This window comes from Patella vulgata, chromosome 9 (assembly GCF_932274485.2).
Source record: "Patella vulgata chromosome 9, xgPatVulg1.2, whole genome shotgun sequence".
Lineage (NCBI taxonomy): Eukaryota > Metazoa > Mollusca > Gastropoda > Patellidae > Patella > Patella vulgata.
In genome coordinates this window covers 43,782,500-43,912,375 of record NC_065887.2, presented here as the reverse complement: position 1 = coordinate 43,912,375, position 129,876 = coordinate 43,782,500, and the positions used below count along the sequence as shown (strand labels likewise).

Genomic DNA, 129,876 nt, shown 5'->3' with positions numbered 1-129,876 from the left:
AACATCTGACACCACCCCTTCCCCCAATGGCCGTATAACTATACAGTAATAACATCTGACACCACCCCTTCCCCCAATGGCCGTATAACTATACAGTAATAACATCTGACACCACCCCTTGCCTCAATGGCCGTATAACTATACATTAATGACACTCGAAGTATTTTTCCAGTTTTGTTTGAGTTTTGTTAATCGTGATTTAATGGCCGAGAATGGGCACCTGCTGGTGACCTCTCTACACCAGCACTTTAACATCACATCAAACACGTCATCAGGACACGTGACCGGTTGCTCTAGCAACGTACCGTCATGTAGTAGATGTACTACCTAGAAATAAAAATTTCAAAATTTTTCTCATTTAAATATTTCAAATATATGTACAATTTTATCTCGGTCATTTTTGCGCAATACTTTTCCTCTTTGTACCATTTACAAATTTTTAAAAATTCAATACCGAAATGTTTAATTAAATGACGTGCTGATTGGCAAACTGTCACTAAGTCCACTGGAAGGCAGCCAATAGAAAAGCGGCTGTAGCGTGTAGCATGTCTCCACGACGACACCCGTAACAACTAACTCGCTAAACCTGTATCGTGACTGGCTGCACGCAATCTATGCGCATACATACTTCATTATGTCTTTCAATGGCAGAGGATGCGAGGAGTTTGGCATCCCAAACTTAGGTTGCCTGTCTACAGCTAGCTCCGCCTGAGAACAGGCCCTAACCTAATTACCCGACATTTTAAATCCTACATCGACGATTTTAGTCGAAAACACTGAGTATGCTTTTAGCAATTTTTAGAAGTATTTGTTTCTCTTCTATTGTCCTATTAAATGAAATTAAATATGTTTTTTAGCCGCTGTGTGTATGAAAGATGTCAAACTAATCAAAGCCGAATCACAAAATAGTCCTCTAATTATTCAATAGGGCAGCGCCCATGAAGCATAATTTCCCAGAGGCGGTTTTCTTTGCGAAGACAAATTAAGGAGTGTCTAACCTTGTTTTGAAATATAAACAGATTGAAACTGTAAAGACAGTTTACAGTGGTAAAGACTGTATGCAATATTACCCACTAGCACATATTATATATCGCTTTTACCGGAGTGGCAGAAGTTGACATTTTGCCAATGACATGTGTTTACATAAAACACGTGCTTGATCGGGTTATTTTTACTCTGCTGTGTACACAAAACAGTAGTCCAGTCGATAAGTCCCGTTCCAAAATGATCACGTGAGCGTTTTAAATGGATGGCAACTAGGGCAGTGATCATAATCTCGAAGTATGACGTAGATGGATCGCTGCGTGCAGTTTGGGAGTTTGGCTGACTGGTTGTTAGAATAGTCAATAATTTGTCTGGATAACTGAGATTTGTGCAAATGAAATGATAGACGCGGTTTGAACGAATGTCTGTCAAATGATAGACGCAGTTTACACGACGGAATATTACTGACCTGGTCATTGGTATAACCATTATAAGGTTGTTTACCAAAGCTGAAGATCTCCCACAGTACGACACCATAGGCCCAGATATCTGAACTCGTGTTAAACGTCCCATAATCTAGAGCTTCCGGTGAAATCCATCGCAATGGTAACATTGTACTTCCTGTCACCTGAAATGTACAAGTAGTTGGCATAGTTATCGGATATAATTCCACATCCACTCTGTCGTCTGATTTTTTGTATTAAAATCAGAAAATCTCACAAGATGTTTTTCTATCGTGTCATGTTCAGCCAATGAAAACTTAACTCTTCTAATGACGTCAATGCGCTTTTCACTAATCTATTCATAAACTCATTGAAGCATTATGACTTTAGATCTGATACATAACTCAGTCGTCACAATGATGGTCGTTATGACTACATGTTAGATCTTATACATAACTCAGTTGTCACAATGATGGTCGTTATGACTACAGGTTAGATTTTATGGAGTGTAGAAAATACCATAAAGAAATAACAGATTACACATCTCGCTACTGCCCCCGACCCCTGAGTAGATTAATGAAATAAAATGAAATAGGGTTTAAAGTCCTACATGTATTTGAATATCACAAGGTACTTTCTCGACCAACACTAGGGCAGGGAACCCTAGATCCCCAGTTTAGGGAGCTAACGCCCTACTCACTGAGTCACCGCTGTTACCCTGGCTGAGTAGACGTTTTAAAATAAAGGAATGAGATTTAGAAGTCACCTTGTAATAGTCAGATAAATATATATCACGTGACATGCCGAAATCTGATATCTTGACCGTATAATGCTGACTAACGAGTATATTTCTGGCCGCCAGGTCTCTGTGCACGTAATGTTTAGTAGACAAATACTCCATACCACTGGCTATCTGAATAGCTATACACAGTAAATATTTCTGTAATATACAATTCATAGTTATAGGTAAGACGTCACTTCCGCTAAGTTACAGGACTTGAGAGGAAAGGTTTAACGACAATTAGGTCAGAGAGGGAGGATCACGTGTTGCGTCTTTCGTTCGCACAGAAAATCAAAATGGTTAGCGCGTGCGCGTTGTATCACAAGGTCTGTCACTGACTCCACTGTCAACACATCATGTTCGAACCCTGTCAGGAGCTGTAGTACCTGTCAGCACATCATGTTCGAACCCTGTCAGGAGCTGTACCTGTCAACCTATGTTCAAACCCTGACAGGGGCTGTACCTGCCAACACACTGCATAGATTAAAGTCTGAAATACATATTTCCATGAAGCATGAATTTTAATGTTTTGTTTGTGATAATTTTTATGTTTTTGTGATAATTTATTTGTAGTTTTTTTTTATAATAATTTTAATGTGTTTTGTGATAATTTTATAGTTTTTTGTGTCAATTTTAATGTGTGTGTGTGTGTGTGTGTTTTGTGATATTTTTAATGTTTTTTTGTGTGATAATTTTAATGGTTTTTGTCTATCTAACCTCGTTTGCTTTCTCCGGGTCCTCCGGTTTCCTGCCAAAGTTATAGACCTTTACGTACAAGCTAATTATTGAAATAAAATTGAACCATATGTTAGTCCCGAAATGACCTAGTTTGTGTCGAGTGGACGATAAATGTGTTTTGTGTTGGAAGATCGTATGATCTAGACCAATTGTCTATCCAAATCTTATTGTATCTCGGCTTGTTTTAAGTTGAAATGATTTATCATCTAGACACTCAACACAAAATCGGAGATAAAATAGAGAGAAGGGAAGCCGATTGCCTACTTCATAAGTTTTTTGTTGAGATTGTGTGAGATCTTTAACATTTTTTATGTAAAAATAACACAAGCGATTGTTCATCAAGTGTTTTCAGACTACCTGAGTAAAACGAACTTCAGTCGTTGAGCTTACAATTTGCGGATCACTTTTGGTTAATAACGATTTTAAATCACCACGTTCCATATATTCAAACATGAGATAGGGACTAGCCAAACCATTCTCTGAAATAATAAGGTCGTAATTCACTTGTAATTAAAAACAAAGCTGTTAACTTGTTAAAAATATAAAGGAGAATAGTGTTAAATAAACATTATGGGAGATTAGATAAAGAGCTGGCAGTTCTCACTATAATACTTAAAAACTAGATAATGTGAAGGGAATTTTCTGAAAATTTCAGTCAAATTGATCAACCCTGAACCGAGTATTTAGCGATTGAATTTTGGGCCCAGCCTTGATTATCATTACTAAAGTCGGTATAATAAAGAGCATAGTCTCGATTATCCATATTTTAATTTAATCAGAAGCAGCAGACCGGGTTCTAATCCAGTAAATATCGCAAGCTAGCGATACCATCGATGGTTGATTATGGTCTGGATAAGTTTATTAATGTCTAATTAATAATTTAGATAACATTTCAGGCCTAAAGAAAGACTTGCAATAGGCAGATTTAGCTCTTGCATAATGTATTTTTAAGTATATAACGAATATCAATGATTTGTATCGAATAGTGTATGGAATAGTTTTTGTAAGATTTTAGTCTGTACCAACCGGACTAATGAAATGAAGAAGACTATGAAACGCCATGCTGTGTGCCAGGACAACGGCGTTTCCACTGTTTACAACTATCTTGGGTTCTTTGACGTGTACACCCAACGATTATTACGCTATTCCTTTATTATTATTACAGCACATTTAGAGTGCACCCTTTCATATAACATGTTCAGGGGCACTTTACAAAGTGACAATGTAATCATAAATAAACAAGAAGATTATGGACATGTTAACGATTGAATACAGAGTCAGTTAAAATCTTGATTAAATAAATGTGTTTTAAGGTGTATTTTAAAAGAATATAGAGATGTACAACATCTTAAACTAAATGGTAGATTATTCCATACACACACAACAGGTGCTTGATAACTAAAATAGCGCTGACCATTAGAGACTATAGTTCTAAATTTCTAAAAGATCGGAGAGGTAAACAGGAGCTTAATTATTTAAACATATCCAAAAGTGAATTAAAGTTATCTAATCGAGAAGTGACCAGATTTACAAATTAACAAATTACAAATTTACGTATTTTACCTATATTTCTGATATTAAAATAGCACAATTTACAAACAATTTACAAATATATTTACTTGAGCTCCGATAAGCATAAAAGTATCAAAGATTGCGCCAATATTACGAGCAGAATAAGATGAAAATATATCACAATTACCAATTACAACAGGGGGGTTATCATGTGCAAATTTACTTAATTGATGCCTAGAGCCTAATAACAAATATTCGGTGTTATTATCATTCAATTTTAGAAAGTTCTTTAACACCCATTTTCTAATTTCACTAATACAGTTCTCAAGTTGCAATTTCGATAAACTGAAAGAAGATGGACAATTAGGTGTAAATGAAATCGGACCAAGAACAGAACCGACAAAAACTAGAGCCAATAGTCTAAATCTAATTAGTTTTAAACGATTACGTAGACACTGATGATTTATTTGTTGTCTAATTATAAATATAAAGTAAAACACAGAGGATATAGTCTTTGACTGACTCGAACAATCAGGTAAAGTTAAAACTAGTCTTGTTTAACAAGACATTCATTCCAAACTACCAGTAAATTTAAGAACAAATCGCCCTGCAGGTCAGCTTATCCGAACGGCATATATATATACATTCATGAAATATAACTCATGTCGTGTTGAGAAGACTGGAAAGAGGGGGGGGGGGTAATTCTGTAACATAAGGTTACAGAGCGCTGAATATCGGGAGGGTTTGTTTTCCCATGACCCTACTGCTTAACTCCATAATTGAAATAAAAGCTGTTAAAAGCTTTAGCTTCTATTGTGTTAACAAGGTGTCCAGCAAAGAAGGGATAGTCCTGGAACTGAAGGCTAGGAACAAGCGAATATCGGTAGGGTTCGTCCGCTCTTGACCTTAATTCTTTATACCAAATTTGAAACAATTGTGTTAAAAACTAAAGCCTCTATCACGTTCACGTGGTTTTCGGACAAGGGGGGGGGGGGCAGAACTCTGGTAGAAAAGGTTGCGGAAAGCTGAATATTCATAGGATGCGCTCATAATCACTATCGCGTTCACAAGAGAAAAAGAGCAGAATACCCATTTTGTAGAAACCAATTTCTCAATTTCCCATAAATACATGTTGTACGCTGAACACCCCGCCCCCATTCCCCATACCAAAACAGTTGCCCAAGGGCATCCTAAAAACCACAGTGCTATTGTTTTACTAATCAACATTATGATCTTCACTTATATCAACATTGTCACATTTCCGCAATTCTGACCCTAACACACATCCACACACCACTCGGCAAACCTCGGCAGATTCCTTACTCTATATCTGGGCCCCGTTTCACGAAATTTTAACTAAAGATAAAATCCAAATTTTAGTAGATACTTCAATTTTGATTGGCTAAGCACTAAAATCAATGTAATATTATCCAATCAAATTACTAAAATTTGGATTTTATCTTAGTTAAAACTTCGTGAAACAGGCCCCAGGCCTCAGCTGTATGACGGTATGTGACATGTACCTAATCCTATACAATTGCGATGCGGCACAGGTTTACTTATTAGGAAAACTTGCCGCTTGTAAAAAGAAGTAATCGAAATTGCGCCGTTCGAAGCGTGTGTAGAATTTTCGGTGCAAAGCTGTACTTGTTTGAAGAAAATCTGATAAACTTGAAAGAAAAACAGCTTCAGACTTTGAAATATTTGTATGATAAAACATTCATCAAAGGCGTCGTCATGGGCAACACCGTTGGTAATCCAGGAACTTGAAAGTAGTTCCAATGGCGGACTTCGTCATACAGTCGAGGCCAGATGTAGGGCACTGGAATCTGCTGAAGTTTGCCGAGTGATCCACACACAGTACACCCCCCTCCCTAGTAAAGCAAAGCAGTGCCAGTTGTCCATCTTGTTTTTAGAGATGTACAGTGATATAAATTAATGTTTTACTTTTCCAAAATATGGTCATCAAGATCATTGTCGAACCGTGTGGAGTTTCCCTAGTCAATCAGAGGACCAGCCTTTATATCTACAGTATCACACGTACCGCCATTTTAGGCATCAGACCACCTCCCTATAACCCGAGCCCCCACACTCCGGCGCCTACGCAAAACAAAACAGTTATCCAAGAGCGTCCTATATACGTATTTAGAAATGTAAAGTGCTACAAAATGATCATCAAAATGGTCAAATACAAGACATGTAGTTAGCGATTTTATTTTCTGTGCCCCTTAAAATAATGTCAATGTTTCTGATGCGAACCGTTTTACTTACGTCAAAATAAAAAAAAAATCCCCAAAAGCCTTAGAGTGAGGCTCAGGTGCAATCTGTTTCACCGAGAATTACGAGTCTACAGTAATATCTCTGTCAAAGATGACTGCCTTAACACGTGCCGTCACAGCAGGCGGCGTCAATCATTGGCTGAATGGCGTGTGCATTGTTTACATAAGACATTACTGCTTCGGGCGGAATGCTGCCTTTTAGTCATTTTAATACCCATTTACACTAAATAGGAAATAATTTTTGCCTACAAATAAGTCAAACGGCTTTATTTATTTTTCCAATACATAAAAAAAATGTTTTAGAATTTAATTTGTCGCAGGAAAAAAGTTAACATTTCTGGCTGATCAAGTCGCATCGATGTCATCCTTATCAGTGATTGTAGCGGCCTAGCGAAAAATTCACTGCTGATCAGTGTGGCTCAGAGGATGTTAACCGACATAAAATTCTGCTTCGAATGATACCTAATATAGCTGAAGGTTAGGTTTATATTTGAGCCCGGACTATCAAGAAACGGGGGGTCACGTGGCTAAGTGGGTAAGGCGCTGGCTCGCTAGCCTGGAGGTCGGGTGTTCGATCCCTGCATTGGCCGAGAAAGTTCATCCAGATTTTCCGGCGGGGTTTCCCCTTGTAAGTGATGCAGGACAGAGGGCCTGACAAGGACAGCTGTCTAGTCATTCGGATGAGACGAAAAACCGAGGTCCCGTGTATACATTGGAATGCACGTAAAAGATCCCTTGGCAGTTGGAATTCGATATAAGAGTAGGCGATAGTGCCGCTGCCCGGGCAAAATTTCCCTCATAGCACACTGTATGGCGTATGCACGTCTTCATTAGCCCAGGTTAGGAGCAGAACAGTAGGACGTTAAACCCCATTTCATTTCATTTCATTTTCTATCAAGAAACATATATCTATCGTAAAGAGCATGTGGCCATTGACGTTATACTCAAGAAGTATGGTAATTGACATCAACCTTGATAAACATGTCTACCATAAAATAACAGAGAACGCAAAATCGGCGACGGTCCTGCACATTTTAGCACAAATGGCGTCATATATGGATTGTGGGTTAGGGTTAGATATTTAAGATAGGGGTTAGGACATGCAGATTTCGTCAAAGCCTGAAGATGTAAACAGGACTAACCCCAAGCGCCCAGCCCTAACCCTGGACCAAGCCTAACCCTTACCCTAACCGTAAAGAACAACCCACATATGACGTCATATGTGCAGGACCGTCTCCGATCTAGCGTTCTCCAAGACAAGGCATGATGATTGACATCATCCTTGAGAAAAATGTCTACCATGAGATGGGTTTGGTGATTGACATGTCTATCATAAAGATGATGCTATTCTTTAGAAGGACTGAGAAACTAAGATGAAAATCTACAAACCAAATAAACCAATATGTAATAATTTCAGGATGTTGACGTGATTAAATGTTTCCATGACACAGGCTTCATTAATAGAATTTTTGAACTTATGATCAGCGCCATCTTTCGGTACTTTAACCGCCATAACACGTGACTTCCGGCCTTTTGTTACACCTGAAATATATGAATAGCAAAGAATTTTACAACAATAAATGAATATATAGAATGGATTTGGATTTCGGAATCCCATGCAACCGAAGCAAATAACCATCGGTTAATTGTAACAACATCTCGATTCGGGCATGTCACAGATGTCGCGTCAATCATAGCTACTACGCCATTCCAGCATTCGGTTCACCAGATATCAGCTTCGCTATCAGTTTGGTTTGATTAGTTACTTCATATGGTTGAAATTCGACTGTTTTAAGCCAATCATATGTCTTCCAACTCATATTCTGGGTTAAATGGCCGTGTGCGATGACCAAGTCGTTATCAAAATAAAATAAAACCAAGTACGAACAATCCTAAAAAAACGGTATAGGCAAAATAGTGTAATAAGGCAAAATAGTGTAATCAGCATATGGACTGTTCACCGTGTACAAAATACACGACAAACAGTGGTAACAGGTGTCCGGAAGAGTAAGCTTACCCTGCCTGGCGCCACATCCGCCATAGCTGCATCCAAACTATTAGGCGAAATCTCGGTAAAATAGCGTGATTGGCCAATGGACTATCAGTATGCAAAATGCACGTGATGAACAGTGTTAATGATGTAGTAGACAGACATTATCAGGAAGATAGTATATACGCGTCAATTAAATATATCTAGAATAATAGCCGAGAGAGACATGTTATATTTACCAATCAAGTCAATATGACGGCCATAAAACTTTTTATAGATTTTTGTAAGTTAAGTGGGCAAGTATCTTTGTAGTTGAAGCTTAGATGACAAATGCCTCGATCTACTTAAAAAATCAGAATAAAATGAACAAGCTTTCGCGTAACGAATTGGTTGAGACACAAACACTCCATAAGCTCACGTTTATCGTACAATTTAACACTAAGTTTATGGCAATTGTCAAAATCGAGACGCAGATCCAAGTAGGAAGCGTAATTGTCACTGTTAGTAGTGTTTTTAATTTCGAGCTCATCAGGATATATGAATTCTACATAATCACTAAATTTTGGATTATTCAGTGATAGAACATCATCGATATATCGATAAGTGAAATTAAAATGTCTGACTTATCGTTTATTTGATTTTACGATTGTCTCTATCATCCAGAAAAATATTCTACGAATATTAGTCTGGACAGGTTGTCAACATTTGAGAAAAATTGGCTAGATAATCCTTTCTTTCACATTATCATAAACAATGTCTAAGGGAGGTAACTCCTCTTAAAACAAGACGTGTACGCCCATGAAATTAATTTAAGAATGTCATTTCAAAAAATCCATTTGATTGCATGCGAGTTCAATATCTAACACTTTTAATTTTTTATTGTAAAATTTCTCTCTTCACGGGCCATATCTATGCTTTTAAAATTAATCCTAATTCGTCGTCACGATTCATATTTGTTTATATTAATGCAAGAATTATGGGATTTATTGTGGGAAGGGGCGCAACTCTTACTAGACTTGGCTAAAGAGACTGGATAATCAACCACATTAAAAACCAAACTCCCGGTTACGCATGGGCAATGGACTTTACGTCAAATATTGACAACCTTCCCAGACCCTCCGTATGTTGAAGACTAGGAGGTTCTAGGTGACCGAGACTAATTTTACGAGTGCCTGTGTGTAATCGGCTTCGTAGGAATAGAGAAACAAATCAGCAAGCAAAGGTGCACAGTTGGTGACCAAGGGGATACCTACCACTTGCTGATAAATTTCCCCTCCAAATTCAACAAAGATATTATCAATTAAAAAATCCAACATCTGAATTATCTTGTTGGCGGTGAATTTATTTTTGTTATCACTATGGTTCTTAACAAAATATGTGGAATTATAATTAAAACTCGACTAAAACAAACCCCGAATATTGTACGAAACTTTTAAAATTCAAAGTCCACATTTTGTTTCATTGGAAGTGGCTTGAAGCTGTCAATGAACTGAGGATTATCAGCAGCAAAATCATACAGCAGAGCTTACCCAAAGACTTCGTATACAGCGTGAAGGTTATGGGACAAAACATCGATCCTTGGGGGACACCACATGATAGCAGTTGATGACCTGATGATGAGCTAGAGAAATCGTCCAGTGGAATACGACGATATAGGCATAGAGAAATCGTCCAGTGGAATACGACGATATAGGCATAGATAAATCGTCCAGTGGAATACGACGATATAGGCATAGAAATGAAATGAAATGAAATGGGGTTTAACGTCCTACTGTTCTGCTCCTAACCTGGGCTAATGAAGACGGCATACGCCATACAGTGTGCTATGAGGGAAATTGTGCCAGGGCAGAGGCACTACGACCTACTCTTATATCGAATTCCAACTGCCAAGGGATCTTTTACGTGCACGCCAATGTGTACACGAGACCTCGGTTTTTGGTCCCATCCGAACGACTAGACAGCTGTCCTTGTCAGGCCCTCCGTCCTGCATCACTGACAAGGGGAAACCACGCTGGAAAATCTGGATGAACTTTCTCGGCCAATGCAGGGATCGAACACCCGACCTCCAGGCTAGCGAGCCAGCGTCTTACACACTTAGCCACGTGATCCCCGATATAGACCTAGAGAAATCGTCCAGTGGAATACGACGATATAGGGCATAAATGTGACAAGGGAGACATTTTAAATACGTTAAAATAGATGAAATCAACTTTCTATTCAAATTAAGTAAGGCAGTTTGGCGTACACGTAAAAGAACACTGTAAAGTTCGAATCAATTGCTGCCCGGGCCGAATTTCCCTCATATCCCTCTGTATGGCGTAAGTCCATCTCCATTACCCCGATAGTTGCAGAAACGTATGACGTTAATCCACATTTTATGAATTAAACATACATTACACAAGAGCTAAATCTGCCTATTGCAGGTCTTTCTTTAGGTCTGAAATGCTATCTAAATTATTAATTAGACATTTATTAACTTATCCAGACCATAATCACCTCTCGATGTCATCGCTAGCCTCCGATATTTACTGGATTTGAATCCGATATGCTGCTCAACGCTTATTGATGATTTAATCCAAAAATGGATAACCGAGACTATATTTTTTATCGTACCGACTTTAGTAATGATGATCGAGGATAGGCCTAAAATTCAAAAGCTAAAATCTCGGTTCAGAGTGGATCAATTTGACTGAGATTTTCAGCAAATTCCCTTTACATTATCTAGTTTTTAACTATTATAGTGAGAACTACTAGCTGTTTATCTAATTTCCCGTAATGCCCTTTTAATTAATTCATTCCAATTGATTTGTTGTAAACAGCCTTCAGTACATAGTCGGGCTAATTGTGATGATTTCCAAAATTGAAAACAAAAGTATAAATATTACCTTTATAGACCACCGCAAAGGCTCCTTCCCCTAAAACACTAACAAGTTTGATACTGGAAATGGGAATCACCTTTGCCCTCAAAGATGCAGGCAGGTCCGCTGTCTTCATTTCATAATAACTCGCATTACTGGTACACACTCTCAGATTTTCTAGCAGTGGTTTGGAGCGCAAATCCTGGAAAGCATTTTGTGGAACGTGATTCAGGCGACCGACAACCGCTGTGCGCTGGATACGCCTTATCCGATAACTCACAAAGGCCACAACAGCAGTTAAAATGGCTAAGATAAAGCATACTACGACAGTAATGATAATGGTGGGAGGCGACATGGTGATTGTATGTGATGTAGGTGTTAGCAGTGTCTGAAACATAGAATCGTTTAATTGTTCATATATCCACTCATTACAAACCAAATAATTAACAAACGACACAGCTGTATATTAATATTACACAAGATCCTTGGACATTCCAACAACAACCATTTCTCTGTGTGTATCATTATGATCGGGTCTATTTTACTGTCCAAATGTGTAGCATAACGATTGGGTCTGTTTCAGAGTGAGTATCATAATCAAATTTAACAAAAACTGGCCTATTTATCATTATATAGTTAATCCGTCTTTCCCACATTTCCACTATCCCCCTTTCCCACCTTTCTTCTATTAATTGTTCTTTCCCACTCTTCTCACCTTTTCTCTAGCAATTTGCTGAAGTTTTGATCTAGAAACTGAAGAAGAGTGTTTGAATTTACATTTTCTGTCGAAACAGGAAGTAAAAGAAATATGAATTGGAGAAAGCAAGTACTAAATTGACGTCACTGATTATAGATTTGTTTGATCAGGAAAAGAAATCTGGATGGATCACCTGGTACAATACTTTTACCAGATTATTGTGACATATTTGTCTCTATGTCACTATAAAACTCAAGTTCATCGAAATGTTTATAAAAATATTAACATGAAAGATAAGGCATGGATTTGAAGTCAGTGTAGGGGGATAATAAGTACGCTTAATCCGTAACATTAATCCGTACTGACTTGACCAAAGGGCAGACAATTCAACCTAAAATTGAACTAAAATATTAAACAAACCCTATTTGGAATGATGTGGTTTTCACCAGTATGATCGTACTTCCATATAATACCCTGTATCTCATTTTGGTCAATGATGTTCATGTGTAGAGGAATAGTTTCATTCTCATTACCATCTTTATCATTCACTACAAAATATACAACAAAAAATATAAAAACGATCAGTTAAAATGGCAGGTGATATACGACGTACGAATGATAAGACGCTTTATAAGAATAAATGATATATTACGACGTACGGATGATATGACGCTCTATGAGAATAACAGATATATTACGACGTACGGATAAGACGCTCTATGATATATTAAGACGTACGGATAATAAGACGCTCTATAAGAATAAATGATATATTACGACGTACGGATGATATGACGCTCTATGAGAATAACAGATATATTACGACGTACGGATAAGACGCTCTATGATATATTAAGACGTACGGATAATAAGACGCTCTATAAGAATAAATGATATATTACGACGTACGGATGATATGACGCTCTATGAGAATAACAGATATATTACGACGTACGGATAAGACGCTCTATGATATATTAAGACGTACGGATGATAGGACGCTCTATAAGAATAAATGATATATTACGACGTACGGATAAGACGCTCTATGAGAATAAATGATATATTACGACCTACGAATGATAAGACGCTCTATAAGAATAAATGATATATTACGACGTACGGATGATAAGACGCTCTATGAGAATAAATGATATATTACGACCTACGAATGATAAGACGCTCTATAAGAATAAATGATATATTACGACGTACGGATAATAAGACGCTCCATGAGAATAAATGATATATTACGACGTACGGATAACAAGATGCTCTATAAGAATAAATGATATATTACGATATACGAATGATAAGACGCTCTATAAGAATAAATGATATATTACGACCTACGGATAATAAGACGCTCTATGATATATTAAGACGTACGGATGATAGGACGCTCTATAAGAATAAATGATATATTACGACGTACGGATAAGACGTTCTATGAGAATAAATGATATATTACGACCTGCGAATGATAAGACGCTCTATAAGAATAAATGATATATTACGACGTACGGATGATAAGACGCTCTATGAGAATAAATGATATATTACGACCTACGAATGATAAGACGCTATATAAGAATAAATGATATATTACGACGTATGGATAATAAGACGCTCCATGAGAATAAATGATATATTACGACGTACGGATAATAAGACGCTCTATAAGAATAAATGATATATTACGATATATAAATGATAAGACGCTCTATAAGAATAAATGATATATTACGACCTACGGGTAATAAGACGCTCTATGAGAATAAATGATATATTACGACCTACGGGTAATAAGACGCTCTATGAGAATAAATGATATATTAAGACGTACGAATGATATAAGAATAGAAACTGGGTACCTATGATAGTTTGGCGACATCTACCCTCCTCATCAGGTGGTTGTAGTGTATGTTCACAGTAACAATTGGTCTCACCTCCATTTTCATAACAAATAGCTTCACCACAATCCATATCATCACATAGCAAGTTACCTACACCTATAAAGCATCATCACATACACGTTAATATCATCGCACGCCATACACATATAGCCACATTTAAAAACAAACTATATCATCTACGGATGACAACGAGGACGATTTAACCAAGATGATGAAAGGAAATGGAGTTTAACGCCCTACTGCTCTGCTCTGAACTGGGCTAATGAAGACGGGCATACGTCACAGTGAGCTATGCGGGAAATTTTGCCCGGACAGCGGCACTACGGCCTATTCTTATATCGAATTCCAACTGTCAAGGGATCTTTTACGTGTACGCCAATGTGTACACGGGACCTCGGTGTTTCGTCCCCTCCGAACGACTAGACAGCTGTCTGTCTCAGGCCCTCCGTCCTGCATCACTGACAAGGGGGAACCACGCCGGAAAATCTGGATAAACTCTCTCGGCCAATGCAGGGATCGAACACCCGACCTCCAGGCTAGCGAGCCAGCGTCTTACCCACTTAGCCACCGTGATCCCCAACCAAGATGATAATGAAGGTGACGGATGTATAGCGACGATAAATAGCATGGCATTACATACCCATGGAATCATTAGTACAGCTGCCATTTTCATCTGCAGGAAGTAATGTGTGTTCACAGATACAGATTGGTGTGAGTTCATACGTCACACAAACCGCTTCCCCACAGTCCATCTGTTCACATGACCTAACTACAAATAAAAACATATTCCTTCATTTATATTTTACCCATCTAAAATAGAATTGTATCAGACCGTTTAGGGTCAACAGTCAATCAATTTAAGAAATTTGAGAAAGGGAGACATATTAAATCGCCAAAACATAAGAATGGATGAATTTAAATTTAGTACGACACTTTGTACAGCAAACAATATTCAAAATCTTACTGAATACCATGAAATTTGTGTTGATATATGGGCCGACGGACCTTACTTCTATAAAAGAACTGGGTCAATTTTTTAAAATTTAATGTCCGATACCATTTCAAAATAATGTGATTCTTCTTTGATTTTATTACCCGGTCGCGGACAGCCTGCCAGTTGGACCTGAATTGTTCCATGGTGTGGGGGTGGGGGGGGTGGGAATGGTTAGCGTGTGCGCGATGTATTACAAGGCCCGTCATTGAGTCAACTGGCGTGGTTTCGATTCCCCGAGTGTACGAGATAAGGTGTTGGGTCTCCTGTCCAACCTCGTGGGTTTTCTCCGGTTTCCTCTCATAAAGACCCCTACGTGCAAGCGTATTATTGAAATAAAATTGAACCATATGTTAGTCCCGAAATGACCTAGTTTGTGTCGAGTGGATGTTAAATCTCTCTCCCTCCCTCCCCCGTCCTATGGGTGTTTTCGGGGAATCCAGTACTTATTGGAAATACTACGATGGGGATATATCTTGAAATGGATATAGGCCAAATATGGTGAGAATATTGTAACTCTCCGCTGTATTAACTGTGATAATCATAATAATAACAGGATATCTATATAAGGCATTCTCTAACCAAGGCCTATATATATATATATATATATATACAACTGGCGGTAGTTTTTTCTTTGATGTCCATAGCAGTTATATCACATAACAACCTGTCATGACGTCATCACAGGTTGATATATTCGTTCATATCAACCGCTGATGACGTCATCACAGGTTGATATTTCATATCAACCGCTAATGACGTCATCTCAGGTCGATATATTCAGCTCATATCAACCACTGATGACATAGATGATCGAAATAAAACAAAAAACACAGAAATAAATTTTTATTCTTTTGGCATTTAAAAAATGTTATGGTACAGTTTGTAACATTCTGGGCGGAAATAGACGGCGTACTTATCGGCATATTTAAATCGATTATCCATACTCCATGTCTAAGATATCTTTCAGAATTTTCTTTCCGTCCACACACTCCTAGACTTGAAATTATTTATCGCTCAAGAGTTCCTTTATAAAGTATTTTAAAACAGTCGGTCAAATCCTTCTCTGAACATACCGAAAACCTTCAATCCACTGTCAGAATTCTTGGAAAAGAATGCCTTTTGGTCCAAATTTTCTGCAGGCTTTGGATAGATCCTCGTCGATATTTGCATTCACATCTATTCCATCGTCAATATGTTGGCTAAAAAGGATTAATTATTCGTCTGACTTCGTATTACTATCCATTTTGTTTTTGCTTTCAATTCAATAGTCCAAAATGGCGACGTATAAACAAAAACATGCACGTAATTGCACGTGATTACTTCGGTAATTTTCGCTATTTGGCGGAAACTATCGAGCAATTATCCAATCGTTGTTGCCTTTTAATGGAAGAGCCCGATAAATTTAAGGGTGAAATGGCGTTGTGTATGTCGGATATAAACCTACTCCCCCTCGGATTGATATGGTAGAGAACGCTTGGGCTTCATATATGTGTGTGTTATGATCGGTGCCTTATTAACACTCTCTCTCTCTCTCTACTGGGCTAATGAAGACGGGCATACGCCATACAGGGTGCTATGAGGGAAATTTTGCCCATACAGCAGCGCTACGACCTACTCTCAATCGAATTCCAACTGCCAAGGGATCTTTTACGTGCATGACAATGTGAACTCGGGACCTCGGTTTTTCGTCCCATTCGAACTACTACTATACGTTCTTCCTTTTCAGGCCCTTCATCCTGCACCACTGACAAGAGGGAGCCACGCCGGAAAATCCCTGTGAACTTTCTCGGTTAACACGGATCGAAGACGAGACCTCCAGATTAGCAGTGAGCAAATCTCTTATTCACTGAGCCACCTTGGTTAGCCCTTGGCTAACGTAGACCGGCATATATGTCATGTAGTGTGCTATGCGTGAAATTTTGAACGGGGACACATTTTGAATTCCAACTGTCAAGGGTTCTTTTACGTGCACGATAATGCTTACACGGGACTAGACCAACACCACTGATTTTTTCAGGCATCATCAGGATCGAACCAGAGGCCTTCAGGTAAGCGAGACAGTTCCATACTGACTTTGAGCCACCGCAGCGCCATTTTGTTCATAACAGCTGAAAACTGAATTATTCCATTGTTTTTGAACATGGAATTGGGCCCCAAAGCAGTACTCATCCTGTTTTTCTTGTTGGGGAGAGACTCTAGAAAAGCCTATGCCTCCATAAATTCAACATGATTCTTCCTACAATTGCGCCTTGATTGACGGATTTAAATTTTTGATCTGACGTCACAGTTCCAAGATATTTCTCATTGGTTGAGTGTTCTAGTTATTTATCATTTATTTATATCTTAGGCCTATGGAATGATGTGTTGTATATTATACAGGCTCATGGAATAATGTCTTTTATATTATATAGGCCTGTGTATAGTATATTATATAGGCCCATGGAATAATGTTTTGTATATTATATAAGCCCATGGTTTTACTTACAACACATTTTATAATTGAAAGAGTAAAATAACACGTCAAGTTCAAGTTCCTGAAGCAACGACCGCAAGTTTTACAACATCTAGACGTTGCTAGACTGGTCTACAATTCCGGAACTTATTAATACGTTATCCCCCTTTAACCCAGACACGTGAGAACAATAGTGTCCAGTCAGAAGTTATGACACAAACACACTCAAACCAAACATGGCGACTTCCACGGAAACTTTGATATTGAACGAACTCTGAACGTTGCAACTCGATTATCACAGGTGGAAAACGCGAGACTTAGTATTCGCAATGTTCCAGGAATCTGATATGCCTGCAGCTGGGACAGTAGCCAATCGAAATTAGTGCCGAAATCTCCCGGGTATTACGTGAAGGTCGTGAAGGGACATGTGTCATTTGACAAAAAAAAACACTTTGAAATTCAGTCAAAACGACTAAGTCTAAGAATTGGATAAAAAGCTGTACTATGTAAGAGTTAGATAAAAGCAGGCCGTTCTTGCTATGCTAGTTTTAAATATATTCTAAGCAGCAAAAGAAACGTCAGATTGGTATGTTACTCTGAATAGATGCATTGCATAAAACTTGCCAAATGTTTTTTTATTATATATTTGTGACCACATCTCCAACTTTACCTGAGCAATAAGGCGCCTTCCCAAACACAGAATTGAATCCAGGAAATATTCTCAAAAACGCAACCATTCGGCAAACCTCGACAGATTCTACGCATCTAATCTTGGCTGTATGACGAATTCCGCCATATTGGAACTATTTTAAAGGTCCCGGGTGAAAAATGGCTGCGCCCATGGAGATTTATGTGGAGAGTGTATTATATCAACAAACGTCAAGTTTGGCATTGGGCTTGGGGAATTACCAGGGAATTATATCAAACCAGCAACCTTGAGACAATATCTCTGCTCGTTTAGTTACATACACTGATAAAAGACGCCATTTTGGGACTTTTTTGTAAAAGCGGCACGTTTTCCTGTTTAAGTAAACCGGTAGCCGCATCGCAAATGTATGGGCGTAGGTACATATCAATTACTGTCATACAGCCGAGGTTAGATGTAGGGTACCGGAATCTGCCGAGGTTTGCCGAGTGAAACGCAACCTGACTTCTGAGACGGTAATGTGTTCTCCATGATTTTCATGTAACTCATGCAGCACGTGCTGGTCCCGGGAGAGGAGGCTACATCACAGCAGTGCGCTACATCGATCAAACCAGCCCTCTGACCCCACGTCATACCACATTTCGCACGTCATCGAAACAACGTTTTCCAGCATGACAAGGTCCGTGTCCACATCCCCAGAGTTATATTGTAATCACAGTCAAATTACTTTGTTCGGGACACAGTTATTAATGTTTGATGTTTGGACAATATTTAGCCCCAAAAGTCTCAATCAACGCTCTGATAATAAACTACGAGTCAGTTTTCCATTTTAATGTTTAACGAAGATATGGCAGACATTGTCTAATCCACACACTATCTCAGCCATCCGATGATCTAGAAAGTTGGTTATTGGCTTGTCATGTTAATAAATGTTTAAATAACAATTAAAGCCAGAAAGAGGCCCTTCGATGGGCAGATTTAGCTCTTAGCACGACATAATAAACTATTTACAATCTTACCTTTAGTATTGTCCATTTTTAGAGCTGCCAATGGCTGTCTTGGTGTGACGACGTCCTGTCTTAAGATGAAAGACTGTACTAGAAACCGATCACCAGCGAGTTAGCAACACCATTTGTTTATTACACCTCGACAAGTGTGTTAATTATATATAAAAATCATGCCTTTTTCGTGAATTAAAATAAAACACATATATCTGGATACTGTTAGCATTCATATTTGAATCCATGGTTTCCAGCGAACTTTGTCAAAAAGGAAGAAGAACAGTGAGGTACGGTGGCTACGGTGGCTGATTTAGGATACGCAAAAAAAAAAAGATTTTCCGACCGACCGACCGACCAACCGACCGACCAACACACCCACCCAATTTTTTGTGGCCAATTAATCGTAAACAAAGGTATTAGTTTGCTTGGTCTAAGACTTTTGCAATCTAAACAGAAGTAGGTCAACATTTCTTACTTGATGTTGCAATATATTTAATTAAAATTTATGTATTTTTTCATACATCTGGAATACAAAATAACGAATGTAAAATATTGTAAAAAATATATCTAACAGGACAGTATATTTGTAGGTATTTATTGGGAAATACAACATCCGAGTTGAATTGACGACAAATGTCACTGATCTATATGACGTACTGGTCTATATGACGTACTGATCTATATGACGTACTGGTAAGGATTTTTTTATAATCCTGAGTGGCATTTAGTGATTGAGCACATTAAAAAACAAGACAAGTGAAGTACTAGATAGTAGATACTAGATAACGATAAGAGAATACTTGTCGAAACGTTGTGCTATATGACTATGTGTATAAACCAGTGATTGTGTTTTTTTAAGTTTTTTTTTTTATTTTTTGACCTTATATAATGTCTTTACTTTACTCCACATATTAACAAAATGGAGGTCATCTTGTTATTGCCCCTCATACATACGTAAGGTATGTATTTATGTTCAATCAATACTATGAAAAAACACTTTTAAAGTCTCACACTATTCCCTGGCAAACTACGATGTTATGATAGATGAATCTCTAATTAGAATATCGGTCCAAAAATCTTTCAATTCCATTCACTATTTACAAAGATATGTTGAATCTAAAATTTCATCGATCTATGCTGCTTTCTATGGAGAGAGAGAGAGAGAGAGACTAGGTCATTTCGTTCGGGACTAACATAAGGTTCAATTTTATTTCAATAATTTCTTGCGCGTAGGGGTCTTTAGCAGTGGGAGGAAACCGGGGTACCCGCAGAAAACCCACGAGGTTGGACAGGCGAGCCTACTCCTTGTCACTTACAACCGGGGAATCGAAACCTCGCCAGTTGACTCAATGACAGACCTTATGATGCAACGCGCACGCGCTAACCATTCAAACCCCCTATATAATAAACCCACCGCCATTTAAGAATACTAATTCGTCTTTATTCATGTATACTATTTACAATGTTATAATATTGTATGAATAATTATACCTACGTGACAATAAGGATTAATAACTATAATTTATTGTATATGAATAATTATACCTGTGACAATAAGGATTGTATATGAATAATTATATTGTGATAAATTAACAGGATATACGATTTATGCCCCTCTTTCCTCCAATTCAACGCCTCTGGTCCATTTCCTGCTCAGCTGAAAACCCTCGATCAATATCACCCAATGTAAACCCAATAAAGAGTTGGAGGAGTCGAAATGTTCTCTATCAAGGTGTTGTTTCACCCAAACTATGGGATCGAGCGCCGCTGGTAGGGGGGTATGCGGGGGTTCTCCCCCCAGAAAATTTTTGAAATTTTACAACGGGAAACGCGTTTTGCGAGCACTTCTGGGAGAAATCTAGGTATCATATTTTCCAAATTTATGCTGCTATTTTGACTATAAGACATACTACTGTACTACACAAGACACTCATGACAGGTCTGCTTAATATAATGCTAATACAATGTATTTCTATCCAAATAATAAATTGCATCTTATACATATCGAGGCATGAATACATGTATCAAAGACCATTTCACGTTAAGGTGACAGACATTTGCACGTCAGCATAATATATTTTACTAATCGTTGTGTATGTATGATTTTTCGCGTGCGCACTCTCAATTTTTTGAGGGGATTCCGCGTGAAAATTAGAGCTCTCAGGGGGGCCCGCTTATACGGGTGGACTTATTGTTTAATGGGGGCCTGGGAGGACACCGTCCTCCTAAACTCCCTGCCAGCACGCCCCTGAATTAGACATTAATTAACTGGTCCAGGCCTTTATCAACCCTCGATGGGGTCTTCCCATTATCGCCGACTCACCAGAATTTGGCAACTGACCGCGGCGCTCTTTGATGGGTTAAAACGGATTAAAAGCGTTAATAAGACAGGGACCAGTCATTATTAATATAGTTCTCTTAAATTGATTTTTATCAGAATTCAACTTACTAATTAATAAAATGAATATAGTTCACTTAAATTACATGGACTTGAATTTTGTCAGAATTCAACTCACTCATTAATTAATAAAATAATAGGCTAAAATTCAACATGAAGCTGACAGGTAGTCGAAATTCAGTTCATTGTGATTATTTCTCATAATAAGTATAAATACGTAAATTATTCCAAGACATTTCATATTCATTTCTTTCTATATGGCTAATGCACAGTTACAATCTTAGTTTATTCCTATACAGCAAAAGGTAGCAGATACCTATGTGTTGCTGGTTTTAAGTATAGACTGAATAAGAGAAAGAATAACGACTTAGTGATATGGCAGTGCTGTGAAAATGAGAAATATTGACAACTGGCCGACTATATGGTTACGCAATGGTTAGACGGCTAATTTACACAAATACAATGGAACTACAACCAAACCACGCGAAGAACCAACAACTCTTTAGTGGGATAGCACGGGCGCCTAAAACATTAATTGGAAAAGCTCATCCTTATATTTTTGAAGTAATGGCATTTTTGCAAGAAGAGCAAAAGACGATTGAAATTCAGTTATTGCAGTGGCCAGCGACAACCACGTAAAAAGAAACAAATACACCGATATCAACAGGAAGATTGAAGATGCAACACATAGATATGAACAAGGAAGAGTGAATTTGTTAGAATTTTTGGACTATGCTGGACACTTTATGCGTGCAAAAAGTTAAAATTATGTGTTATGTTTTGTGTTAAAGGTTGTTATAAATTTTAAAAAAATAAATGCTCCCAAAATTATCTGTTTAATTAGTTATATCCTTCAGCTTGGGTCTATTGTTCTAGGGCACTCAACCCCTTAACGTCGACTAAAGTTTTTCCCCTAAAACTCGGCGAGTCGGCGATATGGGAATGAACCCCTCGATGGCATCAGATTTCTCCGATATTAAATAGATTAGAATGGTTCAGCGATACTTTGATTTAATCAAATATGGAGGACAGAGACTTAGCTTCGATCAACCAGTACGGTGGTTGACATTATTTCTCACGCCTGTCAAACCTTCAAAGGCTAATATCTTCGCTTGCAATAGAGTAATTTTCAAATTATTCATTTTACATCATCTAGCAAGAATGGCTAGCTCTTTATCTAAATCTTACATAATGTATCTTTAAATAAAGAAAGCTATTTGGTTGCTTGAAAACATACAATTTGTAGTATGTACCATGCTTATGCCACTATGTCGCGAAAGTTTAATTCAAAAGGTCAAAAAGCTAACTATCAACCCTACATTATGCTGCTTTACAGACTCCAGAATCCACCATCGCCAGAATGGTTGGAAAGTAGTGAATAGGGAGTGTTTGTCTATAATATATGTTACACACCCGAATATAACATATATGCACAAAGATAATATTTACATACAAACACAATATATACACGGCAAGTAAATACAAACATTATAGTTACATATAAACACAATATATACACGGCAAGTAAATACAAACATTATAGTTACATATAATTACAATATATACACGGCAAGTAAATACAAACATTATAGTTACATATAAACACAACATATACACGGCAAGTAAATACTTACACTATAGTTACATATAAACACAATATATACACGGCAAGTAAATACTAACACTATAGTTACACACAAGCACAATATATACACGGCAAGTAAATACAAACATTATAGTTACACACAAGCACAACATATACACGGCAAGTAAATACTAACATTATAGTTACACACAAGCACAACATATACACGGCAAGTAAATACAAACATTATAGTTACACACAAGCACAACATATACTAACAAAACAGTATGGGGGTGGGGGGGTGGAGTGTAAATAAATTCTGTTCAGTTGCTAGCCTAAATAGGATACAAAGAATCAGTAAATATTATAAACTTCATAAAATTCTCCATTGATTTATTTTATCTTAAATATTGGATATCAGAAGCCCATCTTCTCCCGGTAACATCACAACATCAATTTTGATTTAAATTGTCTAATAATTCGAGTTTTCAATATCAAAGCCTACACTGTAACAAAAAATCTGTGAAAAACGTAAAAAATTCTGGAAAAAAAAATTACCAGGAAAATTTTATCCGTATTTGTTTTTCCTGTAATTTACAGAAATATCTTCAATTAACATAAATTCCATTTTCAAATACAGAAAAAGAAATCCTGGTAATCTTTGTTTCCTGAGCATGAAAGTGATAAAAATTTAATTGAATTAACCAATGACTTTATAGGCGTGTGTGAAATAGCTCTATTTAACGTCCGCTTCCACCGAAGTGATATTGCAGACAATATGTATAGTAACCTCTTTTCGCTAATCTAAGAATATGGAATATCCTAATCGAGAGAAGAGCACATTCTATATTTAAATTATGCGCGGATATTCGGAATTTGCTTATAGTAGGGTGACCCGAGCCGAAAAAAATCTCGAAAACTATTTACAGTTATGGCACTATATTTATATAAATAACAACCCTAGATGATCCTTTATTATAAACTGCCAAGAAACTGTACCTGCGTGCTATATTTCACAAGATATATCCATTCGACTGCATTGTAAAATACACTGCTTTTGTGCACCATCCGCGGACATATTTGTTTTGGATTTTCAATGTTGACGGAGTTATGTTCTCTTGGTTATTTCAAATTATTGATTTATTTTCCGATAAGAATGAACCATCACTACCATTCGGGACTATTCGTTTAATTCGTAATTTGCTATCTGATGAAATTGGCCCCATGCTTCGATTGAATTTAAGATTTTCGAGCATGCGCAACGCAGCTCAGTTTTGGATCGGCCATTCCCGTGTGCTTAATTTTGAGTTGTGCAGTCCAATTTAAATTTTTGTAGATATATTAGACCAATCTATTTATATTTTCTGTATACCCATAGAAACATAGGTCTATTTATATTGGTATTTATATGTGAATGTGCCTTTGTAAATTAATATTTGATATCCCATTTAAGAAATAATGTTCGGAAAGTATGTATATTGACGAAAAGTTTCATGGAGTAATTAGAGTATTAAATAAATAATGACAGACTATTTTAATCAATCTAAATGAAAAATATGCAATAGCTGATCAAGTTATGTACAGATTTGAGATGTACATTGACATTTTGTAGTTGGGTTTGAATAAGTGAATACAAACTAGAAGATACATAATTAAGAACAAATTCAAATTCGGGAGGACGTTCCTTCTTGTATGATAGCTTTTACACAAGAATAAATATGCTGATTATTTTAATATGTATTTCCTATAACTTTATAGGTACTGAAAGCGATCGATAACATTAACAAAAACACATCTCATCGTGACCAACGCCCTCTGAATCAACATGCCTGTATGTTAGATCTTCTTTCATATAACGGTATGTCGTCTATTACAACACTCTTACATACATTTATATGTACAGTATAACATCTGTCTTAGCAGATATTTTTTATAAAACAGTCAATATTATCTTGTCAGCTATTATACGAAAGAAATACAGGTTTTCCCAAAGATAAATAGGTTAAAAATTAAGGTAATCAGCGCAGGTGTACTCACTTTATCAAACAAAGCGTAACTCAAATCTTACCCCAAAACACGATCTGTTACGACAATTCACAAATCGATTGATAATAAATAATACATAGTCATTATTTACCAAACACAGATATGTAATTTAGAACTAATCTGTAATAAACATATATTCCAAATTGTTCCCCTTGGGACAAAATAAAAAGTTAAGATTTACTTAAAGTATCTCAAGGGCAACTTTTCAAACACGATATCAAAGCAGATCTACAGTAGTAGGCGTATTTTGTAACATAAATTGCTATCTGAAAATTAACCGATTGGTTTAAAGAAAACAGTTATTAAATAATGAATTGTTAAAATACTGTGAGAAGTGTCGGAATGTCGGTCTGCTGGGACGTCTGGATTGACAAATAAAATGGTTTTAGAAACGAAGAATGAAGAAATTGTATTTTTTTATAACCGCTAAAAAGGGGCATTGAAAGTTTCTTCCGGTTAGGTAGGATCAGCCAGGTCAATTAATTTTTGTAAATTTTCTTTTAAAACTGAAATCGAGTGTTCCTTACCGGCGACAGAAAAATAAAATATAGACTTATTGGAAACTTGCTGATTTAAAACATACCTACGAAACCGGAGCTGTGCCTTCAGTGCCTCTTTTATTTCCCTATCTGTAAGTTGTTAAAGCCCATTTTCCATACCCTCTTTACTTTTCCAAAAACCCACCCCGATAATTTCTGTTGTTAGGCGCTCTTTTTTCCTAATCTCACGTTTCCCTTTTTGTACTAATTCATTCTTTTTTGCCAAAAGAACCGGTAGCTTTTTTTTTCGATTTCTTCCCGTCTTTGCCTAAATTTAAAAAGTTGATTTTTAGTTATCGTTTGAGCATCCATTAAGACCAAATTACGTTTATCAGGTGAAAGATTTTTTAGCCATTCATCAGATTTATTCATTTTACATAAAATGGACGCTTCGTTGCCAAAAATATTAGACGAGGGCGCGATTAATCTATCGAGAACACGGTTTCCGGTAATTTGTTGTGAGGCATGGCAGAACTCGAACACGAAGGATTAAAGTCATCTCGATACTCAAGTAAAATTTTTGCAATGTACTTTCTAAACTCGGCAAAGAGGACTTCCAAAATATGGATCAGGGTTGAATTAAAAGTTAAATCAGAATCAAATTTCGTCAGGTTAGCAAGGACCGAATCATTTTCAATTTTAATTAGAGATTCAAATGGGTGTGATTTACCTTCAACAAAGTTTTCAATATTAGGGTTTTCCAAAAAATCATGTAATTCCTGATAAATAGTTTTCATGTCAAGTGCATTAATGCCGCTTTCTAGTATGCGCCACAGTGGAGCTGTAATTAATTTATCTATCAAGCCCAAAGCCTGGCACTCAATATGAAATAACGGAATTTTAATATCTAAAAATATGCTTTGGGTCAATCTATTTTCTGTTCCAAAATCACCAAGAAAATTTGTTATATGCTTGGCCATATAATTTACAATTGCGACAATGTGGAAAATAATATTAAACCGGTTATCATGAAATGGCGTTAGCGGTAATTTTGAAATCCCAAGGGACTTAAGATACAACTTAAAAGGCAAATAACAACCCGACTTTTCGTCCCCACCCTTTGTAAAGGCTTTACAGATGGTCTGAACCAATCGAACACACCCAGGTTCGTTTGGCAAAAATGAAGAAGCGGTTTTAAACGTTTGGGCCGAATTTGATTTATATTTAGGTGAATATTTCGCTCTGAATCTGATAAATCAGACCAGTTTTCTACTAATTTAGAACAAATATTGCCTCTGTACTGTGTAAATAAATTGTTAAAAAGCTTTTCGGTGCTGGCTCTGTCTGACATCGTATTTCCTAATTTCGAAAATTACGGATTTACTAATGGGCCCAGCTATATCATCAAGATCTGCCAAAATTTCATTTAAAGTTGCAAGAGTAGTTTGCGCAGATTTATCAGCCATATTCCGAAGACCAATAATAATTGGCGTATGAGTCGAGTCAGCGGTTAGTGCATATGTACCGAATTAGGAGCCAAATTTTGTAGTTTCGTCCCTATATAAAGTGGTGTTTTTTGCTGACTTTAAGGTTTCCGAAACATGCTTTAAAGATACACCACGCGTTCACATGATATTCTTTGAACTCTAGTTCTTTTTGGGGCATAATTAGATTTCAGTCCCGCGACAGCCAAACATGCGGTTATAACCGCGTTGACGTTCCTATCGGAAACGTTGAGGTTTTTTAGTTGCATGACCAAATTATGGCATTCTGGAGTGTATCTTTGATTTTTGACATACAAAATTACTTCTTCGCCACGAGGTTGGGACTTACAACCAGTTTTTTTATTTGCCAAAACTTTATTATTATTAGCCTTCGCGCGAATCAATTCTTTTGAGGTCTTCCTTAGTCGATTTTTTAAACGGAAATTTTTTTTTGTACGTATTGACCCTTCTTAATAAATTCTTATTTTTCCTATTTAATTTGGTCAAAGTCGCAGCATCGACAGATGTCTGTGTCTCTCTATTTATTAAATGTACCGTGCTGGTATCTGCCGATGGTGTCTTGTCCACTAACCCGGGGAAAAAAGGACTATCGAGATAATCGTCATATAATTTTAAAGCGTTATTAGAATTATTTTTATTTTTACCCAGCTTTCTAGTCTTTGTCTTCAGTCTGGCCAGCCTACTTTGAATACCTTTGTTATCAAACGTCACGCAGTCGTCATGTAAAGCAGTACTTATAGACCGGTGCTCCGTATTGGTCGGAAATTTATTAATAATGCCTAGTACTAGCCTATTTGTAATTCTTGCGAAGGGAAGATTAGTTATTGTACTGAGATCTTAGTCATCGCCCAAACCAATGCTGGATAGTAATTCATCGTTGGACGTCATGCTTGCTAATTGAATGGGTTGACAACAAATTAAAACAAGTCAGTCGGTCAATTCCTAAACAAATTAAAAAGATTTGTTTCCCTTTAACCCTAAAAGCCAATAGTCTCGAACAGTAAATATAGTCAACCGAGACTATTGTGCGTTTCGATTAATTCCCGGTAGCAAATTTAAGATACGAAACAATTTGTTTATTGTCTAACTTGACACCAGTCGTCTTAGCGATTCCACGAAGATTTTAGGAACCTTTAAAAAATTAAAAGATAACTACGGCTTTTTTTCTTATCCCGTCTAAAACAAGTTCCCCTTATCACGGTCTGTCCCAAGAAGTTTTTGTGACTCCAGTTTGATTTCAATAAAAGGAAATATTTATGATATCATCTCGGTTTGAGTTAAGCTTTTGTGATCAGGGTGGTATATGGGTCTTTTATTTTAAAAAAAGGCGACGAGTGAAGGTGCTGAAATGGAACACCATAAAAAAAACAGCATATCGACATTTTGTTTACAAAAATTTAAATAAAAATATTTGTATATTTCCATTGCGCAATGTACTTTAGATACGTTTCGACTTTATATAAGTTGTGGCCACTGTGACATCAACTGTTAAATAGATATATAATAACCTTTATTCATTCACCAATACCACCCAGGTCTGGATTAACAACAGGGTATGGTGGGGCCCAGGTCCCAGGGTCTCCGACATCAGGGGGCCTCCACAACAAATCTCACTAGCAGGAAAAGCGTTGTGAGCATGGTCGGACCGAGAACTACTTCTGCTAGTGGCAGTGGTGGGCCCTCCGGGGCCCTCCATCGGATTTTCATTGGTGCCCCTTCCATCGTGTTTCGGTTGACATTCGGGCGGTTGACATCCGGGAATTCGGTGTAATATGGCGATATCGCGTAGTACTTTCGACTGGCATCTGTGTTTTTTTTCTTTTTTGTTTATCAAGAAAACGCATTAAAATCCTCCTTTAGCGGCAATATTTTGGTTATAACTTGTTGTGCTACTAGGAGGTGGAATCAAAGTAACCTCGAACCCATTAATATTCGAGTTTTGAACGCAGAATCTGTCAAAAATGTCACTGGTAATCTCTGAACATAGTTTTTTCTTTTTGTTGCCGGTGAATCGAAGAACGTTTATTTCTGGACTCGTTTTCTTCTATGTTTACAGTCGACACCAAATCTGCAATATCATCCCCAAATCCCTAAAACCGTCGAACAACCACACACCAAAAGAGAACGCGAAGCTCTCAAAGAACTTAAAGAAGTCAATGTCAAGGCAAATGGAAGCAAATTCTCGTGAAAGTTGACAACAATTGTACAGTCTGTCTATTCACTTACTAAATTGTTTCAATGCATTTAATAATTGAACTGGAATAAACAGTTCACAATTCTATGGAATACAATTGAGGGCGATTATTTCACCGTACCAAACTATATCTAGAGACAAACTATATATTTCTGGACATAGGAGCGTATTAGTGATACGATAACACCATATACATGTCTATCAGGGGCTCCAGGGCCACATGGGTCAGTCTTGAAAAGGTGGGCACAAGCTGATTGTTGAAAATTTAAAAAAACAAATTCTACCCGCTTAACAGGAACATAACCTCCACAAAACTAGGTAATATCCAGTTTAATCCTTTAGTCGTGTTTCTGGCTGCAACCTGTGACAGCACAAGCGCAAAATACTGTATATTCTAAGTCATCCCTAGTGCTGATACAAGCACACGTACTACATGAGCTGTCACTCTTGTATCCACATCTGATGAGCCACATGGCAGACTCTGGAGCAAGTTTACCGGTTGTAATATTTTCAATTTAGCCCAACTTGTGAGCCTATCAGATTCCTCGATCGTCGCGAATACCAAGTCAGCACGAAATCCTGCACGAAAAAAACCGAGGTGATGTATCAGCCAGCCCCTGGAAATCAGCACCTCGACCCGCAGATTGAAGTAGACGGACAAACTCTCCAATCCGTAGAGAAGTTCACCTACCAGGGCAGCATCCTCTCCAGCAGCGCCAACATCGATGATGAGATCAACAACAGAATCTCCAAGGCGAGCAGCGCATTCGGTAGACTGAGAGAGAACGTCTGGGACCGGAGAGGTATCAGTCTCAAGACAAAGCTTATGGTATACAGGGCGGTTATCCTTACCACTCTATTATACGGCTGTGAGACCTGGACTACCTATCGAAGACATGGCAGATCGAACGCTTCAACCTCAAGTGCCTCCGGAACCTACTCCACATTCGCTGGCAAGATAAAATCCCTGACACGGATGTCCTGGAACAAGCCGAAATGCCCAGCGCAACCACTTCATTGCACAAGGCACAGCTGCGATGGTCTGGTCACGTGTGCCGCATGTCCATGACAGAATCCCCAAACAACTCCTCTACGGGGAGCTTTGTCAAGGAAAACGAAATGTCGGCCGACCGAAGACGAGATTCCGGGACAATCTGAAAGCGTCTCTAAAAGATTTTGCTGTCAAAACAGACATGGGAACAGACGGCTGTGGACCGCCTTTCGTGGCGCTCAACCATCTGCAGAGGGGCAAAGACAGCAGAAGACAGCCGAACGCACCTAGCCAGGCAGAAGCGGCAGGTGCGTAAACCTTCGAACAACACAAACAAGTCCCCCGGATCGGCCTCGCCAGCCATCTCCGGGTCCATAACTGATGATGACGATGTGATTGTCAAATGGTCATCTTCGAATCGAAGGACGAACAACACAAGCCCAACTTGTATACCTTGAGCTTTGTCTTGCGACTGATACCTCTCCGGTCCCAGACTTTCTCTCGCAGTCTACCGAATGCGCTGCTCGCCTTGGAGATTCTGTTGTTGATCTCATCATCGATGTTGGCGCTGCTGGAGAGGATGCTGCCCAGGTAGGTGAACTTCTCTACGGATTGGAGAGTTTGTCCGTCTACTTCAATCTGCGGGTCGAGGTGCTGATTTCCAGGGGCTGGCTGATACATCACCTCGGTTTTTTTCGTGCAGGATTACGTGCTGACTTGGTATTCGCGACGATCGAGGAATCTGATAGGCTCACAAGTTGGGCTAAATTGAAAATATTACAACCGGTAAACTTGCTCCAGAGTCTGCCATGTGGCTCATCAGATGTGGATACAAGAGTGACAGCTCATGAAGTACGTGTGCTTGTATCTGCACTAGGGATGGCTTAGAATATACAATATTTTGCGCTTGTGCTGTCACAGGCTGTAGCCAGAAACACGACTAAAGGATTAAACTGGATATTACTTAGTTTTGTGGAGGTTATGTTCCTGTTTTGTGGGAAGAATTTGTTATTTTTAAATGTTCAACAAACAGCCTGTGTCTCCCTTTTCAGAGCCCACCCATGTGGCCCTGAAGCCCCTGATAGGGATGTATGTGGTGTTATCCTATTACTTATACGCTCCTTTGTCCAGAAATATACAGTTTGTCTCTAGATATAGTTTGGTACGGTGAAATAATCGCCCTCAACCGCTGCTAACGAGTTAAAGGGACATATTGTCTGGCATATTTGATTTTACTGTCATCTAATCACATCACAACATAATAAATTTCAGTGTATTCCTTGACCCCAGAAACATACGGTTAGACACCAAAATTATCATCCTAAAATAAATACTATGGGAGCTATAGGGGATTATTTGATGTGGCGTCTGTCTTTGACGCCAACTTCTCAAAACGCTCAAGGTTGACCGAAGTTCACCCGGCAGATTCTGAAAGAGGACACCCTCCTAGGCTACTAAAATCAATCATAAAAAAAACTTTGTATACAATTTCCAGGTTCTGCCGGACTATGATACTACTAACTTGGGGATACTCTTTAACCGTTAAAATGATAGTATAAGATACAGAGGAATGCCTATCCTTTGGATCGTTAAATTTTTAAATCTGGCGGATGTTCAAAAGCATTTAAAACTCTGCCATCCGATAACCCGGAAAAAACCCACGAGGTTGGACAGGCGACCCTACTCCTCGTCACGTACAACCGTGGAATCGAAACTCCGGCAGTTGACCGTATGATACAGCGCGCGCGTGCTAGCCATTCTGCCATCCAACCCCCCTCTTTACATGAAGCATCTTTAAACACGCCCTTTCTAATAAAGTTCTAGACTGGCCCTCGAAATTGACCAGGCTGTTCTTTAATTATCTTGGTCATCTGCAGAAATGTTACCCTAATTGACTTGATAACGATACGATTGTTCACCGTGTACCTCGTTTCCTAGTAATACGCTGGGGTAGGGAAACGAGCGAATGATGCTAATTTTTGGATAACTCGATATTCTGGCGTTATTGACAGAATTTATATACACGATGGCTAAATAACCCAAACCTGTCAACCATTGGTAGGCAATAGCTTCAATACATTAAACAGGACATAATATTTTAATGCCTTCCTGCGTACAGACTGTGTGATTTGATGATATATTTGGACACAACCTATCAAAAATTTGATTCAAACCCCTCTCAAAAGATTTTAATCCAAAGAAATCTACCCCACATCGCGAGAATCAGGCTTGTGTATCACATGACGTTAGGAGTTGTCCATTACTATAAATATCAAAGCCTAAGTAAATTGCCGGATTATTCCTTTGTCAACATCTGTTTCGGTTGTTTGATCGCATAGTCTACTGGTAATGCCAGGTACACAGAGGTAATGCCAGGTACACAGAGGTCATGCGAGTCTACTGGGGCAAAATATTCTCTCGAGTCTCAGATCGTCTGATTTTCTCAAATTCTTGGGTAGGCCCTAATCCCCTAAACCTTACGCCAAATTTGACGTTGACCTCCCCCCCTTCCTTCTCAAATCCCTGAACATGCCCGTGAAAACCAACGACAGACAATCGGAATACAATGAATAAAACATTTTATATAACGTATATATATATATAATATATATATATAATATATATATATATAACAGGCCTCTATACAATATTTTACATGAGTAATCTCCCCTTTCCCCCAATATACACGTAACGTGGTTATTACAAATGATTACCATGGTTACTGAATGTTTAAATAAACAAATAATTATATGATAAGTGATAACAAGTTCTCCAACTCTTCAGTGTCACATCAAAATGGACGATAGATCTGTAAAAAATATCAACATCGGCTCAATTTCATTGATAACAACAAAAACCTCATTTTGATTGGTGTAAATTATAGGATGACGATCCTAGTTTCCGTGGTGGACTTTCTCAAATAACAAGAAAGTCTATTTTGATGAAACACTGAAATTTCAACATACCTGATATATATGATAATTATTATGAGAGAGCCTTTAGTCCTATACCCTGTTTCAAATATGTAACTTATTTTATAACTTTATATATAGGCTACTACTCTAAAATATTAGGCCTACATTAGGGAATACAGGGTCTTGGTGATGCTAAACAGCATCTATAACCTCATTTGTTGGGTTTGTTTTAAATCCTCGATGTAATTTCATATTGCAAACCAACCTAACTAGTATTATTATATAGACCATGTTTGTGCCCTGGAGTGTCTGTATACTGTATACATGGATTTTTTTAAATATAAAAATGTTTTCAAAACTTTTCATAAATTCAAACTAGTGCGTGAACGCTTTCAGATATCTAATATATAAAAATCTGAAATGACCTTCAATCTCTGAATCCAGTCATCCTTCACATACTGGAATGCTAAAATAAACTTTATGGAATGCTAATTGTATAAAAATGTATAAAAATATATTTTAAATATTGATCAAGCCTATAATAATATGATATAGGCCCATTGTAATATGATATAGGCCTATTGTAATATGTGATACCGACTGATCTGGAGCAAGGGATTGAACCTGGATGTCAGAGGCGGAAGACTACGACCTGATCTGGAGCGATGATTCCTAATATATTATTACTAATCGTTAATATCTGTTGGGGGTGGCAGTGGTATTAAAGGTGGGTTTTTAAACTGCTCGATTGTTAGCCCTGAATGTTCCGAACCGCTGGAATTGTAATCAGTGATTATTTGTTTTAGAAATAGTAACTTGTAGATGTTGCCCTAACTAAACACAGCAATATTTATTGTCTAATTTAATGACATGATTTCATCTCTCCAAATTTCTTATAACATCATTCAAATTGTAGAATTAATAAAAATATTTGTACTACATGATTTGAAATGATCAAGTATCAACAGTAAGGCGTGATATGGTTCTTTCTAGGCTGGCAAATCTTGAAACCCCCCTCCCCACCAAATCTTATTTTACCCAGCACAACATTTCAAATAATTCTAACGAACTAAATACAATATGTACATGCACTATAAATTGTAAATTCCCAATAAACAATTCTCATTTATTTTCATACCGGTACCTTAAATCTATAATAGAACCATATCGACAGAGTTATTGCCCCTAATAGTTTGCATCACTGAAAGGGATCCTTTTTAGTTAGTGCCAGTTAATTATATATTTCCAGTAATCTATATATTACACATTACACTTACAGGATTGTTTCATTCTATTCTAAACAAAAAACACACAAAGGGAGGTAACTCTTGCATTAAGGGGGAGTAACTCTGTCAAAATGTCAAAAGCACCGTTGGTTTGGAATGGAACAGTATTTGAAGAGAAAGCACCATTATCAGACAATCAAATATATGGTTTGTAAAAAAAAAAAAAAAAAAATTCAAAAAAAATTCCAGATGTCCTCCCCTCCATATTGGAATTATTTTGGTTGCATAGTATATGAACACATAATAATGGATGATTTATCAGATCAAGTATAAATATTCTACATTATCTTATCTGCTCTACTGCACTAACGTAGCATACACATTCTTATAAAAACATTTGATTTTTGGCTTTAAATAAGTCTTGAATCTGACGTTGCTGTTGCCATGGTTACCACAATAAACACAATGATCAAACAAGAAACAATGCTCTTTTTGTTTTTTCTTTGTATTTTTTGTTTTTTTGTTTTTTTCTTTGTTTTAAAGAACTGGGAGTTCACCTATCGGTTCATTGACCTATGTCCACTAGCAGGAGTTTTCGGTAACTGTCTAGTTTTTGCTAAACCTCTTGTTGGGGTTGTACTTCCGGGTCGAGATGGGGTTGAGGTCGTTTTTGGTGAAAATGCTGTAGGTGTTGTTGGTCGTGACCTGGAACTGTAAGGTGATGATGATGTAGGCGTTGGTGTCATAGATCTGGGGAACATGGAACCTGATCTACGAGTTGTTGGGTTAGTGGCGGGACTAGAACCCGGGGTGGGTGTTTTTGATTTAGGACGAGCGTTACCGTTAGAATGTAAACTAGTTGAGGACGTACTGAGTCGCTTGGATCGATTTAAACTCCCTGTAGAACCTAAAACAGAATTAAAAAAAATAAAACAAAAAGTAAACAAATCTGCCAACATTTGGTTCAATCTGATTAGAACACAGATCCTTTTGCTTTTTTATAGTTCAACATTTCGTTTTACTTGTATTTACTAAACTAGGACTACAGGGTAGTGGAGTGGGTGGGGAGGGGGGACTACAGGGTTGTGGGTGGGGAGCGGGGACTACACGGTAGTGGAGGGGGTGGGGAGGGGGGACTACAGGGTTGTGCAGGGGGAGGGGGGGCTACAGGTAGTGGAGTGGGTGGGGGGACTACAGGGTTGTGGGGAGGGTGGTGGACTACAGGGTGGTGGAGTGGGTGGGGAAGGGGGACTACAGGGTGGTGGAGAGGGGTGGGGGGAGTACAGGGTAGTGGAGAGGGTTGGGGGACTACAGGGTGGTGGAGAGGGGTGGGGGGACTACAGGGTGGTGGAGAGGGGTGGGGGGGACTACAGGGTGGTGGAGTGGGTGGGGTCTGGCAAGGAACAGTGACTAATCTATTCAGTCCTGTGTACTCATTGACTATCATATAAAACAACTTTTGACAAATGCAGTTTGAAATAAGGAGTAGGCCATAGAAGTGATGAATAGTTTGACGTTAAAAACCATTTCATTTGGTTATTACAGAACTGAAGATATAAATCAGCTAGGCATATTCTAATAACATCAATAAAGGTTTTATATGCTATGGTGCAGTAAAACAAAAATGTTAATAATGGAAGCAAAAAGAGAAGATTCTTACCAAAATCAGGGTTTTTGTGCAAACCGTTAGCGTTAGATAAATTAACCATAGAAGATGTGATACGACTTCTGCGTAAAGTGGTATCAGCAGAACTACCAGCTGTAAACAAACAATTTTATTGGTTAGTTTCAGTGACATCACACATGCTATTTGCATAAGTTAAATCATTAAAAGCATTGAATAAGATAGGTTGCCAGGCAATGAAACATAAGCCCACAGCCGCTAAATCGTCCGAGCCATCTTTTGTAGGTAATTGGGGACATTTACAAGACAATTTCTTACAGATCAGATTATAATTTTTGTTGTTTGAGGGTTCACAAGGTTCTACAAACTGAAATAAGGGCCTTAACTCTGGGAGTATTAATTTACAGAAAATTTTGAAATTTGACAGGCTTTTTCGTTTTACTAATTTAAATAATGCATTTGAATTTCATACAGATCGGATGATAATTTTTGTCGTTGGAATGTTCACAAGGTTCACAAAGTAAAACAAGGTTCACAAAGTAAAACAAGTGCCATATCTCTATAAATATTTGACGGAAATTGCTGAAATTCAATAGACCTCCGTTTCAAAAATTTAAATGATGCATATAAATTTCATACATATCAGATAACTTTCATCAATCGAGCATTAACAAGGTTGAACAAAGTGAAACAAGGGCCATAACTCTAGAAGTAATTATTGTAAATTGCTGGAATTCAATAGGCTTTGTGGTTTCACAAAGTGAAACAAGGGCCATAACTCCAGACATAATAAACAGAAATTGCTGAAATTCGATAGGATTCTTCTTTATACTAATTTAATTGATGCATATAAATTTCATACAGATCAGCAGATAACTTTAGATGTTAGAGCATTCACAGGGTGCAACAAAGTGAAACAAGGGCCGTAACTCTAGACATAATAAACGCAAATTGCTGAAATTCAATAGGGTTCTTCCTTTTACTAATTTAAATGACACATAAATTTCATACAGATCGGCAGATAACTTAAGATGTTAGAGCGTTTACATGGTACAACAAAGTGAAACAAGGGCTATAACTCTAGAAGTAATTAAGTGAAATTGCTGAAATTCAATAGGCGTCTTCGTTGCACTAATTCAAATTATGCATATCAATTTCATAAAGATCGGATGACAACTTTTGGCGTTAGAGCCTTCACAAGGTTCAATAAAGTGAAACAAGGGCCAGAACTCTAAACGTAATAAACAGAAATTGCTGAAATTAAATAGGCTTCTTCATGTCACTAATGTCAATAACATATCAATTTTAAAACAATCGGATCACAAGAAATTGTGGACGGCGGAGACAGCAATATCTGTCCACATTTCCATGTGGGTGTATAAAAATGATAACATGGTTGTTATTTATTGAAGATTTTGGATTTGAAACAAAAACTGTACTCATCCTTGAATCATGAAATAACAAATAAATATCATCCTAAAACAGTAGCCATGTTTCAGGTTAAGAGATCGAACATTTTAATAGGCAAGTTTCAGTGAGGTTAAACTATATTTATTACTATTTGTTCAATCTGACCGTTTGTACCTTGAGTATAATTATTGAAAGCAAATCATATTCAAAAGTAAAATTGTTCATCTTTTTCTTTACAAGTTTGAACGTAAGACAAAAAGTCTGCTCAACTCTGTGCCAATCATGATGTCATCCTTCAAACAGACTTGAAAGATCTCAAAGGTCAATTCTTCTAAATACCCTGACTCCACCCCATCCAATAATCCTGATAGAGATACACAATTCCACATCATCTAAATAACCCTAATAGACATACCCATTGAAATAATCCTAATAAAGATACCCCCAAATCCTCTTACACTTTTATTTTTCTACTTCCATCTTATTTTGGTGCAGATAGGTTGCCAGACAACAAAACATACGCCCAGAGACTACTGGTGTAGACAGTATGACAGAAAGATAGGTTGCCAGAAAACAGATAGATTGCCAGACAACAGAAAAATTGTTGCCAGGCAACAGAAAGATATGTTGCCAGACAACAGAAAAATAGTTGCCAGGTAACAGAATATTGGTGTAAACAGCATGAAAAATGATAAAATACCAAAATTGAAATGGTCATGAAAAACAAAGAAATGAGGAAAAGTGAATATTAATGGATGGAGGGTACAGAGACAGACAATGGAAGGAGGGTACAGAGATAGACAATGGAAGGAGGGTACAGAGACAGACAATGGAAGGAGGGTACAGAGATAGACAATGGAAGGAGGGTACAGAGACAGACAATGGAAGGAGGGTACAGAGACAGACAATGGAAGGAGGGTACAGAGGGTTAAAATTATTAAATCCAAAATATTCATGATCAGGAAAAAGTTAAAATGCAACATGCCCAATGGAAATAAAAGCAAGGTGAAAGGAAGCATGGAGTCCATTTCAGTATAGATTCCTTACATCTGTACAGGAAAATAAGAGCATGCTACATGGGAAACAGACACACAACAAATAGGGTATTTCACCTTAGTAAATAGGGTATTTCACCGTAGTCTTACAAATTAGGGTATATTGTGTTTAAATAGGTGATGTAACATTATTCCTAAGACATTTAAACAGATCTCGACATTAAAAATCTTCACAAAGATTCAAAGTTCAAATTCCAAAATTGCTGGTACCCAAGCCAAAATATTAAAGGTTACATTTATTAAGAATCAAAATTGAATTATTTCAAAGAGCAATTCCAAATATCTGAAAACTTTGAAAGCTTCTTAGATTTGGTTCCAATTAGTGACAATTGAAAACATTTAAAAAGAATCGAGATTATGGCTGTTATAAATGAAGCAAACAGATTTTTTACACCCTTTTATGTTATTTATATATATAAAGCATGCAATATAAGTTACAATATGTATATATATATTAAATATTAGCATGCAACAAATTATTATCAACGAGGAGATAACTCCTATTCAGATTAATATTGCCTTTGTGCAGACGGAATGATGCAATCTGATTTATTGTACTCTGGCATGACATGTCAAGACATAAGCTACCTGAAGAGTTCGATGATGCATATCCGGTGTCAGTCTGTCGTTTTCTGCTGGCTCCAGTAGGAAATGGCGATGTGCTGCGTAGCGGTGTTCCACTACCTCTGCGACTAGATCTATAATCAATTGTTCCGTCTGGAAGTAGCGTATCCCGCAGGTCAACATTTAAGCGCCCTCTAGCTGTATAGATTATAATGGTTAAGTTAATTATACACAGGTTAAACACTGGATGTTTGAACTGCACAGCCATAAAACAAATTTTCAAATAAATAAATTCTAAATTTTGAAATATCATACAAATTTGATATTTGTTTTTTGTGTAGACAATATATTGTTTTTTCACATGCACTTTTGAAAGTTTCAGATATTTAATTTATTTGTGCTTAAAAATCATCCGCATAAAAATACGAATAGTTTTATGAATTTGAATAAAAGTGAATTCTGGGAAATAAAAATAATTCATGGGATGAAATTATGTAAATAGTCAGGTGACTGAAAAATTGTTTTGTGGCTGAATATCAAAAGTACAGAATTATTAGACTAATCTATTTTACTAAAATTTTAATTCTAAAGGTCATTGTATATAAATATTATATGTTTCATGTTGTTTAATTCTAAAGGTCATTGTATATAAATATGTTGATATAGGAAGACATGGGTCTTACAGGGTATAGCCTTTAAAGCCGCTCATCGTATATTGTCTATTCATCTTTCTAAATACTGTACAAAATTTAATAATATTGGGAAGTTCACTGTACGTACTTTCACAATATTGTAATTTACACAAGATTCAATATCCCTCAAATAACGATCACCAGCTTTAAAATTTATTATTTCTCATATTAACCCTTTAGAGCACAGATTTAGTTCTTGAATTCTTACATAGCATCTGATGACCAAAGTCTGGGCGTTAAATGGGTTAACAGTATTTTAATCAATAAATCAAGTTTATTTTAACAGGACAAGAAGATTTCTAAAGTCATCCCTGGTCATATATAAATAATAAATAATATATTTTGTAAATTAGGAACATATTTAGAATGTACGTAGATTTGCAATTTATTTTACATATAATTCAGCACCATCCATAAAACACTGATCTACCATATTAAACTCAACAAGCACATAGACGCATTCATTACTCAAATGGTTACATATCTTGGAAAATGGATGTTTCGAGAGAGAATTGTTAATGACGCGTGCCAGGATACATCAATCAGTACTTGTTCAATTCAATATCCGATACTCCAATCACCAATCACAAGCTTAAAGCAGTTAAACCTCTTTTATTTACATCAAAATATTCAATTGTTATTTCAATTTGTGAAGATACAAGCCCTAATCGATTCAGGTTTTATTTTGACAGTTGTGAGTTGGCTATAAATTGTGGAGAGGGGAGGGGCTTACTTTGTTGACAGTGGAACATAAAGTCGGAAACCTGTTACATCTCAAACACTGACATTATCTATAGGCGTTAATTATTCAATGAGGAAAAATGATCATCCCACAAAAGAAATCAACATCTACATGTACAATCCAATAAAATCGATAAATTTATTTTTAAGCGTAATATTCTAACGGTATGAATTATTTGAATATAAACACAACCTATCATCATCCAACGAAATCAACATTAATTTTTTATGTAAATTAAAGAGGTTTAGCCAATTTAAAGCATCATTATGCACCATCATTCATTCACCCCATCAACAACAATACTATACACTTCCCATCAACAACAATACTATACACTTCCCATCAACAACAATACTATACACTTCCCATCAACAACAATACTATACACTTCCCAAAACCAAAATAATTATCTTTATAAAACAAAAAAATTCTGGGAATAAAAACTATAATAATTATTAGTTTTTAAAATGGGATTATGGGAAAATTAAAGACCCACAAATGGGGGAGAATATGCAATAATTTAATGAAGAAAAAAAGTATTTTAAGAAAAAAAAAACCATCAAAGCCCGGGAATTTTTTTTTATCAAAATGGGACATAAAAATAAACTTACCATATCCTTAAAATAACCAAACAAAAAAATTAAATGTTTTTTTTTTTTAACAATTCTCTAAACATATCAATTTTTATATGAAAAAAAATATATATGCAATATTTGTCGTTCTTTCTTAAATAAAACAAGCCAACAGTGAGGCTGATGTCCACCGTCGAAATCCCAAAATAAATAGATGACACATATTGTGTTCCAGTCTCGACCAACCAAATTGCTTATCACTCTGCTTACCCTCAGCAGAAAATGTTCAATATCGAACTTAGTCAAGGTAATGATGTAATTAAACTATACACCACGTTTCATCACTCTCACTTAATTAGAACTAATGTTAACGTGTTCCAAAGCATAAACCAATCAAATTTCTTATCTCTGCTTACCATAAGCAGACATTGTTCATCTTCGAACTCCATCAAGGCAAGTTTAAACATTCTAGCTCAATTAGAAAGAGTTATTGTGTCCCAAAAAGAAAGTGACGGACACATTTTAATAGTCCCCTGCTTTCTTCGAAAGGTGAGGGATAATAACTCAAATTTCTGCTATGTAAATATAGACTAGACTTACCTCTACAGGGATCGTTAGTTTCTAGGAATTCTTCAAGAGTTATCCACCCTCCCCCTACACGCACCATAACTGTGCTGTTCAAAAATCGCACTAAATATGTTCTCTGTTTCTCTCCAAACTGTAAAATAAAAATTGAAAACGATTCTTCAATAAATATGTATTCAATCAGTCCCTGATTATTATTTCCATTTCTCTAACTGCACTAATTGATTATTACTTATACTGATTATATTGAGAGAGAGAGAGAGAGAGAGAGAGAGAGAGAGATGAGGTTTAATGTCCACTCCATACAAACAAGGTCATTTCAGGACAAACATATGGTTCAATTTCTATTTTAATACTTTGCTTGTACATAGGGGTCTTTAGCAGTGGGAGGAAACCAGAGGACCCGGAGAAAACCCACGAGAAATGGGGTTTAAGGTCCACACGACACAAACTATGTAATTTCGGGACTAACATGTAGTACAATTTTATTTCATTAATTCGCTTGCGCGTAGGGTTTTTTTGCAGTGGGAGAAAACTGGAGGACCCATAGAAACCCACGAGGTTGGACAGATGACAATAGTCCTTTTGACTTGTCACGTTACTCACGTACAACGTACACATGCTAACCATTCAACTTTTTATCTTCGAAGAAATTATCAGTGAGCAGAAATAAGTCATAATTTCCATTGTTTGCGTCACTTAGCGTTTCTTTAAATCTTCATTACACATCTACCGTAGCAATGAACTCTGTGTTAATGTATTTAACAAGTTATATCAAATATGTAATAATGGTGGACACCAACGTTGTCCTTTAAGTGATAAATCGTTATTCGTCCATCTTTTCCTTAAAATGTTACAAATGACTTGCATTACATCATATAGAAAACGTGTACTTTCTCACGCGATTCTATACATGGCTACTCACCCTATATTTTCCCTCGTCTAAATACACAGCCTTAAACTGATTTCTACACTGACATCCAGACACATCTCGTTCTATTTCATCATGGATTAACTCAGCATCAGATTTATTGGTTGTTACACTTGATTTTCTACCTCTCTACAAATCAAAATTATTACAAATTTCAACAGATATTTTAAAATAAATCATTTATTTTATTTTGTTACAATGTTTAGATATAAATGGGGTATATATATTTTATTATCATTAAACAGTCCACTTCTTATGGTTGGCAAAATTAGTTGTTGATAAACAGGTAATAAGTCATAGAAGAACAGAATTCTAATTAGCAACACTTCTGTTTATGATGGTGGTGAAGCTAAAAAAAACACATTCATCTCAGGGACTTTATAATTCATGAGAATTTAACGCCGGGGGCAACAAAAAATTTACTTTTTTATTTCCCTTTCATTTGCTCTGTGTTTCTAGTGAAATGTAAAAGACCTTATTTTACCTTGTCAGACTTCAATGCATCAATAAATTCTTTATAAACCATTCTCGGTTTCCGTAAAACAGTTTTCTCAAATATATCAAACACTGCATTTAATTCCGTTTTATTTGTCGGGAATTCTGAAAATGAAAAAAAAAAAAAAAATTAACATGTATAAAACAAGCGTTACTAATGACAACCGGACAAATTTTCCTTGAAGACGATGTTCAGACCACATTGACTAATCAAATTGTCTGTACGGTAATGGTATTCAGATCACATTATCTTTTTGACTAATCAAATTGTCTGTATTGGTTCTGGTGGGTGATAGTATACCACTGATAGGTTACATTCTATTGTGTTCAAGGGACTGATATATGTAGGCTACAATTTTATTCCAATAGTTCACTTGTATATGGGAGGACGGCAGAGAGCCAAGAGAGAACCAATGTGACTGGACAGGCACCATTATTCGTGGTCTTGGACAGGTGCCCCTACCTCTCTTGTTGTACAAACTTGAGATTATTATCAGACAAACCCCCTACAATGTTTTGTAAGTATGACAGTTTCCAGCTTATTAATATCTTACTAGATTGCATCATTCCTGAAACAAATTCATCTCGACTTAAAGCACCATCACAGTCTTTATCCTGGCGACGGAAAAAATCAGATATTCGAAATTTCTTGGCTTGAATCCATTTTTTGTATCTCAATCTCCAAACATCAAAATCAAAGTTTTTAAAACTCTCCAACTGAAAAATAAAGTGAAAGTAAGAAAATGAAAGCATGTGTGTAAAAGGTAGGGTATGCTATCTGTATCTACCTGTTGTCTCTCTACGTAACAGTTATACTGATGATTATCAGGCAGTGGTTGTTATATGAGACTGTGAGAGGATATCAGGGAGTGGATAATTCTGCTGTTATATGAGACCTTGAGAGGATATCAGTTCTTATATAAGGAACGATTGTCAGAATTTTATTGTTTAACCCATCACATAACAAATTACTGTTCTTTAATAGTTTTTTAGTTTAAACAACCCACAAAATATCTGACTATAAAATTTAATTATAATATACCGATGACATCATCAATATCTTAAGATATATTTTTACCTCTAATAAAGTATCATACGCATCTTGTAATTTTTTCTTCCTATCGACGGACATTCTCCACACTATTCTCCATCTATTCTGTAACGCTGTTACTCTTGGATTATAAGCATCCACTTCATTTAATCTCATATTACTAGAAAATATAAAACAAACCAACTTCTCGCTATAATACTTTCAAATTTCAGACCAATTCCTGTATTTTGTACACAGTTAACAGTCCATTTACTGATTACACTATTTTGCCTAGACCGTTTTTTTAGGACTTAATAAAGTTCATACTTGGTTTTATTTTATATTTATTGTGAACAAAAGTATAAATTCTGATGGTCCAGAGAATTGATTATAGGCTTGTCATGTGAATAAATGTGAATTAATAATTTATATAACATTTGAGGCTAAAAATATTTATAAATTAATGTCAAGGGCAGTAAGTTAAAACTTAATATCAAAATAAATTTTTACCTGCCAAAGTTTTTACCAGGTGACATTTTTGCTTCCAATGTAACCAACTTTGTTAATCTTTCAGCATCAGCATTTCTAGTTGTCACTTCATCATGGAATTCCTGCAAGTAGAGAAAATTAAATTTAACATCTAGAATTATGGCGTTCAATAGAGAAATGCAAATAGGACAATAATCTGAAAATAAAATTTCTTACTTCAATAAACTGTTTCATGTACCTTTCTGCTTCACAAAAACTATAGCTTAGAACCCGGCCCGTAACTGGGGGGCCGACCTCCTCGTTGCTCTGAGCTAGTTACGGCCCTGAGTACACCAATATCAAGAATAGAGAAATAATATATTTAATAAACTGACCAAGCATCAACATTACATTTAGAATTTAATCCTGTATTTTTTATTTTAGAAGAAAATGATCTAAGCTATCTTACCAAATGTTCTTTAAGAAGGGTTTCAACCACTTTTAGATCCTCTGGTATCGGATCACGTTCTTTGGTAGCAAGTAATGACTGGGCATCTGTTAACCATGACAACAGTTCTTCTAATAACGCTGCGTTACCCTGGATATTACGTAACGCTTCCTGTAATCTGTCCGCTCGACTCTTGGCTCGCTGTATCAACTGGTAAAATAAACAGTTCTTGTCAATTAAAACAATAACTAATATTCCTAATGTTCATGTTATTTCTGTATCAATTGAAATGAAATGAGGTTTAATATAGAGAGAGAAATGGGGTTTAACGTCCACTCGACACAAACTAGGTCATTTCAGGACTAACATATGGTTCAATTTTATTTCCATAATTTGAGCAGTGGGAGGAAACCGGTTGGACAGGGAATCAAAACCATGCCAGTTAACTCAATGACAGACTTTATGATACAGCGCGCATTCGGCCATCCAACCCCCCAGTTTAATATAATATTTCCTACTGTTCTATATCAAGCTTGAAGGATGCAAGTCAATGTTTTTAAAAATATTTGTTCAAACAAGCGAATCAATTAAAAAAAAAAAAAAAGCAAATGAATCGCGGCAGTAATGGGGTTTATAATTGTAATTATTCTTATTATTTTAACAGTCAAGGGGGGCAATTGATATGATTGTATTGAATAGTTGCCATGGTTACCTGATCCCATCTTGTTTGTGTAATAGTGAGGTAGTATTTGACGAAACGAACAGCGTTAGGATGACAACCCTGTAAAATATCTTCAGCGAGGGTTTTTATTCTGTCAACAGTGTCTTGATGATTTCTCAGGTCTTCTTGGAATTTCTACAATAAATGAAATTAAATAGTGTTTAAATTCCTATTGTTATGCTCCTATACTGAGCTAATGAAGTCGGACATACGTCATACAGTGTGCTATGAGAGAAAATTTGCCTGGACAGCAATTGAAATCCAATTGTCAAGGTTTTTTTTTTACATGCACACCAAAGACCACATGTTGTTCCTTGTCAGGCCCTTCATCCCACATCACTAACAAGGGCAAGCCTGGAAATAAGGCACCTGTCACAGACAATGTCAGGCTAAACCTCTGGTGCCTATCATTTTGTCCAGCACTGATTTTGTCTTTCTTATTGATATTATTAATACATGTCCGGCACTAAGTCAAAAATGTAAGGTACTATTTCATTAGTGTCTGACATTTTGTCAGGTACATCTAAAACCGTTATTTCCAGGCCTGGGCAATGGGGGAAACAATCCTGAGGAACTTTCTCTGTCAACTACGGAAGCGAATCCTGGACCTGCAGATTAGCGAGCCAGCGCCTTAACCTCTGGGCCACCAAGGGGCTCCCTCTCTGCAAGTATTTCAAGTTGATCTAAAATACATGGTCAACCCTCACCTACAATTAATGGCATGTGTCATGCACAAAGCAGAGTATACTGTCTGGAATCCCTGATACCATTTCGCTTCACAGAAGTTCACATTGCTAACAAAGTTTTATATTAATAAACTTGATCTACCTTGACATACAAGTTTCTCTTTACGGAACATGTTATACCACTTCTTGTTTGAGGAGTTTAAATAAAGGTGGTGTAATTTTCTTACCTCGTGCCGTTCTATTAGTTGTATAATGGCAACCTCATCTTCTGGGAAAGCTCGGAATTTTAACTCAGATTCAGCTTGTGGCAAGAATTCTCTCATTACTGTGACAACATCCTGGAATTCCTCAGCCTACAAAACACAATAATATTCAAATTCACTTGTGTATGGGGGAGTTAATTTAATGGCATTGCTGTCATGAATTAAATTCATGATGGTATAGCTATAGCAGTGTGCTATGTAGACAGGTATATACCATACAGTGTGCTATGTAGACAGGTGTATACCATACACTGTGCTATGTAGACAGGTATACACTGTGCTATGTGTTCTGTCAAGGAATCTTTTACATGCACGCTATAATGACTACATGGTTGGATCTCACTTTGTCCTGAAACATTGACAACGGGGCAACTAGGCTGCAAAACTCTCAACAAACTTTCTAGGCCAACACAGGGGTCGAACCTGTTGGTTACTTAGCGTTATTCACTGACACACCAGACTCACAGAAAACATACAGGATCCTAAATGGAGGAACAAAAAATCCAATGGGGTAATTTAGCAAATATATTGGTATAAATATATTTCAAGGAAATTAAATGAATCCTTACCAATCTCATGGCATCTTTAAGTTTATTATCCCGTACATCCGACAGATAGTTGACTCGTTCCCACAGATTGCTCAGTTCTTCTTGCTGTGATTTTGGAACGTTACCAGATGTTCTCATTGTTTCAACAGTTGGTTCACGAACTAGAAGTTCTTGTTGTATACCCTGAAATACATGAAATATTCTTCTTCACCTTGAGTAACAACAGGAATACTATGGAATGTGGTAAGAACGGTAGTATATATAGAAATGAAATGGGGTTTAACATCCTAATGTTCTGTATTCACCATACAGTATGCTATGAGGGGAAATTTTGCCCAGTCAGCGGTGTTATGGCCTACTCAATGTGTACAAGGGACCTCAGTTTTTCATTCCATCCCTTGCCAGACTCTCTCTCTCCTGCCCAATACAGGTATCCACACACAGGACCTCCAGGTTACCGAGGCAACGTCTTAGTCCCTTAGCCACCGTGGCTCATGTCGTACTATAGATAGGCATTCTCAGTAATACAAAGTCTTCACTACATGTTGATGATTTGAGAGAGAGAGAGAGAGAGAGAAATGAGGTTTAATGTCCACTCGATACAAACAAGGTCATTTCAGGACTAACATATGGTTCAATTTCTATTTTAATACTTTGCTTGCACATACTTTAGCAGTGGGAGGAAACCAGAGGACCCGGAGAAAACCCACGAGGTAACCATTCGGCCACCCAACCCCGCTTGTTGATGATTTGATGTTTAATGGAAACTAGACCAACCTTATGTTGTTCATTTAACATATGAACTGTATCGAGATCTCCTAGAACAGGTACATCTTCCTCTAGTGTAGCTTCGGCCTTGTGTAGCCATTCTATTAATGATTGGAGAGCGTCGGACACACGGCCTGACGTTAACAAGGCTTCATCCAGTTTGTTCTGACTGAAAAACATTAAAATAAACACATTCAAATTAAAAGGTATTTTAAAATATATATCTTTATAATTTTAGCTGAAAATCAGATGAGAATAAAAAGCATTTGATTTTCAACCAAAATTTCTTTAAAATCAGTTCAACTATTTCCCAAAGGCCTATCTTGTCTCTTTATATACGAAAAAAACAAAAGGTAATCACTTGATGGAAAGTGGTACCAGATGTTCATAGAAGGTTAACAATCAGAAATGACAAATGTATAAATTACGGCCTAAACAGAATCATAAATAAATCTAACTGAAAAGAAAACATATACTTTACAATCAATTTTACTTGAGCTGAAACATGATCAAGTACACTTCAACTAAAACACATTCAATTATACTTCAGCTAAAACACAATCAATTATACTTCAGCTAAAAACACATTCAATTATACTTCAGCTAAAACTCATTCAATTATAGTTGAGCTAAAACACATTCAATTATACTTCTGCTAAGACACATTCCACGAAACATATAGTAACTAATCCTTAGAAAATAATAAAACAATATTTGAGGTGTTGAAACAGCTTACCCTGATTTATAATAACATGTGTAATAATCCAAACCAAGCGGCCATATTCCAGATATACACAGATCGGACATGTTTAATTCACGTAGCCAATCCCTTTACAATCTATATGTTGTGTGGGTGGGGGGGGGGTACCGAATTTTAGAAAATAACATTAAAAAAAAGTTATTAAAATCCAATAGTAGACCATTCACTAAATACGTTTTCTACAGTTTGGTTTGCACTAGTGTAGACCGATGTTATTCTTTTTTCACATTTACCGAATTTTAGAAAATAAAACCAAAGCAACAATAATTATAATTCAGTACTAATTAATTAAGTCGCTAAATACGTTTTCTTCAATCGGTTCTGACACGATATTTAAATAGCAACGTGGTAGTTATTGGGTGTCCTTTCTGTCATTCTGTCAAGGTACTGTGTGATTCTATCGTAATAAGAAACCTGTCGCCATTCATCACAGCGTCATCACATGATCGTTACTAAACCTGTCACATTATACTCTCAAGTTCCAGAGATTGACAGCAACCGTGAAATAATAAACTACAAGGGACGATTACAATTCCTTATGACCCATCAGGTCAACCAATCACAGACCTCGTTGCATAATTAACTCGGGTTAACATCGTGGAACTCGTCCTCCATTATTAATGACTTCATCATGTTGATATATTGACCGCATGCCTACTAATTAATGTCGCCGTGTTTTTATAGCAGTAAGGGACATCCCCTGTAGTTTAAAATGATAATATTTAGATAAGATAATCGCAGGGTGTCCTACCCAGGATGTCACCACAGACATGTGGATAACACATGCGTCACAGAAATAGTTTCACCATCGTTTAAATGCACAATTTTAACGGATTCGTTCATTTGCCATGCTATCTGATTTCAATCTTTTGACACAATTATTATTGTAAAGGAAAATATTTCAAATAACTGAGTGCAATTGTGTATACATGACAGTTCATCTGGAACGGAGTTTTACTTTGTACGGGAACTATATGGAAGTATGTTATCCAAATAAGACAAGTGTTGATTATAATAAAATATGATCACGAAATGAATGAATGAAATGTGGTTTTATGGCACATCAGCTCCAACCGGGCTATATTGCGCCAAACATATGATTAAGTATTCGAGACAAAAAAAAAAGAAATCACAAAAAAAATATTTATATCCATAAATAAAAACAAATATCACAGATATAAAATTAAAAATAAATATCAAATACTTTATGGATATAAACCATTAAAATGATATATATATATAATGATGAAGAGAAACATTGTAAGATTTCCATCTTAAAGAATGAAACTCATTAAGCCATTTTAATATCTATTCATTCATAAAGGTGAATAAATGATTTAACATAATATATACATCACTGGCAGTTGCCGAAAGCATCGGCTACAGTTGTTACATGTTATTTGTGTTCTGGTTGATGTTGGATATGGCAAGCTTATCAAAATGAACGAAACATTAAATTTGAAACAATAAATGTTTATAGTAATCCTTACACTGAACATAATTATAGATTGAAATAGAGACCAGTTTAGCCTGGGGACTCAATTCCTTAACAAAAGCTGGACAAATTCACTGATCCCCAATAGGCACTTAAGTTGCTAGGATGGCTTTTAATTTAGTTTTTAATATAACAAGGTACGGTCTTATTGGTTTAATCTTGAATGATTGTTCAAGATATCGTATCAATCTGCTGAGTGCTGACACTCACACTAGAACAGAGTGTCATATTAATGAAGTGTTAATTAAATCAAAACAAAGACCTGTTCTGAATATACAAGAACCCCTGGGTTGAGGAACATGTCTGTCTCAATCCTATTAAATGTGAAAACAATAAGTATATAATAAGTAAAAGAATGGTGAGATGTTGAGGATTAAATGGTGTTTAATAGAACTAGCTCTACGTGAAATTATCTCTATATTTATGTGTGGATGTGACAGAACTATCTGGAGATACTATTTCAGACGGTGGTTCTGGACGAGCTCATGATTCCGTTTCTAGATAAGCTGGTGTTGGGCAGTACTTAACCCGATATCAGTGAAGTCACGTCACTTTCATCTTTCTACTATCATATTAATCATCTTAACACATTTGTTTTGTGTATGGTGGCAATGTTCATTCAGGGTGACTGCTGTAACACTGTCGCCATCCTAATCCTATATCTTATGAATAATACATCAAACTAAACCGACTTTATTTATATTCTGTTATAATAACAAATCCCATGTTTCTGTTCAGGGTCAGTTCACTTAAATTAATTCACTTTAAAACACTTGTAGCCTACATGTGGCTAATATACTCCAATTACAAACTAGAAGGGTTTGACGTCATCAAATTAAAATGAAATTGGGTTTAACTTTCAACACTTCTGCACCAACGGAGCTAATAAAGTGTGCTAGGATGTTCATTATACTCTTCATCGACTTCCCTTAATTCATCGGTACGTTAATTTTAAATGACTATTATGCCTTACCAGGTCCTGGCACCGAGAGTCCCGAGGAGATGAAACCAAGATCCACGTGCGCCATCAAATACTTCACACTGAATAAAGTTCGCCCATTACAAGGTTTTTTTTATCGCAAATAATTTCTATTTTTGTTGCAGTGCATGTTCACATGTTCACACATAATTTTGGTCTTTGCATATCACTGGTAGGTATAGGGAACATTGTGTCAGGGACGAACACAACATGTAGAGAACATTGTGTCTGGGACGAACACAACATGTAGAGAATATTGTGTCGGGACGAACACAACATTGTTAAATATAATAACTTCATTGGTTAGTCCCGCCCGTAGTGCCTACAAGTGCCTACATTGTCTTGTAGAATTTAGAGAAAGGCCATTCCTTTTTAGCACTATTTTCCATACACAGATTTAAATTAAACATACATTATGCAAGAGCTAAATCTGTCTATTGCAGATCTTTAGGCCTGAAATGTTATCTAAATTATTAGACATTAATTTATCTAGACCATAATCAACTCTCGATGTTACCGCTAGCCTGCGATCTTTAGTGGATTATGAGCCGATTTACTGCATAACTTTCCTTCACGATTTAACGATTAAATGGATAATCGAATCTATGCTGGTTATCGTACTGACTCTAGTAATGATGATCGAGGCTAGGCGGAAATTCCAATCGCTTAGTTCTCGGTTCATTGTGGATCGATTTGAATGAAATTTTCAGCAAATTGCCTTTACATTATCTAGTTTCTAACTATTATAGTGAGAACTGCCAACTCGTTATCGAATCTCCCATAATGTATCTTTAACGTATTTGACTACTTATGCAGGCTGTAGTACATCGTTATCTTATTTCGTTATTGGTTTTTAAAGTAACATTTAATAATATCCAAGTGTTCATTGTTTTCGTAATATACATATAGAAACTGGAACTCTTTCAGACGACTGGGTGAAACATTTGTACATCAAAGCTTAACAATGGTTGAAGTATTCGTTCTGGAATATTGAGTAAAAGAGCATGTCCGCTGATTCTCCGTGTTGGTATTCGGTCATCTACTATTTATCTAACGATGGGTTGGACAATATTTGTATAAGAGAGTTGTAACTGTTATTGTTTTTCTATGTCACAACTTGCCAACAATGTACGACAGAAGAAAAGTAAATAAAGATTTGTTTACGGCGGTGATAACGTTACATCCTATATACATATTTTACACAGTATTTTATCTGTATTTAACATAGTAACTACAGACTAAACTCGTGAACTCCGAGAAGTATATTTTATCTGTATTTAACATAGTAACTACAGATTAAACTCGTGAACTCCGAGAAGTATATTTGGAAATGGGAGATCAACACTGGACATGATTTACTCCGAAGCTGCAATATAAAATTGGCGACTGTAATTCATTAGCCCAGAAGGATAAATTTTGATAGTCTGATGCACCAAGAAAGCATAGGTTGAGGTACCGTGTAAAATGGGTGTTTCATACCGTCATATAGAAGAAGATGTAACATCAGAATATGTCTGTATCGTGATCTCGTCATATGTGCCCCTACAGCCATTAACAACTCTATAATATCATTTACTTTTTAAAAAATGACCAATTTTAACTCCGATGATTCTACCTACAGTCTTTAACTCAATTTGATGACTGTTTCACCGTTTACTGGTGTCAGGATATTTCCACACACCCCACCCACAATCATATAGTCAATAGTTTTCACCGGTTGATTCTGGTGGCCGCCTCGACATTATCCTTTAACCACATGCTTTTAGAAACTCTGGTTCAAACCATCGCTTCATTAATGACGGGTGTATGCCACTGGGCAGTGTATGCTTTCTAGAACACCTCGCAACACTATTTACTTGTGTGTTTGTATGAACAGGCAATGTTATTAAGTCATGACATCATGGTAGAAATATGCATGTTATATTATGACCTTGTCATGTCAAGTTTAACCGGTTAACCACATTTTAAACACAAATAAAACAAATTTAGTTTGAGGATGAGACTCGAATCGATTCTATTTTATTCAAATCAATATAACGTTACATGTATGTTTTGTTTAACACTGTATTTACGTTGTGTTTTGTACGTGTATATGACTCTTGTTTTATATGATGTGTTTTATATGCTGTGTTTTGTACGTGTACATGATGTTGTAATTTGATTACCTGTTGGTTGTACTACCGTCCCATTCACGTTATAACCCAAATGTATTATACCAGTAAACATTATACAAACCAGCGGCGTTATGTTTAATGTACAGTGTAGAAAAGTTAAAGGAGATATTATATTAATGATCGAAGGTTTAAATAGATAAAATTACTACTGGTCTATAACTGTGTTATACTCGTAGAAAGCTAAAAGCATTTCGGGAAAACATCAAATTGATTTTGAGCCATATTTACAGAAGTTCGTTTCAATTGAATATATCATACATCCCAACTAAATCTAATAAATCAAGTTATTTAATTTTATGCATGATTAGTTTACTGATATCTATATTATATCAATTTACTACATATACGTCTATAAGCTGTTAGTTTACTGATATCTATACGTCTATAGTCTACTGTGTGTATAGTTATAATTAGTCTATACTATCTACTAACCTACTGGCTCATATACATACTAGAAGGGGGGGGCAGCGCCATTAAGGTCATGTCCCAACTGTTATGGGATATTTAACATGCTACCACGGTCGTCACTGTTGCTTGTCAGTCCACTCGTCTCACTCTACTGAAAATGTTTCTTAGCCAACACTGGGATAGAACTCCAGGTTTCCTAGCGGCTCCCTCCAACCTTTAAGTAGTTGGTGGAAGCGGACGTTAAAGCTATTTCATACACATGTAAAACAACTGAATATAAGGTTTGCTGTGTGTTTTATAAACTGTTATTCATCAAACCAATGAACGTAGCTTTCCCTATAGTAGGCTTGTATATACTGCATGACGCAATACATATTATACATATACACAAGTTGACACACTCACTCGATCCTGTCCAAAATAACATTCTACACGTCCAATGGACAAACCCCATTACAGTGTGCCTAGGGGAATTTTGCCGTGTCTGTGGCCAACTCATCTACCGGATATTTAACGTGCTATCATGGTTCTGCACATCCGTTAGAATAGTTTTTCGAATTGTGTGTTTATTTTGAATAAAAGGCGTGTTTGATTGAAATATGCTTACCTAAATAATCATTTTGATTGTAACGTCATGATTTTGATTTATATTATTAGATATAAAAATGTATTTATTATCATTTAAGTTTATTTATGTAATATGTATGTATGTATTTAATATAAAAATGTATTTAATATCATTTATGTAATATGTATATAGGTATTTAATATAAAAATGTATTTAATATCATTTATGTAATATGTATATATGTATTGGAGAAGACTTTTATAAGTTGTAAAACTTGCGTCTTATCCAGTTGTTTATTGGGCAACAAAATATGGTTACAGTAAACAGGACCTCGGTTTTTCGTTCCATCCGAAAGACAACAACAAGTTCTGTGTTCATCTATAGACCTTTATTTTGTCAATGGGCGCCTGTTTTGTGATTATGTATTTTACGGACAGTTTTGCTACTAACTTTGTTGTTTAGGATTGCTTGTGTTATTCTAAGATTCCTTGTACTGTTTATAATGTATTACGTTATTAACGACGTGGTTTGATTTGACATTCAGCTGTTACGATGTCAATATATTATTCATCAATTACTGGTTGTTATTCAACTCTTGAGATATCAATACGCCATGTATATATTCCTCTACCTGTAAACAGGTGTAAATACAGGTAAATTATTCACACCTGATTAGAATATAAATAATGTATATTTAATGAGTATACCACTGAATAAATAAATAATGTGGCAGGGATATTTAACGACGAATGTCTCTTAATGTTCTATTTCATTTATTACAAGATTTGAAGCAACATAATTCCACTCGTGGTTAAACTTTATTGGTATTGACAGTAAATATAAAACAATTAGATGACGAATAATACATCGTTTATACATCGACATGGTTCATAGATTTATATTATACCGTGTATTTATATTATTTATAACAATTTAATTAAAATCCTATAATTTATTCACATCAATTACCAGGGACAATAAGTCTTGAAATAGGTAATTATATAAATATTATGTTCTTATACACCCCTGCCAGTCTTCATGACCATGTGGTATAAACTTAGTGTTATCATATAGAATGGCGTGTATGTATATGTATATATGGTATAGACATGATGTTATTATATAGAATGGTGTGTAGTATGGATGGTATAGATATATAAATATTTAATGTCATCTCTTTGGTTGATTACGATAAAATCGTCTGTTTATCTTACAATCTTATTGTAAGTTATATTGGTCTGTAATCGTAACGTCATCGTCAAAATCCATGACATAACATCATCGATTTATCAACATAACACATTTTTTAATTTTTACAGTCACGAGTTTGAAATGATTGATTTGTATGTCAAATATACTTAAAAAGATAGTTTAGCATTCGTAAAGGGGGTCCAGCTTTCCTACCTTTAAGATTTAAAATCATACATGTAGTTTAAGCTTTCGTACGTATTGTCCGTTTAACTTTTGAAACATATTTATGGTTACTGTGACGTATTTTTAAAACTTCCGTATTTATTTCATGACCCTAGATTAAACTGTATATTTAACACGAGTTTGTTAAAACCATGAATAAATTTACTGGTTCAAACTGACGTTTACTTGTAAACTATACTGACTATTCTACAATACTATTTTATACGAAATCTATTGAAAAAATTTAAAGGTCCTAAACTCCACTCGCAATTTCATTCAATAAAGATTATAAAATACAGTCGATTTAAAAACGTTTTATTTATGGTGACTTCAATTCGAGTTAATATCATATTTTTCGAAGACGTATCCCAAAAATGATATATTAAGATAAAGTAAACCACCAGTCATTTCGGCGACTGGATAGAAAGTTGTTCACAGTTTGTTGTTTGTAATGATGTGGCTGTAGATCCATATTATTAAAGGCCTCGATCTTTTCACGTGAGCCTGTGAATTCAGGCTAATATGTGTACATAAATACGGTTTTATAACAAACAAGTATGTGTTCCTCCGCCCCTTTTTTGGATGTAGCTGTATGAAATAACTTGGATGTTACGGTATGTTCACCTATTGTCATACCTGACCTACTTAACTCACCTGTGATATTATCAGGTAAACTTCTCATACCTGAGTTATAATGATCGACCTTTAATATATTCTAATTCAGGAGCAACGTATCAACAATGTTGTACATATAGTGTAACATTAATTAAAATATTATCAATATTGACTACACAGGCTTATACTGTATAACTCACGGTTAACATCTCACGGCAGCCATTTTTAAAGCGACCATTTCCTGTGCAGTATATGTATATACGGTAAAAAGATACAAAGTTTAAAAGCAACCCACCTATAACACATGTAGGACGGCATGGGATAAAATCTTTGTTCCCCGTATCCTTCATCACTAGCACTATCTGCCATAATACACACGTTATGAATTAATACTAAAACTTATATCCACCGATATACTCCATCAATACACACTACATCCACACACACACACGAGACACTGAATTGCCGTGAAGTCAGAGTCGAGTGACACACGAACCGGTAGGACAGATTGATAATCACTCATCCATACCACATCACTGCTAGTTGACACTGAGAAGCGGTCATTTAAAAGGCCGTTATCTTCATGCCTGGACATTGCACCTCTATATATTACAGTTTATAAAATATACAACAAGGCCTTACTGAAATTTATCACCAGCTATTTATTTTTAGAAAAAATGTACCCCAATTGGTCCCCTTGCCTCCAAGTTTGGCACAAGGCCATGTTTTTGTGTGGTGAACGACAAGAAAAGATAAAAGACAAGACGAAGAATAAAATTGTTTTGGGGATTAGTTTAGAAGATGGGGTTTTATTTATTTTGAACAAACAAATTTAAAGAGACAGTTAAGGTATGTTTTTTAGAGGCAGATTATATCCCTGTTTCAGAATGAATCCGACACTTTGCAGATTTTTTTTTTACCTTAAGGGTGAAATTAGAGTTGAGAGTAGCTTGAGTTCAACGGTGCAAGGTATATATACTAATAAATAAAATTGTTGTGGTTTATTAAAGATTTAACGTCAAATACATGAAATATGATATTATGGACAGGTTGATTTAATTAAATTATGATGAGTTGAGAATTGGTAGAAACAAAAATAAAAACGTCCGTGTAAAGCTTATGAATGGTTGATTTATATTCTCTGGACAATCTCAAAATTGGAAGAAAAAAAACATTAGGCATTTTTATCCACTACTGATTAGCCAAGATGATTTGCATTCAATCAGATTTTCATCTTTAATGTCCATCTAATTCAAATTGATTACCCTAATCAATGAATTTATCGACACCGATTTCCGAAGCGATTACCACAAATCGCCAATCACGTCTAGGTGCGATTTCATCTTTTGATTACATGTTTTTTCAAACATGTCTGGCAACAAAAATTGTTTACAGCTAATTTGCGCATTTAACAAACTCGTCAAAGTACTTTGAAATCGACTATTCACATGACATCTCCAATAAATTCAAATTGATGAAAAAAAAAGAAGCCAATTATGTAATTCAGCCGGTCAATAAGTGCTATGAATCAAGTTCGACCCCACTAGCCAAAACAACCCCCAGTGGCCGTGTAGTACTCTGTGCGTGTAGTTCGTAGGCCGTCTAGGTTCAACGATCAGTGAACTTTATTATGTCACTATAATTAACCAACGATAACCGCGCTTAGTGCTTCAGTAAGCCAATCAGTGATTGTGTAATAAATGAACAGCCGATCCTCAATGGAAGCCATTGTTTCTAAGTGTTTTTCTAAAGGCAAACATTATATACTTCTACTGTGGTGAATTCAACTTATAAATATTTCGTATGGAATCATATATGTTTTATTAGGGTTTTTTTTGTGTGTTGCTGCTGACTCTACCTGACTTTTCAGGTAACTTTTATCTGTGGAGAGCTGCAGGCAAGAAAAGCTCTAATGGAATGCCTATAACTTTTTAAACTTTGACGTCTTGAACTTAACTTTTAATTAATTTTAACCACATGAAACTTATCGGATGAACACTTTTAATATGCAAATAATCTACGGGTCCAGCTATATGGTTTTTACTGCGAGCACTTCGCTTTTCCACATAAAGCCAGCGGATTCTTTTTCCCATCCGCTCTGATGACGCCAAACATCAGTCAGTTGGACCTCCTGTTTTAACTTTATTATGACTGCGAATTTATAAGCGTGTTTTAAGGAACTTTTGATGAGGACTTTTTTATTTTGTGTTTTTAACAATTTTCAAGTGTAAATAATTTGATTAAATCAACCTGTCCATAATATCATATTTATTGTAGGCCTATTGCACGTTAAATCTGTAATAAACAACAACAATGAGTCTAAGCTGATCTGATGTTTGTTGATAAAGATGTTTGATATTTTCTTGTCAATTTCACCTGCAAATTTCTCAATTTCTTGTGTTATACATTCTCAATGAACTATCGTAAATATTAATAGTGTTTAAATTGTTTATTTAGATGTATATCTCTTCACTTTCAGATTGAAACCTGCCTACACCTGTAAGCTTATATAACCCTGCACCTGTAGAACTTACAAGTACACCCTGCCTGCAACTCCTGTCATGCATGTTACTATTACTCTTGTCTTGTATTTTGAAACTGGTAATTAACGTATTATGTCACATGTGTGTGACGTCACATGTGTGTGAACCCTACTAACAACTCTGTTTTCATCATTAAACCAATCTGATTAAAATACACATCTATATTTCGTTTCGTTTTTTTATACTTACGATGGCCTACACTACATGAAGATCTGACAAGTTATAGCGATAGGTTCCATCAGGGGTCAAAAGGCCGACTTTTGACCTATGATGTCAGACATTTGATTAACCAATCAGCATTGATGTTACTAGTGGATTAAACACAGTTCCGGGCAAAAAAGGTCAAACACTCGATTCGACAGACCATTTGATTGGCTGACCCCTCATTTCAAGCAGAACACGAGTTAAATAACAAGTCTTCCAGATCCAAGTGTAGTAAAGACAAGTAAAACGAAATTTTGAACTATAAAAACGAAACGAAATAGGATCTGTGTTTTAACCAGATTGTCATTAAAGCTTCTTGCAACTGTTTAGTGGATCGTCATTTTGAGGGTTAATGGGATCAGTTTGGTTATACAAAAATTAAGTTTGTGGTTACAAGTTACAGTCTTTGTCCCCAACCGAATACAACCAAGAATATTAGTTTCTGTTGGAAACTATTTTACAGAAAAACACTTGTTTTGGGGTCTACTGCACAGGAACATTGCCTAATTCCTGTCAGTAGATTTAGGCCTAAACTAAAAATGATTTAATGATATTTAGTGTCATGGGAGTGTCTTTAATTTACCTGTAGTATTCTACAGATTGATTTAGAAACAGGATTTCTAGAAAAATCAAGCTGTGTAAAAAATGGACATGGATCCCTCTCTCAAACAAAAGCGATTAACAGGGAAGTTGGGGACAAAACAAATTGGGGAAAACATTGAAAATAGCAAACAGAAATTAAAACATGACAAAAAGCTGGGGAAGATAAGTGTTGACAATATTCACATCTAATAAAGCTCCCGTTGTTCAAATTAATTAGAAAAAAAAAAACAATTAAAGAATAATAAGCCAAGGAAAAAAATAATACAGAATTCCCCCCCCCCCCCCAAAAAAAACCCAACAAAACTTTCAGCAAAAACAATGTCTTATAATTTGAATAAAACAATGTCTTGCCACATCTAGAAAAAGCTGGACTATGAACTAAACTAAATTGCAAACAGAACTAACCAAATTAAAAAAAACTAACAATAAAAATTCTAAAATGAAAAACAAGAGAAAATGATGAAAGAACTATTAAACCCAATTGATAACTACATGTACTTTTATATTGTAGTCATAGTAACCAAAATGTTTATAGGTCAAGGTCAGAAGCAACACTGAGTTCAAAGTTCATAAATAAAACATACCTTTGCGCCAATCTAATTACAAAATGATATAAATATACAGAAATTACTACAATATTGAAAAAACATATAAAACTGAGGAATAAGCGTAAATATAAACTTGGTGTAATTTACTAGACATTTAAGGAAGGTAAAATAACAATATATAAAGCTGCAAAATATAAAAATAAACTGAGCATATGTTGTCTAATACAGAAGTGGTTGTTTGAAATAAATTTGATTAATTGTGGGTAGAATTAGGGGATATCTGGTTATATTTAAGTCTAAAAAGTTATAAAAATTAAAACAATTTAAGAGACAGACTTCCTTTTAATCTGATGATATGAAGATTTAATCACTAATCAAACACAATTGAACATTTTATTTTCGCAACAGTCAAAGAGGGTTAGAATATCCTGGTTGAAAGAGATCAATCAATGTTGGGATCATCAAGTCTCTTTAGGATAACATGAGTGTAAGCAGGCCGGGTGTAGAAGAGCTTAAATTTTATTTCTTACCTTTTTGAGACAACTGATCGAACGGAATTCCACTTATTCTTCAATTGATCTAACATATCCTGAAGGATCTCACGTTCTGGATCGTTCTTCGTACAACGATCTTTTAAATTTCTGCCCAGACGAGTTGTAGAATAAAATGTTGGATGTTTCACAGAAATCTGGTGCTCAAATTTCTGAAAATAGAAGACGCGTTACCTCAAACATTGTCAGTGGTAGGTAAAGATGTGGGATACATAAATAAACTTACACCTGTTGGTTTTATAATCCCAGGTTACCATGGTTTTAATATTAATTTATATAATATCAATCACAGGTGATTAGAACAATGTAAACATACAAATAATCATCCATCGTCTTTACAGGTAAACTCTCAAGTACAGTTTGAATAACCTTTGTTTTTAAATAATAATATACCGTACTTATTCTAATAAATATACACATCTCCTCAATACAATACTCATTTTGAAACTAACCCATGTCTGACTGCTGGGAAGGACACTAACCCATGTCTGACTGCTGGGAAGGACACTAACCCATGTTATTTTAATATTTACGTGTCTGACTGCTGGGAAGGTCACTAACCCTTGTTTCTTTGAGTTATGAGACTAATGGTTACGTGCTGGGGAAGAAAATTTCGAGACTTATTAATTAGTTTTTTTGTTCCAATGTGTAAGGAGCCAAGGTGGTTCAGTGATTAAGACATTGGGTCTTAGCTTGGAGTTCCTGTTTTCGATCTCAGTGTTGATCGAGAATCTTCATAAGGATTTTTGGGTGTGGTTTCCCCCGTGTCAGTAGTACAGGACGGAGGGCTTAGCAAGGGGTAATGCATAGTCATTTGGATGGTAACGAAAAAACCAAGGTCCCATGTACACATTTTGTTTCTATGTTTTTATTGATATTATTAATACAGGTGTATTATATACGTTAAGTACGGTAAAACAGGTAAAAGATAGGCTAGTACTGATAGGGGTAAACCTTGTTCACACTTCACTGATTTTTATCTTATAAAAGTTTAACAGCCTCTCATATTTATAGAATAACAAAAGAAGAAATATTTACTAGGTAGATGTGAACATGTTGATAACTCGACAGTTTAATCCAAGTTCATTCTCAATACAATACCTAGTGTTTAACAACATGCATTAACTTCATTTTATACACGCGTACATCATCGTATTTTCAAATATTGAAATAAATCTTAAAATCTTAAAATTTGTTGTCATCATGCCATATATTTTACAGCATAAAATTAGCATAACTTTGTGGTATTTTCAAGTGTAGACACATCAAACTTGAATGTTGGATCAACAAAAACAGTTTTTTGACCAGACACCTCCTTTTTTTGTGTATCACATTCACAAGTTTTCAAGATAACTGCATGATTTGCTATTGAAACATTCTGAATAACTTGGACGAAGCAGCCAGTTTCAAGCTGGACCAACACTCATCCTAATAAAATAGTGATCACTTTACTATACAAACAAGACAAATTTAAGTATCCTATTTATCTCAACAGAAATGGTACTGGACACAGATTATCCCATCCTGAAGGTCACTGTAGCTCTACTGATGCAGATGTCTTGAAATAAACAGACAATGACAAGACAACTTCACCCACTATAAAGACAACTTCACCCACTATCAAAAGACAACTTCACCTACTATAAAAAGGAAACTTCACTACCCACTATAAAAAGGAAACTTCACTATCAAAAGTTACCTTTGCTTTTCTAGAAATAAATTCACAACCCTGTTTTCTGGAGCTTTGGTTAGAAGGTGAAAAATCATTATTTTGTGCAGAGAAATGTTGTCCCAGAGAACATCTTGAAGCCACATACATAAATAACAATTAAGTTTCACCACTTAACAATAGATGGCACCACTTTACAGAGAATTCAAACTGAGAGCCTGTAGAGGGGTGGCACAACTTTCCCCAGTCTCCCCTATGGTCTAAAAATTAATCTTAGTTTGGTGAAAAGAAATTAGCAATATACATAATGTTTAAGTAGGGATAGAAGATTTTAAAGCCAAATGAATTAATGTGGGAGATAATTGCAATGCCAGTGACTATCAAGTGTTCCCTTTCCATATTAACTCATCTTAACAGTGGTAATATACAATAGAAGATCCTTATCATATGTTCCTCGTATTCAGATGCTCGTCATAGTACAATCGACACTTTATCTCCGACACAGCAAAACATTAAAGTGCTACTATATGGATCAGAAACACTAACATACAACGAAAACGTGTCAATATTTAACCAGGTGCATAATTTTATTGAAAAAACTGAAAGATTTAAATTTTAAAAAATAACTGATTTTAATTATTTCAAATGTAAATATTTTTAGTGGATTATGTGTACATATATATATATATATATATATATATATATATATATATATATATATAATTTCCTTTTTATCTATTCCTTTTTTCTTCTTTGTTTTTCAATATATTGTAATATTATGTAATTTATTTTTAACCAGGAAAGGGGTTTATATAGGCTTTGCCTGTTCCCCAATCCCCTCAGTTTCTGAATAAATATTGTTTATATAAATCATAACAGCAACTCAAACCAATTTCCAACAAAACAGACCCTGAAAACTTTCCCGGACTGAACCAGGACTGAACCCGGACTGAACGGTTTCAGATAATTACCATGAATTGAAAGACTTTTTCTTATAAAATGAAATGAAATGATAACAAAAACTAAATATCTACATTTTAACAAGAATAAAAAATTAAACGATCCTATACAAATCATATCTACCTCCAATTACCTACGTAAAACTATTCCACAATTTGTTTTGTCTCGCTTGGATACTTTTTACACTTTAGTAATCATGAAATAAACCCTTTATATCCCTGAAATGGACCAGTTGATCACACCTCAATTATCTATTTCAATAGTCGATGGAATATAAAACTATATATTCATGAATGTCGTCTATTCTTCCCAGGCCAATAAATATTAAGATGCGTTTACAAAGAAACAATTTCTGTCAATTGGAGAGAAATATGCAAACTATTTAAGTGTATTTACTTGTATTGAGTAGATACAATGACTATTTACTTGTATTGAGTAGATACAATGACTATTTATTTGTATTGAGTAGATACAATGACTATTTATTTGTATTGAGTAGATACAATGACTATTTGTATATTTTATATAATTATCATTTGCTGAAGTTTAATAATAAGTTGAAAAAAGGTAGTTATAACATAAAAAGTAAAACACCTCCAAATTCCTTACAAAAAATGAGAGCAAAAACCCCTAAGTAGTTCAGGTGGCCACGATCACTGTGGCTCGGGTGGCCACGAGCACTGTGGCTCGGGTGGCCATGAGCACTGTGGCTCGGGTGGCCACGAGCACTGTGGCTCAGGTGGCCACGGGTAGTGTAGCTCAGGTGGCCATGGGTAGTGTAGCTCAGGTGGCCATGAGTTGTGCATTGCACTTCATTCACAGAAAAATCCAAGTACACAAAGATCAATTATGGTTTAAAAAAAGATAATACACAAAATTTCTTTTAACAAACACGACAATGACAGAAATGATACAATTAAATACATTCCCAGAAAAATACAGTTAAGGTCAAGTTGAAGTTTCTTACCTTGAGTTCATCCATTTCCTGTTTCATCACTTTATCTGCTTTACCTCCAGACATAAATCTACTCAACTTGGTGGCGCTAGTATCCAACCAATCACACAGCTCCTTCCAGGCATCATAGAACTAAAGTAAAAAAACAAAAAAAACACAATTACACATTAAAATCTTTATCATATTTTTGACCTAAGATAATTTCCAAATAAAGACAATTTCAAGCTGAAGATAAAATCTTGGTCTACACCATGATTTTAAACAGTGACTTTACCAATCTCATTAAAATACAGATCTATACTTTCGATAGCCTCTACTTCTTGAAGATCTAATTGTAGCGGGAGGTTGTGTCAGGGGACACACACAAGCGGTTTTTGACCTATGACGTCAGACATTTGATTAACCAATCAGCGTTGATGATTTTAATAGGATATCTACAGTTCCGTGCATCACACGCCAAGTGCATCACAGGTCAAGAACACGGGTTATAATATAACAACTCTTCCTGATCCTAGTGTAGTAAAGACAAGTAAAACGAAATTTGAACTATAAAAAATGAAACAGGTTCTGTATTTTAATCAGATTGTGACTGTTTTAATATCACATGCTCCATTACAAGATGAAATATTTTATAGATTCACTCACTCGCTTATCTTCTTTAAAGGCCTGCTGTAACAATCTTCCACGTTCATCAGCACGACGTAATAATTTCTTCCATCGTAGGCGTATACCAACCAATAAATTCTTGATATAAATCGTGTCCTGTTTTCGTCCAAAATATTTCAGATACGTTCCTGATTTATCTAATGTAGACATCAACTCAGCTTGGGCTTCTAAATCAGACTTCAAATTCTACAAATAAAAACATGAAATAAACATTTCAAATTCTACCCCCACCCTTAAAACAATAACTGTCCAGGCAACATTACAACTAACATGCTTATCACAGTAAAGAAATTAATTGATAATTTTACTAGTAATTCTTATAGTAGGACTGTCTATTGAGAGTGGGATTGTCTATTGAGAGTGGGACTGTCTAGTAGGACTGTCTATTGAGAGTGGGACTATCTAGTATGACTGTCTATTGAGAGTGGGACTATCTAGTATGACTGTCTATTGAGAGTGGGACTGTCTAGTAGGACTGTCTACTGAGAGTAGGACTGTCTACTGAGAGTAGGACTGTCTATTGAGAGTAGGACTGTCTATTGAGAGTGGGACTGTCTATTGAGAAGGTTTCTAGACTTACACTGTGACTGTCAATTTGTCCGGTAATGACGTCAACCAGTTTACTGGGATATTTCATTCCACGCATCATAACCTCTGCATTATTCAACCAATCAGTAAAGGCCTTCAGTGTATCATGGAATTCTGTTACATTCTTTGAATGCTCTTCCATTTTTTCCTAAAATGACACAAAAAAATATTGTATTGTTTGTTTTGTCCTTGTTTTAATGTGAAGTTGTTGTGGCCTATCTAATGTGTATATTAAAGCTAAGAGGTGTGGTTTGTTTTCAGGAATAAGATATCGGTATTCTGAAGTGAGATAAAACCAGAGTACCTGAAGAAAACAGGTTAAGCAGATGACCCTTCAGTTACAAAACCACCTTGAGAAAAAACCCATGACTTACTTAGACCTTATGGTTGGCCACCCAAATTCCCCAATGCTTGATGAACTAGACAGTATGTGCCTCATCAACATTGTGAGAACCAGGTAAATATCAATGAGAATTTACCTTTCGTATTTTAGCTGGTCATATTCAGACAAAAATAGATCTCGAGCAACTGTGGTACCAGAACCTGGGTCCTTCCATGCTTCCAAATCAAAAAGTCCTATAACTTACCTTTCGTTTTCTAGCCCTTTCTCGTGTTTCATTCCAACGATCACGAAGTTTTTTCATTTTCTCTGAGATCTGTGTTGTATCATCAGGTTTACTAGAATCTATAATCTCCTGACCAGTTTGTAATAAACTTTGTACCTGTTTCTCACGTCCATCCATCTCCTCACATTGTTTCTATTAATACAAAAAATACAATACCAAAGATTAAAATTAATTACTAGACGAATGGAGTTTAATGTCTATGAAACACAAACTAAGATGTGATATATTTTTATTTAAATAATTCAGGGATTTAGGCGTGTATATGCCCCATATCAATACCACAACATGCACATTTTATAAATTAGATAACTTAGCTCATTCTTCACCGAACACAAAAAATAAACAGCTAGTTTTCAAAACACAATGTCACATCAATCAACCACCACTGTTTCAAAATCCTATTTTATTCCCAATTCCAAGCTCCCATATTATAAATATAATGTACATTTATTAAACCAACTATTGTTTCAAAATCATTAATATATTTATAAAATATCTACACCAGTGATTCTAGCCAAGAATTTTCCCTACATGGCCAATTCTTTTCCATCTTAACACATAATCAATACAGGAGTGAAATTTGCCAAGGCAGTGTAAACACAATAACATTTACGTACCAAGAATTGTTCATACTGAATATCTGAAGTATCTGGTAGAGCACCAAATGGATGATTTAATTTTAACTCCATACGGAACTCATTCACCCATTGTAGTAGATCATCGACATCACCTAGATATCCCTTTACCTGCCAATATAATTCTCAAACTAACATATATACCATTATAAATAAGTACAAATAAATACATTTTATAAAAAAACATTAAGGCCGGGTAAAATAAATTTTTTATTTTTTGTAATAATATTCAAACACAACCAACATAAATATGGTTAAATTCCCAAACACAGATAAATTATCTTAAACAGTCTGCTTTAAATCTAATTATCTAATCTAGGGGACGAATTAAAGTCCTACCTGTCGCAGGTTTTCCTGTAGTTTATTTTCCTTATCGCGAGCGTTAGCTTGTACCACTCTAATCTTCTCATTCATCTGGTTTCGTTTCTTTTTAAGAGCTGAATCATCCTCGTTAGAATTAGCCAGAAGATCGTCGACAGCTTTATTTATTTTACGTCCTGTTTTGTCCTGATTGTTTATATCACCTTGTTGAAGCTGAAAATAGACACAAAATGTTGAATTTTACCAGGGCAGCATGTTGACAGAGAAATAAATGAAATAAAAAGTAGTTTAACATCCTACTGTGTGCTGTGAAGGTAGTTTTGTCCGGATAGTTTAATGCCTTATTCACTGAGCCACCGTGGCCACAGAGGAAAGGTTAACGTATCATCTACACAACACTGTAATATTGAAATGAATATTTGGTATATCGTAATTTCATCACATCGCTTGTGGAGGACTCTTTCAAGAGTTCTTTTCAGAATGGTTTACTAACGGTCTAATAAATATAGTCGGATCATTACATCAACTAACAATCTAACAAATACTGTGGGGAGATTACATCAACAATCTAATCAATACAGTGGAATGATTACATCAACTAACAGTCTAATCAATACAGTGGAATGATTACATCAACTAACAGTCTAATCAATACAGTGGAGTGATTACATCAACTAACAGTCTAACCAATACAGTGGAATGATTACATCAACTAACAGTCTAATCAATACAGTGGAATGATTACATCAACTAACAGTCTAATCAATACAGTGGAATGATTACATCAACTAACAGTCTAATCAATACAGTGGAATGATTACATCAACTAACAGTCTAATCAATACAGTGGAATGATTACATCAACTAACAATCTAATCAATACAAATAAAACATAAAAATACCTGAAGTTTTCTGATCTGAGTTTCTAAACATTTAGGATCTCCGTTCAAATTCTCAAATTTGTCGAGATCTTTCTGAACATGATTCAAGGCACCCACAACGTCATCAATAGCGTGTTCTAATTTACCCACTTGTACTTGCATATCATTTAATAAACCCTGAAAACATGACAACATTTAATAAACACAGAAAATATTACATCATTTACAGAATTAAAGGTGTCAGATTTTACAAGATATCTGTTAAAGATACATTATGGGAGATTCGATAACGAGTTGGCACTTCTCACTATAATAGTTAAAAACTAGATAATGTAAAGGCAATTTGCTGAAAATTTCATTCAAATTGATCCACTATGAACCGAGAACTAAGCAATTGAAATTTCTGCCTAGTCTCAATCATCATTATTAAAGTCAGTACGATAAACAGCATAGTCTCGATTATCCATTTAATCGTTAAATCGTGAAGGAAAGTTATGCAGTAAATCGGCTCATAATCCAATAAAGATCGTAGGCTAGCGATGCCATCTAGAGTTGATTATGGTCTGGACAGGTTAATTAATGTCTAATTAATAATTTATATAACATTTCAGGCCTAAAGAAAGACCTGCAATAGGCAGATTTAGCTCTTGCATAATGTATGTTTAATGGATTAAAGTGGGTTTTAAGTATATAAACCATGGAAATTTTACATATATTCTCTTTTACTCACTTCTCTGTCAGCTATTCCATGGATTAAATCATTCCATTTTTCGTTGACGATTTCAGCAGGTTTCGCCAAGGCCTCTGAGGCTACAGGTGACATGTCTTTAAGTGCTGCCACCTGTTGGTTTAACAGCTGGAGGTCCGTGAGGCGAGGATGAACATTTGATTTAAATAACTGAAAACAGATAAAATCATTTGAATCAAATATGTAAAGAAACTTATGATAGAACAATATTACTACGCTAATACTATATACACAATAGGACATATCGGCTAATATTATATTACCCATAGAGCCAGGGCCCATTTTATGCACAATATATCTTTTCATTACCTTGACTTCATCGATCTGATCTTTCAGGGCATCTGGGTCACTGGATGGAGGTCGCATACCAGCCAGTTTATGTTCCGATAGAGGTAACCAGGAGTTAATCGACTGAAAAACATATAAAAATATCATCAATGTTTGAGAAATCTAATTTTTTCAGATGAGGATATTTAACTCAAGTTTATAATGTTGAAATCCATTTATAAACCGAATACAGTTGAAGAGACTATTAATATCATTAAACTCATTAAGAAAAAATTTAACACCGAAAAAGTATGTGATATTCTAATATATGTGTATTCTATAAGATGTAAATTCTATCTCCCGTACAGTATTAACAAAATATTTCATCTACATTCATTACAGTTGTCAATTTAAAAAGTATTTTAAAATATATTGCTACAATAAATCAAGGTTAAACAGAATTGAAATAACATTTTAACAGCAATAAAAAATATACAAATAAAGCTCCGATATAATATCTAAGCAGAAAAAGAAACATCAGGTTGGTATGTTACTCTGAATAGACGCATTGCATAAAACTTGCCAAAAGTTTTTATTGTATATTCGTGACCACATCTCCAACCTTATCTGAGCAATAAGGCTCCTTCCCAATCACAGAATTGAACCCAAGAAATGTTCTCAAAAACGCAACCCGACTTCCGAGATGGTAGTGTGTTCTCCATGATTTTCATGTAACTCATCCTGCACGTGCTGTTCACCGGGACCGGCCCTATAAAATGTACCCCCATTCCTGGCTGAATCATTGACACTACAACGTCAGCAGCATGCCATGACTCACGACAGCTCAGAGGAACCAGGCACTTAGAAGACTCAACGCCGACCACAATGCCCAAGCCGTTGCCAATCACTTTCAGGTCAATTTTCAGACCATCTACAGGTTTCAGCAACGCTTTCAGGCCACCAACACCACGGATGATCTCCCCCAAAATGGTAGACCAAGGGTTACCACAAGGCGACAAGACCGCCATGTTGGGCGACAGCACATGCAGAATCCCTTCACACAGGCATCTGAAACTGCATGTCAGACAGAACACACGGAAGACGATGGCCCATCAGTGCGGCAACATCTCACCAGAGAGAACAGCCATTGCCGTAGACCTTACCGTGGACCAATGCTCACCCCTCACCCTCGACATGAATGTCTACAGTTTACCCAACAACACCAGAACTGGCTACACAGGCAATGGAGAACTGTTCTGTTCACAGATGAGAGTTGGTATTGCGTATCAACTGCAGATGGCAGGACCAGAATATGGTGTCGACGTGGCCAGCATTATTCTGACCAATGTGTCATGGAACAACAAGACTCATGGGGAGGTCCAAGCATAATTTTTTGGGGTGGATTGCGATAGGCTTTTCTGAGAGTGTGGTTCAAGGTGGCAATGGCGTTCATCAATCGTCTGGTCCACTCCATGTACAGACGCTGCACTGCTGGTATTGACACTCGCGGTGGACAAACCAGATACTGATGTATAGACTGTGTACAGACTCTAAACCTACTCGTAATGTTTTGGAATTGTAATGAATCACTATGTGTCAACATACTGTTCACAAAAAATTGCTTTGATTCATTTAGTAAGTCGTTTTCTAGAATGATTTGATTAAAGTGCCTCTCTGATTTTGAAATCGTACTGACGTTTTTTTTTTTGCTGTTTAGTATATGATTTCTCAGTTCCTGACTGGTTAAAATATTACATGAGGGAACAGCAAGTGAAATTTACCTTCAAAAGGATCTTTTCAGTTATAGAGTATATAGATTTATCATCCCATCCAAAAGATGAAATGAAATGACATTAGTAACCTGTTTTATTTGTACAACAACTGGGATAATGACAGGCCTACCCCATATCTTCCTCTATGTCCGGGTATTTTTAATGTGCTGCCAATAGACAAGACTTTTCATCTCATCTGAAGGACAAGAGCTTGCCAGGCCTTCAGTCCCAGACCACTGAAGGACAAGAACTTGCCAGGCCTTCAGTCCCAGACCACTGAATGACAAGAGCTTGCCAGACCTTCAGTCCCAGACCACTGAAGGACAAGAACTTGCCAGACCTTCAGTCCTAGACCACTGAACAAGACTGGTATATCTTGTTAAACTTAAAGGATTGAACTCGGGACCTATTGGTTCATGAGTTCATACTCACTGAGCCACCGTGACCCGCAAAACCCAGAGAGAGAGAGAGAGAGAGAGAGAGAGAGAGAGAGAGATGGGGTTTAAGGTCCACTCAACACAAACTAGGTAATTTCGGGACTAACTCATGGTTCCATTTTATTTCAATAATTCACTTGTGCGTGAGGTCCAGAGTAAACTGGAGGACCAGGAGAAAACCCACAAGGTTGGACAGGCGACCCTTCTCCTTGTCACGTACAACCGGGGAATCAAAACCATGCCAGTTGACTCAATGACAGACCTTATGATACAGCGCGCATATGCTAACCATTCAGCCATCCAACCCCCCTCAAACCCAAAGAACCGTAGTCGAAATTGTATTCCAATATGTCAAACGAAATCGACATTATACACTATATAGAAATAAATACGAATCTTAGTCAGGATACTTATTATAACAAAATCTGTATATAAATATATAATACAAGCCATTCAAACTAAACTAAGTTAAAATAATAACAAAAATTAAAATGAGGACACAGCAAAATATATGTAAACTCTTTTGTTAAAATAAAGTTAATTAGCTTTCAATAAATAAAGAAAATATTATCTTTAAAATCATAGAAACATTACAAAAGACTTCACTTCTACTAAATAAAAGAATTAGAAATAAAATTCTACTATAAAAATTTGAATTAGTTTTTAAATCATATAAATCTTACATCCATTTTCTTCTCATTGAAAGAGAGGGGAGAAAAAAATATTGAGAAATAAATTCAGTTCAAAATAAAACCATAAAAAACGAACAAGCCATAAATCAAGGTAGAGAGGCATTTTTTTTATAATGTGGGAAAAACCTGAATGTTTATCAATTCTCATTCTATTGATGAAAAAAGAAATATATAAGAAAAATAAATTCTTGTCAAAATGCTTAAATAAATATGACATAAATCACTCCCAGTTTCAATGGTGAAAGCAATATCCGTATTTCATGCAGTTGACACACCTCCGTTTCTTCCACCATATATTGTTTAAATAAACAAGCACACTGTAGACTGGATCAGTATTCTTAACAAATATATATTTCTATCACCATATCACCAGAAAGACACCAAAAACCTCAAACAAATGTTTAAAGTATAAATCAATTTCTTCTTACCTCGAGCAGATCTTCATATTTCTCAGAATGTTCCAAGGCTTTCTTTAATTCTTCTCTTCGGTCTTTAACAAGATCTGCCACATCATCGGCTAAATTCACCAAATCTTCAATCTGTTTCTTTATTTCAATTTTTCCTGGTTCTCCGCAGATGTCACAGAGATCATCCCCGATACGTCGACAATCTAACATCAGTTCTCTCGCTTTATCTAACTCATTCATTAAACCCTGAAAATATTCATTGTTACAGTCTTTGATGAAATATATCGCAATACAAAAATAGGAGGGCACCTTACTAGATGACATGGTGGGATGGGACATGGTTGGGTGAAAGATGTGACATGGATGGTTGGATGACATGGTTGGGTGAAGGATGAGACATGGATGGTTGGATGACATGTTGGATGGGACAAATGAAATGAAATGAAATGGAGTTTAACGTCCTACTGTTCTGCTCCTAACCTGGGCTAATGAAGACGGGCATACGCCATACAGTGTGCTATGAGGGAAATTTTGCCCGGACAGCGGCACTACGGCCTACTCTTATATCGAATTCCAACTGCCAAGGGATCTTTTACGTGCACGCCAATGTGTACACGGGACCTCGGTTTTTCGTCCCATCCGAACGACTAGACAGCTTTCCTTGTCAGCCCCTCCGTCCTGCATCACTGACAAGGGAGAACCACGCCGGAAAATCTGGATGAACTTTCTCGGCCAATGCAGGGATCGAACACCCGACCTCCAGGCTAGCGAGCTAGCGTCTTACCCACTTAGCCACGTGATTGGATGGGACAAGGTTGGGGGAAAGATGAGACACGGATGGTAGGATGGCATGGTTGGGTGAAGGATCAGGCATGAAATGAAATGGGTTTTAACGTCCTACTGTTTTGCTCCGAACTGGGCTAATGAAGACGGGAGGATGAGACATGGATGGTTGGATGACATGGTTGGATGGGACAAGGTTGGGTAAAAGATGTGACATGGATGGTTGGATGACATGGTTGAGTAAAGGATGTGACATGGATGGTTGGATGACATGGTTGGATGGGACAAGGTTGGGTAAAAGATGTGACATGGATGGTTGGATGACATGGTTGGGTGAAGGGTGAGGCATGGCTTGTTGGATGACAGATGTGACATGGATGGTTGGATGACATGGTTGGGTGAAGGATGAGACATGAATGGTTGGATGACATGTTGGATGGGACAAGTTTGGATAATAAAAGATGTGACATGGATGGTTTGATGACATGGTTGAGTGAGGGATGAGACATGGATGGTTGGATGATATGGTTGGATGTGACAAGGATGGTTGGACGAAAAATGAGACGAGGTTGGTTGGGTGATGGTTGGAATTTGACCAAGGCAGCAAGCAATAATGAAACAACTTTTATTAACATAATATTTGTAATTGTTGATTACCTCTAATTCACTCTGTTGTTCTTTAACTGTTGATGGGTCAACACCAGCTGGTTCTTGTGAATACATATTATCCTTTAAATCACGCAGACTCGCCATAACATCTGACGATATATCAAATAATTTTTCTGAGTAAGCCAGAGCACTTCCCAGTTGTTGTTCTCTTCCTTTGGCACCATACTGAACTTGACTGTAAAGTTTGTTGATTTCAACCACCTTACTCTGAACATCTTCAGCTGTTAGAGGTCAAAATTAAAATACTTAGTCATGTATATTTTCTTCTTAAAATCCAAATTTCACGATTTAATATTTAATTTCTCACTAATTTTAAAATAAACTGTTTTAATATCTAGTTTTAGTCGTTTTCCACTATTCTCAAGCTAAAATCAAGTCAAGCATATCAACATTTAATCAAATTCGTGGCTAGCAATGTGTTTTCAGGGCTTATTGTAACAAAAGAATCATTAAGTCTTTGATTGCAATTTAAGGAATTTTCAATGCCTCGTCCCAGAAATGGTTCAATTTCATTCATTATTTATAAACATATGATAAACCCTCTTTAAATGATATCAACAATCCAGTGCCACCTGTAAAATCTATGGAATGGTCTGATTGAAACAAAACCAGGAAATTTATTTACTGTTGATATTTTGTTTTCATAATTAAATGTTAAACATACATTATGCAAGAGCCAAATCCGCCAATTGGAGGTCTTTCTTTAGGCCTGAAATTTTATCTAAATTATTAATTAACTTATCCAGATTATAATCAACTCTAGATGGCATCGCTTGCCTGTGATAATTACTGGATTATGATCCCATTTGCTGCTTGACTTCCATTCATAATTTAATCATGAAATGGATGTTCAAGACTATGTTTATTTATCGTACCGACTTTAGTAATGATGATCCAGGCTAGGCCAAAATTTCAATTTATTAATTCTCTGTTCATATTGGATCAATTTGGCTGAGATTTTCAGCAAGTTCCCTTTACATTATCTAGTTTTTAACTATTATAGTGAGAATTGCCAGCTCTTTATGTTATCTCCCATAATGTATCTTTAAATAAATGTATTTTATCGTGGATTAAGATGTTGATGATTGGCTAGAATCTGTCTACATACCTTCAACAGGATCTTCTATACCATGTGCTTGTACGTTTTTACTGATTTCTCTAGCCTTCTCTATATCAGGTTTCTGTCTCTCTAAATCCTCTATAACAGCCTGATAATACAAATTATTATATTAATATCATGTCAATGGTTCTATTATTACAACTGTCAATGGTTCTATTATTACAACTGTCAATGGTTCTATTATTACAACTGTCAATGGGTTCTATTATTACAACTGTCAAAGGTTCTATTATGTAGAGTAAACGGGTGAACCTTGGTTTTTCATCTGAACGACTAGACGATGTTCCTTACCAGGTCTGACAAGAGCAAACCAGACTGGAAATTGCTGGGGAATTTTCTGGTCCAAAACTGGAATTCAACCTGGGACCTCCTCGTTAGTGAGTTAAAATAATCCAAGTTATCTCTCTTAATTCTAACGATTTCAAAATCCTTTCATACCTTCATTTCATCAATTTCATTTCGTAATTTGTCTGGGGCTGCTGGGATAGGATCAGAGTTAATAACAGCAGCATTCAACTGGGCCAGTTCTTCTACAAGTTGATCCAATGAATCAGATACCTGGAAATATAAATCACATGGTAAGATAATAAAATACAAAATGGAACTGTTTAACCCTGTTTAACCCTTTGGGTACGTAGAACCAGATCACTGAGTCATGACAAACGTCAAAATGTTCCCATGTGACCCAATAACCAGGCCCATTCTTGGGCCCCGATCAGTGAAGAATATCAATGGTCACAATGATCAAAAACCAATAGTCATTATGTAAGGTCAAGTCACATATTACTTAAAGATACATTATGGGAGATTAGATAAAGAGCTGGCAGTTCTCACTATAATAGTTAAAAACTTGATAATATAACAGGAATTTGCTGAAAATTTCAGTCAAATTAATCCACTATGAACCGAGATTTTAGCGATTGAATTTTCCGCCTAGCCTCGATCATCATTACTAAAGTTGGTAGGATAAAAAACAGTCTCGATTATCCATTTCATGATTAAATTATAAATGGAAGTCCAACAGCAAATCAGAACCTAATCCAGTAAATATCGTAGGCTAGCGATGACATCGCGAGTTGATTATGGTCTGGATCAGTTAATTAATGTCTAATTAATAATTTAGAAAACTTTTCAGGCCTAAAGAAAGACTTGCAATAGGCAGATTTAGCTCTTGCATAATGTATGTTTAAACTATCCATACGAAATATTACAAAACTGAACTTTTATATACCTCCTGAGTGAATTTTTTCTTGGCATCTGTCAGCTGCCTGGCTTTATGTCTCGCCTGATTTTTTAGTGCTTCATACTTCTGATTGCTGTCTATAAGTTTAGTTTGAATATCGTTACCATCTTCATCACCACACAGATCCATGAGTTCCAATCCTGTCGAGTTCAAGTCATCAATAAACGGTTTGTGATCCTGGATGATCTGCTGTGTTCCCTACAAAAATAACACTTTCACCTTAATTCAACCAATTCATTTCACAGTAATTTAACCAATAACTATTTCACCATAATTCAAGCAAAACAAAGATTTAAAAGAGTTGTTTAAATAGTAATATAGAAAATTAAAACTCAGTGTTTGTGGATAGAAATGAAATATTCAGGCAATGGCTAATAATCTTAGAAAAAAAAGAATATGGTTTCATGAAATCACTAAAATCGTAGTTGGCCAAACTTTAAATTTTATGACTGTTCAATCTGAATGATTTTTGGACAGATATAAGACCGTCATACCATTAATATAAGAGAGAGAGAGATAAATAGGGTTTAACGTCCACTTGACACAAACTAGGTCATTTCGGGACTAACATATGGTTTAATTTTATGTCAATAATTCGCTAGCGCATAGGGGTCTTTAGCAGTGGGAGGAAACCGGAGGACCCGGAAAAAACCCACAAGGTTGGACAGGCGACCCTACTCCTTGTCACGTACAACCAGGGATTCGAAACCACGCCAGTTGACTCAATGACAGACTTTATGATACAGCGCGCGTACGCTAACCATTCAGCCATCCACCCCACCCCCCATTAATATAAGACCGTCATGCCATTAATATAAGACTGTCATGCCATTTGTTCGGGTCATGGTGTCATGTTCAATAATTTGTGTCATGTTCAATAATTTGTGTCATGTTCAATAATTTGTGTCATGTTTAATAATTTGTGTCATGTTTAATAATTTGTGTCATGTTTAATAATTTGTGTCGTGTTTACCTTGAGATGATCATATTGTTTTCTGATTTGTTCGAGACTTTCACCAGGTTTACCCTGGGCCTTTAATTCGGCTTCCATTTCATCTAACCAGGCCGTTACTTCTGCTTGGGTATCACTGAAATAAATAACTTAATCAATGATCATCTTTCAAATGATATACGAGATATTTTATAATTAAGTATGGTAACGCTGTCGCAAAATCATAGTATTTCAACGTTTATAGCCTAAAGAATTGAAACACTGAGAGCAAGAAATGGTGTTTAATGTCATTTCGAACTAAAATATGTATTTCAATAATTCGCTTACACGCAGGGGTCTTTGAGCAGATGGTGAAAAACAAAGGACCTAGAGGAAACACACAACGTTGGGCAGGTTGTGACTATGCAGGCTATACGCTTGCAGGATTCCTTCATCTTTCTTAGACTTGACTCACGGTTCCTGCTACCAGTTATTTCTGGAAGAGGGCTACTGTTGTGTCATGGTTAGTTAAAAATAATATCCTATTACGTTAACGATCAGACATCAGTTCAGTGGTCTCCATTCGTACAGTACAAATTTGCCCAATTTCATAAAATTAGGGTTGACGTAACGGCATGCTCTAATGCAGCGCTTGCCCAAATATGGTCAAGGATCCATCCTGATAGTTGACCCCCCTCACCTTTTGTATATAAATTAGACTAGCGCGTTTTCCCGGGAGACGGTTGGGCGAAATAGCCAGGGTACACATCATAGGTTTTAATTGTGGTTAACATTTAAATACCTAAAGAACAATAGCTGTATCGATGTTGTAGAATATATTATTGTAACCTATAAAGATATCTCCAGAGAACAGAAAAGAGTTTGAAGTCTTATTTATCACAACGTCAAGTCCTACTTAGACACACGACAGTGTAACACAGAAGATTTGCCATCCGGACACACGTGTCACCAGAGTGTCACAAGGTGACCCTACTACTTGTCACATACAAGTTTGAGATCGAAGCCATGCCACTTAACAAATATTTACACCAAGTCAACCCGACTATTGTTACCTCATTCTCGATGGTACGGGCAATAAATACCACCTACCTGTAATGTCCAGCCAATGGCAAAGCTGATTGTAATTGATTTAATCGTTCAGAGCTGAGTTGACAAACGATGTCTGCCTGCGTCTGTATACTGTCTAAACGACTCTTGATCTCATCCGTCTGTGAGTTGGTCGTCTCTTGTAACATCTTATTACACTTGTTGATTATACCCTTCACCGAATTCTTCTTCAGGATCAAATCATCGTCAAATGCCTAAATACAAAATAAACAACATAAATAACAGTGGTTCCAGACACACTGTAACCCAGGTATCATTTAATCTTGTGTATAATCAGTCAGCTTTAAACTCGACACAAGTACAAATTAGATGATTTTTGGTGATTTTAAACGATTTTTACGAATTATTAAACAAAGATTTGATATTAAACGAATGTGAAAGAAATTAGTGCTATATACACAAGATTAAATGATACCTGGGTTACATTTTATTTTACGATCGTTTCCCTTTAATAGCTTTTTGTTTTGCTATCGGTGTATCTAAATCATTCTGGTGATTCAGCCACATGAACAAACACCTTGAAATTTGTAATTTTGTTTATAGATGTTGTCAGGTATGTGATGTTACTTGTTTCTGACTTGTGTTTGATTTGATCAGCTCTATAAATACACTATTTCTAATAAAATAAAATTTTGTTTTCTTCAAATTTTATAATGGTTTATGTATTAACCAATAATGTTAAACCTCCGGGTGATTTTAAAAAAGTAACAAAAATCTTGAGAATTGATTGAATAATGATTGATTTCTTATCATAAACCAGAATCACTGACTCCATAGCCATACTTACTGTATGATCACGAAGTTGAACTTCCAGAGTCTCTGGATCCACACTGATTGGTTCAGCCGTATTGATTTCATTCTCAGCTTTATCCAAATATTTCAACATACCATCGATCTTAGACAACGACTTAAATTATATACAAACAAACACACACACTCAGAAATAATTATTGGTGTATCAATTTGGTATAAAGACAGTTGCAATGATATTGTCATTGGTACTATTATTGGTAGAGCAGGCCGTACCTACAGGTAATACTGCTTATCAACAAGCAGTTGATCTTAGTAAAGTAACAGATTTAAAATTAGCTCCCAGTGACAGTGCCAGTGAAGAGGTCATGCAATTTGAAAACTTTGAATTTGGTGATGCTAAACAAAAGGAACTAACTAGCTGGAAAGAGAACAATGTTTATAGTGAAATACCAGATGTCGGACAGCACTGTCTTTCAACACGTTGGATATAAAATAAAATCTAAAGCTCATCTAGTAGTCAGGCGTTCTGAAGAAACAAAAGATGATATTCCTAAAGATTTCCCAACATGTTCAAAGGAAGCCCTGCAGACAATACTTACTATCATTACACAGAAAAATTGGAAAGTACATTCAATGGACATTAAGACTGCTTTCCTACAAGGATCGGAAATCTCGCGTGATATTTTTTATTAAACCTCCTCAAGAAACAGAAATTACTGGTAAAGTTTGGCGTCTTAAGAAATGTGTTTATGGTCTTACAGATAATAAGATTTGTCAAAATGCGAACTGGACAATTTTCGTTCCAAAGTAGGTCAATTACTCTGAACAGCGAAACAAAGTAGACCAGACATACTTTTTGATGCCTGTCAGTTAGCAAGCTCAGTGAAACAAGTCACTGTCAAGGACATTGTCGAAGCAAATAAACTGATACGTAAATCAAAATCTGAAAAGTTGGATTTGAAATTTCAAAATTTGGGACATGAAGATAATTTAAATCTTGTGATCTTCAGTGATGCGTCATTATGAAATTTACCAGATGGAGGAACTCATGGGGGCTACCTCATTATGCTAATGGGAAAAAAAGGAACAATTTCTCTCTTGGGATGGCAATCTAAATGAATTCGAAGAGTTGTGCGAAGTACTCAATCCGGGGGAAACCCTTGCAATGTCTGATGGAATAGACAATGGGTTGTTTATTGCCACTTTGTATTGTGAACTAACAAAAGGTCAAGCCAATCCAAATTTGTTACCAATTATTTGTGTGACTGACAATCATTTGTTACATGATGCCATAAAATCCAATAAATTTGTTTCCGAGAAACGTCTGCGTTTAGAAATCAGCAGCATCAAAGAACTGATAAATAAACTAGTAATAAATGAAAGGCTGCTTCTTCAATAAAGCTTTTGAATGCCATAGAAACTGAAAAATGTGAACTGTTTGTTTAATATATTACATTTGTATGAATAATTTACAACTGAGTTTAGCTAAAACTCCTAATATATACTGTTACTTACCTTATATATAAATATGTATTTGTACAGGTAAGAGAACCTGTCATCGGCCTCTCTGTATTATTAGTGTTAATAAAACAATTTAATAATCTGTGATTTAAGTGTCAACAATTATCTTGGAATATCTTTATATAATTTCCAAAATACATACAATACATACCTCCAGTGAAACTTGCTGAACTAAAAATTCTGTAAGATCATTCCACTTGCTTTCAACATCTCCCAGTGTTTCCTTCACCGCATAATGATCACAAACACGATCGTCGTTCATGAGATTATCACAAGCTTTACGTAAACCATCAATAGTTCCCTCCTTTGCTTTCTTCCCCTCATACAGAGCCTCAATCTTTGCCTTGGAAATATTGTTTCCTCCCTTTGGCTTCGTTTTCAGCGTTTGTATCGACTCATTCAACCACGAATCAACTTCTGAAATTTTATGATCGAAATCGTTGATTCCTGAAGAAATATCTTCCAGTTCTTGAGTTCGATCTTCCGCAAGACGTTCCAGGACATCCAGTCTCTCGCCGATATCTGTCAGCTTGTCTTCTGCTCCTGTCATGTCATGTGACTCTCGTGACAGACGGTCAACGAGAGCTTTGTTACTATTTATATCAGCATTAAGGAGTCGCTGTTCCTGAATCTGTTGAGATAATATTTCTTTGTTCAAACTAGCTCGTTGTTTAGACTTCAGTATTTTTTCTGCGTTTTCCACAACATCTAAAATACCATCCAGACGACCCATCACATTCTGTTGCTCGGCAACGGCTGCGTCTAGTTTTTCCTCTTTGCTTGTGATACCATTCAGTAAATCTGTGTGTTTGTTCTGTAAGATTTTTAAAATATACTCGTGATTATGATTGATGATGTAAGTAATGATAGGTATCATGCATGTGACAGGATATACTGCTCTATTTATCACCTTGGTGACTAAGTAAAGCTTCAGTTCTCTCCAGAACTCCTCGTCTTATTCTACATAATTTGTACTGATCTGGAGTCTCATTAAAATATTTCCAGATTTCAAAACGAAACAACTCACCTTATGATCATCTATCATATTTCTAATATTTGCTGCTTCTTTCTTCAAACCAGCTTCAACAAGACCATTTGTCAATCTCTCTCCGGTGGCCATTAAATCCTTCAACTTTCTCTCCTGACCAATCACATCAGCTTTTAGTTGTTTCAAGTCCTTCAAATCTTTGGAATCTTTTGCAGGATTTTTTCCAAAGCCTTTGTCATTGATGCTCTTAAGCTGATCAGTGAGTTGTGGATATTGTGACGTCAATCTTTCGTTCACATCATCAAAGGTACGTTTATTTTTCACGATGGATGACAATCTATCCATGTGTTTGCTACATTCACGGGAAACATCCTTGTATTTAGCTTCCATTGATTCAATCTCGTCGTCAAGGATACCAGCTTCCGTCTCCTCGTCAATGGTTGGCATGAAGGGCAGTGATTTACGATATGTTTCTAACTCTCGTTCAAAACACTGAAAAGATAACAAAATAGGATTAAGGGGTTAAAGGTAGGATTAATAAAAGAAATGGGGTATAATGTTCACTTGGCACAAACTAGTTCATTTCGGGACTAACATATGGTTTAATTTTATTTCAATAATTTGCTTGCATGTAGGGGTCTTTAGCAGTGGGAGGAAACCAGAAGACCTGGAGAAAACCCAAGAGGTTAGATAGGTGAACCTACTCCTTGTCATATACAAGCGGCTAAACGAAACCACATCCCTTGACTCAATGACAGGCCTTATTATCTAACACACACACACACACATTAACCAGTCGGACAACCAACCACACAGGATTAACAAAGGCAATGGCCTGATACTAAGAATAAGTTTACGTACCTGAGCATGGTCCGTGAAATTATCAGCCAGTTTTGATGTGTGTTGAATATCTTCTTCCTTACTTTTAACTTCTTCATAGAAATCCTGGCAAATACACAATAACAATATAATATTTAACTTGTAGAACTCCCGTCCGTCTACTTCAACTAGATGATGGTCAACTCTGATGTAGTACCATCTCTTGTAGAACTCGTTAAGAGATCCACCAGACAATTGGTACAGTTTTGTGCAGTGAACGAATGGTTGATAAAAAGAATAATCTGTTCTAATCAACATTTCTTCGAATACAAGAAGTGTGTGAGTTTGTGCCACCATTGCTCCGATTCTGATCAAGAATCGAGTGCTTACCATGGCTCCCATTCTGATCAAAAGTCGGTATTCACCATGGCTCGATTCTGATCAAGAGTCGAGTGGCCACCATGGCTCCCATTCTGATCAAGAGTCTAGTGTTCACCATGGTTCGTATTCTGATCAAGAGTTGAGTACCCACCATAGGTAAAAGAAGATAAAGTTTATTACTATACCTTAAAAGCATGGAACTGATCCTCTATATTTGTATTACTAGACTGTAAATCTTGCGTGGTCTCGATGGCAGTATCCAACCAGTGATCTAATTTCTCCATCTGGCCGTAAAATTCCTCCAGATTATCGCACATCGAATCCATTTTCTCCACACGATTTATTACTTCACTTGAAGCCTGGATAATCAAGACATATATTTCACTCAACACAACTAGAGGTATTTGGGACTAACATATGATAAAACGTTTGTTTAGGGTGCTCGAGCAGGAAATTTGGGACCCTAGACCACTATTTACCACTATTAACTTCTGAAAGTATATCCAGACACTGATACAGCATGTTATTGTGGGGGCTTATCCAAGACCACATTAAAACTAAAACTTTGCATTTACAGTAGTCCCTGACAGTCTATCTACATCTACTGGATATAAACAGTAGTCCCCAACCGTCTATCTGGGTCTGATGGATATAAACAGTAGTCCCCAACCATCTATCTGGGTCTGATGGATATAAACAGTAGTCCCCAACCGTCTATCTGGGTCTGATGGATATAAACAGTAGTCCCCAACCGTCTATCTGGGTCTGATGGATATAAACAGTTAACTTACAGAATCAAGTCGAACTTTAAGATCAGATGTATTATATTTAAGTTTTTTATATTGTTGACCTCCGTCTGTCAGTTTTTTATCCTGGTTGTTCTCGACTAAATCTTCCGATTGTTTCACAGCAGATCGTAATGCTGGTTCTTTTTCTTTTAAATTCTTTTGAATCATCTACAAAATATAACAAATCGGTTTTTTTACCATAGAAAAAACTAACATAATAATAATAATATAGCAAGCTATTGCAGGTAATTCCAAGTTGTTGGATGACATTTTGTTAGAGTATATTGGGTAATACATTTCAATCCGTTGTGAAAGGTGAATTATAAAAGATATATATCAGTCCCATCAAAGATATGATGTGAAATATGTTAATATTCACCATCCTCTACAATCTAGTCAGTGTCGTCGCCTAATGTTTAACGTTCTACTGCTCTGCTCCTGACTGGGCTAATGAAGACGGGCATACCCCATACAGTGTGCTATGAGGGAAATTTTGCCCAGACAGTGGCACTACGGCCTACTCTTATATTGAATTCCAACTGTCAAGGGATCTTTTACGTGCACGCCAATGTGTACACAGGACCTCGGTTTTTGTCTCATCCAAACGACTATATGTTGTCCCTTGCCAAGCTCTCTGTTCTGTACCACTGACAAGGGGGAAACACGACGGAAAATCTGGATGAACTTTCTCAATCCAATGCAGGGATCTACTACTGTTGGTATTTGTTTCTGTTTTGAATACATATTAGAATGAATTAATAATGTGTCAAAATGATCAGTGGATTTAACATAAGACCTACACAGAGTTACTTACCTTAGTTCCTTTTGTTTGTTCTTTCAATTTTCCAAGACGTTCGCTTGGTCGTCCTTGACAACCAAGGAGTTTTTCAACCTCGGTCAACCAATCTGAATTTTCTTTCACATCAACAAGAGATTTGACAACATCTTCTTCTGACATCAGAATAACATTTCCTGTCTCGGGATCTAGTTTAACCTTTGAACTCATAGTCAGCAGACCATTGGCTAATCCATCCCTCAGTGACATCTTCATATCGTTAGGGGCAACAAAAGTAGTAGATCTGGGATTGACCTTACCAGAATCGATCAAATCTTTTAGGGTTGTAGTTATATCCACAAATTTCACGGGATCAACGACTGGATTAATAAGGCCGTCTGCTATGGCTTGTTCTATGGTCATGGATTTTCCAGTTTTATCACTGATGACCTTTCCAGAAGAAGGGTCAAACTTGCCACGGTCCATGAATGCACCGAGACTGGTCACACCTCGAGCTTCGTTATCCACGAAATAAACGTAATTAGGATTCCACAAACCTTTTTCTTGGGCTTTATCGATGGCAATGGCTTCTCCTGTTTTGGGATCGATATATTTTCCTTTTTTGGAATCTAGTGTTTTTGATTGGATGGCATCTTGTAGAGAGAGACGTTGAAATGCCATGAAGAGAGCCATCCCACATTCAGGTTCAATCTTCTCGTTTTTAATGGCGGTTTGTAGCGTGTTGATTTCGGTTTGTGTCTCATCTGCATAAGCTACAAGAGGGATGTTCAACAACCCAGCAGACACGGCTTCTTCGATGTTGAGTATTTCTTTAGACGAAGGAATCTTGATGCCTTTTATTTTGGTATCCATGACTTTACGTAGAACAGAGAGCGTCTCTGCGTGTTCCGCTACCGACTGAGGGTTGATGTGGGCGAGGATCTGACTTGTGTTGATGGCTTCACTGACAGATAACTCTTCTCCTGTGGCTGACTTCACGATTTTACCCGACACTAAATTACAACGCCCAGATTCTATGGCAGTACTAAGACTCATGATTCTTTGAGAGGGAACATCATAAAAAAAGGTTGTATCAGGGTCGATGATGTTCTGGGAAACGGCAGCTTGTAGGGAAAGGGTGTGGCCTGTCGCAGTGTCAACAACCAATCCGGTTTCAGGATCAAACTTCCCGCTATCTATCAACTGACCAACGCTTGCTTCTTGATACGTCTTTAAGATCTTCTGTAGAACAGATGGCTCAATCAAACCACGAGCAGTAGCTTCTTCAATTGGTAGAATTTCTCCATCCAGTGTATCAAACTCAGCTTTAGCAAAATTGATGATTCCTCTTTCAAAGGCATCTTCTATGCTGATTTCTTCTTTAGTCAACGGATCTTTGATGCACTTGATCTTGGAATCAACCTGCTCTTTGATCTTATAAAACAGAAGCTCGTTAGGATCTTTCTGTTTCAACATCCCGTCCACAGAATCACAACCATTCGATATGGACACGTCAACACCAGAAGGAATGAATCTCTGTTTACGGATCTGAAGTTGTTGTATAGATATTGTGTTCTCATCCTCTTTATCTTTACTGGGGTCGAATAATCTCCCTTTAATGAGGCCCAGTTTAAAGGCTTCTGCTATTGTCATGCTTTCTCCCGTCAGTGGGTTACGATAAAGTCCGTTAACCTGATCAATGATTCCATCTTGGATAGCACGTTTTAACGAGAGTTCCTCCCCACTATTTGGATCTGTGACAGATGATATGACGTATTTCAGATCCATCATTTCAACCGACGTGAAGGTGCCCTTCTCGTCTGGATCAGTGAAATACGACGGATCAGCGATCAGATATCCAGCTTTGATGGCATCCAATAGAGACATCTCCTCTCCAGTGATTGGATTTCTAAAGATTCCACGTTTTAGGTCAATCAGACCCGTTGCGATGGCTTCTTTCACGCTGATCAACTCCCCTGTTCGTGGGTCGATGACACCCGATATACCAAAGATTCTATAGTCCATCTGGTTCTGTAAGGAGAAACTATCTTCAGAAACTCCGTTCATCATCGGATCACGGAATTCAATCAGAATGTAACCTTTATTGATGGCTTCTGGGATGGTAATGGAGTAGTCTGTGTCGGGATTATTGTACGTACCATTGGCTTGATCTAAAACCCTGTTGGACAGGGCCTGGAACACAGATAGCTTCTCTTTATTCCTAGGATCAATAACGCCAACGATGACAAATGTTTTGCTTTCTTCGGAATATTCAGTTGTTTCTGAGAACAGGTCGTCAGTTCTTACCCCTTGTTTGACTTGGCGTTTTCGTCTAGGTGGAGCTACAGGTTTTTTTGGTTTATGGCGTTCGTGAATGTAGAGACTGGATCGAACACGAGTTATTTTGGTTTCTTTGGAAGAGGCATCTATATCTACCATTGGTAGGGCACTGAAACATATAATATATTATTCACTATGGTAATAAGAAAAGATGGGGAGGTGGAAGGGAGCAGGGAAGTAACATCCACTCAACACAAACTTCGGTCATTTCAGACTAACATGAGATGAGGTACATTCTTTTTTTAATAATTCAATTGTGCATTGGGGTCTTCAGCAGTGGAGGAAATTTGAGGAGTTGGAGACCACACGACGACCATGCCACGTGACCCAATTACAGACCTTAAGTTCTAAAACACATGCATTAGACCGCTCGCCTACCACAGCTCATTAACAACAGAACAGAGATAAATGGGATTTAACGGCCACCCGACACAAACTAGGTCTTTTCAGGAGTAACATATGGTTCAATTTTTTACTTTAATTATTCGCTTGCGTGTAGTGTACTTTAGCTGTGGGAGGAAACCAGAGTACACGGATAAAACCCACCAGGTTAAACAGGCAACCCTACTTCTTTTCACTTACAAGTGGGGAATCGAAACTATGCCACTTGACTCAATAAAATATCCTATGACCTAAAGCGCACCAATTCGTCCACACCCGGCCAAACACTGACGCCACCCCCTAAACAGAAGAGTCTGTCGGTATAACGTCAATTATCGTCAAAATGCCATTACAGAAGTCTGTCGGTATAATGTTACCATTACAGAAGAGTCGGTCAGTATAATGTTACAATTACAGAAGAGTCTGTCGGTATAATGTTACCATTACAGACGAGTGTCAGTATAATGTTACCATTACAGATATAAATAATACAATCTACCGTTCAAAATAGGCTTTGGAAGTAAAGGTAGATGGAGTCTGGAGATCTCGAACTACTAAGTTTTCTTCTTCTATTTTCCTGGCTAAATCACCTTTATATGATTTAATATAGGCTAACAGATCCTGAAAAATATCAATTATATCATGGTAGAAGATTTAGTCTTCTTGTTTTGGCACATTTCCCAGTACTTAACACGAAATTGGTTGACCGATTGAGAAATATACTTGTAGTAACACACATTTTATATCATCCTAAAGAATTGTGTCCTGCCATTACTGGTGATTACAAGGCAAATATCTGCCGTTACTGGTGAATACAGGGCAGATATCAGCCGTTAGTGGTGAATACAAGGCGGATATCTGCCATAACTGGTAAATACAGGGCCAATATCAGCTGTTACTGGTGAATACAGGGCAGATATCAGTCGTAACTGGTGAATACAAGGCCGTTATATCTGCCGTTACTGGTGAATACAGGGACGATATCAGCCGTTACTGGTGAATACAGGGCTATTACATGTATCTGTCATTACTGGTGAATACAGGGCCGATATCTGAACAATAATTAACTTACAGTATATTGTCGGAAGACATGTCCTGTTCCCTGCCATTTTTGTACATTACCATTTTTCAAAATCTTTATTCCTAGAAAAGAGAAACATCCATTAACATCCTATCTACTTCCATCATTTTCAGACTAACATATCATTGTTAGAAATAATTACAAACATTTCTTCGTCAAATAACAAAGATGGCTTTCTTAATCTCCATTTTATAAAGTATCGGCCAGTCATTTGAGGTCAACTTCAGGAAATAGGGTCAATAATCATAATTTCCTTCTAATATTAATAGGCTTCAAATAAATGGGTTTACTATGGGGCTGTTTTCACCAACCATGTCTATATTTAGCTTTATGCGTGTTATTAGTGTGGCAGGATATGCCGAGTAACTTACCTGGTTTAACCTGTGTCAGTATTTTACGTATCGACGTCATCTGGGATTTAAACGTATTATAATCAACATCTTCTCCTTTTACACGTAAAACTTGTATAGAATCATTGGTCAATTTTAAAAAGACAGCTTTTTGATTGGCTGATAAACCTTGGAACTATGTAATAGAAAAGCAGACATCTTATATAGTTGCTATCCCAATAATAACGTCATTAATAAAATAATTAAACAGTTTTAAAAATTCAAAAATTGCTATTTAGTTAATTATTATTTACTTTAGTGTAGCGCTAACAAAATATGGAATAGAACAAGATTTTAACAGTCTTAACACAACACTTTACTCATTTTAAGACATCTTTATTTCTGCGTTGTGATCAATTCTAGTCTGACTGAACTGTCGGGGTTGTTTTACGTGTAGATCATTCCATCCGATGGGCTAGACACACTTTATTTGTCTTTTTTTTTGCAGGTGCCACCCCTGTCAACTGAAGAAAGGTTCTTCTTGGGCCATCCCAAGACTTGAACTCCCTGGCTAATTGAATCGACCACCACAGAGCCTCCAAAAATGACTGTCTACCCATTAAAAATATAAATGTTCTTACCTCCCTTGATTGTGTTTCTTTTGATATAATTGTCATAAAGTGCATCAGTTGTAATCTAAGACGTTTTAAACTTGTATCCCAGTGTACAACTAACTGTTCCCGTAATCTATCAAATATACATGTATATACAATATCTAAAGAAAGACGATATGCAATGATTTCAAATATAAAGGGATGAAGTAATAATTGTATTATCAAACAGACTGTATTATTAATTAGGTTGTATTATTAAATAGGCTGGATTATCAAATAAAGCTGTATCATTAGACTGTATCATTAATTAGGCTGGATTATCAATTAGGCTGGATTATTTAGTAGGCTGTATTAATAATTAGGCTGTGTTATTAATTAGGCTGTGTTATTAATTGGGCTGTGTTATCAATTGGGCTGTATTATCAATTGGGCTGTATTATCAATAAGGCTGTATTATTTATTAGCCTGTATTATCAATTAGGCTGTATTATTTATAAGGTTGTATTATCAATTAGGTTGTAAGCCTATTATTAGGCTGTGTTATTTATAAGGCTGTATTATTAGCCTATATTATTAATAAGACTGTACTATTAATTAGTATATTTTAGTATTAGTTAATAAGACTGTATTATTAATTAGTATATTTTAGTTAATAGTGGTTGACTTACTTCTCCGCTTGTAGAAAGGATTTAGGATCAGGAGGTGGTATTGTTAAAATTATGGCCGGTACATCTCCTTCTTTACCAGACTCAGTCTTCACCTAAAATATTCACAGGATTGATCACTGTCTTAATCCCCAAATAAATAAATGACACTCATTAATTAATAAATTATTAAACTCCCAGTCAAGAAAATCTGCTAATGAACACCTACTTCAATTAGAAGTACATTTATTGTGTTCCAAAAGATGGACAAACCCATTTCAAAAGTCTCAATAGCAGAGGATAACAAAAACTTACTTTCCACTTTTCCGCATCAGAAATATCTAAAACTGTACAAGCTTCATTTCTCTCTAGACTAATCTGTTGATATAAAAACAATATCATAAATATTACTCTCTAGACAGAACCCCATCAAACAGTAACATAAAAATATTAAAAATAAAAACTATTTTCAGAAGTCATCCAATTTCCTTAGAATTTTATTTTCTACGGTTACCAACAATGGAGTCTTGATCAAACTACATGCATGGTGTTTAGTAAAGACAGTTTCAATACCAGTCGAACTGTGTCTTTGTCGCACAAAATTATCGTGTTTATTAGCTTGAAGAATTTTCAAGATTAATTCACCATCTTTTCATTCTGTTTGATTGGACTAATACGCACCTCCTGATGTTTGTAATCAACCAATGATCTGGCTTTAACTGGATAGGATGGTAATTCTTTACGAAAATATATCGGATATATTTTTTGGGCAGTTTCTCGTAATCTGTCTACTCTTCCTTGATAGTCCAACAATCGGGTCGTCATGAACTGAAAAAAAACAAAAAAACAAATTGTCATGTTCATTTGATTCCAATACACCAAATCACAAAAAATATATAACTATCAGAAACTAATAATTAAAGCTGTGTAGCTTCATTGAAGGATATTGAATTCCTTGCAAAGTACAATATTGGGAAAGTTGAATTGGAAAAAATGGTTCAATTTACAAAAATATGATGCATTTGTCAACATTTGTCAACATTTGTTATCCTCTGTAGGTGATATTAAAGGGGATTGGTTAAAACTTACACGAAAATGGTTGATCATAACTTCAGGATCTTTGGTAATGACAGGTTTTCTGATGGTTTCTGAGTTTAACCAGAGTATGTATGTCTCCATATCTTCGTCTAGATGGCGTATATCATGATGATACTAAAATAGAATAATATAATCACTTTATCATCTCTAATTTAGTTTTGATGTAACAACTGGGCTAACAAAGACGAACATACATCAAGCAGTGTGCTATGAAGGAAATATTACTCGAACAGTGGCATTCCAACTACTAATTCCAACCATAACAGGTTCATTTACAAAGTCAACATGGGACCTCAATTTTTAATCTCATTGGAAGGACTAGAGACCGTTTCTTGCCAGGTCCTTTGAACCAGCATCACTGACAAGGGGAAACCAAGGTGTATAATTGTGAGGAAATGAATGACATGTTTATAGCGTTATTTACCTGATTAAATTCAGCAGCGTTTTTAACGTGAGTATTTAAACATTGTGTCAGGTCTGATATCCACATCCATCCTTTCTTGATATCATACGCACAATCCTGTAACATGTAAATATATACATACAATCCTGTAACATGTAAACATATACGCACAATCCTGTAACATGTATAGGTGTTTAAATAAAGATATTACATTATAACAGATCTATATTTATATTATGGGTTTCCAAACAATATTTCAGACTGAGAGTTTAATAATAACGTACCCTGGCCATTCTCGACGAAGATTCCACTTCTTCATCTCTATAAACACTTTCAAATACAGGTTTTCTCTCGGTCAGATATAAAGATCGCTCTTCAAATTGATTCTGAACATTCTGATTAAATAAACATAATTATTTATAAAGGTAGGCAGACATAGTATCATCTTCTTTCAACCCTTTCATTATGTGATATCATACACTACTTATAATAATGTAAGACCTGGTGACCAGTGTATGTGATATCATACACTGCTTATAATAATGTAAGACCTAGTGACCAGTGTATGAGATATTATACACTACTTATAATAATGTAAGACCTAGTGACCAGTGTATGAGATAACATACACTACTTATAATAATGTAAGACCTAGTGACCAGTGTATGAGATATACACTACTTATAATAATGTAAGACCTGGTGACCAGTGTATGTGATATCATACACTGCTTATAATAATGTAAGACCTAGTGACCAGTGTATGAGATATCATACACTACTTATAATAATGTAAGACCTGGTGACCAGTGTATGAGATATCATACACTACTTATAATAATGTAAGACCTAGTGACCAGTGTATGAGATATCATACACTACTTATAATAATGTAAGACCTAGTGACCAGTGTATGTGATATCATACATTAATTATAATAATGTAAGACCTAGTGACCAGTGTATGAGATATCATACAATACACTACTTATAATAATGTAAGACCTGGTGACCAGTGTATGAGATATCATACACTACTTATAATAATGTAAGACCTAGTGACCAGTGTATGTGATATTATACACTACATGTACTTATAATAATGTAAGACCTAGTGACCAGTCTATATCTAATTATTAAACTACAATAACAATAGACATAGGAAACTTGTGACCAGAGAGAGAGAGAGAGAGAGAGAAAGAGAAATGGGGTTTTACATCCACTCGACACAAACTAGGTCATTTCGGGACTAACATATAGTTTTTAATTTTATTTCAATAATTCGCTTGCGAGTAGGGGTCACCTACAACCATGGATTAGAAACCACGCCAGTTGACTCAATGACAGGCCTTATGGTACAGCGTGCGTGTGCTAACCATTCGGCTACCCAACCCCCCTTGTGACCATAGTGATGTTGACCAGTAAAAATTCCAATGGCGATCAACTTTACTGGTGACAACTAAACTAAGAAGTAGCTTCAATCATTGGGTAAGAGAATGGATGGGATGATGAGAACTCCAAACTCAAGAATTGTTTATGTGCAAGAATTGCTTATCTTACCTGAAAGAGATTTTCAATTTCCGTAATATATAAAATAGTTTCTAAACATCTCTTCTTCTGCCATGTCAAATCCTACAACATTATAACAGTTTGTTATAAACATATTATAACAGTTATTATAAACATATTATTATAACACTTATTATAAACATATTATTCTAACAGTTATTATAAACATATTATTATAACAGTTATTATAAACATATTATTATAACAGTTATTATAAACATATTATTATAACAGTTATTATAAACATATTATTATAACAGTTATTATAAACATATAACATTTATTATAAACATATTATTCTATAACTACATGCAAATACAAGCAAATATCATTGAATACAGACATTGAATAACCTATGGTTGTATTCAATGGCTTGTACACGTACTATTTTTGTCCAGAATGACGTCACTTTCCGAATTACGTCAAACAGTAATGACGTCAACACTAGCAACCACAATTTTTGTAAAAAAAGAAAAAAGGGGGGAACCTATCATAAATTTTAATGTTATTGGTGATTTTTTCTTTTTGATAATCTGGATAGTACAGTATATTTTGAGATTAACATGTAGTTATAGAATAAAAACAGAACTCAATGATTACATTATAGTCAAATTCTACATGATTACATTATAGTCAAAGTCTACTTGATTACATTTTAGTCAAAGTCTACATGATTACATTATAGTCAAAGTCTACATGATTACATTATACAGACAATACTTACTTCAACTAAATTATAATCACTCTCAGCTAGTTCATAATCCTTTGTATGTCCCTGAAATATTGAACAATGGTGTACATGTATAACACCACAATTTAGAAGACTCCCTAGGTCAGTGGTATAACTAGGGCGAGAGAACAGTGAAGGACTACTCTCCCTTAGGCACATTTTTATTTGAACTTTGCAATTAAAATCGAATCTCGATATTTATATTGGAAGAATTTTTCTAACTCATGTTACTTTATTCAATTATTTTGATTTTAAAAACAATAAAATGAATCATATATAAAATTATTCGGTATGTCACATACATTGTAGTTCCATTGCATGTATGTGCTTGTTCTCCCCAACTATAGAGCCTGGCTACATCCCTTTTTTAGAGCCTGGCTACATCCCTGCTCTAGAACCTGGCCACACCCACCCCTCAATATCCAATGTTAGTACACTGAAATAAGTTATCTGTGCAGGTTTGCTTTTCAACTTTTATAAATAATACAATGAAACTGAATATTAATATCTTGTGGAAATCAGGCAATAAACAAAAATATTAACGATAACTTACTCGAGTTTTTTTAATATCTTTTAATTTAGTTTTAATTTCTTTAACATGTTGTCTGTCTTGTAGAACATCGTCTATACCCTGACATACGGCTATATAATTCTTCTCATAACTTGTGTCACATAGTTTCCTCTGAAAAATACAAACACCAGAGAATAAAATATAGCTAGGGTCTTCCAGGTTAAAATATAACTCACACTTAATCCATGTATCTGGGTTTAATCAGACTGAAGATTTCACTGAATGTTTGTTATATGTCCATTTATTTGATGTGAAGATAATCTGTCTTGGTTGAAAATTTTATGCCCAGCATTGAGATAACAGATTTTACGTTCCACTATAGAAACATTACACCTATTAGAGCAAACAAACCAATTTCCAATTAATGTTTTGAAACAAGATTTTAACATTACAGAGCTTGCCCCGTCATTAATGATTTGAAATGAGATTGAAATTACAGAGCTTGCCCCATCATTTATTGTACAGAGCTTGCACCATCAATAATGGAAATAACAGAGGAACACAATTATTTATTTATTTACCAAATTCTATTGGTACACTTATGTTGGTCACTGTAAAGTGTTTAATTGCCTGCAATGTTGAGTTATATGTGATTTAAACAAACATTATGCAAGAGCTAAATCTGCCTATTGCAGGTCTTTCTTTAGGCTTGAAATCTTTTCTAAATTATTAATTAGACATTAATTAACTGATCCAGGCCATAATCTCGCTTGCATCAGATTTTTCCAATATTAAATAGATTAGAAATGTTCAGCTATATTTTGATTTAATTCAAAAATGGAACAACCAGTACCGTGGTTGAAATTATTGCACACGTTTTGTCAAAACTTCAAAAGGCTAATATCTTCATTTTACAATATCTATTTGTTTTATAGCAAGAAGGGCTAGCTCTTTATCTAAATCTTACATAATGTATCTTTAACATGATTTTCAACTTTCACTGTGTTATACTTTTAGTTCGGGGAGTCAAGGAGGCTGACAGGAAACGTGTTATTCTACAAGAAAGTTAGGCACCAAACAAGACAAAGGGAGTGCACAATGACATAGTGACGCTTTAGAGAGAATAAATTTAATTTCCAAGGTAGCACACTCTAAATCAATCAATATAAGTTAAAAACAAATAAAAACCATGTAATGATTGCATGACAAGATCTCATCAATTAAATATATTAACAATCGATGGTCTGTATCTACATGTAGCATGGGCTTTCGTTGATATAAACAATATTAATAGCTTTCATACAACTCTGTTTCTAACACAAGCTACAATTTTATAGATACACAATTACTGAGTTTAATACTAAGCGACGTTTCAATGTTTCTGCGATGCAGAGTTATAATCTTATTGGATTGTTATTTTTGGTGCATAATTTGTATAATATTTATCTACTATTCACATATCTGTATCATTTGCTTGATAAAGACGAGATTATCCTTGTAAACTCAGAAATTGTGCATCCTTAAAATTGTACCTTGTGTTAATATGTTCAATTACTAAATGCCAATCAAAGAACTCTGTTATGTTATAACAGTATATGACATTAAAACAGCATGGGGTCTGACCAACTGTATGTTATTAGGGGAACATACAGAAAACTGAATATCAGTGGCGAAATGGTGCTGGAAGTCAAATTTCTGTGAATATGTAAGTCAGATTTCATGTACGGTACATGTAAGTCAGATTTCATGTACAGTACATGTAAGTCAGATTTCAGTGTACGGTACATGTACATGTAAGTCAGATTTCAGTTTTCCCACTTGTTAAGAAGACCATTGATCATTGACTTAATTTTAACTCCTAATGTTTATTGGATGTTTGGTTATTTGTTATTATGATCTCTGGTAAATACAAATATATGATGAATAGGAAAACTGTCAACATTTGCTGTCCTCTGCTGAAGATTAAACAAACAAGCGAGGAAATTATCTACCACTGATGTTTTGGTTGTTTTTTTTCTACAGTTTAAATAAATCAATCTAAAGTTAAATTAACGCGAGTAAAATTAGATATTGTTCGAAAAATGCCCCGAATCCTTGAGGGTCATAAATCAACATTTACTAGATATACAAGAATATAAAAATCCTAACAATGTTTTAAACCATGGCTCGTCGACCCTGAAAAACCTGTTTCAATAACAGATCTCCATCTTTTATACTGGATAAATAGAGGCTGTCTACATCTCATTCATTGTCATACTGTCACCATAAATGATCTTTGACATCTTTCGTTTCTCGACTACCATATATTAATTTATTTATCCAAGCGTAGCATGAATATTTAATTGACCTTACAAACAGACAGGTCAGACATTTACGCTTGACCTTTCAACCAATTAAAATGATATCTTCATACATGTATGTATATATAGTATATATTTTATATATCACATTTACAAGGTTAATATCACAATTCAACAATTTGTTTGTCCTTCATATATACTATGAAATATTTTACACAGGTGTGAGCTGGAAGGTGAGAGGAGCTGGGGAGAAGGTGCAGATTGACATCCCTGTAGCATCATATGAGTTCTGCTTGGCAAGGTGAATGATGACAATGGTGTCACGCCAATGACCTTGGAATAAGAGAGAATTCTGCGAGGGTGATGGTATCATCATTTTAATATTACATGATCTTTATTCGATTCTGTACCCAGGTAAAAAAGATTATTAACCTGTAGGCTTTATCTACAGGTACATGTACATGTACACAGAATGTAAGAGAACACCTTTTAATTTACACCTGTCAGATTAATTTACAAATTTTTCTCATGTTTGTCATTTACCTGTATAAAGGTGCATTATTGTTGCTTAGGTGTAACAATATACAGCTATTATATCTAAATTAGGTATTGTATTTTTAATGTAAAAGATATGGTTTGTAAGACTTTGGTCATTCTGGGAGTAAAATATCGTCATAGTATGGTTATGGTTATGTGTGCAAGTTTGGAGGAGAATTTTGCCAAGGCTGCATACACCTTTACCGATCAAATTCCATATGTCAAGGAATCTTTTAATCTGAACACAACCAGAAATAAATACTCTTCTCATTATAAAGTAGCTAGGTCATAAACTGACAGACATCATAGAGTTTAAACAGTGTTACTGATGGTAGATAATCGCTAAGGATTGAAAACCTCTCCCTCAAACTTTACCCCAAGGAAGATTTGATTCAATGTTAAAGATAGCTTCCTCTTTAAATCATATTATTATCATGGTCTATTTCCTGCTGTGATGTAATATAATATTGTTTTGTCTATTGTACAATACACCTGTATAATACCTGTATTCACCTGTATAAAACCTGACTCACTTCAACAACAATAAACGACAAAACAACATCCATTCATAAAATATCAATGGAAGGTAAATCTGACAAAAACTAAATGTTGGATATTGAAACATGTATTTTTAGTAGTGTATTTAATATTTAAAGAATAAACCGATGTTAAACACATTGTTAACATGTACTTAATTTTATTTCCTTTATAAAAACAAGACTCAATATAACAGTCAATCAGCTCGTTAAACAGGTAGACTAAAGGTAAAACAGACTCAATATAACAGTCAATCGGCTCGTTAAACAGGTAGACAAAAGGTAAAACAAGACTCAATATACTCAATATAACAGTCAACCAGCTCATTAAACAGGTAGGTAAAACAAGACTCAATATAACAGTCAATCAGCTTGTTAAACAGGTCGACAAAAGGTAAAACGAGACTCAATGTAACAGTAAATCAGCTTGTTAAACAGGTGGACAAAAGGTAAAACAAGACTCAGTATAACAGTCAATCAGCTTGTTAAACAAGTAGACAAAAGGTAAAACAAGTAGATGTGATGAAATGAAATGGGGTTGAACGTCCTACACCAACTGGACTAACGAAGACAATTATATGCTATGGGGGACATTTTGCCTTGACAGTGGTGTTTCAACACACTCTTTATCAAGGTCAATATGTACACAGTACCTTGGTTTTTCATTCCACCGTTTCCTTCCTGGACCTTCGTCCTGCACCACCAACAAGGGGAAACAAAGCTATAAAATCTTGGCCAACACCTAGATTAATCCTGGGACCTCCTGTTCATTGAGGCACCATGGTCTGCAGTGGTTAGGATATTATTAAAACAAAAAGATAGTGATCTATAATATAGGTACAGTAATATATTATGTAACCTGTGATGTGATATAGATTTACTACAAATGTTATGTGATATTAATTATGAATATAAAACATGACTAATATATAAATGTATAATTCTCCTCATCACCATCTGTTGTTGGGTATCAGCTTACACAATCTAACATCATAAATTATCAATAACAAACTATTTACATTCAGAACCTGCGACTTATTGTACGTAGATATATTGGTATAAATATATGATATGTTTTACATATAGGTACATTGATATAAACATGTAATATAGATTACTACAATGATATAAATGTTTATATGATAACTCTTAGCAAACATTACCATGTAACACAGAAATGTTTAAATTCACACCATCGTTATAAACAAACACAACATTCAATGTAATCAAATGTAACACCACGATAAAAATAAACCAGGTTAAACAACGGCAGATGAGGCAATGAAACATCCTACATTCACAATGGTCTCATACACAAGACACAATACAGGACATGTAATATACGCAGGACACATTACAGGATATGTATCATACAAAGGATATGTATCATACACAGGACATGTATCATACACAGGACATGTTTCATACACAGGACATGTTTCATACACAGGACATGTATCATACACAGGACATGTTTCATACACAGGACATGTATCATACACAGGACATGTATCATACACAGGACATGTTTCATACACAGGACATGTTTCATACACAGGACATGTATCATACACAGGACATGTATCATACACAGGACATGTTACAGGACATGTTTCATACACAGGACACAATACAGTATAATATAATTACTTGATAATGAATAGTGAGGCCAAGTCAAAACATTCTCCATATTCCATAGAATGAGGACCTGTGTATTTCAACATCAATTAACATCAGTAGTAATAACTGTAGCTAGTCTTCTGTCAGTAATAAGATGTAGCTAGTCTTCTGTCAGTAATAATAACAGTAGCTAGTCTTCTGTCAGTGACAATAACAGTAGCTAGTCTTCTGTCAGTAATAATAACAGTAGCTAGTCTTCTGTCAGTGACAATAACAGTAGCTAGTCTTCTGTCAGTAATAGAAAATTAACCAACTGAATAGTTTTGACCAGATTTGGATGGTAAAATTCACCACTGCGCAAAGGGTACAGTCCTTATCATTGAATATTAAAGTGAGAACTTTCAAAAGGAAGGAAAATAAAATAAAAGGAAGTATTAATAATATATATATCATCAGATCAACCGTATACATCATCAACCAGATCAACCATATATATATCATCAACCAGATCAACCGTATATATATCATCAGAACAAGTGAATGGTGTTAATGAAACGACTGGATATGCTTTCTGATACCCGTCTTATTTATCACATAAATTCTGTGAGATATCCCATTTGTTCTATCTCTTTATAAGGTAATCTTCCTTCTTGCCCTACTTTATAACTATCAGTGCAAACTACATTTAACAGAGGAACACATGATAATCTCTTGCTAAATAAAACAAACTTCTACATTGCTCACCTCAATATATATTTAAATCAACTTTTAAAAGGAATGTCGTGAATTTAAATCCTTGTACGGTTTATATTTGTATTCAACAGGCGCTGTGTTACACAACAAAACAATACCCATGATATAAACATAGCAGGGAAGTATTAGTTGGGAGTTCGCAACTTTTACAATACTCTTACAAACTGTCTGTCGTCATCAAACAGTATATTTAACTGAAGAATGATGAGCGTGACAATGACAATGATGAACAACCTGCACAATTTTAATGAAGATGCACGAAAATGGCAATAAAATGTAATTAATTACTACAGTCGTGATATTACAAAAATAAAGGTTGCCAGTCAACAAAACATGCCCACCAGCCATGTTATTTTAAAATAAAGGTTTGCCACGCAACAAAACATGCCCACCAGCCATGTTATTTAAAAATTAAGGTTGCCAGTCAACAAACATGCCCACCATCCATGTTATTTAAAAATAAAGGTTTGCCAGTCAACAAAAAATGCCCACCATCCATGTTATTTTAAAATGACGGTTTACCATGCAACCAATCATGCCCACCAGTCATATGAAATGAATTTGATATAAGAGTAGGCCTTAGTGCCGCTGTCGGGGCAAAATTTCCCTCAAAGCACACTGTATGGCGTATGCCCGTCTTCATTATCGCAGTTCGAAGAAGAACAGTAGGACGTTTCATTTCATTTCATATAAATGTCAACAACTGTTAATAGGTGATGACCAACTGTTAATGATTGAATATTTGGAAGAATGGTTGTTTATAGTGAATATAGCAATAAATGACTCATTCCTACCTACATGTACTGGTACATGTAAGAGATAGCATACATTTATATGATAAGTTGTTGTATGGAGTTTTACATTGATAATAAAACTGATATAAATAAATAACCAGTTTAACTCAAATCCTTGACAGATTTATAACACCCTCAATATATCATTATATAAAACCTATTGTTTACAATGTCGGGGGATAATTCTCTCCACAGCAGATTCGTTCATCCTTATGTCTTAATATGTGTTACGTTTCTTTATAGATTTCGTTTTCTGGTTTTGGTCCATGTTAGTGCGGCATGACAAGGTAGTCCCGTGTTTGATCCCTGCGACGGCTCAGAAAGTTTATCGGGATTTTCCGGCGTGATTCCCCCTTGTCAGTGGTGAAGGACAAATAGCCTGGTTAGGGACAATGTATAATTGTTCGGATGAAAAAAAAAAAAGAGGTCCCATGTACACATTGCATGCATGTAAAGAGAGAGAGAGAAATGGGGTTTAACGTCCAGTTGACACAAACTAGGTCATTTCGGGACTAACATGGTTTAATTTTATTTCAATAATTCGCTTGCGTGGAGGGGTCTTTAGCAGTGGGAGGAAATCGGAGGACCCGGAGAAAACCCACGAGGTTGGACAGGCGACCCTACTCCTTGTCACGTACAACCAGGAATTCGAAACCACGCCAGTTGACTCAATGACAGGCTTTATGATACAGCATGCACGTGCTAACCATTCGGCCATGCATGTAAAAGATCCCTTGACAAAATGAAATGAAATGTGGTTTTATGGCACGTCCGCACCAACCGTCAGCACCTATCGGGCCAGAGAGAGAGAGAAAAAAAAAAAAAGGGGTTGGCTTTAACATCCACTCAACACAAACCAGGTCATTTCGGGACAAACAGATGGTTCAATTTTATTTCAATAATTCAATTGCGCGTACGGGTCTTAGCAGTGTGAAGAAACCAGAGGGCCCAGTGAAAATCCGTGAGGTTAGACATGGTAACCCTATTCCTTGTCTGGTGGTGTAAACAGGGCGTAGGTGTAATTCAGAAGGGAGTACATATAGGTGTTGATGAGAGATGAAGCCTCGTTCCCTAATCTTGTGTTAGAATCAATTGGTGAACAGATTCCAATGGACTATAAACAAATTGTGTGAAAGTAGTTTATGAATGAAAAAGACCAGTTTCCATAGTCTGTATTATCTCGGATCACAATCGCAGCCATTATGGTCACTGACTGGCTGGCTAGTGACAGCTTTATCACTGCACAGTGTAGTGGATGTTTACAGCTAGCTCCTGCATCCTGCATCCATTCACTAGATTTAATAGTGCATTGTGTGTGAAATAGCTTTATTTAACGTCCGCTTCCATCGAAGTGATATCGCAGACAATGATAGTACATTTGTACTATTGTTATTTATAGCTTGCAATGTTCATGTGTTATGTTACTTGTGTGTGTGACCTGTAGGGGGGGGGGATCTATTCATGTGGGGTTTGTGACCTTCACTTACTGTTTTTATTGTTAAAACAATACATTCTGTCCAATGCAAGGTATATATGTTCACCTAAGACATACAAGAATCTCTGTAAGACTTTTGACACTGTATATACACGAATTGATTGTTATTTTCTCATTCACTTTGTGGTAGTCAAAGTGGTGAAACATGTTATAAAATAGATTGTAATGATTGAGGCCAAAATGTTATGAGGAGTATTTCAAAAATTAAATATTTATCATGTTTCAAATTCCAGAGTTTTAATGTTGAAGTTTAAAATATTTGGTTGTATGAAAGTTGGTGAAAGTGTTGAACAGTGAGTGAAGCTATTTGATCTACTAGACCTATAATATAAGTGGTCAAAAAAAGTCCATCCCTGGTCCCATGATAGGCTACACCGTATACATATGTCAATATAGACTACACTGATTTATAACAGGTAAATATAGGTCAATATTACATAGTAGTACCTTTACTGTGCACTATAACTCCTTACAGTACACACTAATAATTCATTGGATAATTCCATTTCCTCATCAATCAAGGACGACGTGTTTGGAAAGAGGACAATTAAATGAACAGAAACCAAATACATTTGGTTTACGATGTGTGGTAAAACTCGATACACGACTTTTAAAAATGGTGTCGTCTGATTATCAAGACACCTGGTTGTACCTCACAGGTAAATCGGTGAGATCAAAGAAAGATTAATTAAAACAGAACTTACCTTTTTGGTTTTAATCTCTGTGACACAATGCTCGAGTGCCGAGGCGTCTCTTCGGGACCCCATTTTAACCTAAAACACAAAATGTAGTCGGCAGTCAGTCATACTATCATCTTTCTAAATTTTATCGAAGGGTCACCTGGTGAGCATGCGCAAATGACATATTTAATCTGTTTCCCCATCACTGACAAGGTAGAGCGAGTTTATAAAATTGAAAGTAGAGACTTGTTTGTTTAGTATTGGTCATACACTCTGACATTCCGTGCAATTGGTGCAAATGAGTTTTTTTTTTATATATCAATCAATTTTGATGATTCGTCACCTGCATTATATATAATCAAGTTTTATCAAGTCAGATTTTTCGTTTTAGGTTTTTTTTTTCAATTTTAGTTTTTATCGTAAACCACAGCTGATATATATAAAAATGTAAATTTGAATGAAAAATAAAAAATAAAGACTGATCGCAAGACGTGATGTTGCGTTTATTTATTCAGTAAATCTAATGATCCCCCCTCCCTCCCTTGAATGTTTTTAATTATTCAGTCACTTTGGGGATAATACTGAATGTAGATTCAGTTCGAGGGTGAAAATAGAACTACGTCTAGTCATTCGGATAATATGCCCCCCCCCCCCCAAAAAAAAAGAGAGAGAGAGAAATGAGGTTTAACGTCCACTCGCACACACTAGGTCATTTCGGGACTAACACATAGTTACATAGTTCAATTTTATTTCAATAATTCGCTTGCGCGTAGGGATCTTTAGCAGTGGGAGGAAACCGGAGGACCCGGAGAGATTGGACAGACGACTCCACTCCTTGTCACCGTACGTACAACCGGGGAATCGAAACCACACCAGTTTACTCAATGACAGACCGTATGATACAGCGCGCACGTGCTAACCATTCAGCTATCCAACCGTGTTCAAATTGGTAGTGCCCTTGACAGATACATTGACATTGGAAGAGACGTCAGTGCACTCCCATGTTTATTATGTAGTCTTAAATTTATGAGAATTTCCTTGGTTTTGTCGCTCAATGTACAAATGATGTTCATCTCGGTGAAAGGTGAGAATGCGATCAAAGTGCCGTCAGAGAAATATCAAAAAAGTTCCCGCGAAATACGCCATCCATCAGAAAGGGGGGAAATTGGATCTTTTTAAAACCCGTTAGAGGAGGTTGTAAGTGGGTTTTATTTTATATCAGAGTTTAACACCTTGATAGATTAAGAGATTAGTAAATGATCAACAGGTGGATTAGGTTACCTGGTAACATGAACATGAAGGTGGGGAGGACTATTTTTATATCTTTCACTATGATTACTATAAACAAGGAAAGACAAGGCTTGTGATTGGGTCCACTATGTGTACAATACTAGAGAGGAGAATCATGCCCAGCAGGCAGTGGCGTATCCGCAAACCCTTCGTCAAATTCCAGCTGTAAAGAATTCTCTTATGTAATTGTCTGATAGCACGGCAGACTAGAATGCCCCAGGTTTTGCACCCAGACGTAGGTCCAGTCGAATCTTGTTATTTTACAAGCCCCGTTCCAACTTGTCAGGGGTATATAGTGCTTTTGCGGCTGACAACAAAAATATGTCAAGTTGTTTGGATGGGACGAAAAACGGAGGAGCGCACAGTGGCTTGTGCTTACATCAACGCCAGAGCTATACTGCCAAGAAATAAAACATATTCATTAAATGCAGCACAATGTTTGAGGTAGGTTCATGCCCAGACAGGTACCATTAGTAATGGTTAGTCTATATGACGCAGCCATATAAACTTAATCTTAGATTAATCACAGGTAAATTAATCATGATGAACCAGACTCTAATCAATAACTGGTCATATATCATATGACTTAATATACCAATATACCACACCTATGATGTCATATTTATCATGATAACTAACCGGGCTGATAGTAATATACCACACCTATTAATTTATCTCTTTTAATCTCGTATTGATGTTTTAATTATTTTAATTGTAGATAATTACCTCACTAAAACATTACTAATAGATTTGGAGGTGAATGATTTAAACGTATTGAGTGAGGACGGGCATACACAATGTAGTGTGATATGGAGGAAATTTCGTGGTTCCGCCTTTTGGAATTCAAACTGCCAGGGTTTTTTTTGTTTAAGACTCTGCGTATGTAGAACTGGGGTAGGATGGACCCCGGTAGTCTAGTGGTAGGGAACTAGGATAGGGTAGGGTGGACCCCGGTAGTCTAGTGGTAGGGAACTGGGTAAGGGTGGGCCCCGGTAGTCTAGTGGTAGGGAACTGGGGTAGGGTGAGACCTGGTAGTCTAGTGGTAGGGAACTGGGGTAGTGTGAGCCCTGGTAGTATAGGAGTAGGGAACTGGGGTAGGGAATATAGCCCCCGGTAGTCTAGTGGTAGGGAACTAGGGTAGGGTGGGCCCCGGTAGTCTAGTGGTAGGGAGCTGGGGTAGGGAATATAGCCCCCGGTAGTTTGGTGGTAGGGAACTAGGGTAGGGTGGGCCCTGGTAGTATTGTGGTAGGGAACTGGGGTAGGGAATTGGCGCGAATCCCAACGTGGGTTTAGATGAACTTTCACCTGTCAGGGTTGGCACATGCTGGGTCTGGCAAGGAAATGGGCCTACTCCTGCGAAACGGACCCAAAATCGAGGTGCACCCATGTACATATTGGCTTGCACGTAAAAGAACCCCAGACAGTTGAATGGAATGGACGAGGAGTTGGCAGAAAAGCTGTAATCTGCTCAAAACTCTTCTACCGCACATTGGACAGATATAATAATTAACACGTTTCTCCAGGAGTCTAATCCATTTATAGCCAATCTATACCCCCTACCCCTTGATACCTATATATACCTCTATCAAGCTATGACGTGAGATATATAATAACAATGTACAGGTAAATAGTAACTCGACCTTTACCTGTGTATATACGTATAAAAGGTATAGGGCGGTCACATCAAAGAGTAAATAACTAACGGTGGACATTATAAAAAACCTACTCCACCTCTTTTCTTACCAGATCCTTGCCACATCTATTTATAACCAAGATAAATACAAGTTTTACAGAATAAATCTTAAACACATAGAAATGGTACAAGTAAGGCTCATGTCCCCCAGCCTCAACCCAAAAATAAATAGATGACACTCGTTGATAACTTACACATCTATCAATTTGTGAAACATCTAGAGATCAAACTGATTATCTCTGTTTTGTCCAGGCAGAAAATGTCCGTTACCGAACTCAGTATTAGTAATGCCATTCACTAACAAACATCAAGGCAGAGTTTGAACAGTCTACCTCAACATATAGGCATAATTTGAACAGTGTACTTCAGCTGGAAGTATTGTATTCCAAAATGGATGACGGACAGAAACAAAAGTATAAACAACATAAACAAGCCAGTATCACATATAAGTATTGGACACAATATTTTGATGAGCCTCTCTTTAAACTGACTGAATTTAAACTGGGAGAATATATACCAGGATGGTTTTATACCACTAGACCATCCACCCCACCAGGATGGTTTTATACCAGTACATCATCCACCAGGATGGTTTTATACCAGTACATCATCCACCAGGATGGTTTTATACCAGTAGACCATCCACCCCACCAGGATGGTTTTATACCAGTACATCATCCACCAGGATGGTTTTATACCAGTACATCATCCACCAGGATGGTTTTATACCACTAGACCATCCAACCCCACCAGGATGGTTTTATACCACTAGATCATCCAACCCCACCAAAAAACTAAAAAAGCCTAGTGCCCTCATGTTAGTGACGTAGGACGGATAACCTGGCAAGGTGTCCTGAATACTATTGATAGTAAGGTGTCATGATTACTATTGGTGGTAAGGTAAAGACCAATTGACAATTGGAAATCAAAATAAGGACATAATTTCATTGCTAACACACTGTATGACGTATACTGTCTTCATTAGCCCAGTTGGTGCCGACATCCTTTCATTTCCTAGACTTTAAATTATTGAATTGAAAGAATTTAATTCAGAATAAATCGACCATGTTAAAACTATTTTATCTAGGTTATGAGTAAGAGAGAATATTTCCTCAATATTTAAATAAGCTGATAAAAATCAACAGGTTTAATATTCCGTTGTTACACGTTTTTCTCCTACCAATCAATTTCACAGAAACACGAATATAATAGTTCTACAGCACGAGGAACTGTTGACTGGGTTTAATGGACGTCTGTAAATTATGAAATGCGGAAATCCACCAAGGCAGCAACAACATGTTTCTTTTCGTCAGATCTTAGTGTTTATTGCTCTGAGGAGCCACAGTGGCTAAGTTGGTAACACTCTGGCTCGCTAACCTTGACGTCGCGTGTTCGATCCCTGCATTGCACGAGAAAGTTCATCGGCATTTTCCGGCGTGGTTTCCTCTTGTCAGTGATGCAGGATGGAGGGCCTGACAAGGACAGCTGTCTAGTCGTTCGGATGATACGAAAAAACCGAGGACCTGTGTATACATTGCACGTAAAAGATCCCTTGGCAGTTGGAATTCGATGTAAGAGTAGGTCATAGTGCCGCTGCCCGGGCAAAATTTCCCTCGTAGCACACTGTATGGCGTATGCCCGACAGTAGGATGTTAAACCCCACTTCATTTCATTTATTGCTCTGAACGACTGGACAGTGTTTATAGAACCCGGTAAGCATGTAAAACTTGGTCCTTGTAGAGTTTCTACGGTAATACATGTATAGATGTAAATCAGAATTTGTTATCATTAATCAATTGTTAAATTCTAACAGTTTAAACTCCATAACTTATAATACCCATTATTTATCTCTCTATAACCTAACTTACTCTAAACAAATGTTATTTTTAACTAAGAGGGGTGTGGGCCAAATGGTTAGCGTGTGTGCGCTATATCATAAGGTCTGTCATTGCGTCAACTGGCATCGTTTTGATTCCCAGGTTGTAGGGACGCCTGTCCAACCTCATGGGTTTTCTCCGGGTCCTCCCACTGCTAAAAACCCTTACGTGCACGCGAATCATTGAAATAAAATTGAATTATATGTTAGTCCTGAAATGACCTAGTTTATGTCGAGTGTACGTTAAACCCCATTTTTTCCCCCTCTCTCTTTAACAAAGACTTATTTTTACATATACAGGGACTATTACTGCTCCGACTGGGCTAATGAAGATGGACGGACCAGGACTACATATCCAGGCTTCAGTTGGAAATACAATATGTATGAGTTTATATTTCAAGCACGGACATAATTATGTTTCTGTATGCGTAATCATGTTGCCGTAATTCCATGTTGAATGTCACAGTCTGATACAAGAATGTCCATTGACTAGACTAGTTTAACCAGTACTGTTTAGACTAGTAGTTTAGAATAACCAGTGATAAAGTAAATAGTGGGGTAGATGTGTAAATGTCAACAACAACTTGTAAATACTGTTACATCAAACACTCAGGTATAACACACATGTCTATATTTGGAAAGGGAGAAATGAAATTGGGTTTTCTGCTCCAAGACGGGGTTGGAAAGGAAGGAATGATGGCCTAGTCGTTCGGGTGGTATGAAAAATCTAGGCCCCGTGTATACGTGTTGTGCACGTTAAGAACCCTTGGCAGTTGGAATATGCCAAAGAGTAGGTGGGAATTCCCCCATCGTACAATGAATGATCCAGGTCTATCATCATTATTTCAGTTGACACATAAAATAGGGGTTAAACTTCCACTCAACAAAAACCATGTCAGTTAGGGACTAGCATAAAATAGGGAGAGTGTGAGAGAGAAATGGGGTTTAACTTCCACTCAATAAAAACAACGTCAGTTAGGGACTAGCATATGGTACAATTTTATTTTAATAATTCACCTCTGTGTAAGGGATCTTTAAAATTGGGAGGAAACCTTAGAAAACTCACGAGGTTAGGCAGGCGACCTTACTTCTTATCACATACAGGTATCTGATAGGAATCCAGCCACCTTGTTCAAAGAAAGATCTTATGCTCTAAAGCTTTCCTTTTAGTTCATTCGACCACCCAAACCCACAAACACCGCTTGATATATATATATACCGGTATATATTGGAACTGAATTAAAGGGACAAATTCGGATATTATAGGACACCCTAAATAAAGGGACGGACTCGGATATTAAAAGTAGGTGACAAGATGAAAAATAAATGCCACCAAAATAGTTGACAAATAATTTATGTGGATTGTGTGAAAATTTCAAATCAAATGATGATAGAGAGAGAGGGAGGGGGGAGGAGAGAGAGGTTAACGTCCACTCGACACATACTAGGTCATTTTGGAACTAACACATGGTTCAATTTTTTATTTCTATAATTTGCCTTTGCGTAGGGGTCTTTAGCAGTGGGAGGAAACCGGAGGACCCGGAGAAAACCCACAAGGTTGGACATGCGACCCCACTCCTTGTCACGTACAAGCGGAGGATCGAAACCACGTCATTTTACTCAATGACAGACCATTCGCCCCCCCCCCCCCCCCTACACATTATGGAACATGACCAACCTCTTCTTTGGAAATTGATCAGTTCTATTTGAAACAGTAAGACAGAGCTTCAGAAACCAGGTTTGCCACCAACAAGTACAATCATAGAATGAATCATAAGAACTGCAACTGTAGTGTTATTATTGTCCCCATACCAGATCATCTTGTGAACCCACTCATTGATATCACCAGAAATGGTTGTAGGGCCGTACCTGCAACTAAAAGGATTAACATGGGCCGCGGAATTTATGCGTGACAGAGAAAGCCTTCATGATGACCCGCGTCATGGAAGGCTATCAACCATGCAAGAAAACAAAACATGGTGATGGCTGATCGACGATTGACCAATCGATATATTGCCACTGCTGTGGGTATCCTTCATGAGAGGGTTGAACATATTATCACCAACGAGTTTCTGCAAGATGGGTGTCAAAGCCCTTGACAGTGGATCAGAAACGTGTCAAAATCCTGACGTTCCGTGACAATATGGCTGTTTTGAAGCAGATACTGATAATATTTTTGCCAATTTTGGCCCCATCAGATCCACCTGTTTCCAAAATGAAAAAGGACCTAGCCAGTCGTCATTTTCCTAGTAATGATGACGTCATGTCAGCTGTGAATGACATTTTTTAGGGTGGCTGAAGTAAATTTTTTCCTGACCGGCACCCAGGCCCTGCCACATCGTTGGCAAAAGTGTGTACACCTCAAAGGGGACTATGTAGAAAAATAAATGGAAACCATCGACATTGTACAGATCTTTTACAGATAGGCTTAGAACTTTTCAGTCAGCCCTCGTAGTTGATGTACCATCACAACCACAGCTGTCAACCTGATTGTGTGTCTATAGGCCTCTGTCATGATAATATCACATTCCTAAAGCAATGGCCCGAGAAATCCCTCTCTGGCCATTGCTGGATTGGCTTCTGATACTTGAGCTTTTGAGGGAGTGTGTATATTCTTCCCGTTCAATCAAATCTATCCCATGTACAGCAACATGACAGCCCTTCGTTTAATCTGGGTCTTTCCTAAAACTTTGGACAGTGATTTAAGGTATTAAAAACGGTGAAGTATTCTTCGTCTTCATACAGTATTGTTTACATTGTGTCTGTGTTGATAGGCTCGTTTGTCATGCAATTAGTTTTTCTGCAATATTCTTCTATGCACTGGTAATTGGGCATAATAAAATCGTGAGTCATGACATAACGTTATGTAAACATATTTGGTCCAATTTGGAGCTCTGTTTTAAGCGTAATGCTTTTGTAACACAGTTAGCTATTGGTTGTTAATTAGACCATTGACCAGTCATAACCTGGAACAGAAATTTGCCTTCGTTAAAGCAGTGTTTAGTGGGATTGCAAGGAGTATTTGACAATATATGGGGTAGTAGTTAATGTTTATAAGTAGGTGTACCTTTAGAAGTCTTCTATATACAGCCATTATGTATCTACTATAGTAAACCCAGTGACACACACACGCACAAAGATGGATCAGTTTAGATGTAGGAATATAAATAACCTCAGTTGAATCAATTTACTCGACATTCAATCATGTATGACATTTAATGCACATTCTGTAAAATCTATCAACCGTAAAACTATTACTTTAACTTGTAAATATTCTATTGTTCTATGACTATATGGTTTTATCAATATGGTGATTAATTCCTGAATGACGGTGAGTAAGACGTTAGCTCGCTAACGTGGAGGTTCTATATTCGATCCCTGTGTTGACCGAGAAAGTTCATCTGATATTCCGGCGTGGATCCCCCTTGTCAGTGGTGCAGAACAGGGGACCTCTAGCAAGGGGCAATGTATAATAGTCGCTGGGATGGGATATATATTGACGTGCAGGTAAAAGAACCCTGACAGATGGAATTCAATGTAAGTGTAGGCTGTCCCATCTGAGTGACTACCTTGCCCGCCCCCTCCCCTCCCCTCCCCCCCCCCCCTAGCGTTCTCCACCACCGATAAGTTGGAAAGCACACAGCGACCTCCAGAGTAACTTTCTCAGCTAGGTACCACTGAATCCAGTCCTGGTACACTCGATAATTACCCGAGTAGGTTGCACCGAATCCAGTCCTGGTACACACTTTATAATTACCCTTGTTCTCTTACACATTATAATTTATTCTATGTAAATAAAATGTTTAAACGACGCACCCTGTTACAAGTATTTTCTTCTAGAAAATCACTAGTTTTTACTTATTCTTGGTGATGGATACAATGGCAGCTTGAGACGGTATACGTATATTCAACTCAAAAGGTGCGTGGCCATTCTCACCATTCTTATCTCGCTTCCCACCTTGTTCAAGCCTTGACGGAATTTTCAGAGCTTAAAGTTGATGGGGATGGATCTTTTACTGAACAACGTACTCTAGTTCTTCTGGTACGAGGCCAATCAAATAATGGGCTTATTCACTATCTCCTTATACTGGTCGGGCAGGATACAAAAATTGAATTAGAAATGCTTTTATTCTCTCGTTTTCAGTTAACTGTCAGCGATATGACCCTAGGTGGGAATGGGTGTTAAACCCTGACCAACAAGTTATAGTATAAATTAGACCGATGGTTAAAGCTGTATTGGTAGATTAGAAGAATTATATATTGTTAGGTTTGAAGGGTTGGTATTTGTAAATGATAAGTAGCTATCATTATTATTATATGAATATTTACTCTATAGAGACGTCGTAATTGTGTTTAAAGCTATATTCCCATGGAGATATTTATTCCACTAGACTATTTATTCCACCGAAACCTCTATTTAAGAGAAAGTATCGTATTATAAGGGCTGATTTGTTAACAATGATAATTACGGCCTCGACTAGTAAAGGAATACATCTTTAACTATATGTAAAAGAATATTCCCTTTCTTACTATGTATTTGAAAAGGTTAATTTGTTATTTACATATAGTATATAGTATGATAATATAAGAACCTCTCCTTGTGTCAAGTATTCAGTTTGTATGTATTGTTACTATATGAATATATTATAATATACATACATAAATAAATAACAATATGTACCATATAACCCTATAACCCATAGTTCATATACCACACTCTACTACTTTAATAATATCATTTTATATGCAAATTCGTTATTTATTATACATTGTATTTTATATTTTATTTCAGGTGTGAATATTCTTTACTAAGGAATGGTAGAACCACGCAGTAAGAACAAAAGTTGGAAATATGAAACTAGGAGAAACAGATTTCTGCTGTCCCCGGCACGTTTCATTGCGTATGCACGTCTTGATTTGAACTGTTTATTACACGGATTGTTCTTCTTACGTGTACACGTTACAATAGCTACATTATTATATAGACAATGACCTCTGGGTATTAAAACGCTTTTAGACAATGACCTTTGAAATAGTTTAAACCTTCGGTGATAAAATATTTAGTAGGTGACATTTAAAAGACATAAATGTTGTTAAACTATAAGATACTTCAAAGGGTAGATATACCTGGAATATACCTGTATTGAAGAGGGAAGACAGGTAGAAAGCAAACTGTCCATTGCTCGGTATATTCAGACATGATATTTTATAAGTACAAGTAGTTTTAGTTTGAATAAAATATAATTATATATAAGGTAACCCACTTAGATGATTATCTCTTTAAATATAGAATATTTTATCAACATTAAAAGATGAGATAAAGGTAGTTAAATTCACTAATTATAAATAATTATTTGTCATTAGTTAGAGTTCACGGAGTACTAATCGTTTAGACCAATGAATACCATTGAATGGAAGTTATGTGGCGGATCGTTAACATTACAATCAGTAATAATGTGTGCTAAAGAGCCATTTTAGCTGGAACTAGTGTCTTAGATTTCCATTTAGTTCACTGTTATAGGGGAAGGAGATCCTCGGTCCTGTATAATACACATATGATTAATATACTGTTGTATCAACTGAATTTTAATATAATGAAGCCGAAACGTAGTTTTAGTGGTATTTATTAACACATACACAAGTATACGACCGTGACCCTTTAATACAGGTTTTACTGTATGTATTATGATTGATCGTATGTGTCCCTTTAATAGGGGCTTTTGTCGGTGTATCTTTAAAATTCTATTCATGTCAAGTTATAACAGTATATATTGTTGTTATATATCTGACATCTGACATATATACCATATTCTACACAACCCACAATGTCAATCAAAATAATTAATTACAAATTAGTTAACACGTCTGTCAAGTTTTCTTTCAAGGATGGATATTTGGAAACACTCGGCTATGGGTCTTGTCATTTGTCCATTTCTTACTAGTATAATGTAAATAGGTTCGTTTAAATTCTTCGCGATATTGGAAATTGGCGTAATAATTAAAAGGAACCGTAAGGCGGATGTGTTCCCAGGACTAATTTTTGGCAGGCCAAACCTCCAAAAAGGTGGGGGAGGGGGTGGGGTATATCAATGTAACACAGTTTTTAAACAACTATAACTCTGGCAAAATATCTTATTGAATATTCACCATTACAACCCACAAAATTATTACTGTGTATTGTATTTTAATTGTGGACAAACTACAAGTTTTGACCCCCCCCCCCCACACACACACACACACCCACACACCCACACACACACCTTCCGCATACTAGAAAATGGTGTCTCCGCCGCTACTGTATGTATTTCTAGTTATGTTATTATTCATCGAATTATTCATACATAAGTTTTTATTGATGTTTAGACTTCACATGACTGGGTTTTAAACTATGTTAAGCTAATATCCACTAGTAGGACATTACTTCAACTAAATAAAGTGATGTAAGTGACCTTTCAACAATCTCCTACAATTATCTAGATGTACATTTTTATTATTTAATTAATCTGTATTTAACCTGACCCTATAGTCGGATATTAAATGCAGGATATAATTTTGTCAAAGCAGCGCTTCTTGTTTTAATGTTATCGAATTCATACTGACTAGTCGGTGTAGTGATTTGTATAAATAACATATCTATAAAGCAACAAACTCAACATACAGTAATCTGTACCTAGTACTTTTAAGGGGGGTTGGATGGTAAAATGGTTAGCACGTGTGCACTGTATCATAAGGCCTGTCATTGAGTCAACTGGCGTGGTTTCGATTCCCCGGTTGTACGTGACAAGGATTAGGGTCGCCTGTCCAACCTCGTGGGTTTTCTCCGGGTCCTCCGGTTTCCTCCGGTATCCTCCCACTGCTAAAGGCCCCTACGCGCACGCAAGCGAATTATTGAAATAAAATTAAACCATATGTTAGTCCCGAACTGACCTAGTTAGTGTCGAGTGGACTTTAAACCCCATTTCTCTTTCTCTCTCTCTCTCTGTCTAGTACTTTTATTTTAAAGATAACAAAACCCCCAACAAATCCTAAAATAGCTAAGATTTGGCGGGTTTTTTTTTTAATATCGTGTAATATATTTTACTTGATGTCCTCTTAATAAAGATCTAACCGATATGGTAAATATTATTCTATAAATAGAACAGCCACGCCCACTTAAAGATGATCTCATATCAAAGGTAGTTTTATATGCTGATATAAACACATGTAACAGACAAACTTACCTGTTATTGGAAACACCGGATTAAAACATACTCCTAAAACACAAATATCCGTTATTTACTAGTCATATATCCACGTCTGAATTATTACCTGAGCTCAGGTGAGCTAATGATGTGAACAGGTAGACAGTTATACAGGTAACTGAATCACACGACTACTGGTACATTCGCCGTGTAAATAATACCATATAAGGCCTGTAGCCGTGACTATAGTAATCACGATTAACCAGTCTAAATAAAGTTGTTTATACCCGTCTCTGTGTTTATTTATAAAACTATTTTAATCTAGTGAATTTTTAGGTTGACATTGTGGAAAGTAAATAAAAACAATATATATTATCTTTACCTATCATATTATGTAATGTACGTGCTTGTAAGATAAATAATAACAATATGGATTGTGTAATGTCCGTGCTTGTAAGTAAATAATAACATTATTTAAATTTTTTAATAACAGCCGGCTTTTTACCGCCTCTATACGAACATTTTGAGACAGTTTGGATTTTTTGAATATGCTGAATTATGTAGACGTGTCACACAATTGGTAACAGGTGATAAAGTAATGTAAGCACCCCCCTCCCCCACCACCACCGCCACTCCCCCATCCCATGTAATGCAAATTGAAATGAAATGAAATGGAGTTTAACGTCCTACTGTTCTGCTCCTAACATGGGCTAATGAAGACGGGCATACGCCATACAGTGTGCTATGAGGGAAATTTTGCCCGGACAGCGGCACTACGGCCTACTCTTATATCGAATTCCAACTGCCAAGGGATCTTTTACGTGCACGCCAATGTGTACGTGGGACCTCGGTTTTTCGTCCCATCCGAACGACTAGACAGCTTTCCTTGACAGCCTCTCCGTCCTGCATCACTGACAAGGGAGAACCACGCCGGAAAATCTGGATGAACTTTCTCGGCCAATGCAGGGATCGAACACCCGACCTCCAGGCTAGCGAGCTAGCGTCTCACCCACTTAGCCACGTGATCCCCCCCCATGTAATGCACGTACATGTTTTGTTTTGTTTATTTTTGAAATATTGTACAGTATAAATGAAACCTAAACAAAGATTAAACAGAATTGGAATAAAACAAAACTATCCGTATTCTATTCTGACGCAATTAGATAAATGGTCGTATTTCATCAAATCAGTTATTGGACGGTAATATAAAACCTATCCTCGAGGGGCTGAACCTATCGTTCATTGTTACCGAGATCCCTACAAGCCCGGGGGCCCGTCCTTGAGGTACTTCCTACCTGATGTCAATCAAACAGGTGATAATTGCACTTATTATAACATAATGTATTGGTGACTGTTTGAAATGACATTAAGTCGGTGTTCTGGGTTTTAAGACAACTTGAGGATAGCCTAGGGGGTTTAATGAAATTAACGATGAACTGAAAACGGCCCATGGTAACCACTGATTTTGCATGAGAAACAAGATTTTACGCGGGCACAAAGACCCAATATTTATATGGTTGGGGACGGGGTGGGGGTGATGTTAGTATTTCTATGGTTGGGGACCGGGTGGGAGAGATGTTAGAGTGGATTTGTATGAGCCACGGTATATATGGTTGGGGACGGGGTGGGAGAGTACGGGGAGAGGTGTTAGGGTGAATTCACAGGCACTTGAGGGGATTAAATTAAAACTTCTTACTACTGCTTGACTATATACATGTATTATAGTACATAAGTCAAGCAGTAGTAAGAAGTTTTATTTTAATCCCTTCAAGTGTCTGTGGGTGAATTTGTAGTATATATGACCGACGATGGTTGTGGACGGATCAGGAGAGTACGGGGAGATGTATTAGAATGTACGCACGGTATATGTTTAACATTAATCGGGAGAGTACGGGGAGATGTATTAGAATGGAGGCACGGTATATGTTTAACATTAATCGGGAGAGTACGGGGAGATGTATTAGAATGGAGGCACGGTATATGTTTAACATTAATCGGGAGAGTACGGGGAGATGTATTAGAATGGAGGCACGGTATATGTTTAACATTAATCGGGAGAGTACGGGGAGATGTATTAGAATGGAGGCACGGTATATGTTTAACATTAATTATCAAGTAATCAAGAGCATACTCTGCCAGTAGCGTTAAAAACACGGGATATTTACCATTTGAGAGGGGGTGCAATCATTCTAAACTCATGCCGCAAAGCGTTTCCCTCAACCACAGTATTTAGCCCCTGATTATTATCCATGATTATTTTATCTGACTTGTATTTTATCTGACTTGTATTTTATCTGACTTGTATTTTATCTGTGATCATTGCTATAGAACTCAGACCTGGGGGGGGGGGGGGGCAAATTTGTGTTTATAATAGCGAGATTTATTCAATGATGTTATATAATATGTATCAACAGATTCATTTTACTTTGGAGCTGTAACCATAGATTGAAATGACGGGGTTTTACGCCCTAGTTAGCATGTGTGCACCAACGGGTCTAATGTAGACGGGTATACGCCATCCAGTGTGGTATACCACCAGTCTGGTATGAGGGACATTTTACCCCGACCGCGACGCTACAGCCTAAACGATTAGGAATCTCTAACGTGCTGTCTTTTGTGTACACGGAACTTCCGGCGCACAAACCACCCACAGACTAACTCTCCGGCGCACAAACCACCCACAGACTAACTCTCCTGTAAGAACCATCCACAGACTAACTCTCCGGTGTACGACCCACCCCAACATCGGTATCCACCATGGTTCCCAGCATGGGTCTATGTTTAGGTTTATATGAGTACCAAGTCCTATAGAGATCAGTGAATGAGTTGACCTGATAATCGCCGTGTTTCAGATACCTGGATATTTTAGAGAAGAAAACGAGGAAAGGTGTTTATTCAGGTGATTTAACGATGATTTATAATAATCCAGGTATTGAACCAAGATTAATACATATTATTGATATCAGGCAAGGTACAAGAGATTAATAGACTGTATACAGGTATTAGACCACTGATTATCCTAGTTAACAAAGGATATTACAGATTTATATACGCAAGGCGATTTAAATAGAAACTATATTATTATAATTCACTGATCTGTATAACAGCAATGAAAGGATGTGAGGAGGCTTTAATGCCTAATCTGAAAAACCCCAGGCGATCATCATTATAGACAAAAGGACCACATTTAGCGAAAGGGAGAGAAAGAGCCATGGTGGGTGAAGGCGAGAACTAGACACGATGGGTCAGTAAGGGGAAAAGCCACGTGGGTCAGTGAGAGAAAGAGCCACGGTGGGCCAGTGAGAGAAAGAGACACGGTGGATCAGTGAGAGAAAGAATCACGGTGGGCCAGTGAGATAAAGAGCCACGGTGGGCCAGTGAGAGAGAAAGACACATGGTGGGCCAGTGAGAGAGAAAGAGACATGGTGGGCCAGTGAGAGAAAGAGACACGGTGGGTCAGTGAGAGGAAGAGCCACGGTGGATCAGTGGGTAAGGCGTTGACCCTCTAACCAGGAGGTCGTGGATTCTATCTCTGTGTCAGCAGAGAAAGTTCCTCGGGATTTTACAGTTTGTCAGTGGACGTCCAGTAGTTGGAAGTCCATTATATACAAGCTCGAAATAGAAATATGGATGGGTCGTAGTATCGCTAGAAGGGCAATATTTGTGTTACAACAGTCGAACAAAATGTCCCCCATAACACACTGCATAGTGAAAACTCATCTTCTTTAGTCTAGTTGGTGCAGAACGTTAAACCCCATTCCATTTCATCCCAGTAAGCTGATTCTCATGTTGTACCACCTCGATACAGGATATCACCTGGATTCTATATTATTATAAATATTACAGGATTTATACAATACATACCTCCTGTAAATAGCCAATATCTGGTGTTTCCAAGGTATAGAGGATTTGTCAGGTAATATAGATGTTTTTATCTTGATTCTACCTGATACAGGTATAATTATATTTACCAGGTATATGTAGAGGTAGTATAGATGTGTTATTTCTGATTCTACCTGATATATATAAACAATGATATAACACTCAACAAGGCCTGGCAGGTACAATTGATGGATTATAGATTATCTGTTGGATTATCTCGACACCTGATAAAAGATTAATACACAGTTAATAATTTATAAGTAAGACTAGGTTCAGGTGTAAATTACAGGGTGATTGTTACAATGGTAAATATTATCTGTAATATGTTCATCGTTACGTCATGAATAATTAAAACGTGAGGGTAAGTAAGTGTCCGTCTCCTTGTGGTCTATATTGCTAGAGTTATATAGTAGTGGATGATACACGATTGTTGCCAAGCAACGCCATAATCGATAGGTTTGAATATTCATACGGCTAGCGCAATAGTCCCTTTTGTAGTTCCATTTAGCGCAACAGCAGCAGCAAGTGCATCCAAAATCATCAGAAAACACTATACTGATCTCAAAGAAAATCACCCGAAAATCTTCACACAGAAACTTAAAATTGCATATTCTAAAAATAAAAGTCTGAACGACATCCTAGTGCACAGTAAATTAGATTAAATAAGACCAGTCTCCACCCTAACCCAAAACAAACCATATATCAAATCCTATCCCTAACCGTTAGTAAATAAAATCAACTAGATATAAGAATCCCTAGCCCTTACCCGGTGACAGTGGAACAAACACATTTTTAGAAAATCCAATTCCTTTAGTAGGAAACACACTAATGTGACTCTCTCCCGATAGCCTCAAATTTATTCTTTTTTCTTCAGAAACAAAAATACCAGAATACCAGAAGCACCATCCAAGGAAGACCATCAGCGCCACCAACACCAAAAAACAGTGAAATCACCTTTGTATATAAATCTAATGTATTGTATGTATTTTTAATAAAACTAGGAAATATCACGAACTAATTTCTCATCACCCTAGGTCAGTGCTTATGTGAAGACTTAACCTCTCCCCCAAATTATGGATTTCACAGTGGTTGTACTTTCATTGCTCATACTGGCTGTGACAACTGCGAAACTGTACGACAAGCTGTACGAATATATACCCTTTAAAAACTGACAAAATGGACCACCCGCCCCTGTCATACCTGTAATGAATTTGTTTTATGGAAATAGAATTGTACAATTTCGAGATCTAGAAACAAAAATAGCCTGATCGTAATTCGCATACTGTAAACATGATATTCTCGGCCCTGCTTTTGAGATCAGAACACCTAGTAACACGTCTCATAGTGATTAATGTTTGGTTATATTACAGGACTGATTGAGATAAAACATGATGATCTTGGAGGGATTAAAAGGTTTATTTTAAACATGTCTGCGTCATCTCGTACACAAGGTAGATAGCCCGAGACCGTCGGCTTTCGTTTGATGAGGAATCCACAAAGCCATCAGATTTTATTATTCGTCTCCATGGTAAACGAGTAGATTTTAAACTCATAAGTAAAAATGGGATCGACAACCAACTACAAAACAAATACCAATAATCCAAACTCACGCGAAGTTTTAACGCGAGACATCCTTTTAAGGAGTGTGTTGAGCACGTGTAATGGTAGTTGGTATCCATGGTGAGGTCGCCATGACACAAAAATGCTAATATCTCGCGCCCTATCAAGAATTTAGATGTTGAAGTTTAAGAAGTTTTTTTTTATGGCACGTCTGAGTACACTCCCTGCTTCATCTCAAACACCTTTACAGCTGATTAGAAACTCGTGATTGACGCCGAATGTCACGGGTGAATGAATGAATGAATGAATGAATGAATGAAATGGTGTTTAAGGTCTGTCCTATAGGATCACGGTGGCTAAGTGGGTAAGACACTGGCTCGCTAGCCTGGAGGTCGGGTGTTCGATCCCTGCATTGGCCGAGAAAGTTCATTCAGATTTTCCGACGTGGTTCGACCCCTTGTCAGTGATGCAGGACGGAGGGCCTGACAAGAACAGCTGTCTAGTCGTTCGGATGGGACGAAAAACCGAGGTCACGTGTACACATATTGGCATGCACATAAAAGATCCCTTGGCAGTTGAAATTCGATATAAGAGTAGGTCGTAGTGCTGCTGTCCAGGCAAAATTTCCCTCACAGCACATGGCGTATGCCCGTTTTCATTAGCCCAGGATAGGAGCAGAACAGTAGGGCGTTAAAACTCATTTCATTTCATTTCATTTCGTTTAACGTCATTCTCGTATAGTGTGCTATGAGGGAAATTTTGCTCGGACAGTAATCTAATTTCAAATGTCAAGGGTTCTTTCACGTGCACACCAACGTGTACATGGGACCTCGGTTTTTTATTCATCAGAACGACTAGGCGCTGTTCTTTGCCAGGACCCTGTCTTGCACTAATGACAAAAGGGGGAACCACGCAAGTCACTCCTGGGGAACTAACACGGGGATCGAACCGGAAACCCCTCGGTTAGCAAGTAGACCTAAGGGTCTTACCCACATGGCCATTAATTACAGGAGAAGGTTAGACATGTATATTATGTTGGATTGAACCAATGGATTGTATAGCTAACAACATTCTTAAAGATACATGATGGGAGATTCGATAACGAATTGGCAGTTCTCATTATGATAGTTAAAAACTAACTAGTCTAAAGGCAATTTGCTGAAAATTTCATTCAAATTGATCCACTCAGAACCGAGAACTAAGCGATTGAAATTTCCGCCTAGCCTCGATCATCATTACTAAAGTCAGTACGATAACCAGCATAGTCTCGATTATTCATTTAATCGATAAATCGTGAAGGAAAGTTATGCAGTAAATCGGCTCATAATCCACTAAAGATCGCAGGCTAGCGATGCCATCTAGAGTTGAGTATGATCTGGATAGGTTAATTAATGTCTAATCAATAATTTAGAAAACATTTCAGGCCTAAAGAAAGACCTGCAATAGACAGATTTAGCTCTTGCATAATGTATGTTTAATACAAGAAGAAGAGTAAAATAAATATCCGTTACGTTCAGTAACTACAAAAATATGTTAACTGAACATTTCGTAATATTAGGTATCTTCTTAACATGATATAAACAATCCAGCGCCACCTATAAGTCTTTTGATGAGCCTCTTTTAATCCGATTCTATCTAAGCGGTTTTGTTCAATATTAAATACACGACCTTGATCGCCCTTGATCTTTTCTTGGACCATGTTGTAGGGATTATGTTTTAGAAATACAAACTAGGTCAATTTCTACTTGAAATTCTTGTTGGAGTAAAGAAGGGTAAACTATTGGATGACAAACTCGTGTAAACGCCTGTAAAATACACAACCATATCAACATCTTATAAAGGTCAGCACATTTTCACAGGTTTAAACTTTATTTTACTGTTAAAAACACGATATACCATGACCTCACGATATATCATGACCTCAGCATATACCATGACCTGGTATAACACACAGGTATAAAGAAATAACGGAACATCTTTATAGAATATTATTAGGCCTCATGTGAAATAACATCAGATTTATCGTCTTATTTTTCTGCATCAACCTGGCAAATGAAGACGAGCTGAAAGGAGCTAAATCGCTAATATTTGGGACCAAGAATTTGACACAAATGGGTCGCAACGCGTATTATGATGTAATATGAATGTACATAAACCGGTTTACTGTCAATCAGTTATGTTCGGCGAAACACGCCAGGAGTCTCAATCGAATGGCAATTTCTAGCGTCTGGTTATTCCAGTCTACACCGATAGTATTTATTATGCATGCTCTCCGGATAAGAATATGGCGTCACTGTTTGACATGACTTGTGGAATATGTCTAGCCTTGTTCTTCGAGCACCTTGTTATAAATGGCGCTGAAACGCATTATTGTACATGATTCGCGTACCAATGGTAAAATATTTATTTTGTCTTAACTGCACCACCGACAAGGGGACGCCACTCCATCGTGCGCCACTGACAACGGGGCGTCACTCCATCCTGCACCACCGACTAGGGGACGTCACTCCATCCTGCACCACCGGCAAGGGTACGTCACTCCATCCTGCACCACCGACTAGGGGACGTCACTCCATCCTGCACCACCGACAAGGGGACGTCACTCCATCCTGCACCACCGACAAGGGGACGTCACTCCATCCTGCACCTAGTAACCTTCTCAGTCAACACCGAGATCAAACCGGCTAAACAATGTGTTGAACGATGAATTTCATTAAGACGTAACATTTGTTGTAAAATGACTGTCATAAAGTAGGTCATCTCTTGTATGGATTCTATCTGTAATAGATTTCATAATATAAAATATATTACATGTATCTATTAGAAGAATTTGAGTTGAATGACAATCACTAATTGATTGATGACTCTCCAATTCAGTTCCAGTACAAACATTAATGAATAATCAAACTGAACGGTTGAAAATAAGAATCTGATTTTATTATATTTCATATAGAGTAATAAGTTGAGTGTTACATTAGAAAATACATTTATAGTAATTCAAGAGTACCGCAGTCGGTTCAGTAGAACGTTGGTCGAACACCCCCAGCCGGTTCAGTGGAACGTTGGTCGAACACCCTCAGTCAGTTCAGTGGAATGTCGGTCGAACAACCCCAGTCGGTTCAGTAAAGGTAGGTCGAACGCCCCGCAGTCGGTTCAGTAGAACGTTGGTCGAACACCCGCAGTCGGTTCAGTAGAACGTCAGTTGAATGCCCGCAGTCAGTTCAGTGGAACGTCAGTCGAACGCCCACAAAGACCGAGTAAAGTTGGTTTAAGGGATACAAGGGTGATCAAATTTAACGCGACATGACTGGAATCTACATGTCACGTAGAAAGATTTCAGTTGATAGACAGTTTTTCCTTGAAAAGCAACAGTTTAGGGACCCTAAACAATTTGGGTATAAGAATATAGGGGGCGGACCGCCATTAAAGTGGGTGAGGGGGAGTTTTATTCAATGATTGAAAACCTAACATGATGACAGAACAGGGAACTTTAACAATTGACAGGTATGGGTGCGGTATCGTGGAAGCCATTGCTGTACTCCAGCTATTGTCTCGCCAGGGTACTCACAGACAAACTTCATCACAACACTGCATACTCCGGCCTGCCACGAATCTAACACACAGAAACTGTCTGGGGAGCAGGATACGGGGGATGGACTCGCCTGTACATCAAACGTGTGACTAGACTCCGCATATCCCTGTTTTATGGTTATGTCTTGGAGCCACTAACCAGGGTTGGATTCTGGTGTTGGCCGGGAAAGTTTTCCAGAATTGTTTCACCTTATTAATGCTGCAGGAGGAGAAAGTGGTTTGGATTGTAAAGATTATTGGTGGTTTCGATTGCTTACGACCTCTTATGCGGTGGACACACTAGCCGAATGATTCGGCCGAATCAATCAGCGTCGAAATTCGCCTAGTGTGTCCACTGTCATTCGGCCGTATTTCTTCGCCCGAATCAAACAGATTTGATATATTCGGCCGAATTATATTCGCCTGGTGTGTCCGCTTCGCCGAAGCATTCGGCCGAATATAGAATTCATTAGTCAATCACATCTCATATCGAGAAGTCACGTGATAGATTGAAGACATAGACGCCGCCATGTTTAATCATGTGACGTGAAAGGTGATGCAATCGACAGGTTGAATCGGGCGAAGCATTCGGGTAGTGTGTCCACACATTCGGCCGAATAAAATTCGGCACCGATTGATTCGGCCGAGGATCGATTCGGCTGATCGATTCGGCTAATGTGTCCACTGCTTTAGATCATCCAAATATCGTGTTCATTTCCTACTTTACATCTTCTACTTACATTTAGATTTGGCAACGATCGTAATCGACGATGATGATAAAATAACAACATAACAGCATTCATGAAGAGGGCTGTGTACCAGACTTCGATTATGTGAATTGCAATGATGATTTTAACGGAAGCACACCGAATTGACTAACGGGATGAAGTTTCACGTCGGGACGTCAAAAGAGAGCTATCGCATACCAATAAGCATCAGATGAACACTTGTACCACAGACGAAGGGGCGTACCTAGGGGCGTGGCACATATGTCTAAGCCACGACATGTGTTTTATACTGGTTGAACAACATGAAGTAACGTATATCAGAAATCAGCATGAAAGGTCTTGTAAAAAAAACTTGAGAGAGGTAGCGGAACAACTTCAAACGCATGACCGGCACAAAGCTTGTCATTGCGCCCGACTCACTCAGCATCCTGGGCCCTATTTCACGAAATCTTAACTAAAAATAAAATCCAAATTTTAGTAGATACTTCAAATTTGAATGGTTAAGCACTAAAATCAACCTAATATTATCCAATCAAATTACTAAAATTTGAATTTTAACTTAGTTAAAATTTCGTGAAATAGGCCCCTGGTCGGACGACCACCACAGAATGTGTCCACTGAGTTCGTTCGTTCGTTCCTAAAGTTTTACGTCCACTTCCACCATAGGTGATATCGTAGACAAGTGTGTCCACTGAGAATTCTTTACACTTTTTATAGAATTAATCAATATACGTAACCCTTTGATGTGAACAGCATTAGATGTTTCTACAATACTTGTTTTTTACAATGTTAAACAGATAGTTGTTACAACATCCATACAGGTAAAAGAGATTGTAATTAGGCGACAGATGAGACAATGTTTGATATTTGTAAAGTAGTTGGATATTTGTTGGTTGAAACACAGGTAAATAAATTAAACAGGTGTTAATTACCATCATTAACAGGTACAATGTACGTGGTGAGATGAACCATCATTAACAGGTACATTTTCTTTTCTTTACCTAGAATAAAGTTAATATCACCTACATTCAGCTAACCGTGTTTTACCTAGTAAAATGAATGAAATAAAAAGGGGGTTTGTGTACCAACCGGACTAATGAGGACGGTGATACACCATGTAGCGTGCTATGAGGACGGTGATACACCTTGTAGTGTGCTATGAGGACGGTGATACACCTTGTAGTGTGCTATGAGGACGGTGATACACCTTGTAGCGTGCTATGAGGACGGTGATACGCCAAGTAGTGTGCTATGAGGACGGTGATACACCTTGTAGCGTGCTATGAGGACGGTGATACGCCATGTAGTGTGCTATGAGGACGGTGATACACCACGTAGTGTGCTATGAGGACGGTGATACGCCATGTAGTGTGCTATGAGGACGGTGATACACCTTGTAGTGTGCTATGAGGACGGTGATACACCTTGTAGTGTGCTATGAGGACGGTGATACACCTTGTAGTGTGCTATGAGGACGGTGATACGCCATGTAGTGTGCTATGAGGACGGTGATACACCATGTAGTGTGCTATGAGGACGGTGATACGCCATGTAGTGTGCTATGAGGACGGTGATACACCTTGTAGTGTGCTATGAGGACGATGATACACCTTGTAGTGTGCTATGCCTACTCTTTATCGAATTCCAAATGTACGCCATCATGTGTACGTGACCTTGGGTTTTCCGTCTATCCCCGATCGACTAGCTAGAAAATCCCAAGGCATTTTCCCTTATCATGACCGACGACGGTGGAATTAACATAGTAATGTACAAGTAAGTTAAATATATAAACAAATGAAGCGATTATGGATTGAATTTGAAGGTACTAGGGCTGCCTGAAAAGGTCTGTGAAAGACCTGTACAAAATTTCCATTTATTTTTCTACATAGTCCCCTTCAAGCTGTACACACTTTTGCCAACGATGTTGGTGGGCCTGGATGCCGGTCAGTAAGACATTTTCTTCAGCCACCCTAAAAAATGTTCACAACTGACATGATGTCATCATTACTAGGAAAATGACGACCGGCTAGTTCCGTTTTCATTTTTGGATACAGGTCTCACCCATGGTTACAAATCTGGTCCAAAAATTATCAAGATCTTTAAAACGGCCATATTGTCGCGGGACGTCAGGATTCTGACACGTTTCTGATCTGCAGTCAAGGGCTTTGACACTCATCTTGCACAAACGTTTGTCATTCTTAACTCGTTGGTGATAATGCGCTCAACCCTTTCATTAAAGATGTCCACAACACTGGCAATATGTCGACTGGTCGATCGTCGATCAGATCTGCTATCACTCATATACCCGGGAAACGTTTTCTTGAAGGACTGCTGTTGATGGCCTTCCAGGACGTGGGTCACCTTCAAGGCTCTCTCTGCCACGTTTAAATTCCACAGCCCACTTCTTTACTGTTGAAAAGGAAGGGGTATCATCTCCTGAAGTGGAGACCATGTCAGCGTGTATCTGTGTTGGGGGTTAGTCCTTTCAGTTGCAGGTATTTGATGACGGCCATACAGCCATTTCTGGTGATTTCAGTGAGTAGGTTCACAAGATGATCCGGTACAAGGATAATAATAACACTACAGTTGCAGTTCTTATGATTCATATAATCATAACCCTACTTTCTGTATTTATTCATATTCAGAGTGAATTGTCGACCACGATTTCAGTCATGTATATCCAGCAAATAAGCGTCAATAAAGCAAGTAGTTATTATCTGTTAGGTTGTCACGTGTTCGTCATCCATTAAATGCTACTTAAATGAATATAAATCTTTTTAAAGATAACCCACGAGCTAAAATGGAGAAATGTTAAAACTGAGTCATGCCCCATGGTGTGTTTATTTAGGTTAAATGTGAGTCAATGTAATGACGTTATTGTGTGTGAAGCAATGTAATGACGTCATGGTGTGTGAGCCAGGCGGAATTGGGGGAGGGGCGCATGCCACCTCCCCATCTGGATCCAGAGGGCGCACTTTAAAACCGGATTCATCTCTGGAAATGGCATTTTAGGGTTCTCCCGGTTGAGCGCTTCGAGCCTTCGGCGCTCGCAACATGTGCCTCCGACACCCGTGCGCCCCCTATCCATGGTCTCTGGAAACTTTATTTTACTTATTTAACCTCGTTCCTATATCACTGACGCGCTTCCAAGATTCTAGGACAGAAATCTGAGATTTCCAGACATAGTGTTACATGGGAGACAACTCCGATCCTTCGATACTTGTTTTGAACCGCTGCATTATGGAGAGTAATTGGCTCAGCTATTTGTATAAATTTCCTTAATAGAAAGAAACAGAAAGAATGCAACCACGCATCACCGACGCAGTTATATAATTAATGGATTTGCTTTTCAATCGAAACTCACCATATCAAAGCTCCACGAGCCAAGTTATCTCTTTCTGATACATGTAAGCACACTGATCCGCAATGAATATTCGCTAGGCCGCGACAATCACTGATAAGGATGACATTGATTCGACTTAATGAACCACAAATATTAACTTATTTCCTCCGACAAATTAAATTCTAAAACTTTTTTTTTTTATGTAGTAGAAAAATAAATAAAGACGTTTGTAGTATTTTTAGGTAAAAATTATTTCCTATTTTAGTGTAAATGGGTATTAAAATGAGTAAAAGGCGCCATTCTGCTCGAATCAGTAACGTCTTGTGTAAACAATGTACGCGCCATTGAGCCAATGATTGACGCCGCGTGATATTACGTCATGTGTTGAAGGCAGTCATCTTTTACAGAGGTATTAGAAGACTTTCGAAATACTCTGTGAAACAGATTGCTATATAGGATGTAATTGATCGTGTTCAGTATGTCAATGAGAAAATCCTGGTTATCAGAATTGTCTCCCTTTGATCACCAACGTCTTAATCGTCTTTTCACTTCAATTTTTATAAAAGGCGCCTTCTTCCAACAGGAGTTGATCGCGGACAGAATTAAATAAATTTTAGCCCTTTGTTGCTAGGGTTTACAGAGAGAGAGAGAGAGAGAGAGAGAAAAAGAGGGAGAGAGAGAGGGGGGAGGTGTATTTCTGGATTGATATATATTTATATATTTATTTGAATAATTCGCAATCAAGCGATAAGAAGTCTTTAGAAGTGAGTGGGGAAACCTACCAGGAATCGAATCCATAACGACTGGCGTTTGATATACCTGTCGCCATTTACCGATCGTCTCGTCGTTCAACTTTGGCTACTACTGACTCGAAAGTTTTGGAAACTTTTAAACATAATAAATAAATGGGATAATACCAATGTAAATCAGTTTGATCTCAAAAGAGCTGGTCAAATTGTAGATATGATGAATATGCGTGAGTCGCACGAAAATGACTCACATAAAAAAGATCTTAATGAAATAATTACCTATTAATGCATTGATTAAATGTATTTTTATATATTGTAAATTGTAAAGAGGTGTACACTAATGTACGAATAAATGTGAAATAGATAAATAAATATCTTTAAATCTTTCAAAAAATATATTTAGGGCAGTATGTTACATATACGGTCCAGACAACACCTTAGCCAGCCACGGCGAGAATGTTATAGACTTCATGCGCGATCTCATTACACGAAAACTGGCAAAACGTTCAATTACACTACAAGGTATGTACTCAGATTCAATAATTTGAGAGACCCAACCAATAATAATAAAAAAAACACCTCCCCTATAGGAATTTTCTTATGACATGATTTTTTAACTTTTCGTTAGTTAATTTACATTAGTAATATAGCCCAACCTGTGCAGCTTATAATACCGGGTATACATATCTTCGATTATACAGCACGCTAGAGCCTCTTCTTACACATTTTATAGCAAAGGGGTGGATGGATATTTAACACCTAAACTAAAAGGAAATTGTTGATAAGCATAAAATGTGTATTTATTACTACCATCACCGTAAGTAGGGCGTTCTTTAGTTATGGCGAAGGGTATATGGTTATATTCAGACTCAGGTTAATAATGCTGCATATAAAATATAAAACAGACCCTGTTTAAAATTAACATATGTATATAATAGTCATAGATATAATTTATATATAGAGTAAAATACAACA

At 36.7% G+C, this 129,876-nt stretch overlaps 1 protein-coding gene and 1 long non-coding RNA gene across 4 annotated transcripts; one reads left to right on the top strand and one right to left on the bottom strand.

Annotated features, from left to right (window-relative positions):
• Positions 1-33,051: 33,051 nt before the first annotated feature.
• Positions 33,052-103,149, bottom strand: LOC126832637 (microtubule-actin cross-linking factor 1, isoforms 6/7). Of its 2 annotated transcripts, XM_050563490.2 has the most exons (52): positions 103,054-103,149; positions 94,357-94,485; positions 93,798-93,848; positions 93,065-93,136; positions 91,791-91,901; positions 91,528-91,623; positions 91,095-91,217; positions 90,687-90,833; positions 90,321-90,383; positions 90,030-90,121; positions 89,389-89,494; positions 88,790-88,943; positions 88,410-88,480; positions 87,837-87,958; positions 84,656-87,065; positions 83,845-84,009; positions 83,239-83,412; positions 82,715-82,798; positions 81,893-82,345; positions 81,017-81,679; positions 79,379-79,498; positions 78,574-78,785; positions 77,506-77,620; positions 76,521-76,730; positions 75,728-75,847; positions 75,278-75,377; positions 74,158-74,390; positions 72,739-72,963; positions 69,452-69,553; positions 69,125-69,292; positions 68,416-68,571; positions 67,532-67,726; positions 67,175-67,303; positions 66,519-66,689; positions 65,924-66,079; positions 65,323-65,529; positions 64,690-64,809; positions 61,073-61,245; positions 48,242-48,401; positions 47,486-47,647; positions 46,881-47,006; positions 45,959-46,102; positions 45,268-45,456; positions 44,841-44,941; positions 44,379-44,511; positions 43,855-44,017; positions 43,290-43,405; positions 42,800-42,934; positions 41,890-42,007; positions 39,308-39,481; positions 36,291-36,389; positions 33,052-35,537 (listed from the first exon to the last, which is right to left on the bottom strand). In XM_050563490.2, exons 1-52 carry the CDS (start codon positions 103,114-103,116, stop codon positions 35,188-35,190), a joined length of 10,431 nt encoding a protein of 3,476 aa, XP_050419447.2. In that variant the 5' UTR covers positions 103,117-103,149; the 3' UTR covers positions 33,052-35,187. The 2 variants fall into 2 exon arrangements, with proteins under 2 accessions (XP_050419447.2, XP_050419452.2); XM_050563495.2 differs by lacking the exons at positions 61,073-61,245; positions 64,690-64,809; positions 65,323-65,529; ... (33 more) ...; positions 94,357-94,485; positions 103,054-103,149 and adding an exon at positions 56,940-57,111.
• Positions 56,466-59,270, top strand: LOC130014238 (uncharacterized). Of its 2 annotated transcripts, none has more exons than XR_008789200.1 (3): positions 56,466-56,698; positions 57,531-57,613; positions 59,124-59,270. It is a non-coding gene; the product is annotated as an uncharacterized LOC130014238 (long non-coding RNA). The 2 variants fall into 2 exon arrangements; XR_008789199.1 differs by lacking the exon at positions 57,531-57,613 and adding an exon at positions 57,317-57,493.
• Positions 103,150-129,876: the final 26,727 nt, after the last annotated feature.

Excerpts from the sequence above, each read along its gene's own strand:
- LOC126832637 (XM_050563490.2), bottom strand. The coding sequence starts at position 103,116 with ATGGGGTCCCGAAGAGACGCCTCGGCACTCGAGCATTGTGTCACAGAG. Across the intron at positions 77,621-78,573 it reads CCATTGGCTGGACATTACAG|TGATACCCAAGCAGAAGTAA; the intron begins GTAGGTGGTATT and ends TATTTATTTCAG. Across the intron at positions 39,482-41,889 it reads AACTAACGATCCCTGTAGAG|CTAGAGGGCGCTTAAATGTT; the intron begins GTAAGTCTAGTC and ends TAATCTATACAG.